The sequence below is a fragment of the Tiliqua scincoides genome, chromosome 6 (assembly GCF_035046505.1).
Source record: "Tiliqua scincoides isolate rTilSci1 chromosome 6, rTilSci1.hap2, whole genome shotgun sequence".
In the NCBI taxonomy this organism is placed as follows: domain Eukaryota; kingdom Metazoa; phylum Chordata; class Lepidosauria; order Squamata; family Scincidae; genus Tiliqua; species Tiliqua scincoides.
The window spans coordinates 8,654,914-8,799,092 of record NC_089826.1 but is presented as its reverse complement, the minus strand read 5'-3'; the positions used below and the strand labels follow the sequence as shown (position 1 = coordinate 8,799,092).

At 43.9% G+C, this 144,179-nt stretch overlaps 2 protein-coding genes across 4 annotated transcripts; one reads left to right on the top strand and one right to left on the bottom strand.

Moving 5' to 3' along the window:
* Positions 1 to 33,357: 33,357 nt before the first annotated feature.
* PAQR3 (progestin and adipoQ receptor family member 3) lies at positions 33,358 to 46,878 on the top strand. The gene is made up of 8 exons (XM_066632545.1): positions 33,358 to 33,520; positions 37,339 to 37,607; positions 38,778 to 38,940; positions 39,711 to 39,866; positions 43,262 to 43,459; positions 44,320 to 44,410; positions 45,253 to 45,401; positions 45,535 to 46,878. The coding sequence occupies exons 2-7, from the start codon at positions 37,423 to 37,425 to the stop codon at positions 45,390 to 45,392; spliced, it is 933 nt and encodes a 310-aa protein (XP_066488642.1). The 5' UTR covers positions 33,358 to 33,520; positions 37,339 to 37,422; the 3' UTR covers positions 45,393 to 45,401; positions 45,535 to 46,878.
* Positions 46,879 to 48,615: 1,737 nt separating this feature from the next.
* BMP2K (BMP2 inducible kinase) lies at positions 48,616 to 101,540 on the bottom strand. 3 transcript variants are annotated; one of them, XM_066631937.1, is made up of 16 exons: positions 101,040 to 101,540; positions 86,747 to 86,865; positions 84,042 to 84,147; positions 81,232 to 81,374; positions 78,268 to 78,389; positions 76,030 to 76,111; positions 72,215 to 72,347; positions 71,195 to 71,298; positions 70,218 to 70,297; positions 68,980 to 69,137; positions 68,048 to 68,226; positions 67,008 to 67,103; positions 66,088 to 66,269; positions 65,680 to 65,837; positions 61,601 to 61,714; positions 48,616 to 55,201 (listed from the first exon to the last, which is right to left on the bottom strand). In XM_066631937.1, exons 1-16 carry the CDS (start codon positions 101,233 to 101,235, stop codon positions 53,787 to 53,789), a joined length of 3,387 nt encoding a protein of 1,128 aa, XP_066488034.1. In that variant the 5' UTR covers positions 101,236 to 101,540; the 3' UTR covers positions 48,616 to 53,786. The 3 variants fall into 3 exon arrangements, with proteins under 3 accessions (XP_066488034.1, XP_066488035.1, XP_066488036.1); XM_066631938.1 differs by having other exon boundaries at positions 66,088 to 66,263; XM_066631939.1 differs by lacking the exon at positions 61,601 to 61,714.
* Positions 101,541 to 144,179: the final 42,639 nt, after the last annotated feature.

Below are 144,179 nucleotides of genomic sequence, written 5' to 3'. Positions count from 1 at the left end.
TGCCAATAGGAGGACGCCATGGAGCTGCTGGAGGTGAGTACAACCTTTCAGGTGGAGGGGGAGGTGTTCTGGGGCAGAGGAGGGTGGGGTGAGGGAGGGACGGGGTGGAAGGGGGTGGATCCTATCCTCTGTGTTGCACTGAAGAGCCCTACACAGAGGTGCCTCAAGTCAGTGCCAGCAAAATAGCCAGTACAGACTTGTGAAGCCCCATTGCGGGGCCTGCACCCTTTCTCGGGAGAAGGAGACAAATGTCTCCTTCCCCCAAGAAGACCTCTGGCAGCCTCTGCAAGACTGCTGGAGAGCAGCAGGTATCATTTTGGCACTACTGAACCTGGCGGCAGTAACACCCGTAGGGTTTGGCTGTTATTTCTTTCAAGGTGGCCAGCCCTTCTGAAACATGGGGGAGTCGGGGTGAGCAAGACTAAATGCTGGCCCAGAGTTTAATGTAATATGATGTTTGGCTATTGTGCAAATGGTGTAGCTGCACTCTCAAGGTGGACAAAAACCAGCCAGGGCTTCTTCTTTTAAATATGAAATAAATACGTATAAACTCTTTTAAATTTTCTCTTCTTTTAAATATAAAATAAATATTATATTGGTTGTCACTCTTCATTCAGATTCCTTTTTTCAAAGGTAAACTGTTCTTTCAAAAATCGAAGCCAGCTCGAAGAGAGGCTGTTCACGGCAGGAGTGGGGTGGAGTTATCGAGCCAACAAGTATGCTGTGAGTAATTTCTGTATATTTCTTAATTCAGGTTTTAATATTTTCCTCCAAACAATAAACAATTTATCTGTTACTTCATCCAGACAAGGATGCTACCAATTCCAGTGGACCACCTGACTAAAGTTTTGCTAATGTGCTCATAACTTGGAAGCTTTTTCACACACTACACAGCGACGAAAACCCAGGTTTCTGGCCGTGTGTACACTCAGCAAGGATCCAGTCTTGGCTCTCTGACAAGTGCACTTGGGTGAGCCACAGGTTTTCAAACTCCTAGTTGTAACGGTCAAACTAAACCTGACATAAAAGCTCTGCCTTTGAAACTCCCAGGTCATTTTCTTTCTCAGAAGCTACTAGGGTCAAAGTTATTCGCTGCAGAAAGAAAAATGTAGGGACATAAACAGCTTCTAATAAAGATAAGACTCCACTGTGGTTTAGGGATTTTTTTTTCCTAATTGTCTAACACAGCTTTGAACAGCTTGAATGCTCTGGAAATAGAGGTGACTAAGGGCGCAATCCAAACCAGGAGGCTTGCGCTGCATCCAACGCGGGTGTCTGGCCAGCAGCGGCTCAGCCAGAGGCAAGGGGAAACACTTTCCCTAACCCCTGGGTAAGGGCTGCTGGCCCCAATGGGTCTCTTCAGACCTGCGCCACTTCTGGAGGTAGCGCAAGTTCAAGGAGAGCGGAGCGGCATGAAGTTGCTCCGTTCTTCCTGGGGACCCCTGTCAGGGGGTCCCAGCCCCACTCCCGGGTCCCCACACACCCACCTCCGGGGCTGCCCATCGCCTGCCCTCCCCCAGCCCAGAAATGCCCTCCTCCTGCCTCCTCCAGCCCCCCCCCACCTACCTTTGCCGCTTGTGTTGGTGTGGGCGCGCCGACACAAGCAGCAATGAGGAAGCCGCTGCAGAGGCTTCTGCCAGCCTCTGCGCATTGGCGCATGTAGGCTCCCTCCCACGGAGGCGCAAACGTGCTTTACGGCACTTTTGCGACCCTCCTATACTGGTCCAAGTGACTTGGGCCGGCTTAAGGCGCCTTTTGGATTGTGCCCTAATTCTCTGTTGCTTTCTCAACCAAACATGCCGACAGCTTCATCTAATTATAAATAGCATCCATCTATTGTACATACTGGGAGACCAAAAGATTTCTCTCCATAGGACAATTAATCAAGAATCAGAAGTAAAAGCAAACAAGTTAATCAAGTACAAAGAACTTTAATTGGGTGAGAGCACTTGTAAAACACATTTTATCTCCTGCATGTTTTTACTTTTAATTTGGTGTTTATTTCATTAAGAAACATGTCTGATTCCGAGGCTATTATCTGCTATTGGGTGAAGACAAGAGAGCTCCCATTACATAAGCTTTCATTATGCAAAGCATCCAAATTCTCTCTCTGCCTCCCCCTTGATTTATGTCATGATAATGCTATGCAAAGAGCAGTCTTGTTTGTCTGAATTTCCAATTGTCCAAATGCTCCGGTTCGCTCTGCAGTGTGTCTGACTCTCTAAGGTTGCCACCTGGTCCATTTTAACCTAGGTCTCGGGGTGTTTGCTTGCTCCAGATGGGGATGGTCTGTTGGACAGCACCCTCTCACTGTCAGTAATTTTTAACTGACAGTGATATAAACTGCTTTTATTTTATCTAAGTGTTGTAAAATATAACCATGACATCTCTGTGAGACTGTCTGGCCCACAGCATCATGAGAAGAGCTCCGCTGGATTGGTCCCAAGGTCCATCTCATCCAGCAGTCTGCTCCTGTGTTTGGGAATCCTGCTGGATCTCCAAATGCTCCCAAATGCTCCACGCACTCCCAGAATTTCATAGGAAAATAGCAATACTTTCTCCTAACCAAAGTGCCTTACAAACCAATCCTCAGCTGCAGCGGTGCCAAAATGACTGCCACTCCAGCCTATGGATACCAGGCAGCTGCCAGGAGTGGTTCACAGGTGTGCCACAGGAATTTGGGGGAAGGTCATTTATCAGTAGGGCCAATGGGGGATGTGAGCCCCCTGCGGGCAGGATGGTGTGCCTTGTCAATGGTCAAAAACCTGATGGTTGCCTTGACAATTTTAGTGCCTTGTCAGTGTGCCGTGAGATGAAAAAGGTTGAAAATCGCTGCTTTAAGTCACAAAAGTTTACAGGTGGAGTGTGGGCCAGCCACTATCCCAATCGACTCAACATGATGGGCGTTTGGGGAATAAAGAACTAAACGAACCTCGGCTTGATACTATGTCCAGAAGAATATTTTCCCACGCCCAAATCTGGAGAAGGTAGATGGGGGGTCCCCCCAGCAATAATGGGTCATATTGGTCAATGGACCCCCAATAATATTTCTGGTCCCAAATGAAATAGAAGCAGTAACAGCAAGACCCCACTTGTATGGCCTGAAAAACTCTCTCTGACACATTCCGACTGGATTTCAGTGGTCGGGGGTGATTTATGAAACCTCCAAAGTGGTGACTTTGTTCCAACGGCGAGGCTGACGGCCCCTGAACGGTGGCATCGCTCAACACAATGCCGCAGACGACCCTGAATAATATTTCTAGATCTGCCCTAATGCTGGAAATTACCACTCATTAACATTGTAAGAAAGGGATGATTAAACTAATGGTTACTGAGAGGCATTTGAGGTGACAGGAGGCAGTGATTAGAATAAACGGACTTCAATATACATTTAGGCCTGGGAATAATGAGATGTGGCAGGAAGCCAATATGAGAACATGGCCCTCAGCGCAAATCAATGAATTACTTCGCCGTCCCTCCCCACCTTTACAGCAGGACATGGAAGTCTAATGAAAAATCAATAGCCCCCTGTAATTCCAAATTGTACTCCATCGTTTGACCTGACTGTTTCTTTCTTTTATTCATCTATCCCCCCCCCCCCCCGGGCTGCCACACACGCAAGGGGCTTTTTCTTCCCCTCTCCCAGGGAGGACATAGTTCACTTGTAAAGAGCAGTACTTCACAAGGCATACAGAAAGAATCTGCCACCGGCCCGTTGCAATTTATCCCAACAGGCCGCAATGCGGAAGCGAATAACCGCGTGGCGAAAACACGCCTGGGCCAAGATGAAAGGCCACGAGATACAGAGGGCAAGGCTTCAAGAGCCATCCCGGTTTGGTAGAGGGGGACTTGGCATAAGACTGGCACCAGTAGCATAGCCAGGAGAGGCAGCGTGGCACGTATTGCAGACACTGCAATGTGCTGTGCAAGCACCCCCTGCTCCACTCACCATCTCTGCCTGGAATTGCTCCAACTGTGGGTGGGAGAGGTCACTTAAACAGCGCATTGCAGCACCCCCCCTCTGGTTATGCTACCAGCTGGCACCACAATTTCAAAAAAGAATTTCCTTCCAAGCATGTTACCCTGCACATGCCCAGTCTCGTCTGCTCTCAGAAGCTAAGCAGGGTCAGGCCTGGTTAGTACTTGGATGGGAGACCGCCTGGGAATACCGGGTGCTGTAGGCTTATACCATAGTCTTTCGAGACTGAAGGTTGCCAACCAGTGGTGTAATGGTTCATTTCACAGTGCCGCAGCTCGTCATAAGATCCCCCATAGCCACACATTCCCACAGCGACCATTGCAACCTGTTTGCAATGGTGGCAGGACTCCCCAAGGCTGGCAGTGCCATTTTTACCACTAGTAGCCCGCATGAATGACCCTACCTAATGAGTGAAAATGCTGGGGCTTTATGGGGAAAAAAATGTCCGCTGCCAGTCTATAAGATCATAAAACTATAAGAACAGCCCCATTGGATCAGGCATAGGGATCAGGTGAGGCAGAGCCTCCCCACAGAAGTCCTTCAAAAAGCAGAGCGCATGGGTTGCGAGTGCCTCACACTGTGGCGGTGCTTTTCAATGGTGGGGAGGCTCTGCCTCACCTGCCTCTCCACCCACCACATGCCTCTGAGTTCTATTCAATCATGAACTCATGTGGAGTGTGCACTCTGGTTGCCTTGCTCAAGAAGTGCTTCTTATCTCTTGTTCACTCTGCTCAAACGTGGGAAGGGTTTTGTGTGTGTGTGTGTGTCCCTCCTTCAACTCTCTTTTCTCCGTGCTCCCAATATGTGCTCATACCCCCTGTCAATCTGGCTGCAGGGCCTCCATTTTGCCGGAGGCAAAATGCAACTGCTTGGCCCACTTTGCCAAATGTTTTCGCCGCCTCGGGCATCCTCCTGTTTGGCTGGTGTGGGAGAGCAGGCAGTGTGCCCCCTTCCCTTATTAAGCACCACCTGCTAAAAGAGACTGGGTTGAAGAACAGCTCCTTGGGGGCGCTGGGGTCTTCTTTGAAGGGAGATTTCCTGGAAGCTTCACAGGCATGCTGCCATCAGGGCAGAAGCATTTGAGGCACAAGAAAGCATTTTAGGCGGTTCTTCCAAAGAACCCGAAGCCTACATACCAAGTGCCACACACCCCAAATCAGTAGGTATGCCTAAAGAGCATTTCCACCACATGGCAAAGTGACTATTGGAGAAAAGAAGGTGATCAGGTGGCTAAGACTCCAGGTAAAAGTCTTCAGATGTAAAAAAAAAAAAATCAGCAGATTTTTTTTTTCACCATTGTGTGGGTCTGATATCCTCCCAGTTGTGGGCAAGCTATACGACAGCAACTCAAAAGGCGGTTCAGCTACCAGGCTTGACCCTTTCCCACCAGCTTCAGGAAGGTGCACACCTTTTCATGCTCTTAAAGTGCACCTGCATGTTTACTCATTTACATTCATGCATCCGCCTTACTGAAAAAAACAAAAACGTTTTGAAATCTATTGCAAAGCCACCACAAGGACTGGGGGAGGTGGACTTGTGACATCTCAGTGGCTAGCCAATAGGTGCCTTCCACAGCTGGATTGTCCCCCATCAAACATAGGGCACAATCCTAACCAGGTCTACCAGGCAAGTCCTATTTTGTTCAATGGAGCTTACTCTCAGGAAAGTGTGGTTAAGATTGCAGCCATGGACATTCATTTTTAGGGCAAATGTAACGGGATACAAATGGGTCCCACAAATTGGTTTATGTCCATTCATTCATTCTGAAACAAATGAAACCAAGAATAAATGGCACAGAATGGGGGCTTCATTTTCAGAACCCCATTCATTTTCATTCTTTTCCAATACAGGCAAGGTTCATTTTTTTTTTAACAATTGCTCCTGATAGGAGCTTCTCCTGTAGATACCACCTTGTGTCAACCATTCATTTTAATTCCCCAGGTGCCCAGCCGATGCACACTTTTATTCAAAAACAAGAACAGTTGGACAAACAAAAAAGAGAGATTAAAATATGAATAAAGTGAAAAAAATAAGTGAATATGAAAAGAAATATGGGGAGTGGGGAAAACTCACATGTCTCATCCCCATCCTAAGTTCCAGTTGCTAACTGGGCAAAGAGGCACTTTTTCAATTGGTGTTTCTCTTATATTTAGCAAGGGGAGAGTAACTGACCCTGTTCACCCCAACACAGTGTCTTTTCTACTGGCTATTTGAGTTCTTCTGCATATTTTTAGATTGTGAAGCCTTTGACATAGGGAGCCATTTAGTTATTTGATTTTCCCTGTAAACCGCTTGGTGAACTTTTTGGTTGACAAGCTAGATATCATCATCACCACGAAGATGATGATGATGTTCAAAAATGTGCAGATGTACAGATTTTTGTTTGCTTAGGAGGTGATCTTAGAACAGAAGTAGATAACAAAGTAGTAGTCCTTGTATCGCAACAGGTAGACCACAGCTGTGATACAAGGACATCTGCAAGAGGGATCTGAAGGCCTTAGGAGTGGACCTCAACAGGTGGGAAACCCTGGCCTCTGAGCGGCCTGCTTGGAGGCAGGCTGTGCAGCATGGCCTCTCCCAGTTTGAAGAGACACTTGGCCAACAGTCTGAGGCTAAGAAGGAAGGCCCATAGCCAGGGAGACAGACCAGGGACAGACTGCACTTGCTCCCAGTGTGGAAGGGATTGTCACTCCCGAATCGACCTTTTCAGTCACACTAGATATTGTTCCAGAACCACCATTCAGAGCGCGATACCACAGTCTTTCAAGACTGAAGGTTGCCAACAACAACAGATAACAAAAGTATCTCTGCCACTCCCACAATCATGTTTGTATGCACCCTGTGTTTGCATGAACCTGTCTTCCTTCATGATTCTAGCCCTGTGGAATCTTCTCTATTAACTAGTGTGCTCCCCTGGTATCTACACATATAGTTGTGTTGGGTCCTGTTTTCCCCAGGTTTCCTCCTTCCCCCTTAAACTTTCACAGCCATCTCATAGTCCTTTATGGTATTGTTGGGAATGCAGAGCAATGTTGTACTCAGCCCAACCCAAGTCTTTCATTGTAGGACAGCCACTTTCCACCTTTTTCATCTCATGGCACACTGACAAGGCACTAAAATTGTCAAGGCACACCATCAGGTTTTTGACAATTGACAAGGCACATCATGCTACCAGCAGGGGGGCTCACATCCCCCAATGACCCTACTAATAAATGACCTGACCCCAAATTCTTGTGGACCACTCGCAGCACACCAATGTGCCATGGCACAGTGGTTGAAAATGGCTGCTATAGGATAATAGAGCTTAAGTGCCAAGTACAAAAAGGGGGGGCTGCTGTCTTCATGACCTGCTTGTGCGCTTTTTGAAGGCATCTGGCTGGCCACTGTTGGACTAGCTAGGCCTCTCAGTCTGATCTAATAAGGCTTCTATTAAACTGTGATGCATGAATAGCTTAGCTCAGCGTTTCTCAAACTGTGGGTCAGGACCCACTAGGTGGGTCACGAGCCAATTTCAGGGGGGTCTCCATGCATTGCAATATTTTATTTTTAATATATTAGACTTGATGCTACCCTGTTATGTGACTGCATTTGGGAAATGCGACAGACCTGTACAAGCTACTATGTATATTTGTTAAACAATGAGAATAAATGGGACATACTCCTGGGTAACTGTGGGTAGGATTGCACCCTAGGATTATTAAAAATTTTCCTGCTTGATGATGTCACTTCCAGTCATGAAATCACTTCCAGTGGGTCCTGATAGATTCTCATTCTAAAAAGTGGGTCCAAGTGCTAAATGTGTGAGAACCACTGGCTTAGGGCCCAATCCTATCCAACTTTTCGGCACCGGTGCAACCGCAATGCAGCCCCAAGGTAAGGGAACAAATGTCCCCATACCTTGAGGAGGTCTCTGTGACTGCCTCTCCACCACAGAATGCAGTGCACACCCCACAGGTACGGCAGCATCGGCACTGAAAAATTGGATAGGATTGGGCTGTTAGTTGTTTTCTCTGCACTCAGAACGCCTTCTTGCTTCCCCATAAATATACCCGCATTTGTTAGGGGCTTCGCTGCTTAAATAAAGACCTGTAAATATAAATTTGGCAGCTGTTGTCCCTTATATTCAAAGCACAAAAGTAAAAATAGGTGACATAAATTTTATCTGCGCAAGCAGCAGAAGCCAGCAGGGCATTGTATTTTACTAGGTGCCCCGAGCAATTCACATATATCTTGCCACCTTCCCAAGCTCAACATCAAGTGATTCAAACAATAAAACATGTTTGGGAAGGAGGACAAGAGCATTGTGCAAAAAAGAAAAGAAACACACCTTCCCTCTGCTGATCCTGATTAATTCAGACACTCCAACACAGGAAGAATGTTGGGTTTTTTTCTCTCTCAAACAAAAAATGCCCTAATAATATAGGCCACATCCCAGCAGAACAGAACTTTAAATACATCAGATGTCATTCCAATTTCAACTTGCCTTCTCCTGAATCCGGGACTCCTGAACTTGCACAGACACTCTTTGCCATTTGATTTACACATATTCAATTTCATATATATAAATGCTCCTGTCCGTGTGGGTTCTCATGGGTCACGATCCTATGCATGTTTACTCAGGAGTATGTTCCACTGAATCCAATGGGACTCCCACTGGATTACTCCCAAGGCAATGTACATAGGATGCCAGCCTCACAACCTGATCCTATGCATGTATTTATTCAAGAAGTGCATCTCATTACGTACGTTAATGGGACTTATTCCCAAGATAGCGCAGGATTGTCTGAAATCATGACTGTAGTGGCTCTTTTTTTATTTTACTGCTGCTTTGAATAGTTTCAGTGTTACCCTTTTATGTCTTCTTTAATATCAGCCTCAGGATTCCCCAGTTCAAATTAGGATTGTGCTGTACAGAGAGGCAGAGGCTAACTCTTCTCCCCTGCACTGCCAAAAGTTCCGTCCGTCTGACCGTCCCCTGCAACCAGTCACTCTGGAGGCAAACAAGAGCTTTGGAAGGGCAACTTGCAGTGGAAAAATTGCACAGAAGAGGTACCCTTCCCCTTCCCAGGACCTGTGTGTCCCACATGCTGCGAGAGTCTGTCCAGAATTAAACACAATAACTGTTGCACATCCTCTCTGAGTCTCAGCCTAAAGATTGAAACATAAGGAAGTTAACTGCCCCCAATTATCTTGGGTCATTGTCCTTCATTCCTGCCCCGAATAACCCCTTTGATAATGCAAGCAAAGACAACAGGACAGAATCAATTTAGGGAACTGAAAAGATATGGCATAACTAATCATATCAACAAGCCCAAGGTCTTCAGTCAACATTATGGAATAGAGTCAACAGAAGCTAGCGTGACGGCTAAAACATGCTTTTTTTAATGTGATTTTTTTTCCTACAAGATCTCACCAGTGCTCTGCTTTGTTTTCAAGCTGGTAATAACTTTCAAAGTCAGTGGGCCATTGGATTCTTCAAGACTATTACGCCTGACACATGGATCCTTCTTGCCGTACCTGGAAAGTCAACAAACATAACCAGGCAGGTGATCGAGCAAGGCACGATCAGAGCTCATCAACTTCGTAGCAATTGTGATTCCAACATGGCTGTTTGGGTTGATGGTCTTGCAAGCAATTTCCCAAGCACATTCAGGCCCAGGGCAGGCCCCAAATGAATGAGTACATGACCTCACTCCGTCCATTTAGTGGGATACCTGCCTCCAATCCACTTCCTATGATGGTAGGAGGCAACGTACATTCAAGGAAAAGTTCATAAGTGCCAGCTGAAAGATGGCACCCGGCACCTACCTCTGTGAGAATTAAATCATCACCATCACCCACTCAGATGGCAAGATGGTTGTTAGTGGGTTGCTCATCTCATGGCTTGTACACAAACACTGGGAATTAATACATCTAGCTATTCATCAATGCAGTGCCACCAATATGGCTGAAAGGCAGGCTGTGGGAGCCCCATAGCTCAGTGATACCTCCAGGTTCTATGGCAGGGTGCTTCTGAATACCGGGTGCAGGGGGGCAATGGCAAGAGAGAAGCAATAGTGTAACTACCGGGGAGGGGCATCCTGGTAAGTATTGCAGGCACCGCAATGTGCTGTGTAAATGGCACCTCCTACCTGTCATCGGAGCCATTCTAGATAGCAATGGCAACTGTGTTGCTGTCATCACCCATAATGGCTCTGACAACAAGCAGGAGAAGCTGCTTACATAGCACATTGCAGTGTGCCCCCCCGTAGCTATTCTACTGGAGAGAAGCAGGCCTTTTTCTCCTGCTTGTGGACTTCTCAGGGGCAGCTGGTTGGCCCCTTTAGGAAAGGATGCTGAATTAGGTGAGTTCCTCTTGGCCTGATCCTTGAGGGATGTTCTTTGTTGGCCAAACAGAAGGTTCCAGCTTTAATCCCCAGCATCTCCACTTAAAAGGAACTCAAGTTAGCAACATATTCTATTCAAAAAGTGTTCTAGATTCAGACTTATTAGAGAGCTTGGAAAAGAGAATTGTAGAGCAAGATTTCTCAAAACTGTGGGTTGGGACCCACTAGGAAGGTCGCGAGCCAATGTCAGGTGGATCACGCAGCACCTAGCTCAACCATCATTGAGTAGCCAGAGCTGAAAATACAGGGTACAGAGCTGCTGGGCAGGATGCAATCCCGGTGGGAGAGAGGCCTGGTGTTTTGCCCTGAATAAGTGGGAAGACGAGATGCGAGAAAGGGGAAAGGGCTGTGTGGTTGGAGAAGGGTCCAAGTCTCCTTTGACTTCTGATCTGGAGTGTTTGAATTCCAAGCTATGCAAAGTAACAGCACAAGTGCACTGTGTCATGGGAGGCTTAGGGTTGAAGCCGAAACTGATGATGACACTTCTGGCCATGACATCTTTCCACATGCGCTGCCTCCGACGCATTCTCGGCATCACCTGGCAGGACAAAGTTCCAAACAACACAGTCCTGGAACGTGCTGGAATCCCTAGCATATATGCACTACTGAAACAGAGACGCCTGCGTTGGCTCGGTCATGTCGTGAGAATGGATGATGGCCGGATCCCAAAGGATCTCCTCTATGGAGAACTCGTGCAAGGAAAGCGCCCTACGGGTAGACCACAGCTGCGATACAAGGACATCTGCAAGAGGGATCTGAAGGCCTTAGGAGTGGACCTCAACAGGTGGGAAACCCTGGCCTCTGAGCAGCCCGCTTGGAGGCAGGCTGTGCAGCATGGCCTCTCCCAGTTTGAAGAGACACTTTGCTAACAGACTGAGGCAAAGAGGCAAAGAAGGAAGGCCCATAGCCAGGGAGACAGACCAGGGACAGACTGCACTTGCTCCTGGTGTGGAAGGGATTGTCACTCCCGAATCGGCCTTTTCAGCCACACTAGATGCAGTTCTAGAACCACCATTCAGAGCACGATACCAGAGTCTTTCGAGACTGAAGGTTGCCAACTACAGTGGTTCCTGACAGATTGTCATTCTAAAAAGTGGGTCCTGAAGCTAAAAAGTTGGAGAACCACTGCTTAGAGAATTCAACAAGGAAGAAAAAAGAATGTTTCTCATCCCAAGCCAATAAAATATGCAGAAACTTTTCATACAAGCCTAACAATCTATTCCTCTAGCCAAAGTTTACAGAGACAGAAAAAAAAACCTCCTCCCAGGTGCCTCTGTGTTCAATGCACATTACAGCATTTCAGTGACGTCACTCATCAGCTGACTTCATTGAGGGTGTGCTATTGAAACACAGCTGGGTATGACTTCACTCTGAAACGCTCTAATTTGGCCCTTGAAAACTAATTGGTGCATTTAGCCCTATAAGTACGTGTGCAGCCACCTTGAAAAAGTGTCTGCCTTTGCACCATGAACATTCTGTCCAGAAGTCTCATAGGTCCGCCCAGGAAGCCAATAGCTGTGATTCTCAAAAAGGCAGGGAGGGCAGTTAACCACACACCCTTCAGAAAAATCAACATGGCTCGCTGTTCATAAAATATCAGTCTTTGAATTCAAGCCTTTATCCTTTTCGGATCTCTTTTTTAGGACTGATTTGCATATTGTTTGTTCTAAGCCCAAATGTGGTTGGAAATGCAGCTGGGTGATAACATGGCGATTGGCTCACAGGCAGCCGTTAAAAGGCTGCTCTTTGCAAAATGCCAAGACAGAGCTTTACATCTGTACCTACCATTTTTTTTGGGGGGGGAGGGGGGCTCATCCAGGTTATTTTTGCAAAGGCAGCACTTCACTCTGCAGTTGTCTGGTCAGCCATCTGAAAGCAAAGGGACCTTGTAGAATGCTATATGTACTTTTAGAACTGAGAAACTTGCCAGTGCCTTCAGAAGTATAACCCCGTCTCATTTTTTTTAAAGAAAACAGCCTTGCCAGAAACATTGTCAATATTTAAACAGCACTCCTGAAGCCCTTCCAGCCCTTATATAGGGGGTGGCGTGGTAAGTACCGCAATTGCCACAACACACTCACCATCAGATCCATTCTGGGTAGCAATATCAACACGAAGGTGTTACCCTGCAGATGCCTGATCTTGTCTGATCTCAGAAGCTAAGCAGGGTCCGGCCTGGTTAGTACTTGGATGGGAGACCGCCTGGGAATACCGGGCGCTGTAGGCTTATACCATGATCTCGGAAGCTAAGCAGGGTCAGGCCTGGTTAGTACTTGGATGGGAGACCACCTGGGAATGCCGGGTGCTGTAGGCTTATACCATAGTCTTTCGAGACTGAAGGTTGCCAACCAGGTGCTCAAACCTGGAATGGCTCAGATGGCGTGGGAGAGGTCACGTTGCGGCACCTGCAGTACTTACCGCGCCGCCCCCCATCTAGCTACGCTACTGCCAGGGAGTGCAGTCTGAAAAGTACCACACACTGCTTGGAGGCTTGCACTGGTGCCACTCTTTTTCTTTTTTTTAACCAAGAATGCTCCACCCCAATTTCAATCCTGGCCCCTGTGCCGTCCTGGGCCAAGACCGCAAAATGCCACCCCGTTTGCTACCCAGAGGCCTAAAAAGGTCACTTCTGATTTTCGGAGAACATGGTACACCAGGTGCTCTACCCCATCACTGCAGGACCGGGAATCTGCGTCAAGGATGGGATGTTGCATTGTGGGGAAAAAATGGCAGCCAGAAGCATTCCAGGCCACTGCCACCACCAGCACCATGCTTCCAAAGGAAGCCTTTAGGCTGCAACCCATAACATTAAGAGGTTCTAAATGTAAACCCAGAGACAGCACTATGGAAATGATATCGGTATTCTTATTGCCCAGTAATAGAAGTACTCTTACTGCCACCGAACATACACACCAAGTCATTTGCGTGCCTCTCTTCTCCTGCCCCTCAGCGTGTTCTTCCCCGTCGGCCCCCCAACCTCCGAGAAGCCCCTTCCTGCGTGTAATTTGTTGCTAATCAGCTGTCAGCGTTGGAGCCACGACAAGAGGTTCATCTCTCACGGAGGCTAATGGCCTTAAAAGTCACGGAGTCAATGTCAATGGGAAGGCTCCAATTCAATCAGAGGGCTGGATGAGGGATGGCACCTGCTGACATTAGCACTCATTTTGAGTTCAAGCATCTGGGGCCTAGTAAATAACCATCAGTGGGTGGGTCCGGGGGACAGGTCATTAGCCCCGCGAAAAATAAATATCGCTTCCCTTGATGGCTGCGAGTAATTTAGCTCAGACGAGGAAATTTCACCCTAGATTAAGTATGATGAGGCAGTATCAGTCAGAGGAGGCCAAACAGTGAGGGCTTGATGAGTTCGGAGGAAATTTATATGCAGCCGGCTGAATGCAAGATGAGTTCAAAGAAATGATGGACCTCTTTCTCCAAGCCTTAGCCTCTTCCACCTCTGGAGTGGTCCCTCTTCCTGATTCTCCCCCCCTTTTCACGTCTGCTCCATTTTTAATAGCTCATTGGCAGAAATGTCCTAGAAAATAGGGCTTTAATTTAGAAAATGAGAGGGGACAGGCCTTTTAAATTGTATCCTTGCCCCTGTTCCCATCTATATGTGGGGTGGTTGTGATTATTCATTCTGTAAGAGAGACGCACCCTGCACATGGCCAAAAGCACCCTTCTCTTTTATTATTTATGTTACACAGTTAATGGCTGAATTCTGGTATTCTGGAGAGGATGAATTTGTGCATTTTTGATCCTGCTAAGCAGATGAGATTTGGAAATAGCTGTCTTGAGGATGCTCACAGGAAGGAGTGCATTATATAACTGGATTATATAATCCAATATATATTGGACAAGTTTCTGGAGGATTGGACAAGTTTCTGGAGGAAAAATCCATTATGGGTTACAAGCCATGATGTGTATGTGCAGCCTCCTGATTTTAGAAATGGGCTATGTCAGTTGCAAGGGAGGGCACCAGGATGCAGGTTATCTAGTGTGCTCCCTGGGGCATTTGCAGGTTATCTAGTGTGCTCCCTGGGTGGCCCGCTGTGAGATACAGAAAGCTGGACTAGTTGAGCCTATGGCCTGATCCAGTGGGGCTGTTCTTATGTTCTTATGACAACTGGTTGCAAAGGAGAAGACAACTTCCTGGACCTTTAAGGGTTATGCAGAGGAGAGAATTTATTCAACAGAGTCACAGGAGCAGCAGCATATTATTAAAGGTACAGCAGCCCAGTCCTCCATTGTATCAGGACATTCAACCTAATATATTTGGCTCAATTATTAAAAAAGAAGATGCTGGAGTTCCTGTTTGCCTGGAAGTCAAGTCTACCTTTATTCCCAAGTACCTGGAAGTAGGCTGGGGTCACGATTATTTACAAAGCATGTAATGTTGTGTTAGGAGCTGCACAAATCAAAAATAAAATTCCAATCGATGACTTGTGATCAACAAACACAAGGATCAGTTAAAAGTACTCTGTACATGCTCAGAAGAATAAAAGAACTGGTGACAGATTTAAGAACTGGATTGTGGTACTAGAATCAGATTAAATATATGAAAACAGGTTATACCAAGTCAGGTCCTCTGTCAGTTTGGCCCCTGGCAGATGCTCTTGAAGATTCCAGACAGGGCTCTGTTCCAGACCAAATTGGAAATATCAGGGTAACTGTTACCCTGCACATGCTCAATCTCGTCTGTTCTCAGAAGCTAAGCAGGGTCAGGCCTGGTTAGTACTTGGATGGGAGACTGCCTGGGAATACCGGGTGCTGTAGGCTTATACCATAGTCTTTCAAGGCTGAAGGTTGCCAACCAGGGTTGGGAACTAGGACTTTCTCCATGCAAAGCACATGCTTTATCACTGAGCTCGCGTAGGATTGCTTGTGGGCTCCAGGACTACTGGTTCATTATATTCAGAGGCATTTCTTAAGGTCATGTTTCATCTTTCCACTTACAGAAATTGGCCTAGAACTTATAGTTATTTTCCACAATGCCAAGAAGATGCTCAGGACTCAAGGCAACCTGAAAGGAAGGAAACCTGAAAAGAAACCTGATAGGAAGCCCTATCTCTCATCCCGGATATATGTGTGGTGTGATGGTACTTACTGAATGTGTCTCTTTGCACAGGCTTAAAAGCACTGTTGTATATTCAAGGGCTGAATTGGACCGTTGGAAACACATTCTCAGGCAAAGCCCTAAAGGGCCCTGATTAAACTTCAGGCTGTAAAGAAGGGGCCACACATTCCCCGCAGCCTGCCTTGGGCTGTGGCACGCTTGCCTACTCGTGAGAAAATGTGCACCTACTGCTCCATTTTGGTTTCCATGGAGCTCAATACATTTTTCTTGTCAATATAGCCATCCGCTGGTCAGTTTTGCAACCCACCAAGAATTGGGTCGCGACCCACTGGTGGGTTCCGACTCACAGTGTGGGAACCACTGCTGTAGCACAGGGGTGCCCAAACCCCGGCCCTGGGGCCACTTGCGGCCCTCAAGGCCTCTCAATGTGGCCCTCAGGGTGTCCCCAGTCTCCAATGAGCCTCTGGCCCTTTGGAGATTTGTTGGAGCCCACACTGGCCCGACGCAACTGCTCTCAGCGTGAGGATGACTGTTTGATGTCTCAAACTGTTTGACGTTTGACGCATGAGCTGTGGATGAGGGCTCCCTTCACTGCTTGTTGTCTCACGTCTGTGATGCAGTAGTGGCAGCAAAGGAAAAGCCAGCCTTGCTTTGTGCAAGGCCTTTCGTAGGCCTTGAGCAATTCAAGACCTTCATTCATTCATATAAGTTCCATCTTTAATATATTCATTTATGTAAATTTATTCAAATTTTAAATGTTAATTAATTCTATTTTCCCCCCCCCAGCCCCCAACACAGTGTCAGAGAGACAATGTGGCCCTCCTGTCAAAAACTCTGGACACCCCTGCTGTAGCATAAAAAGGGTTTTGCCAACGTGAGAGGCTCCTGGAAGAAAGTTGGCAGCCTTTCTTCTAGCTGTGCAGAGCTCCTACGGCAGCAGAATAGACACACTTGCAAAAACACCAGGAGGAGATGTCATTTATTCTGAATCCCCCACCCACCTTTCCACCTGAGGCTTTCCCCACCTCCCTTTTTGGTTATATACAAATGGCATAATAAGCTGCCTATTGTACTACTGCTCTGCTTTTTATTTGTCTCATCCATCTAACCTGCCAAGCATCCGGGTGGTGATTAACACTGCCAGCAGCGTCATTAGACAATCAGTGCACTTTTCCAGTGGGAATATGAGAAGAGGTCACCAGTGGTGGGAAAGCACAATTGGGTACCTCCGGTACCATCCTGTATCAATTCCACACCTTCTAAGCCTGGGAAAGAGTATACAAACCATGGTAGGGGGAGAAAGGCAGCCATTCAAGGGGAAACAGAAACATTTACACCCTGAAACATTAGTAATGGTATTTTATCATATTATTATAAATGTTTGTACACCGATAAACATAAAACCACACAAAACTATAGCTTGTCTTGAGATTGGGTGCCAGAAATAAAGAAGTAGATCCCCAAAATGAACACAAAAGAATATACCTTGCCTTGAAATTTATTATTCCAAAACGTTACCAAGAGGTCATTTTTCAAGACATTAGTCAATGTGTTTCATGTAGCAATTTCTAGGAGGAAAAATGCATTAATTGTGACATTGAAGCAGTATATCAAGTCCTCCTAAACCATTCAGAGGGGTTATTTTGCCTTCAGTGCAGGGGTCCCCAAACTCCAGCCCAAGGGCTACATCCAGCTCACCACATTTTAACAGACTCGCTTGTGCCAGTGTCCGATCTCTTCTGATCTCGGAAGCTAAGCAGGGTCAGGCCTGGTTAGTACTTGGATGGGAGACTGCTTGGGAATACCGGGTGCTGGAGGCTTATACCATAGTCTTTCAATACTGAAGGTTGCCAACCATCTCCCTATACTGAACACTATCTCCCAATCTTGTCTGATCTCGGAAGCTAAGCAGGGTCAGGCCTGGTTAGTACTTGGATGGGAGACCACCTGGGAATAGCAGGTGCTGTAGGCTTATACCATAGTCTTTCAAGACTGAAGGTTGCCAACCATCTCCCTATACTGAACACTATCTCCCAATCTTGTCTGATCTCGGAAGCTAAGCAGGGTCAGGCCTGGTTAGTACTTGGATGGGAGACCACCTGGGAATACCGGGTGCTGTGGGCTTATACCATAGTCTTTCGAGACTGAAGGTTGCCAACCATTTGTGCCAGTGCCATAATGACATGCACCTCCCTATTCCTTCCACTACTTCCCCCCCCAATCCAGCGCCAGCCCATCCACGAGGCTAACAGAAGCAGTCACCTCAGTCAGCAGTTTATTGGAGGCCCCTACCCTGTCACCCCACTTGCCTCCTTTGGGAGGAACAAAGGGTGGGGGGGCAGCATTTGGCCCATCTCCTCAAGCACCAGGAGGTCTCAGGCTGGCCCTGCCACCACCCCTTTAAACTGCTCCAGGCAGCATTCGGAGACCTGTAGAAGCCACACACGGCCTCTACGGGCCTCAGAAAGGCTATGAATGAGACCAGAACCAAGTTACAGTCACATGCAGAGTGCCTGTGGGTTGGAACCTGTGAACTTCAGTATCCTTGAAGTGGGGGGGTCCGGAAACGCATCCCCTGTGGATACCGAGACTCCAAGCAAAACTCAAGAGGCAAGATCATGAAAAGGGGCCGTCACTCAGCAGCATTTTGCAAGCACCACATTCAATCCCTGGCGCCATCTCTAAGTAGGGTTGGGCAGGACCCCTGCTTGAAGCCCTGGAGAGATGCTGTCAGTCACTGACCTAAACAGACCAGTGGTCTGCCTCAGAAGGCAGTAGCAGCATCCATTCCACAGAGCTTTCCAGCCACACTCTCATCTTCCACTGCAGCAAGCTGGAGAAGTCACAAGTCCAGTGGTTCAGCTCTTTCCAATAGCAAGACAGGTCAGGGGTGCAGCTTTTGCTCCTTCAATAAACAATCACTTGCTTAAAGTTACCTCTTGTGCCTTGTGAAGCTCCTTGCGATGCTTCCTGTCATCATAGCTACAGGGGGATTGTTTCAGTCTTATTTAAGCATGTTCAGTATTAGATATGCGAGGACAGCAGAACTCTTTGAACAATGTATTTCTAACAATCAGCTGGAAAAGTCCAGTGCAAAAGCCTGACAGTGGAGGACAAGGAGAAGAGCACAGTGTAATTGTGGACAATGTAATTGACTCATCATGCAGACTCAAACACTCTACAGCAAAATCTGCAATCTACAGGTCTCACACATGACCAGTCTCATGTGGAGGCCTTTTGGGCTTGCCTGTTAAAGAGGCAACATACAAGGGAGCCTGTTAAAGAGGCAACATCTCATAGAAGATCCCCTTTATGTTAGGGGTCAGAAGATTTGGACATTTATTTTAAAAAGTTATACCCTGATGCCCGAGGTAGCTTCCAATAATTAAAGCCCAAGTCAGGAAGGAGGCAGGGAGATAATTTTATATCAATATGAGCATTTTTAAAACATTCTCACGTAAACGATCCTAAATAATATTACTCGTAATAATTCTAAATCTTGGTTTGCTGAATGGCGCTCTGTTCATGCCCAGAGTGCCTCCCTCTTCATTGTTCCAAACAGGCATATTTGAGCTGTATACAGAATCCCCCAATTATACATACTATAGTACTGTAAAGTAGCTCTGCTCCGCCAGATCCAGAATTTCTGGCCTGACACAGAGCCTCTCAAGTTTGCACTGTCAAAATGGCCGGGGCAGACTAGAGAAGCCTCATTGTGGGGTTTAGGGCTTTCCCCAGAGGAAGGGAATGAAAGTCCCCATCCACTGAGGAGACCACCGGCAGATGCAGCGGTAGCCGATTTGGTGCCCCTGCACCCTGTGGTAGTGATAGAGGGTATAGCACCACCTTCAGGATCCGGCTGTAAGCCCTTCAAGCCTTGAAGCTATTCATTAGGGCTGCCTCATTATGAGAAATTGATCAAGTTTTTTTTTTTTTTTTGGCAAATAAATAAAGTATTACTTGTAAATAAATAAATAGAAACATTTCTTTCTAGATCACCTCTTTTTTAAAGTCTCGTAAAGCTAGATGGATCCCGATAGAGCAGCCATTTTCAACCACTGTGCCGTGGCACACTGGTGTGCCGCGAATGGTCCCCAGGTATGCCGCAGCAATTTGGAAGAGGGTCATTTATTAGTAGGGCCATTGGGGGATGTGAGTCCCCCACCAACCATATGGTGTGCCTTGTCAATGGTCAAAACACTGATGGTGTGCCTTGAATATTTTAGTGCCCTTTCGGTATGCCGAGAGATGAAAAAGGTTGGAAATCACTGCGATAGAGTGTCATTTTAAATAGTGGGTCCTGGCGCTAAAAAGTTTGGGAAGCACTGGAATAAAGAATAGGGCTTGCCCAGGTTATGATGTCATGTTATTCCATGTCCCCACCCTCTTGTGCCCTATCATCAGAGACATGTCATAATGGCGTCATCATAGAAAGTTTCTACTGGGCGTTACTGAGTGGGGGACAAACACACACACGCAACAGCGGGAGTGACATGCACAGCTGTTGTTGCAGTTAAAGGGTGTGTGTGTGGTATCACAGGGCTGACAGCCTAGAATGCTAGACAACAGAGTGGTCACAACTTGTAAGACGGGGTGGGGGGGGAACAGAATTCTAACCGTTCATATTGTAAGTCTGCATTATTCAAAAGCATAATGAAATTCCAGGGAACATCAGATGCTGAAGTACATGCAGATAATTTTGTTTTTATAACCAATTTCAGACAGATAAACACTAGCCTCCTTTCCAATTTTCCCCCCATGAAACTGAAGTGTCACCGAGATTTACAGCCCCCTCAAGTTCTCTTTTCATAGGAACATTCATTTACATAAACAGATAATCCCAGATAAAATTTTCCATTAGACAAAGGTGAAATGGATCAATTTTCTCTGCCAAGGCAAATCTTAAATCTTGAACAGACAGGGTCATTATTACGCACCAGGCCCATTTCGGAAATAATGTATTTTTTAAAAAAAATCATCCGATAGCAGCCATTTCCAGCTTTCCAATTATCTTTAAGAAAAGCTTATTCTGTGGACAATAAAGCACATTATGGCACAATATGATACAGTCCATAAAGATCACAACGTTTTATGAAAGGTTAAAAAGAAAGCTCAGCACATTTCGGGGGGAATGTCACAACCCACAAAGACTTCCAAGACTTCGCCGCAGCCGCGCACAAGCTGTGCAAATATTGTGGTAAGGGAAAGGCAGCGTTTCCACTCTGAATGTCAAAACACGGCGCCAGAAACCATATGCACAAGGGCCTCTTCCGCAGAAGCAGGACCTCACATGGGGATGTGGAAAAGACCCCTGAGGACACTGTTCTGCCTCCAGGGAGAAGCTAACTCTGCATTCATTTGGCTTTGGGAGTCTGGTGGGAAGGAGCCCAGAGATGGGGGGGGGGGAGGTTCATTATTTCTGTTTTTACTCCACCTTCTCCCTGGGGCTCAGGACGGCTCAAATTGTCAATTGCTTTACCTGCCTCATCCCTTGTGTCTCACCTCATTCCTCCCCAGTCTTCAGGGTTCTTTTTCAACAAAGCAGATCACCCCAAATCAAAAAAGGGAATTAGGGCTACAATCCTGTCTCATATATCATCTATTCATACTGTATGATCAGTTCAGTGGTTTCCACAAAAGTCTGAGTAAACCTGGTCCAGAGAATTAATTTTACTCATGAACGCTACACTTGCAGCCGGTGTGACTGTGGAATGAAATATGGAACACAACCCCTTCAAGTTCCTAGTCCTTATGGGGGTGAAGATAGTCTTGAAAACATGTGGGCAATGGCTTTCGACATCTCAGAAGGCAAAGGATGCTGAGTAGGACATACCGTGCCAAGTTTTGGTGCCTGAGGGCCTGAGATCCTATCCAATCTTCCAGTGCCGGTGCTGCTGTGTCTATGGGGTATGCACTGCTTCCTGTGTTGGGGATGCAGTCACAGAGGCCTCCCTAAGATACGGGAACATTTGTTCCCTTACCCCGGGGCTGCATTGTGGTTGCACTGGAGCTGGAAAGTTGGATAGGATTGGACTGTGAATCTTCCCAATGGCTCCCAGAAATTATGCATAGCGTAATCCATGGCATAGCTAGAGGGGGTGCAAAGCACTAATTTCTGCAGGAAGTGTCACTACAGCATGCAAGCAGCCCCTCCCCCTGCCATTCTGGGCACTGGGAACAAAACGGAGGCGTATGCCTATGTAGGGGGTGGGAGGGGGTCCTTGCACGCTGTGGTGAGGCTCTCTGCAAAACTTAGTGCTTTGCACCCCCTCTAGCTATGCCACTGAACACAATTATGGCATAGCGGCTAGATTGTTGGTCATTGTTCACTGGAATCCCGGGTTCAAATCCCTACTCAAACACAAGACTCATTGGCTGGCGTACAGTCAGTGGCTCTCTTTCAACCTAGCTGACCTCAGAAGAGCTCTTGTGAGAACAAAAGGGAGTCCGTAATTTTTTTTAAATTTAATTTTTATTTTTTTGCATTTCCATAAAGACATAAACAGACACAAAACACATACATACAAACATTGAGGTTGCAGGATACCGTATGCCAATTAATTAATAATTCGTTCTACCAATAATTTATATCTCTTAATATAATAAAAAAATTATAAAAATAAAAAAACAAAAATACATATTCATCGCTAAAAACCCTGTTTCATATTCTGTATACTTCATCATTTCCATCATCATCAGTTATCTCTCCCCTTCTTTTCCCATCATTCTTTATGTTCCTTCTTTCAATAAAATCTTAAACTCTTTTTAATACAGCTTGTTCTAATACAAATTACTACTAAATATGATTCTAATTCATCAAAATTAATTCATCAAAATTCATCTAAATCTAATTCATAAAAATTAACCTATAAAATACTAGTATATATTTTCTCTTCTCCCAAATCAAATATTAGACAGCTACCAGATCATATCATCTTGAATATTAAACAAAAAATTGATTCGAGAAAAGAAAAATATATCCTTTTTATAATTGTTTTTGTTTTTGTTTAATATTCAAGATGATATGATTTGGTAGCTGTCTAATATTTGATTTGAAGTTTACTAGGAAAAGAAAAGAGAGAAAAGAAAAGTTTAGAGATGATATGCAAGATTTTAATTGCTACTCAAGAAAATGACATGATTTGGTATGGCTTGTAACCCATAATGGATTTTTCCTCCAGAAACTTGTCCAATCCCCTTTTAAAGGCATCCAGGCCAGATGCCATCACCACATCCTGTGGCAAGGAGTTCCACAGATCAACCACAGACCAACAGACAAAATATTTTCTTTTGTCTGTTCTTTATCTGTTTCTTCTTTATCTTCCAAAACCTTGAGTTACATCAGTCCTTTATAGCTGGAATTTGCATAACATAAACAGCACTTACTTAGTTCTTCCAGATCTCTTCTTTCAATCAGATGGTATCTCCACAGGGGAAAACCAAGTAGCCTCCCTTGCTGTCTTACCTGCAAAGTCCTGAAAAGAAAGCTCTCCAGCCAAGCTCTAAACTTTCCAGATACCTTAAAGCTGCCAGGATAACAGTGCCTCTACTAGCACTAGTTACCAGGTCTCTAGACCTGCATTTTCAGGTGAAAAACAGGTAATCTTCAAGAGCTGATCCTGAAGACCGTCCTGTTTCATTCGCTACTTAGCCCCTCCCCCAATGGTTTTTTTTTTTTTTTAATGTAATGAAATATAACATGCGTGCAAATGTGTCAACATGCACTGGGCAGTGCAACTACATAAGTGGCAGTACCAGTTCTCCACCTAGGAAGATGCGACATCTTTTTAAGAGAGAGATCAAGTTTCTCCAGAGCCCCGCTGTGGAGCAGCATTTATGAATGGTGACAGCAACAAGAGGGATGCGCTGGAAATCACTCCCTAATAGGCACAGTCATCAAAGCCACAACAAATGCGGCTCATATTTTCTTTAGGGAAGTAACATATTTCTTTGCTGGTTAATGAAACTGACTTCCCTCAGGAACTGGAGGCTGGTGGGGAGGGATGGGGCTGGATGAAGGCAGGCTGATCAAGTGGCAATGAAAGAGTCATTTGTTAAGAATCTGACCATCAATGTTCTATTGCTAAGTGGCAGCAACGCAAGGTACATGGGAAGACTAGGAGACCTTTTTCAAGCAAAAAATATGAGACAAAAATTGCATTTTCACGTAATTTTGCATTGCATCCCAATGTAATTCTCCGTCTTAAAAAAAAAAAAAGGATACTTCCTGGCAACAATGGTTGACATTTTCCTTTTGTTTCTGCAACCCCATCGGATCCTCCGCCATTGGTGCCAATGCCACCGCACTGGCAGAAAGCACATTACGTCCAGTGGTGGAGGGGATGATCAGACAGCCTGCAGGAGGCAGGTATTTATTTTTTTTAACTTACTCCCCTGATCATTGATGGATCCCCTTGGACCATTTTGCTGGTGTAGGTCTGAGAAGGGGCAGAGTGGCTTGGGAAAGACCTGGCAAGTGTCTAAATCCCATCCCCAGTCTTGTGGCATGGAGAAGGGAGAGGCTGAACCGCTCCAGGAAGGGAAGAGGGTAGGCTTCAGAGGCTACCCTTCAGAGGGTAGGAAGAGGGTAGGCATCTCCTCACCTATTTGGTGGTTCTTACGGACCAGATGGGTGAGAAGATACAATCTGAACCTGTGGCATTTCCCCCCCCCCCCCACATCCCAGTTGTGAGAGAAAGGCACTGCCATGCCAAATCCTTTTCTGGCTTGCTCCCCACAAGTTGAAAGAAGATCAGAGCCTCCAATGGAATGGCAGCCTGGAGATGGTGGTGGACAGGTAGGCTTGGGGGCTTGTCCATTCACCACCTCTCTGAGGATACCACTACATGTGATCATTTCTGGTTGCTGCATGGCAAAGCCAGCCATGCTAGAATATCTTGCTCAGTAGAAGACAGTTTCATGTTTTGGCTCCAATCCTTTTTTTTAAGAGGAGCTTTACAGGATCAGGCCAAGGGGCCATCGGTTTCCATCAATAGCCCACCAGATGCCTCTGGGAGCACAGACAGTACCTGTATCCTGTTTCCACTCCCAAGCCTTCTGAGAAAACATGCTTATAATTGCATTGCTTCCGGTACCAGAATTGTTCTTGGTTGGCAACCTTCAGTCTTGAAAGACTATGGTATAAGCCTACAGCACCTGGTATTCCCCGGCAGTCTCCCACCCAAGTACGAACCAGGCCTGACCCTGCTTAGCTTCCAAGATCAGACGAGATCGGGCATGTGCAGGGTAACAGTTCTTGAACACGTCACATCATATTGATTCCCTCTGAACATGTACAGAGTGTCTTTCACCGATCCTTGTGCTATTCGCGGATTGCGCACCATTAGTTGGGACTCGTTTTTAACGCACGCAGCTCAGGACACAAACATTTGGCACTTCATAAAAATCATGAGAATTGCAGGCAGTCAGTGCAGGCAGGCAGTCCTGAGTGAGATGGACTAATGGCCTGAATCAATATCAGGCAGCTTTGTTTGTGAAAACAGTCTGTCTGTTAAAAATATATGATACATCATTGGTCATTCCATGTGATGCGATGCCAGGCTGTTTATCAGGCTTGCCACCTGGGATAGTGTGTGAAAATCTAGCCAATGTGTTTGACAAGACCTCAGCCTCATAATTTAGTAGGCTATCAAACGATAATACATTTCAACTCCCAGAGACTAAATCACCGGAGCCTCTGGCCAGTGGGCCTGTCCATAAACTTTGGGCGAGCTGCACACTACACAGATCAGCCCTTCCGCTGGGCTCGTCACTCCAAACCCGCAAGGAGGACGACACTCCAAAAGGGAGTAAGTGCTTCGTCTTAAGTCTCGAGTTGCACAGATGAATAATAACGCTGTTCTTTCAAGACATGGGGGAAGGAGGGGAAAAATTCATAAATTATTCCATGGTTGCTGTTTTTTGCAGCAACAGAGGTCTCACTGTATGAAGCCAGAGCTGCTGGTACTTGAGATGGTGCCATGGAAAACATGATGGGTTTGGAAACAGAAGTGAGAGGACAAGGAAGGCAAGCCCCAAAGAGAGGTGCCAGTCAGGACCCAGGAAGTGTGGGGGGGAGAGATGAGGCCAGCTCCAGATTTAAGGGAGCCCCCAGCAAACTGCCCTCCATAGGCTTCCTCCTAACCATCTATCCACCACGCCTTACCCACCTAACCACCTTCCCCCAGCCACTTCCTCCTACCCACCAGGTCCCCAAAATGGGTAGCTCTGCCACTACCATACAAAGGCTGTGGGCACAGAGGTTGTGTTTGGGAACAGCAGTGGGCCTTTCTGAGCGCATCCTGGGGGAGCTACCCAGGGCCATCTCCCAACACCAGCCCTGCAAGGCTGGTGTCAAATGTTACCTCCTCCCTACTGGTCTGAAGCCCGTCACAAGAACCTGGGCATCCACGGCCAAGACCTTGCTTGCATCCAGTCACCCCATCCCACTGACTCAGATGGCTACACAATGCCTCTAGTGTGCACAGTTGCGTATCCAAAACGGAATGTAGAAATGCCTTCCTTCCTCTACCCACCACCACTGCTATCCTCTTCCTTTCCCCAGTTTATCTCAGCCAGGTTATAAAAGGCTGGATCCAACCCATTTCCCAAGTAATTATCAAGTAACCATTTTGTTTGTTTTGCTTCTGTGCTAGATAACACTTTAACATAAGATGATGTTTGTCATTAAGGCTAATGGTTAGCAAAATAAGTCTGAGCCAGCCAATGGGATGTCTGCACACAGCCGCATGGCTCCGGCATTATTTCTATTAATGGAGCACAAACAAATGGCTTCATCTTCCTGCCCCTCCATAACTCCAAAGTGATGAGCTTTCCTGGGTAGAGGGCACTGCTCCATAAATAAGAGAGGGACTCTAGCATGGCTTATAATTGACTTGCATGCACCTTCCAAATCCTATATATTTACTTAGTCTATGTGCAAAACCAATTTTTTTTTTACAACCATCAGCTCCGTGGAGTTAATACAGCGGCAATCGAGCAAGCTGTTCTGCCTCATGTCCCATGATTGTCCCCACACTCAGTGTGTTGAAACACAGAATATTAGCAAATCCAGCTGCCCTTTAAATTTCAACTCCATTTTTGAGAGAAGCATCTGTGTTTTGTTTTGTTTCTCCTGGCTCTTTGGGGGGAATGCGTCAGGCTGAAAAGTCCGTTGGATACAGAAACCTGTAATATGTACAGTTAAAAGAGAGCCATGTAAAACTGATACATTTATGGCGGTTTCCCCCAATATTCACTTTGGTAATATACTCAAAACTCCATTCTGATTGATTAGGGTCTCCTACTCCCTGTTCCCCAAGCAATGGGAAGTTCCAAAGGCCAGAGACTTTCACAGAGTCAATTTCCTTAGAAGGAGTTATGGAGATTTACAATGTTTGTGGATTATCCATTCTTTTTCCCCTGGGGGCTGGGGATAAGAATAGGCCCTCGGTTTGGCTGTACTTGTCATAAGAGGTGACTAAACAGCCACCGGGTAGATGGGACTCGTCAGCCTGGGAAGGCAGCTCATCTGAAAGAAAGAAAACTCTGATCCCAAACCTCCACTGCCTTGTGGCTACATCCAGTTATAGAAAAGGCTTCCAAGACTGAAGGATGCCAACAATCCATTCTTTAAATATACAAGGCGATCAGAATAGCTACCAGAATAGCTACCAGATAGACAATGAACGGACTTGACTGCCACCCCACTGCAGGATGCCACCCCACATTGGCACAGCTATGTCAGTGCTGGAAACTCGGTCAGGTCTGCACCCAATGTCACTCTGTTGAGCAGCATCAGAAATTTTGCTCATATTTTGAAGGCATCAGGTTTATCCCTACATCGGTACAGTGATGGCGTAATAAAAAATGGGTAAATATATGCTAATTGTGAGCACCGAATATTTTTTCAAGCCAGTTCTCTATTACCAAGATGTATTTAGAATTTCCAGTTTCTAATGAAAATATTTTGCAACAAAGTTTCCATAAAAAGTACCGGTATTTCGGTTCTTCTAGCTGAGATGACATGTACGATAGCAGCACGGTGAAAGATACATTGTACAAAACTATGGCAATCTCCCTGTAACGACATATTAATTCAGGTCACATTTTTACCCTGTCCTTGGTCCAAGAAGCTCAAGGTGGTACCTCTGGGATTCCTCCACTTTATCCTCACTGTCAGGTATTTTCCCAAAGTCACCCAGTTAGCTTTAGTGAGAATCTGAATCCAGGTCTTCCTACACAGAGGCCAGCATGCAACATTCCACTGATACTGGATTAACGTACAACAGTGGAATGTGATCCTACTGCTAAGTTCAGCCTGCTTGCTGGGTCAGCAATGAAGCTAACAGGAATGTAAGGAAGAGAGTTGCTGAAGCCTGTGGTTGTCAGCCAGTATATGCAGATCCAGCCCTCCTGACTCCAATTACATTTGGATTGTACCTCTAAAAGTTGACAGATTAGGACAGCAACTAAGCTTTTCCAGAAGCAGTACATTCTGACTCCATTTACAATAAGAAGAACATAAATTGGATTACTGAGCAATTATATTGGTGTTACACAGGCCAGAATTCATCACTAATGGGGGACAGAATGGGACAGGACACCAAAGGGGTTCTCTACATGAACTTAACCCAAAACAAAAACATGGATAATCTCTAATGAAGAGCCTCCTGGTACCTTATAGGGTAACAGATACTGTTGCTGGTATGATTATTATTGGGCTATATCTAGAGTTGCACAAGTGAAAGCCTGCCGTGGAGGGGGGCTTTCCAACCCCTCCACCCTACAGGAGCCCAAGCCTCTCCTGTTATTGGCCGCTTTGTTTATGAAGCAGGAGACATTTTCTAGGTGTCTCTGTTGGCAACCTTCAGTCTCGAAAGACTATGGTACTGCGCTCTGAAAGGTGGTTCTGGAACAGCATCTAGTGTGGCTGAAAAGGCCGATTCGGGAGTGACAATCCCTTCCACACCAGGAGCAAGTGCAGTCTGTCCCTGGTCTGTCTCCCTGGCTATGGGCCTTCCTTCTTTGCCTCTTTGCCTCAGACTGTTGGCCAAGTGCCTCTTCAAACTGGGAAAGGCCATGCTGCACAGCCTGCCTCCAAGTGGGCCGCTCAGAGGCCAGGGTTTCCCACTTGTTGAGGTCCACTCCTAAGGCCTTCAGATCCCTCTTGCAGATGTCCTTGTATTGCAGCTGTGGTCTACCTGTAGGGCGCTTTCCTTGCACGAGTTCTCCATAGAGGAGATCCTTTGGGATCCAGCCATCATCCATTCTCACGACATGACCGAGCCAACGCAGGCGTCTCTGTTTCAGCAGTGCATACATGCGAGGGATTCCAGCACGTTCCAGGACTGTGTTGTTTCGAGTTTTGTCTTGCCAGGTGATGCTGAGGATGCATCGGAGGCAGCGCATGTGGAAAGCGTTCAGTTTCCTCTCCTGTTGTGAGCGGAGAGTCCATGACTCACTGCAGTACAGAAGTGTACTCAGGACACATCTAGGTATCTATAGGCATTCTAGGTATCTATAACTTAACAAACTGCACAGGCCGTGCCTGAAGGCTTTCAATCTAACAGACATGATCCAAAAGAGGAAAAGGCTGGGGAGGAATGCCACCATGCAATTGAGTACCAAAATATATTCTCGTTTCAGTTAGTAATAAAGAAATCAGGCTTCTGCATTTTATATGCCAGATGAACAGGCACCCAGAGATGTGCTGCAGGAATTCTCTCCCCACCTAGTTCGAGCTCAGTGGTGCTTCCAAGATAGAGAAGCCTTCATGGTACTGCTGCATGTCTGCCCTGACCCAACTTGCTATTCCACAGAAACTGCAGCAAGGCTTCCTTGTCTATTTCAAGTGTCAACCTTTTTCTTGTGCTGTGATCTAATGAAAGTAGGCTCTAGTCCAAAAAAAACCTTGCTACACAATAAGGTGCCAAGAGACTCTTTGTGTGTGTGTGTGTGTGTGTGTGTGTGTGTGTGTGAGAGAGAGAGAGAGAGAGAGAGAGAGAGAGAGAGTTGCAACAACAGACTACTGCAGCAACCATTCTGGCTTTCTCACAATTAAGCATTTATCGTGATGGAAATTCAACAGTGCCAGAGTGACATCTGCTGGAAGTCATGATGAAAATGAATCTTAAGACTCCAGAAAAAAATGAAGGTTAAAATTTCTTTCCAACGTTGCATATACGCAACAGGAACCAAATGTGTATACCTGTGGGCCGGGCAAAAATGGGTTAAAAGTAGGTTCCAGTATTTTACTGTTTTGACTAGTAAAGAGGTCTTCTGCCATGTAACCAATACTGGGAATTCCACTAAATTCCACCAGCCTTTGCTATCAGTCAGGAGATTTTTCCCAGTTTCACTCATAAATTTGGACCAGTTTGTGATCTTCCAAATTCAATTGGCCCCAGTCAATTTGGGGGACAAAACTACTAACTTATAGTAAAAAAAAAAAAATTCTGTAAGCTGCTCTGAGTATATGGAATATAAATCCAAAATAATAACCATATAAATTACACTATTGTTTTTTAAATTCTATTGTAAGCTGCCTTGGGGACCTCTCAACAGGGAAAGGCAGAATATAAATATTTTTAAATAAAAGCATTCTTTTATAATTAAAATAATCCTCATCCCACCTGACTCAGCATATTCTTCCTGGTTTCACTCTGAGCCACCAGGTTTTGCTCAGGCTTTCTGAAGACCAGAATGTTTTTAATCAAGCATTAGTAACCTTAAATAAAGTTAGCAAATCAGGTAGCCGGGGGGGGGGGGGGGGAAGGCATCAAACTGCTTTTATCCTGAATTAGACAGCTGAAAGGAAAAAAAAAAACATAGGGGGAAATGAATAGATTTCTTGGAAGAGAACTTTGAGCTCCTTTCCAGTGCTGAAAAATCCCTGGGTTGAGCTGCATGTGGTCAGAAGCACCCTATTCCATATTTCTAAGCGTACACCTGCTTCCCAGAGCCATTATTTTGCACCTGGCTTCAGCTGGCAGACCTGCCAGTTGGCAGACCTAGCCAAAAAGCATTCACAAGCCTGGTTTGCCCACCCTTGCACTGGGTCCCTTTGTTTTGATCCCGCAGATTTAGGCAGCCACAGCAGTTTTATCAACTCTTTCTTTCATAATTATAACTTTGGTACAATTAACTCTGTTCCTCGGCACGATCTTTTTCGTTTCTCTGTAGGGTATTTATCTCATTTTGATCCTTGTGAGAAAATGTGATTTTTTTTTTTAATGTGACTCCACTCGAAAACATAACACACACACACACCCCCAGGACAGAGAAATCTGGACTATAAAATAAAAAGATGGGGACCTGGCTGCCAAGGGCCAGATGTTGTGACCCTATAAATTACACTGAAATTATGCAGCCAGCTGTGCTACATAACCCACCAATTTTAATATTCTGCCATGCTGTATCCTTCGACATGACTGTTCTGCCAGTTCCAACCATATCATGTCAACTTTCATATATTTCCAGCAATAAATCATGCACTAAAGCTTCCCCCCCTTTTTCAAGTGACTGTTACTAAAGTGTCCTATTTAATCTCCCTTGCTGATAATCACTAACAGTTTCCTCATATCAGCATCTCCAAAAGTGACATCCTGTTTCTCTTAGATCACACACTATGCTATGTTCACTATGGAGAACTATGCAGTTCCCCCCTCCCTTTCTACTGTACCTATTTTAAAAATAAGGATGGAATCTCCTAGTTGGTTGAGATCTCAGGATCAGCCACATTTGTTTATTCACGTGTCTTCCATAGTTACATACAAAGTGAGAGATAGCATCTAATTTTTACAATGAGGGAGCAAGAAAGACTGAACCCTCCCTCCTCAGCAATATCTCCCTGCACTCCATTGCTTGGAGCACTTCTCCCAACCTAGGGCCCAATCCTATGAAATTTTCCAGCACCATAATGCAGCCCCAAGGTAAAGGAACAAATGTTCCCATACCTTGAGGAGGCCTCTGTGATTGCCTCCCCAACACAGGAAGCAGTGCATACCCCTAGGCATAGCAGCATCAACACCTGGAAAATTGGAAGCCTGGTATTTAGTAAGTGCCTGGGCTGTTGTGTCTCAAAGCAGAAGAACATGAGGAGGCAAGGGGCAAGAAGAGAACATTGATGCTCCCCTTACCCATATGTGAAAATGAGACCCACTCCTCAAAAAAAAACAAAAAAAAAAAACAGGTTCAACCTTGTTATATATGAATTTTTTATGCACAGATTTGACTCAACACGAATGGCCACTGCAAACAAGAAGGAATGTGCTGATCCCTGGAGAAGGGGAAAAATGCGACCCTTTAAAATCAGTTTTAAAAAACTGTTCTTCTTATTGTTGTAGAGGGACAGTCATGCAAGGGGTGCACTTTAATTTTTTTAAACTGTTTTTATTTAACACATTTTATGGTATCAGCATGGAGTCCCAGAATCAAACCCCTGCAATTGCTGAGACATGGCCTTACTACATTAAGAGCAATGGAGGGACAAGAAACCTGGAAGTGGGTCTTTAAATCTATTTTTACACTGTTTTTTTATCCACGGATTTTTATCCAATAGGGCGATGTTTCTCAAACTGTGGGTCAGGACCCACTAGGTGGGTCACAAGCCAATTTCAGGTGGGTCCCCATTCATTTCAATATTTTATTTTTAATATATTATACTGGTATGAGACTGCATTTAGGGAAATGTTACAGATCTGTACTTTTATATATATGTATATGCTTTTAACAATGTTGGTCACTCCTGGGTCAGTGTGGGTAGGATTCCAGCCTGATTGTTAAAATTTTTCCTGCTTGATGATGTCACTTCCGGTCATGACATCACTTCTGATGGGTCCTGACAGATTCTCATTCTAAAAAGTGGATCCCGACACTAAACGCTTGAGAACTTCTGCACTAGGGGTTCTGGAACGGAACCCTAGCGGATGAGAAGACATGACCTGTCCTGAATGTGAATGTGGTGGATACCTGAATAACATATGTGGACCGCCTGTCATATCTCCTTTGGCTTCAGTCTGGTAAGATGAGCCTGCAGCCAGAGTGTGAATGGGAGACAAGTGTGCCAGGGACTGATTTCCCAAGTCTTTGCCTGCCTATGGAAGGGGGGGGGGGCGGGGGGCTCTGATATTCTTAGTCAGACCACCAACTTCCACCGCCTTCCCAGGAGGCTCAATCCCAACTGCCAGCTTTCCCAGAGAGAGAGCGCGAGAGAGAAGGCAGCTCATGCTCTATGCAGCAGATGTTGTTGCATGTCCTCTGCATGTCTACTCAGAAGTAAGCCCCATCATAGTCAATGGGGCTTACTCCCAGGTAAGGGTGGCTGGGATGGCAGCCTCCTATCCTCTGCATGTCTCCTCAGAAGGAAGTCCCACTATAGTCAATGGGCCTTACTCCCAGGTAAGGGTAGCTGGGATGGCAGCCTCAGAGCTCAATCCTGTGCATGTCTACTCAGAAGCAAGCCCCATCTACATCAGAAGCAAGTAAGTCAATGGGGCTTACTCCCAGGTAAGTAGATGTTGTGGCTTATGCCTCTCGGGCTTCATCCTCCTCCTCATCTGGCTTATCCCTGTTTAGGCCACTCCCCCTTCACAACAGCCCCGCGAGGTGGGCCAGCAGCCAAGCCACACTGGGACCTTCCAGGTACACCCACCCCTTCTTTCTTATGCGCATGCGCAGCCGAGGCTCTCAGTCAGCGCGACTGGGCATGCTCAGGATGAAGCGCCTGCCAGTCAACGGCGGGGCCGCCCGCCTCATAAGCGCGCGCACACGAACCTCCGAGTCGTTTCTTAGTGGGTGGGCCACTTCGGCGCTGATTGGTCCGCCAGGCTCCCTTAGGCCCCGCCCACTCGGTCTCGCGACGTCGGCTTCTGCGGCTGCGCGACTGTCGCGCGGTGATGACGTCATCCGAGTAGGGCCCGGCCGGTGAGGGAGACAGGCGGCGGGTGGTTTCAGGCAGGCTTGTGGTGGGGCCTCCTCTCGCGGGCGGAGAAGCTGCCGAGCCCGGCCCCCCACCACAATGCGGGAAGAGCTGCTGGGGGCGGTGGTGCGACTGCAGCTGCTGGAGCGGCGGCGACCGGGGTGAGTGACTGAGCGAGAGCCGGCAGGGATGGGCTTTTTACCGTAATGGCCGCAGTATAGGGTCACTGCTGGTCAGTACCGTAAGTGCCATAGTGTGTGTGCGCGCTGAAAGAGAAGGGGCAGGGGGTGGGCTCTTACCGTAATGGCTGTAGTACAGGGTCACTGCTGGTCAGTTCCGTAGTGCCATGGTGTTTGCGCTCAGGGCTGGTTCTTACTGTAGTGGCCGTAGGATAGTGGCACTCATGATCTTTCACCGTAAATGCCTGTTTGTGCACTCAAGAGAGAGGTGGCAGGGATGGGCTCTTACCATATTGGGTGTGGGATAGTGTGACCTGTGGTCCTGTATAGTGGTGGCGTAGCTGGAGGGGGGCGGGGCAGCCAGTATGGCAGGGAGGCTCAGCGCGGTTGGCAAGTGGCCCCTCCCTTTGGAGCCATTCCCAGAGGGGGAAGCTGGCAATGGCTCCAAAGGGAGGGGCTGCTTGCCCGCCGTGCTGAGCCTCCCTGCCACACTGGCTGCTCCGCCCCCCTCCAACTACGCCCCCACTGTACCATAAATGCTCTTAGTGTTGTCTGATGCCCTTAGCGTTGTCTGTGCTGTGCAGGAGATGTGGACTGTTGGATGCTGTTCTCCCAGGTAAACACAGCCAGTTCTCTGCTAAGGAACCTCCAGGGGAGCAGCAGGCCAAAGCAGACCACGTGGGAAGACCAGGCGCTGCACCTGCTGCTTGCCACAGGTTTGCCATGCATGTGGTGTGGAGGCAGCCAGGGCCCATGAGAGGCAGGGAAAGGGGGTAATTTGGGCTCTTAGAAGCGCTGAACAACATTGAGTGCCTGCCTGTGCTGGAGGAGCTTGACAGTGAACCAACCCTAGAAGAACTTCACGTGGCCCTGGACTCCCTTGCCTTTGGCAAGGCACCTGGAAAAGACAGCATCCCTGCTGAAGTCCTAAAGTGCTGCAAAGAGATCATCATCACTGAGCTGCATGAAATCCTTTGTCTCTGCTGGAGAGAAGGTGGAGTACCTCAAGACATGAGGGATGCAAACATCATCACGCTGTACAAGAACAAAGGCGACAGGGGTGACTGCAACAACTACCGTGGCATCTCTCTCCTTAGCATTGTAGGAAAGTTGTTTGCCCGAGTTGCACTAAAGAGGCTCCAGGTACTTGCAGAGAGCGTTTATCCAGAATCACAGTGTGGATTCCGAGCCAACAGGTCCACCACTGATATGGTATTCTCCCTTAGACAACTGCAGGAGAAATGCAGGGAACAACGACAGCCACTCTTTATAGCCTTCATAGATCTCACGAAGGCTTTCGACCTGGTCAGCAGGGATGGCCTCTTCAAGATTCTCCCCAAGAATGGATGTCCACCCAGGCTCCTCAGCATCATCAGCTCCTTCCACAAGGACATGAAGGGCACTGTTGTCTTTGATGGCTCCACATCAGACCCCTTTGACATCCAAAGTGGCGTGAAGCAGGGCTGTGTTCTTGCACCAACCTTGTTTGGGATCTTCTTCGCTGTCCTGCTGAAGCAGGCCTTTGGAACTACAACAGAAGGCATCTATCTCCGGACCAGATCAGATGGAAAGCTCTTCAACCTCTCCAGACTGAGAGCAAAGTCCAAAGTCCAGCTGAAATGTCTGCATGACTTACTCTTTGCCGACGATGCAGCTGTCACTACCCACTCTGCCAAAGATCTCCAGCAGCTCATGGATCATTTTAGCAAGGCCTGCCAAGATTTTGGACTGACGATCAGCCTGAAGAAAACACAGGTCATGGTTCAGGCTGTGGACTCACCTCCCTGCATTACAATCTCTGCGCGTGAACTGGAGGTTGTCCATGACTTTGTGTACCTTGGCTCAACGATCTCCGACACTCTTTCTCTCGATACCGAGCTAAACAAACGCATCGGTAAAGCAGCTACCACGTTTTCCAGACTCACAAAGAGAGTCTGGTCCAACAAGAAGCTGACGGAACATACCAAGATCCAGGTCTACAGAGCTTGCGTCCTGAGTACACTTCTGTAATGCAGCGAGTCATGGACTCTTCACTCACAACAGGAGAGGAAACTGAATGCTTTCCACATGCGCTGCCTCCGACGTATTCTCGGCATCACCTGGCAGGACAAAGTTCCAAACAACACAGTCCTGGAATGTGCTGGAATCCCTAGCATGTATGCACTACTGAAACAGAGACGCCTGCGTTGGCTCGGTCATGTTGTGAGAATGGATGATGGGCGGATCCCAAAGGATCTCCTCTATGGAGAACTCGTGCAAGGAAAGCGCCCTACAGGTAGACCACAGCTGCAATACAAGGACATCTGCAAGAGGGATCTGAAGGCCTTAGGAGTGGACCTCAACAAGTGGGAAACCCTGGCCTCTGAGCGGTCCGCTTGGAGGCAGGCTGTGCAACATGGCCTTTCCCAGTTTGAAGAGACACTTGGCCAACAGTCTGAGGCTAAGAGGCAAAGAAGGAAGGCCCATAGCCAGGGAGACAGGCCAGGGACAGACTGCACTTGCTCCCAGTGTGGAAGGGATTGTCACTCCCGAATCGGCCCTTTCAGCCACACTAGACGCTGTTCCAGAACCACCTTTCAGAGCGCGATACCATAGTCTTTCGAGACTGAAGGTTGCCAACTACACTACCCTAATGGCTATAGTAGAGCATCACCCATGGTGCTCTACCATAAATGCCATAGTGTTTGCACCCACTATTCTGCCTTAACTTTGTCTCTTGTGCTGTGTAGCAGATGGTGGACTGTTGGATGATGTTCTCCCAGGTAAATATAATACACTCAGTTTTACTTCTCTGCTAGGGTGGGGTTCCTGGAAAAACCAAGTGGATACCCAGTTAGCAGACTCATTGAGCCTATGGGGAAAATGGGGTTTGGTTCCAGGGGACCCTTTTCACCATACACTGTATGAACGATGGGGCTGGATGATAGCAAGGGCTCGTTAATATCTCCAGCATCTGATGCTTCCTCCTCCTTACTGGATATCTTGCAACTCATTGAAAGTTGATGGCCCAACAATGAAGCCTCAGGGATCAGCAATGGGAGAGGGTTCCCTCACCTGTCTCTCAGCTCCTTCTCTGAGTGTACCCCAGAGGAGCCCACAGGTAGCCTTCCAGAGGCTTCTCATCATTGGCCTGTCATCATCACCAGGGTTTTGAAGGTTCAATGGAGTCCCTGAGATGGTGCCAAAGATGGTGGGATAAGTCTGGAAGCGGACACAAATGTGTCCGGCAATTCTCCACGGGCCAATCAGTGCCTGTTCGATGTGGAAAATTGACCCAATCCAGACAACTTTCAGCTTGCACTGGCACAGTACTCTCAGATAACAGAGTAGCAGATAATGAGGAAAAAGTGGCAATTCTGCCATTCGTAGACAAGCAGTTTGCAGATAGTAAGTCCACATATAAAGAGAATTGACTGTATGTGCAGTTTTGTTGTTTTAACTCTGAGAGTAGTAGCCCAATTCTGTGACTTTTCGCTTGCAAATTGTAAATGGGACTCTTACATGTTATCAAGATGGTATGGGGTTGGGGTGTGTATGTGTAAATGTTTAAAGTATTTTCCATACCAAATAGTTGGTTTTTTTGCCTGTAGAAAATTGTCATCATTAACCCCTGAATTATTTTGAGTAATGCCTCTGGTTTTATTTTTTTATTGCTGCTTCATCTGAAAGGTCTCCATGGTGTAATTCACAAAGAACTGCTTTGTGATGTTGGCTCTATCCAGGCAGGTGGCTGAAGAGTGGGGTTAAATGTTTTGATGCTGTAGTAAAGTGTGGTATATTTTATTCTGGTGTGTTTATAGGTAAGCTGTAGCTGAAGCCACATGCCTTGAGCATTACTTGATATTCTCCACTCTTCTGTGGTTGGGGACTGAGAGGGTGCCAACATGCATCAGAAACTCCTGAAGAGTGCTCACTACATTGAGCTGGGAAGCTACCAATACTGGCCTGTCCTGGTGCCTCGAGGAATCCGCCTGTACACCTACGAACAGATTCCAGTATTCCTTAAAGATAATCCTTATATCACTGACGGCTACAGAGCTTACCTGCCATCCCGGTTGTGTTTGAAAAGGTATGGAGTTGGTCGAAAGAGTTAAAAATGAAATCCATCAGATTGCTGTTGAACCTGTCTTCAAAAAGAGGATAAACACTTTTATTTTAACCTTTTTGTTTCACTATATTTCCTGCTTTCTTATAAATTAAAACCAAAGCAGGTAACAAAGTCTAGAACAAGACATCCTTTTGAAAATAGGGGGCCTGAATGTCATGGAAATGAATTTGCAGGAAAATATTCTAGGGTTTTTGCATCTGGATTTATGTTTAATGTCAATAAATGATTCAGCTAGTTAGAATGTCAAGTGAAGTATCCTTGTCCTGGTTCATACATGCTTGTCTTGATTTAGAGCCTTTTCTAAAGCTCTACTAGTCCATCCTCCTGTTTTCATTCAGGGTAGCCAAATGTTTTGGGGAAACTCAGAAACCAGACATGGAAGTCAAGCCCTCCTCTGCTGCTAAAATCTGGCATTCAGAGGATTACAGCTGTTGCACTTTATGTAGCCTCCTTAAATCTGTCAAACCCTTTCTTTTTAAAGCTGCCTGAACTAGTGCTCATCATTGCAGCTTATAAATTGCTCCATAAGTGATTGTGCTGTGTATAAAGTCGAACTTATTTTGTCTCATTTTAATCTTCTCATCAGTTTCAAGTCATTGAGTCAGGTGTTCTGCTTCTTGCACCAGTTGGAAGGATTTGGGCAGCCCAACTCATTATACAGTGGCCGCCCATCCATGCAAGGCCTGAGACCAGAGATTTTCAACCTTTTTCATCTCATGGCACACTGACAAGGCACTAAAATTGTCAAGGTATACCATCAGTATTTTGACCATTGACAAGGCACGCCATGCTGCTGCTAGGGGGCTCAAATCCCTCAATTGCCCTGCTAATAAATGACCCTCCTCAAACTCCCGTGGCACACCTGCGGACTATGTGGCACACCAGTGTGCCATGGCACAGTGGTTGAAAATCGCTGCCTTAGACAGAGCCAAAGTGGATGGAGACAAAGTGGTGAGGATAGCTGGGATCCCACTGTGCACCTGTGAAATGCAGGATAGTGTCTAGCTTGCAACGGAGTGAGAGGGAGTGCAGCAGCAGCCATCTAAGCTGGAGAACAGGATCGGGTGTCAATGACCAAAGAAAGTGCTGTTTGACTTGCTCAGTAATAGTTGTTTTTCCTCAATTTTTCAGCTTGTTCATTTTGTCCAATGAGACGGTCAACATCTGGAGTCACTTATTGGGCTTCTTCCTTTTCTTTACATTGGGAATATATGACATGACGTTCGTGTTGCCTTCAGCGAGTGCCTCTAGGGAAGATTTCGTTATTTGTTCCATTTGCCTCTTTTGCTTTCAAGTGAGTTCCTTTATGAGTTGCAGCCCAGTCTGAGTGGGAGCAAAGTCTGCATTCTGTCCCTGGATTAGACTTGCAGAATTCCTCTGCTGATACTGGCCAGTTGTGGGGACTTTGCATTGGAAGCTGGGTGTGGTCTGGATCCCAGCACTGGCAGAAACACCTGCTTGCCTTGACCTGTGCTTTTAAATATAAACTTGGTGTATTTCACAAAGTAACTCAAAGCAGTTTACAAAAATCATAATGCAATTTTAAAAAGAAAAGTGCAGTAGTCTGCAGCCTTTGTGCCACAGTGGGTTGAGAGAGAGCAGCATGTCCTCTCCGTGTGCAGTATTTGGTGGCTCTGAAATCCATTTCTTTAATGGAGAGTGGTAATCAGAATTTACTGCCCTGTTCCTTCAGTGAGGAGGGGGTGAATGTATGTGAGGCAGGAGGGGCTCAGCTGGAGAAGTAACAAGCTCCTTCTTGGCTTCTTGCCTACTGGGATAAGAGTGGATGTAGTTCATTAGGAGGGCTCTGTGTGTATGAGGCCACACATGACCTCTGTCACCTCCAGTTCAAGAATCATGAATAGCAGGTTTGCATTTCCAAAATGTCATTTATTTCTACTGAAAGGGGAAAAGCAAAATGCCTAACATAGGATGGCCAGTCTTCTGCTAACAGATTCAAGAAAATCCGTATCTTTAATCCAGTGTCTTAGTATTTTATTGCTTGGTTCTCCTGGAACTAGATCCTGAAGAAATTAATGTGGATTTGTTTGAATGTTTTTATAGGTCTGTATGCTTTGCTCAGTTGGGTATCACCTCTTCTGTTGTCATCGCTCAGAGAAGACCAGTCGGCGGTGGATGGCATTGGATTACGCAGGAATCTCCATTGGTATCCTGGGCTGCTATGTGTCTGGTGTTTTTTATGCATTTTATTGCAATAATGTAAGTTGGCATTAATGTTGACTAGGCTGCTGACAGGTGTGGCTTTGACTTTGCTGATGTGACCTTTTCTTTTATTTCTCAATAACTTGACTAGGGTGGGGCATTAATTAGGGCCGGTGGTTGTTTCGGATAAAACTATCTTCCCATTGGGAGAAAGATACTGACATTTAAGTTCAGGGTAAATAAACATAGATTTTTAAAAACTATCTGATTTTCTTTAATTAAAATATTGATAACAGTGCAATCCTATTCCCCCCTGAGCCAGCACAAGTCCCTTATGTCAGCTCCTGACTGCCGCAAACATATTGTAAAGCACATATTCGTGACAACTTGGGAGAAGGGGAGCCCAGTGCACTTATGTGCACTGGCCTTGCAAAGTGGCATGGTGTCCAAATGTGGTATGTGTCAGTTTGGCATGAGGTGGCAGAGGGCAGCAGGAAGGTGAAATGGTGGTGGGGGGGTGGATAGGGGGCATTTCTGGTTGGGAGAGGATGGCTTGGGAGGCAGATCAGACCGAGGCAGGGGTTGGGACCACCTATGGCCCAAACAGCCTTATGGGAGGCTGCTCAGATTTGTAACTGCGAAATCCCAGGTACAGATCCAAGTAGCCCCATATGACTGTATGGGGCGTTTCTCTAGGTAAGGGGAATAAAATCCAAGTTGTGCTCCAACCCCAACCTACCTCCTGCTGGTTACAGTAGGCTTATCAGCCTGCCTATTCCAGCGCGAGTTAGGACTGTGCCCTAAGTGTTCCTTAGAAATAAGTTGGTTGAGAATGAAATCTTCTTTCTTCTCTTAAAAAAAGGCTGTAGCTGATGTTCCACCCTGAAACTTAGAATTGTGTCCTGAACAAATGTAACTTCAGTCTAATGAAGATGTCATCTATGTTTAAGTATTTATACTTCACCATTTCACTAAAAATTAGTTCCAAAGCAGCTTATAATGAAGCAATTCAGATAAAGCACCATCACCAACAGAACTTATGTTTGTATTTGCATATGACTAGAATGACAATGACAGGCCAGTGTGACCAAACATCTCACTTTGCCCAGACAATTAACAAGAAGTTATTTACATGTTCTATTCAATGCAGGTTCAGTATGCGTACACTGATTGCTGATCTATAAAAATGAATCTGGATGCAGTCAGCCATACTGAAATGTGTACCTGACTACAGATGTGTTCTACCAGACTACAAGGGACCTTCCTTATCTCCAGGGCTTTGATTCCAGAAGCCCTTGCCGATGTGGAATTCCATGGATGCTCAAGTCCCCTTACAGAAGGCCAACTGGAACGGAAGGGGAGAGGCAGGTTAACATAGGGTGAGACTCGCTTGCTATTTTAAATTGATCCAAGCAGCCACTACCATCCTGAAGAGAAGGGCAGGCAGGGAGGGTGTGGAGCTGCCCACCAGTGGTGGGATGGCGAGGGGGTGTCAGCACTGTCTCGGTTCTTGCAGCTGTTGTCCTCCATAAAGAGAAAGCAAAGAACGGCTGGCTGGGCATCTCTTTGCAGTAGCTCCACTTCTGCAGAGGAGAGCAGTGGCTGCAAGGGTAGAGATAGCACAGCTACCCCACCACCACCAGTGGGCAGCTCTGTGCCCTGTCTTTCTACTTGCCTGCCTGACAGGCCTTATCCTGCTCTTCAAGATGGCTGCTGCTTCAATCCATTTGACATAGCTGGTGAGTCTTGCTTGATCCATTTAAAAATAGCTGGCGAGCAGCAGCAGATGCAGGTGGACTGATCTGTGGTTGGTCATATTTGTGGATGCCAAGACTGCGGATGCAGTGGGCCCACTGTCCAGGATACTGTGTAAACAGTCCAATTATGTGCTTTTTAAAAGGCACCTTTTGCTTTGGGATAGCAGACAGACAAGCAAAAATCAAATAAGGATGACCTTTCCTAACAGGGACTGATGTGTGTTTTGTTTCTCAGATTTCAGCTTTCAGGAGTAATTGCCTGCTTCTTTAACAAACTGCAAGTAGGCATCTCGCTTGGCTTCTGTCAGTCAGTCAGTCAGTTAATTACTTGCTTTATAGATGCATGTGATAGTTTGTAGCAATTGTGAGTATTTGCATAAGTAACCCAATCCCACCTGTGAAGTGATTTTTAACTAGGGTAGTTTTCACACTTGTGCCCTTTAGCACCATTGAGGTGCTGCTTTTTTTGCAGCTACCTGGAAGTAGAATTATAGTGAATATTCTATTCTTTCCATTATAGTGAATCGTGTGTGTTTGTGTTTATGAGTACATTGAGTGCTTTTTGAAACACAAAGATGGCATAGAATTTTTAAAATGAGGGGAAAACTTAAGCCAGTCATTTAACATCCCTTTGTCTGCAGTGGAAAAAGCTGACTAAGTGAGGAAAAGTCCCCTGTTAATTGCCCTGTGGAACTGACCAAGGAAGCAGTATAACAGGCTGAAACTGAAAATAAACTTTTCTGCTTTTAAAAGAAAATTCCTGCAAGAGCTTGAAGAGCAATCTGCCTATCTACTTTAGGGAAACCAGTGCTGCCATTGCCTTTTATAGCCCAGAGTTGTGCAAATTAGTCTGGAATAAGTAACACCCGCCTCCTTACTGGGCTCCTTGTTTAAAAGCCACATCACGTGGCTTCCCCATTTAAAAACTGAGTGGATGAAGAACAGCAATTTGAGGGGAAAGGGGCTAGTGTAGAAGCAGTCAGCCAGTCAACTCTGCAGCAGCTCAAGGCTTGGTCTTTTTGTCAGTGAATAGGCATGAAATGTAGTGCCGGTAGCCATGCAGTGTGAAACCCTTATCAGTATTTTTGGAGTACAAAGTTCAGCTTTTTTATAAATAATAAGTAATAAAAAGCTCTTCTAGGCTAATTCCAGTTTGCTAATCCCGCTCATTTTAAGGAATGAAAACAGACTCCCTTGCAGCACAATCCTGCACATGTTTACTCAGAAGCAAACCCCACTATGTACCCCAGGGCTTATTTTGAGGTATGCATGCACAGGATTGCTGCCTGATTTAATTTAGGTCACTTGCCCAACACATTCAGAGCAAGTGCATGATATCAAAACAAAGAGCATGTTGTTGAAATTGACCCTCAAAACTGAAGTACCACTTTTAAAAGTTGGCTTTTCCCACTTGCATGTTTGAAGATCTTTTCAGCCCTATTGAGTAATCTCATTTTAAAAGTGTATATCTAAAAGAACAATCAATCATGTGCCTAAAATTGCCCATTAAACTTCTTAGCCAAGCAGGGATATAATCGCAAGCCTCCCTGGTCTGAGTCCAACTGAGCCTGGAGGACTTCCTTAAGTGCCGGTTCCAGGATTTGCAAAAAGTGTTTTATAGTTTCTTTGCCATCTCTTGAATGTTCTAGTTCTCAGCCAGGGGCTGCCCACCTTGTTTTTCCTTTCTCCCTCCAGTACTGGCGTCAAGTGTACTTGATCACTGTGCTTGCTATGATCCTGGCAGTGTTCTTTGCACAGATCCACCCCAGTTACCTCACTCAGCAATGGCACAGGCTGCGCTCAGTCATCTTCTGCTCTGTGTCAGGCTATGGCATCATTCCTACCATCCACTGGGTTTGGCTCAATGGAGGTGTCGGTGCATCTGTTGTGCAGGTAAGTGGAGGTTACCAGGCTTGCATCCCTAATGTTGCCCTTTTTACACTGAATTAAATTCTATTGACTTTGAGTTAGTTCCTAACAAGTTTGCTTAGGATTGTGTTCTTTAACATTACCTTGATATTTTTTGTGCACAGGACAGTTTTTTATAAAGTAAGACAAAGTTCAGGCTTGAAGCAAAAGAAATATTGAAAATTGAAATGTTTCCCTCAAAATGAACATAAAAATTAATATAGGGCACAATTTTGGCCAGGCCAGGTCTGTGTTTAGGTTGTGTCCAGATGACTTCCCAAAGGACTCTGGGAGGAGCTTTCCTGACCTAGCGTTGTTAACTTGATAACTGTAGGGAGAAAGATAGGTGTTGTAGGACTCTCCAAATGGCTGTATTGGTGCTTCTGTGTAGGCAGGACAGCACTGGGATGTCAAGAAGCAGGTGTTTCAACTTACATATATTTTGGCTAATTTCAGTTCCCCTGGGACCTAACCTGTACTTAGGTTGGGGGCTTACTGTGTTAGCTGTATCTAGTCAAGTAACCTACCTGATCTTGACTGGCAAGTTGCTGCTGAAGGGCAGAGACTGAGAAATTTTCATCCTATTTGGCTTTATATTTTTAACTGGGGAATTAATTTCATTGGGAGAGAACTGGTGTTCTTGGTAAGTTCATTCTTTTGTAATGTTTTATTTAAAACTCTTAGTAAAAATATAGGAAAATGAGCTCCCCAGTAGATGTGGGGTTGCATCTTTATTTTAGAGACCTACTTACCAATGAGATCTGTTCATCCACTGTCTTTTTTTTTTTAATCAGGAATGTAGTGAGGTCAACTAGGAGTGCCAACACTGCTTTTTTCTCTTTCAGGAATTTGCCCCCCGTGTGATTGTGATGTACTTAATAGCTGCTATAGCTTTTCTTTTCTATATTTCCAAAGTCCCAGAAAGATATTTCCCAGGTAAGGCTGTGAATCTGTGAGGTGGCTGAAGATGCTTCAGTACCTGCCACATCTTGCCATGAGACATAGGCAGAGATTAGAATCGGCATGGTTGTGCTCCAAACTGCAGTGTGGCCTCTTCAGTGTAGAAAGAACTGCTTTGCTACCTGCAAAAAAACTGGGAATCTTGGTCTCAATGTTGCAAAAGACTAGCTGTTGCATAGACATTGGGAATTCTGTGTGGTGTAAGCCAATTTAATTCAATGTCATGCTTGCGCTTTCCTGTGCATCACTTACATCAGTGGTTGCTGGCCCCCCAGTGGCCATGTTGCTTTATACTACACATGCAGTTTTTAAATAGCTACCATTTTGTGACTTACTGTCTTATTAGATGTATATTAACCTGGGAGATTTTGTGGAAGGATGACTTGTAAGTGCATAATCATGTGCTGTGGACATAAGAATTGTCTTATTCGGCCACACAGGCAGATCCATCTACCCCATTGTTCTGTTTTCCCCAGTGGTGAGCTGGATAGATGCCTCTGCAGGCAGAGAATGAGACTACCTCTTCCTATTATGTCTATAGGCATTCAGAGATTTGTCTAGGAATGTTGAGTATTTCCAGAAATGCTTGTTTTCTTGAGTTTCTTTCATTTTCAGGGGGCAGGACAGGGACCCAGCTGGTTCTACGTCCAGACACATGACCATCAATGTCACCTAAAGAAGTGCATTTTAAAATGTTCCCCAGTGCATATAACAATGTCAGGGTGCATATAACAATGTCAAAGAGATGACCCACCACCATTTTTGCTATCCTGTTGAATGGTGTCGCTCAATGAATCTGCATCTCGTATTTCCAACAGGGCAGTTGAACTACCTCGGATCTAGCCATCAAGTATGGCACATCCTAGCAGTGGTAATGTTGTACTGGTGGCATCAGTCTACAGTGTACATCATGCAGTACAGGCACCACAAGCCTTGCCCTGACCACAGTATACACTAGCGCATGAAGGTATGACAATATTCTCTATAGTGGAAGATGGATTGGATGTTATGGGGAGGGGTTGTCTCTCACCACCTCATCCTAGGCCTCCTGTGTTGCAGCTAATTTGACAATCATTGAAATAAGTTTTTGTCTCTCATAGTGTCATTGCTGCTCTGAAGTTGTGACAACGAATGTCTTCATACTGCATGAATTTGGGGGCTGTAGCCTGAGCGGCCATTCCACTCCCAGACTGTTCCACATGCTAGGGGTGGTATGTTAACAGGTCCTCTTGAGGCTACTGAATGGATCTCTAGCTGCTGAAGAACTTTGTTCAAGTTTAGGACAGTGAAACGGCTGCAGAGGTTTGTATTGGGGCCTGTCTAACACAGCCACAAATACATAGATCACTTTTATTTCAGCTGCTTCTGTGATTGAGATTTTTACCCAAGGACTTTTTATTCTAGTGAGTTGAAGAAAGCCAAGGAAATGTTCCTTAACAATGCATGCGCACAGTACCTGCCATAAATTCTCATGCTAGGATCTGGCAAATCCATGTTGTCTACTGTAGGTTGAACATGTTCTCTATATGCTTGCACTGATATTGCTGTCATACCTAAATGTGGATTTAATGGATTTTTACTAGATTTCTTTATGCACACACCTAACTTGTAGCTTACTCCAGTGATAACTTGCAGATAAACCTGTACTGTGAAAGAAGCTAGCCAGTAATGCCAGCTTCCAGGTTGCTTTTCATGCAGGGTTCTTGATTTCTAGGATAATCTAAATGTGTTAATCCCAAAGGGATTTTGATAGATGATTACGGGGGATATTAAGTTTGTAAACACATGGCTGAGCCCATTTACTGTGAGCAATCATTTTGAGATAACGAGTCTGTTGCCACCTTTGCCCAGGACAGATATGCCTATTGATACTTGGCTTGCCAATAGTGAATTCGTTCACTTGGGTTAGAGCAGCTTTGGTAGACATGACATAGGAACTACTTTGTGTTTTGAAACTCCACCTGCAACTTCTTAAGGGGAAGTGGGAAAACACTTTTTTCCTGTCCAGGTGTTATAGACTTATGATTTCAACAGAAATAGGGGGTCCAAGAGAAAAGCAGCAGATAAAAAAAGCATTGTGCTCTATCCCACCTGCCTTCTCTTCTAGATGATACTTGCTTTGTACATTACATGAAATTCAGTCTTAATGGGGAAAAAGTGGCCTTCTTTGACGAACTGAGGACACTTCTAATTTACAGGCTATAGTAATTTATCTTCTGAGCACTTGTTTGCTACTAAATATCTTTGAAAAACAGCTGTCGTATACTTTTAAATAGGTCTGTGCTGCAGAGTAGGGTCTGAACCAGATTATGTGCTGGTTGCTATATGGCCTCTGTGGGGTTGAGTGTAAGAGCAAACACAAGGTGAAGGTTTGCTCTTACACTCAACCCCAGAGGTTGATCTACATAAATGCATGCCATTTTTTCCCTAACTATCCTCAAAGGAAAAGGGAAAATGTTTAAGCATTTATGAACTTAGGTCTGAAGTTAAATGAATGTGTCTATACAGGATGGTATATGTGTAAAATACAGGATTGCTTTTAGATTCTCTTGCATTTAAGATCTATGTGAACCCACCTTTATTTTAAACAAATAGGAATGAGTAGATGTCCTTAAACAGTGAGTCCTGTTTAGTTGACATGCCACTGCCCTAGAACCAGTTCTGTCTGTTTACAACTTTAAGAGTGCCACTTACTTTGCCTTGTAATTGATTGCTCACACAGTGAGCTATGATGACTTTTATGGTCTCCCATGACAGCCTCTAGCTTGGGGAAGAGGGGCTTGTTAAACAGTTATCAAAATAAAGACCCCTTTTTAAAAATGGCATGGATGTTTCTCAGTTCTCCATATTCCTACTGTGTTCTTGGACAGAAGATTAAGGCTATGTTGGAAGAGCCAATAACACAAATATGCTGCATTAGATAGCATCATTGTCCTGGAGGGGTAGGAATCTTGGAAAGTAAATGCCTTACTCCTTTAAATGGTAACTTACTCTTGCTTAAACTTAATGGAAAATCTAGTCATCTGTGCAAAGGTGCTGAAAGCAAAATGGATATGCTTTAGAAAAAACACAGTGCAGGGAAAGAGCTCCTTTTTAAGATCTCCCCATTTTTATTTAGAGCCTGACAGACAGTGCAGCAGAAGGTTTTTTAAAGTTCATAAGCTATAAATGTTTAATATAAGAAGCAGAGCTCTGTCCGCACCTGTAGTGATCTGTTGGACTTCAGCCAGGGACAAAACTGGGAAAAGCCTGCACGTGAGGCTGTCAGTGTGGCTAATTTTTAAGATTATGAATGTAAAGACAAACCGCTCTATTTTAAAAGGCCACTGAAGACCAAATGGTAACTCTACTGTAAAGCTCTTGCCTCCTAAACTTTCATGCCTTCCTTGAAGACTTGTTTATCAAGTAAAGGGGTCCCAATATCTGTTGCAAGGGTCTCATTTAAAAATTACACAAGCATAGATTTAAACAATATAGCCATAGATTTAAACGGTCTGACAGCTGTGGGTACATGCTTTTTCAACTTACACCTGCACCTGTTTTCACCTACATGTGTAAATATCCTTTGTATTCTCACTGAGTGCAATTCAGTCTAATTGCATTGTATGTGTTATGTAAATATGGCCTCTAAATAAACAGTTCATCTAATACATACTTGACTTGGTGGTGTGTAGTTCAAACAAGCTTTGGAAAGCAGAGACCATTGCTGGTTCAAAGGACATGAGAACCAGGAAAGACTTTCTGGCTGATACCTTGATTAGCAGAAATTAATCAAGACAACATGGCATTCAATACACACAAACTTTTTAAAGGCATAATAGGGAGTCCAACCATCCCTATGAACTGAACTGGCTTGATTTCCCTTAGAAGGGCACTTAAGACAGCTCCTCCCAGCATTCCATGGAAGATGGTATAAGGTCTGTTGAATCACTTACTAGATAGGATTCTAGTAAGTGCAAAGTAATGATGCAGGTAACTGAAATACTGGCACTGTGGCTTTCACTGATTTAGGCATGTTTCATCTATGGAAGCAATTCTTCAAATACAGGTTTAGTACCCTTTTTTTACCTGCAGTATCTTTTTCAGCAGCTGGCTCTGTCACTTCAATACAATGAGTGCTTCAGAAGCAATGACCAACCCCCCCCCAGCAGCTGTTTTAAGTAGAGAGAGAGAGAGAGATCTACAGTATCATATCTGGTTTATTTTTATTTCTTTAGTAACATCAATTTCACAGAAAAGTTAAAAGTTCTGTTTTAGTGGTACACACAAAGCTTTAGAAATTTTCAAGTCTAACAAGAAATGGAAGTGTAATTTGAGAAAGTGCACTTAAAAGCTGTTTGCCAGCAATTAAAATATAGCATTACACCACTTACTCTTGAGTGATGCCCCAGTCACAGAAATTTTTGACACTTGATTGACTATTGACACTAATAATTGACTATTGACACTTAATATGGTTCTTTTCAAAGAAGCACTTTAGAAAAATAACTGGGCAGCCACTGCTTTGTGTTACCCTTTTAGCAGCTTTGGGCTATACTTGCTTTTCCAATACCATGGAAATGATTGTGACTGCAATGTTATGTGATGTGCGCATGTGTATGTTTTATATACACTCTATAAAAATACACCCAATATAAAAAATCTCTAGATAAACTCTAGTTGCTATTCTCACAGTAGTAGCTATATCAATTTATTCTCAGTAGATTTTTCTTAGGCAAAAGTTAAGAGCTCTGGACAGTGTCTCCTCCCCACTTGGCACTCATCCTGTCCCTCTAAATCATTCAAATTTTTGCATTGCATTTCACAGGTGCAAGATCAAGCTCTAAGATATAGGATCCCACTTCTGCCATATGTGTATAAAAAAATGAAGCAAGGATCCCCAAATGGATATCTCAGTTCAGAGGTAGGGAAATTCAGTCTTTTGCCACTATACGATGGTAATTTTTTCAGGACTGAATTACATGAATTTGAATGACAGGATACAGTCACCATCAGATGATGCTATCATGTGAAAAATAGTGAGCTGGTATTTACCATGTTGAGAAATTCATTGAAAACTAGAGTATGTTGCTTTCAGCTTGTGGGAGGACATTTGAAATAAATACCTGCCATATGTGCATAAAAAGCACTTGAGGGACACTATCATGTCAATAGTATCAAATGACTCAGCCCCAAGATGAACTAACTAAGCAGCTGATTTGTGAAGGTATAGAACTCAGCTGTTCACTTCATGCTAGTGAGAAAGATCAAACCAAAAATTTCCCCAGCTGGCAGTTACTGGTATGAATCAAAATCTCACAATCTTCCTACCATTTCAGGTAAGACCATGATAGAGTCAATTTCAAACATATGCACACATGGCACACGCACACACTCATTCAATACAAACAAAGGTATCTACCCAAAGCTACCAATCACCTTTAAAGTCCAGAAATTAAAGAAAATTCAAATTAAAACTCTATCTCTCTGCATTTCTTGGTGACAGCAACACAGTCAAAATCAGCCTTGTGGAGTATGGCACCATGCCCCAGTGACAGCCATAAAGAAAAACCAACATTTAAAAAATCCCTAGGGAAATAAGTCTATCCAATCAAAACAATACATGAAGCAAGAAAGATATTAAAGGCCCTTTTCAAAAGCAAATAATGTTGGCAATAATGTGAACAGTCACTTCTATTTGTTTATTTTGGCCTTAATATGCTACATAATGTGTCACAAGGCCCAAATTCTGCAGCACTTTAACCTCTCTGAATTTAACTACACAGTAATGCAGATCTCATCTTAGGGACTCTCCCTGTGGCCGAGCTGGAGGGGGCAGAGCACTCAGCCTGGCAGGGAGATGAGCGAGCTGCCCCTCCCTTTGGAGCCAAATTGCTCTGTTTCTCCCCCCCCCCCGCTGGGAATGGCTCTGAAGGGAGGGGCTGAGCGCTCCGCCCCCCTCCAGCTATGCCACTCAACTCTCCCTTGAAAGAGCCATGCATCTCCAAACCAGGGGGTGATAAGAAACTGCATGTTTTGGAACTCAACCATCTTCAGTAATATTTGGGAAACCCATAAACCATGAGAATGTAAACACACCACTTCTACCTTTTCCACCAGCTTTGAGTTTTAGGACACAACATCTTTCTGAGTCAAACGATATTTCATATTTCCGCACAAAATATCCAGAATGGCATTTCAATCAATTACTTCTGGGCACATAACATACAGAACTAACACATAGCAAATGCCAGCAGTAATTGCTACATTGCTGCACAAATAATGCAGTAGCCTGGTTGTTGCAAATGTCAAATAGTTCATTTTGGGATCTTCCTCATGACTTTCTGAAACATCTACCAGCAATCTGTTGTGGAGAAGGATTTTAAGACAGCCTGAAATCCAGTACTAGATACCCAATAATTCAGAGCCTAGATACTGTCTTTGATAACAAGTTTCTTGCATCAGTTTCAATAGGACAACTAACTTTCTTTGGATTGAAGCTACTGTAAATTATACCTTCTGAAAGCATGTGACTAAAAAGCAAGAAACAAAGATCACCAGCTGCTTTCAACTGGGTATTCATTCTGGAGTGCCAACTTCCTGTGCCAACAGGAAATCCCTCTACAAGAAATGGAAGATACAAATACATGGAGTTTCCATGCTCTGAATCCACATGTGCAGGAAAAAATCATAGCTGATCACTCTTTTGTGTAGATAATCTTGTCAGGTTTGAAGAAGCCCTAAGAAAGAAAGCTATCTGGTTTTAAAACTGCAACCAAACCTGTATAGCAAAATTGGTATTTAGTTCTAAGGGGCTTTGGCACAAGAATAAAGGAGCAGGCATTCTGAGGTATATCCACAGTTACTCATATTTAACCTCATGTGCTTTACATAAATGTTCATCTCACAGCCGAGCAAACCTGGGATTTGCGTTTGATATGACAGAAAGAAAGAGAAGGATGGTAGCACTGGAAATCCATGCCCAGAGAAGGCCTCCAAATCATGTCTTTAAAAGATGCCAAAAGTCATCAACTGAAAGCAACAACTTGGTCTAAAAAGTACTTTTGTATGGTTTTTTAAACAGTTGACCTCTCTTGTCTATCACATTCATCTCAGACACCACCAAGTTAAAAAAAACAACCTTCAAAATTATTTTTCCTCTGATATTTTGTCACAGTGGCTGGATGGCAGAGACCATCAGACACCTTTTAAGGACGTTCGTTGGCATACAAATTGAATATTGCTTGCCTAAACACACCCAGGGCCCATTCACATACCTTGTACACAAATAAATACACACAAGTCCTTCTGTTCAGACTTGCACGAATGTAAACACCTATAAGAGCCAGGATCCAGAAGCTGTACCAGGTTTGCCAACGCCCACCGCAAATTTGACTTTTTAAAATACCATATCAAACACTGCTTTTGAAACATTTCTATTCCAAAAGTAACTTGCTAAGAGTTCATGAAGTCAACTGTTGCTGTTCAAGAAACATTTTACGTAAGTCCAACAGCCAGAGGCACTTGAACTATATTGTGCAGTTCTCTGGTTTCTGACCAATGCTACTATAAACAGCTGGGTTTCACACTAGTCCATTTCAGACAAGATAAAGCTGGCCTGGACTTCAACCTTATGAATTGAAAAGTTGGGAGAGCCTCAACCAAGGCTCCTGCAACTTCTCAGGCTACTAACTAGAATGGCCACAGCTGATCCAGAATGGAACATGGACAGCCAAGGACATTATGAACACCTTAAATCCAGTGGAAGGTCTATCATAAGGTACTCATCTGCTACATCCTGCAAGTTTTTCAACAGTGTCTCAAGGGCACCGATTGGCTCAGAGGTAAATCTATAGCAGGACATAGTGGTCCTGGCTGTAAGGCATTGGTGGTTTTGCTATGTAGTTCACTGATAGCAGTTTACTCACAATCAGCATCAATTTAAAAAATGCAGTTATGCAGCTTCCTTGCTGGAAACTGCCCGAATTCAAGTTACCTAGTTCTTTCAGAGCTCAACGCATTGTGCACAGACCCTCATAGGACAGAAGTACAGGCATGCCCCAGTCTCTGTAGGGATCCAATTCTGGAACTCCCCTGGGTTAACCGAAACCGCGAATAGCAGCGAACGCCCCCCAACTACCATAGGTGAGGGGAGCTCTGCTCCTCCGGAGGGTCCTCTGATCTCTAGAATGAAAATGTCACCTTGTTTTTTTGTAAAACCAGAAGTGACGTTTTTTGATGCCTTACAAGGCATTAGGAGGCCCAGAAAAGCCCCTGAGGCTCAGTCTGGGCTCAGAGGACCCTCCAGAGGCAAGGAAAACTCTGCTGCATGCACCGGGGGCACATGTGGGGGGCCCTGCAGACCCGACCCACAGGTAAGTGAATCTGCGGATATGGGTGCCCCCTGTACAATATTGATAGAATGCATTCAAAAGGTATTCTGTGACTGCAATTTTAGAGGATTTACAAAATGCTTTAAAAGGTATACACAGTATCTGAATACAAAACCTCATTAAAATGAATTATACATCAGATGCAAACCCTACTTTATAACCGCTTCACAGGTTTGTACTTGCTACCAGTTTTTCTGGTGTCTGCTTTTCCTGCCTCATCAATACTACACGAGTAGTAGTGTAGTATTTTTTCTTAAATTGACTGTTTTCAAAGTGCTGCAAAATCCAGCTATGTGCTGTTATTTCACCCTCCCCCCATTTGCTCTAGTATCATCTTTCACTGAATTCATAATGTCTTAGTTTCAGCTCTAGGCTTCTCTGTCCCCAGTTTACATTAATGGCACTTATTGGGAAACAAGCCAAGCACACACAACACAACGTGTGCTCTCTGCTATTTTTAGGAACCAATGAGAGTTTTTTGTCAATTCAAAAAACTGAAGTCCAGAGATTTAGAGGAGAAAGCTCAGAACAAGGAAACCAAAATCACTCCAGATTAACCTTGCTTCTTGTATGTTTCAGCACACACTATTTGGGTTGCTAGACTGCTGAAGCTTTAAAGACGAATCCCATTCCATCAGGCCAATTATGGTACGCTCCGAGGCAGATGTCTCCCATAACGCCTCCTTGTTGAAATGTAACTGCACTGCAAAGGGATACAATGATTGTGTGCAATATAGCCACAGGTAGTAGCCAGAACAAATAGTTAACCTCCGATTTTTCACTTGGAAATCTGCTCTTATGGAAATAACTTTCATCGCCTTGCTTTCTCAATATTGCATGCTGAAGCGGGAGGTGTTAAAATCTGAAGATATTGACCCTGAGAATGAACAGGTTGCACCAAAAGTTACCTGTTTCCGCTCAGGTCAACCAGATGTATTACTAAGGCATGTAAAAGCCAAGTTAAATAATGCAGACACACTCTACTGTTTGGAAGGAAATGGAGCAGCCCCAAATGGATCTAGTTCTACAGCCTGTTGTGGACTTGGTTGAGATGCCACGCTCTGCACAACAAGTTCTGTGAAAGGGACGGCCCCAAAGTCATCTGTTAATTTCACCCCGTCGGCAGAATGAATTCCACCAAGCAGTGAATTCTGTCGAGATCTACCAGGCACTACTGTGGAATGGTCCCCACGATTATCAACCAAACCCTGATGCTGTGGAAGACGCAGTTCTGTGGGGTGGAAAGGTTTGGCTCCAAAGGGATCCAGAAGACTATCTTCTGCTTGCAGAGGGTTGACTCTGTCCTTGCTATCCGGCAGAGCAATGCTTATGTTTTCCTTAGAATCTGAAATGGTCAGGAACTCATTGCTACTCTGGGAATCCCGACGGCCAGCCTTTCTGTGCCTGCGGGCCCTCTCTGGTGTACGATAATTGGGCTTCAAAGTCTTCTTGGTGCTGGTTGGAGTACCATGATGGCGCTTCCCATTGCTCTTTGATACTTCCTGTTTCATGCGCCGCTGCCGGGAAGAGAGCTTTTGTATTCTTTGCTGCTTCACTTTCTGCTGCTGTTGACTCCCTGCTATCTCCTCAAATGGAATAAGCCCAAACAGGTCCTCTTTGCTCTCACTGTTATTTGGGGAGGAAACAGGCTGGAATGGGATGCAGCCAAAAATATCCACACTTTTGGGAGAGACAGGGGAAGGCTGGCTTTCAGAACCCGTAATCAAGTCATCTTGCTGGGATATTTTTCTGCTGAATGGGGCTCTCGTGAAGACATCAAAGTCATCTTGATCTTGCTCTAAGTCAGAAAAAGCAGCCTCGGGGGAGAATTGTCTGCCATCCTTTTGCTTATGCTCTTGAGGCTGAAGTGCAAAGAACGGAACTGCTCCAAAAATATCAAATTCTTGCCTGGGGTTCACCTTGGTCACTCTGCCTGACATCACAGAGAAAGGTACATCAGGTTTCCTGCCTTCACCACTACCAGTCCCTTCTCTATATCTAATGCAAGGTACCTCTTCCACAGGCCTGGCATGATTAGAATCAGAGTCAGAACTCTGCTTATCATCATCTTCTGCCTCTTCCTCAGAATCCATTAGGAGGGGTCGGTGGCCAAAGTTCTCCGGTTCAGTATCATTGTCCTCAACGAAGTCTCCCGGCTCACCCTGCAAGACTTCTTCATCCTCTTGCTCTTCTTCCTCACTGCTCTTAGGAGAAGGTGGATCTGATTCAAAGTCACTTTCCGACTCATCAATGCCTTTTTTGGGGTGTATTCCTGTCACCTTCTTTCCAGTTCTGTGGTCTTCTACAACCTGGCTTGATTTCTCCTTTTGGTTTGAACTCCCTATCTTGTTTTCTAGATTGCTGACTGGGTTATCTACTTCATTTCCTGGCGAACCTGCAAGGATGGAGAAGATGCAAAAACGTTTTTAATATTTCATACTCCAAATATACATGCTTATGTTTAGCTCCTTGTTGCCAAGCACAGAGATGGGCCACATTTCCTTGACTTGCAGCATTACAGAATAAAATACTAGATTTCAAAATAAAGGCAGAACCAACCATTAGACTTATCAATGGCCAATAATCTCTGCAACTGGTGCATTGTGGGATCTGCACAGAGCTGTGCGCTAGATGACTTTATATGACATGATTACCTACAGGGACACTACACTTTCCAAACGTCTAGAAAGTTGGCCTTATTGAATACTCATTGGGTATACCCATCTTGCTAGATCACACACAAAAGGTTCATCTAGTGTTATCAATCTGTCTTCAAGGTGCCTCTGACATGCCTGCAAGTCACGCCAGACCAAAATAAGCCATCTTGTTCATTCCCAAATGGTGGAATACCAAAAGGATGAAGCTTTCATTCTTAGGTTCTGATGAAAAGTACCACCCCATTCTTAATAATGGTTAATAGACCTATCCTTCATGAATGCATCCAATTCTTTTTCAAGCCACGCAAGCCAATGGCTATTAAATCTTAATAGAAACCATTTCCATTATTACACTGTATGAATTTTTTTTGCAGAATTTCTTCCCAACAATTACTTGAGACTTAGACCAAAAATACTAAGGATTGAATATGGGAGTCCTGCCCAGGCCAATGTGAATCGGCACCTGAAGTGGAATCCAACTTTTCCTCTTGCTTGCCGTCCCCACCCTTGCAATTGCCAACATGGCCATTGCCTCTGCCTGCACCCCCAATTTCCTCAGAACAGCCTAGGTGCGAGGAACCTAGGAGCAACTAAGTCCTGGGCACTAGAGATGACAAGGAGCACTGATGTAATCTTGTTCCTGAGTAATGATTTGATCCCATTGGCATGATAACCCTAAGCTGGATGTGAACTCACACATGCACTAAGTGCAACATGTTACTTGGTTCTAATGTTATAACCTAGCAGCTAGAGCACAGTCTAATACCAAAATCTTGATTAGTTATTCAACAGAGGGGAAAAATTTCATTGTGCTCCCCAAAATACAGCTGACCAATGAGATTTTAGCTTTTAAGAAGAGGCCTACCAAGTAACTATCGGATCAGAATGAATGTGGATAATGCCTGCAAGATATCCCCCTACCTAGACATTTGATACTCTTCAGTATTCTAAAACGTTGGCAAGGATAGACTTCCCTTTTGAGAAGGCATGCTGATTTTCCAGCAGCAAGTCCTGGCTCTTTTCCATGCTTAACAATTCTAGCTTTAATAAAGCTTTCCAACAATTTATCCAAGACACAGGTTAGATAGACAGGTCTTTATTCTGCTTCCCTTCCTCCCTCTGCCAGAGACATGCCAAACATAGTTCAGGGATAATATATACAGTGATGCCTCGCAAGACGAAATTCGTTCCGCGAGTCGTATCGTATTGCAAAATTTTCGTCTTGCGAAGCGCGATTTAAAACAAACCAAAAAAAGGGGGAAAAGGAAAAAAATTTGTCTTGCGAAGCACGGCCATAGAAAAATTTGTCTTGCGAGTTTATCGTTGCGCGAGGCATTCGTCTTGCGAGGCATCACTGTACTTATTTAGGTGCACTGTGCAGGACATAGAATTAATGGCAAAAAGAAGAGACAGACATTTTATGCATTATCAGCTTTTCGTGAATAGAAATAGCAGATTATAATTGCGGCAGTTTCTGCTTTGCTTCTAATGCTAGGTCGCTTCATTGTGTTCTTAGTTTAATACACTAGGTCTACAGTCAAATTAAAATGGGGATTTGGCCACTGATTTCCCATGGGAATAGCCATCATGAAGGAATTTAAAAATCCACATCCTCAATCTTCCCTTTAGTTTAGATGGTGGACTCATTTACATGAATGTGATTATTTTGTAATAAAGATAAACGTATATATTTTCATGAGTGTTAAGTTTTTGTCCAAACACAAATTTTCAAATTACTACTGTATCAATGTGAGCATTTTAAATACACACACACACACACACGTGGACGCAGCATTCATTTCTATTTTAATACAGTTAAAGACTATTATACTAGAAAGTTAACTTTCCTCTTCCATTTAAGCAGAGAGTTTCTAAGATTTAATAAGTTCCTGGTGAAGAAAACCTGAGCCAGAAATTTTCAATCTTGCAATTTACTGCATTCCTTGTTATTACATCTCATCAGTGTTGACTTCTGGAATCTAGCTGGGGAAAAATTGTTTAAAAGCATCAAAGTGCTGCAAGGAAATATGTAGGAAAGGGTTGATTTTATTCCCCTTTACCATATGCTGCTTCAGGTATAAAAAATAGACACCATCCACCTCCATTTTATAAGCAAATAGTCAATCTTGGTGCTACACATGCAGTTGCCTGTATATCTTGTTTATCCCAAAGACTCCAGAGCCATAACAAGACCTTCCAATTTAACTAAATTTCATTTTACCAGATTCAAGTCATTCAACATTATTCTGACAGCATGCTGTTTTAAGTGTATTCTTGCGTACCGGAGGCACTAAATCTGTTTTCAAACTTCTTGATCCAAATAAATCTATATTTCATTTAACATTGTTACATTTGACAAATGCCCAAGGGAGAAAAACATCGTTTGCTTTTAAATTAATCCCATAATAGTGTTGTAATAAGGCGCTTTAACATGCAGAAAGATTTGATTGAAGTAATCTCTAAACTGCTGCAATGAAAATTTCAATCTAAATTTATAGAGAGCTGAAGAACTGTATGATATAACATCTGCTTGCAATGTATTGTGTAGATTAGAACTGATGTAATCAGGTTTGCCCCTCATAGAAGGCTAGTCTCTCAAATTCAACACAGGTAGGTAGAACTTGTTCAATCATAAGATCTCAATCTTCAAGGAAAATTTCTGTTTCGATGTTCTTTTTCTTGACATCCGATTATAAGAGGATGAATGGCTTGTAACAACTGGAGTAATTACATGCCTTCTGCTAGTTCATCATTCCAGGAGCTTGGAGAAAACAGAGGCATAACCATTTTAAAGCTCCTTCTGAATTGGTAGCATACTGCCACCAGCATTTCACAGCAATTTGCCACATGTCAGTTTTAAGGATTACTGGAACACATCAACTAAATCTGCACTATTTCTCCGGCAACAGGCGAACTGGCAGATGCCATACATTGTGATGGATTCAGGGACTACTTGCTGGTCTTGTTTTGAGAGACAAAAAACCTGGAAATTAATATTGTGTATGCTGTTTTTAATTCATCTTATGTACAACTTAACTTTAAATTTCTTATGACACCAGCATTACAGAAAGCCTCTTGAATTCTGGGCTTACCCTAATGGATAATGAAATGATTCATCATGAAGGCATGTTTGAGAAAATTTTCTCTTTCAAACATTAATGAGGAACAAATGGAACAGACTAGAGATGGCAATTCACATAGTGAGTAGAGTTTTCTACTCACTTTACACAATAGAGGCTTTTTTAAAGCTTTCAGTAATAGAATTATGATTAAAACAACCACAAATCTCTAGACTGCAAAATCATTTTCAGATCTGGGTGGGAAAGAGGCTCCTTCCCTGTACAGAATCTTTATAAAAAGTTATAAACTAAATGGACAAGTATGCCTGAATGCCTATGAGACTGTCAGAAAGACAATCAGAGGAAGCATTGGATGAAACCGACTTTAGCCCATGACATCTGTGCCCATGATACATGGTTTCATTAAAATGCCGTTAAGAATTTGTTTTCTCTGCAAGAGATTAATGCTATTCACAAGCAGGTAATATATTTTATTATACAAAATACAGCCAACAGCTGCTTACATAATTAGCCACATTTCTTTTTAGAAAATGCCACATTTTGATCTGTAAACTCTCAGTATGTGTATTGAATTATAAATGGTTTTTCGGGCTAGGTGTCATAGTCTAGCTTTTTTACCTAGTGAACCTAAATCAATCTTGAAGGGGGGGCTAACTATCAACACACTAAAACTAAGGGCACAATCCTAACCAGGTTTACTGAGAAGTAAGTCCTATTTTGTTCAATGGGGCTTACTCTCAGGAAGGTGTGGTTAGGATTGCAGCCTAAGTTGAACACTAAAAATTAAAAACGAAAACTCAACCTAAAAAGCTAAAACTAAAAACTAAAGACTGAAAACCAAGCTAAAAACTCTAAGAAACTAAAAACCAAAACCACACTTAAAGCTAAACACGAAGGATTAAAACTTAAAATCAAATAAAGGCTAAAAACTAAAAAGACTAGACACTAAAAGAACAGAAGATTTACTAAAAATGGGAGTATTTTTGTAACCTACATATTAGTATCAATTAAGTTTTTTCTCAATTGCTCGGAGAAACTAAAAAACAATGGCCTGCACCATTTATAACCCACAAAGACCAATTAGCAAGAGAAGTCTGTTTCAATAATGCAGAGTTAAAAAGCATTACACTGCAGTTTGTCTATACATCTTACCTTCAGATTCCATGAAAGAACAGTTGTAACCTGGTAGTTTAAAAACATGCTGTAACTAAAGTCTATATGATCCATCTCCGCACACAATTTCATGTAACTCCCACAAAGATTAAGTTAAATTGGAATACAAGAGTACCAGTACAATTTTTAAAGAGCTAAACTCATGTTAACACCACAAGAATGTGCCAGAAGTAGGAAACAAAGGGTGTCTGCTAAGTGAGTAAGAAGAACCTTTAAGACATTTCTGCTCAACGCTGCATATACACAGCAGGGACAAAGTGTGTACATCTCTGGCTGGTCAAAAATGGGTTAACTGATGGTTCTCTTACATTTTAGAAAGGGGGTATCAACACCTTTTCCAATGCCTGTTTTCTGATTATTCCCTTGTGCCTTAGTTGTGAGCTCCTTCAGATAGGCCTTTTTCTTTTACTATGCAAACCATTTTGTGGGTTATTGAAAAATGGTAAGTATTCAATGAAAAAATACTTTCTTAGGAAAACCCAGCTAAATTATAATGCAAGTATACAGCAAATGTATGGTTTAAACCTTCAGTATAGCCAGTCTGACACAGTAGTCTTAGCCATCACACAGCTTACAGAGAATATAGATGAGAGCTGGAAGCAGTGAAAGAGACAAAATGGAGAAAAAGACTAGAAAGAGCAAAAATGAGTACAAAAAAAGGACAATAATTCTACTAGCGAAGTCTAGCACTTGAAGACACAAGGGCAATGGAAAAGAGTGAATCTTGTCCAATTAGCAGATGAGATCTTTGTTTATATAATCAAACATGCAACTGAATCCTAGGTGAAGCATAATGAAGAGGAAAGATTCATGCTAAACAAAAATACGGTTATACCCAAAGATGTTTTTGGCAAGATCTGAATAAAAAAATTGACAGCTGGATACACAATACACCAGTGGTTCTCACACATTTAGCACCGGGACTACTTTTTAGAATGAGAATCTGTCAGGACCCACCAGAAATGATATCATGACCAGAAGTGACATCATCAAGCAGGAATATTTATAACAATCCTAGGCTACAATCTTATCCACACTTACCCAGGAATAAGTCCCATTGACTATAAGGGTTAAAAGAATATACATAGTAGCCTGTTCAAAGTACAAATCTGTAACATTTCCCCAAATGCAGTCACATAATATGGTAGCATCAAGTCTAATATGTTAAAAATACTGACATGAATGGGAATCCACCTGAAATTGGCTGGTGACCCACCTAGTGGGTCCCAACCCACAGTTTGAGAAAAATAGCAATACACTATTTAAGGCAACATTCTCAAATGCAGTGTAGCAAAGATTCAGTATAGCAAAGATTCCATATACACTGATTCTTTAATCCAGAGCAAGAAGCTAGCTCGGAGCATTATATCTCTTTGCTTATGGCAGACCACAATACTTTCATTCAGGATAGCCAGGGAAACTAAACTATTACTCTTGCAGTGAGTGAACTATCACTATACTTGACGCAACAGTCACAGACTGTACCTCTTTCATCTTTGTTCATCCGAGTTCTTTGATCCCACCTTTCTCCCCCTTTTCTCCATCCTTCTGTGTTTAGATCCCCGCCTACTGAGGATTTAATTTTATGCGTCTGATCAAGTGGACTACAGTCGACAACAGTTTATGCTGAAATGCATTGGTTTTGCAGCAAAAGACTAACAGTGCTACCTCCTGGAAGTTTTTAAAACTCAGTATCAGATGACAAATTGTTAGCTTTTAGGCATGACTGATAAAATATGCAGTGGGAATAATCAAGTTCGAGGATACTTAAATCTCAGGAAAGCTTCCAACCAGAGGCTTATCCCACACCATGTAACCAGACCCATGCTCTTCTATCAGTACGTATTTACATAAAGATAAGTTACGTTACATAATGTAACTTGCCTGGGTGAGAAATGAAAGGTACAGAACCAAAGGGATCTTCAGGAGGATGGTTCTGTGGAGCAGAATGTGGCTCCACATTCTTATCTGAGGATGTGCTCCTCTCCACGAGCCTATCTGCAAAAGTAAAATGAAACAAAAAAAATAAAAAGTAAAATAAAAATGGCAGCTTTATGCCAATTAAAGATATACTTAAGACCCTTCCAAAACCTGCTCTTGCAAGCAAGTTCAAGAGCACAATATATCAGAATTTCTCCAAGAAGCAACGCTTAAACAAAAGAGTTGCAGAACTACACATCTTCCATTAGTTTCAGTGCACCATGTACACAGGACTGTATCCTAAAGACTCATGGTAGGCTATTTCAACAAGTCTATAAAACCAGAAAAATAAATCCTCAACATTTCCCCATAACCCAGTGAGTCACTCAGGCCAAGCTGCAAGGTCTAACATCACATTCAGGAACTGGCCAGGTCTAAATCAAGTGCAAATATGGAGCGGCCAGGAGGTATACGCTTCTACACGTTCTGGTATCATGACAATTTTTTAAAAATCCAGTTTGGCTTCGCTCTGCAGCTTTTTATGTCTCGTTGCTGTACAGCAAACTGCCAAGTAAGCTGATCTGAATAAATTAATTTAGTTTCCAGGGAAAAAATCAAGACATTCTAAACTAGTTCACAATTTTATGAATTTTTAAAAACAGTTTCTCAATAAATTGGTTCTCTGGCACCAATGGGTTTTGTCGCTTTCAGCATCCACATAGTCTGCGGTTTTTTCTCTTGGTTCTAACAGCATCACACAGCTTTTGCAGTTCAGTCATGTATGAGACACATACAAGAGTTTGTGTTTTCCTAAAGCAGCTTTCAGGCCTCGGCACACAAATTTTCAGAAATCTCTTCAGAAAATTAGTAAATTAAAAGAAAGTTAAGTGCATTAGAATTCTAAACACTTGAAATCTTAAGTTCTGGACAAAAAAAGCTATTTAATTCTGTTTTCAACTGCCAATAAACCAAAATACAAATCCTTAGTGTTTTAAATCTCAAAATACAAGACAACTTTTCAACAAGATCAGTTTTCCTATCTGTACATGCAAAGTACATTTGCACACAGAAAGCTAACTAGTCCAGTATAGAAATACATACAACCTGTTTTTCAGTAAAATGCTGAATATTCACAGAATCAATAGCTTGTAGTGATGAATGAAGACAACAAAATGTTAATATCTTTAATACATATTGTAAGACACAATACATGTTCTGTTAAGTGCAAACCTTTTAAACACAGTGAGTGAAAAATTTCTTATGAAAGGTTTTACATAATTTGACAGCTAAACCATGTTTCTGGAAAAGCAAAATCATGCCTAACTATTTCCTTAGTTTCTTTCATTTCTTGTTGAAGAAAGTTAAAACATATGCAATAAATCAATATTCAATAATACAGGAAAGTTCATCTTGTACATACAAATGAAACTCCAGAAGGGCAACTGAGATTGCCATTTTAAAAGTACAGAGTGCAGCTTACATAGAGGGATGATCAGAACATTTAGTCAGCTTGTTTACTGGAATAAATGTTATACACTGCCAATTATACAAAAAATAATTTTGCCTTGGTAAACACTGAGGCTTTTAAAAAGGTTTGTTTTTATAGAGCCACACACAACAAAACCCAGAAGACAAAAAAAAATTGTTTCGGTTGATCTGCTTCAACAGATAGGGAGAATGTACCAACACAAAAGTTATGTAGTATACATTTCATGGCTAGAACCATGGACGATTTATTCAGATTATTATAAGCCCAAAATGTGATGAATAATTTCTTCCACAATTTATTCAGTCAATGCATTTCTCAAATTGCAATGCATATACCCAGTTTTTTTTCTTCCACACACATTGAAAGGGATAAAACAAAAGCAGCAAGAGAAAAACCAAGATTTTTCTAATTTACTGACATAGAAATTACTTGCCTTGCTTCTATAAGTTACTGCTATTTCAGGGGTGCAATAACATTTAGTTCACTTTGAATGTTACTGAATAGTTACAAATGTTGACATAGTTCTACCAACACAATTTTTAAATATTATTCAGTTTATAGATCTGAAAGGTAATACAATGATTACCAATGCAGCATACAAAATGATACTATCATTCATATCTAGGGGCAGAATCTGTTAGAATGTTGGGAATCAAATTACAAGTCAGGAGGCAACAGTATTTCTTCAGAAATACGTTTAAACTCAGAGCAAAAAATTATTAATTGCTAATACTGGGTTTTTAATGCATGCTATTCATCTAACAGCTCCAACATGCCCTCCAAGCTCCATACATGAAGATACTTCACATTTCATAAGAAAATTCTAACAAGTGATTTACATACCCCTGGGCTCAGAGTCATTTCTCCCATCACAGAACAGAAATAGACCAAAATTAGATCAGGGCCACTGTGTTTCAAAAACCTAAAGAACCACTTGAAGGTAACTTAACAGAAAGCATGCTGAAATTACATAGTAAACATACACTATAAAAATAAAACAAAATCTTTATATTCCATCCCACACTCCCTGAGGTTTTCAACAACTGACCAAGCAAAGCACTCTCTTTGGTTTCCTTGTTCTTTTGAAGAGGGGTTTTAGATTCCCTTTTTGTCTAACAGATATTAAACTCGTAAGAGAAAAGTATGGAGTTTACTACAGAAATTGATTTCTTGATTAAGATTCCTCACACTAACTCCTTACAGTACTGAAACAGCCTCTAAAAGTTTCATTTAAGTATTGTCAACTACTACCTATTTATTGAAGTTGTCAAATATAACATAGTAAAAAGTGAAGACTATTTTATAAATTTGTTCACTTTGATCCAAGAACACTCAGTTCCATGAAAGACAGTCAGATCCCCTATAACTCTCCTGTTTAGCACAGTATTCACTTGTTAAAAATATACTGAAAAACCAGATGTCAAGTTGCATCAGGATGCTAAGTGAGATGGTTAGCCATAAGAGTGGGTATCTCTTTAAACCAACAATTCATAGCAATTGTTCATATTTAACAGACTTGACTACAGCCAGTTCATCTCAGAATACAACTTTGGAGGATCTTCATTTAAGTTTTAACGTGCCCACTAAGACTTGACTTTTTCAAGACTATGGCTCATAGAATGGCTGTTTTCATAACTGCGTAAGCTTCTAGCAGTAAAACAGATGAATAACTTTTTGTATTTTTGGCACTTCCTTTTATGTTGACACGCCTAATACATGACCTAGCAGGAAAATGTATGAACTGTGCATCAAATAGCTAGAATAAGTGAACTATTTTATAACAAGCAAATAGTCATACAAAACAGTGTTATTTTCAATATTAACACATCAGAAATGTGTCAAGAGTTTAATCTGCTTCAAGAATAATATTGATGGGGTACTGGGCAGCAGATGTGTTTTTTTTTTGGGGGGGGGGGTGGAGTTTAGAATCTGCATTCAGCCATACAAGCTTAATCTTCAGTTGACTTCTATAAAAATTATGTATGAAATAAAGTGGAAGAATGAACAAGTGATTACAAGTAAACACACTGGCTTTTTGACTTGAAGAGAGTTTATTCAACTATTGTTGTGTCAGAACAATAAAGCAGCCCTTACATGTAGCCACTCAAAGACATTACAAAACATTAACATAATGTACTAGGTCATTTTCCCCTCTTTCAGGCATTTTCAAAAGGCATCCCAGACCCATAGAATCTTCTGTTCTGGTGTGTAAGGGAACATAGCTGCAAAGGGAAGCAATGCTAGCAGGCATTCTGAAGTGTTGCACACCCTGATTTTTTTTGGGGGGGTGCACTCAAGAAAAATAAGTATTCAAGATAGGTCTGTGACATTTTCTGTGATGTTACAAATGCTAGACAATGAATTTCTATTGCACATAGTTTTAACAGAAGGATGAGTGAGATAGCAGGCCTAGTTCTGCCCTCAAATGCTCAGAAAGAATTTTCTGTACAATAGACTGTGTGACCCTCGAACAGAACAGTCTTTGGCACTGCTGGTTTTACCTAAAGAGCTCTCATTTATTGTGAAGTGAAATAAGCCTTCAAGCGTCCCTTACTTGATCTCAGAAGGTCAAACTCCCTGTCCAGCAGCTCCTCCTCTGTTAGTTTGGAGAAATTGTCTTCTCCAAAAGGGTTCCAGCCAGACATATCAGGGGGGTTACTCATGTTCTGTTTTGGGTAGCTGGGAATGGATTCTGCATCAGAGGCACCTGACCTGTAAAAATTGATAAAGAAAGTGAATTACTGTTACACGAACACTATCAAAATGTATTAAATGATACAGAACATGCTCACAGTGAATTAAAATCATTCATTTATGGAATTATGAGAATATAAGCTTTTCATTCTACAATGATCAATCAAGGTGATCTGAGGAATCGGAGTGCCATTCTAGGAATCAAATGGGAGCACCGCCACATAACATGCCTATGCAGCTGTTGCTAAGATGAACAGAATATGCTTGCCTATTTGCAGTGAATGGGGTGTCCAGAGCTGCACCAACATGAGCTGGAAACGATTTAGAATGAGACATTAAGGCTGGTGAGAACTCCTGAGGAGAGGCAAGAAATTCAGGAGAATGTTTAGGCGGCGGTGGCTGCTTCACAAGTGCCTGTTGCTGTAGAAGGGCCTGTTGGTACTGCTGCATCTCAAAGAAGAAAAACAATGAAGTCAACCTTACAAGAGTTGTGGCCAGTTCAATGAACTACTCAACTTCACCCCTAACAGACGCTGGATCTTTCCTGAACAACCATCTCAGAATTCAGACAGTGAGGTAACACCACTGCACAGCTGCACCACTGACACCACAAAAGGGAGTACAAATTACTCATTAATATTCATTAAGACTCTTACAGCTAATTTCAGTTAAATAAAACATTTAATTGCATGTTGTACCAAACATGAAATATGGTATTTAATGAAATCTATTTACACTGGATTGGATTCAAAATATCTTGTCCAAAAGAAGGCATTTAAACTTACACAGGAACAGGAGACAAACTAGACCAATCTTCCACTGTTTTAGTAAGTACCTATGTAAAATTTTTGATTTAAGCATTTTTCATGAAGTGAACCATCAGTTCAGTCTGCATTTTGTTTTGTAGATGCGGATCATTTTATAGACCAATTATCAGTATGAGAATAGCATAGGACAACATAGGAAAGGCATAAAAGATCAACTCTTTCAACCTGAGATCTTCTAGACAGCCAACATGTTTGCCCACTCTGTTATCACTATATTTACAATGCACTGCAAGTTATTTCTCTTTATTTGCTCTAGCGTGTACTGTTCTCATTTTTTAAGATGCATTAAATGACTAATTATCGTTCCCGATCAGTGTAGTCATCCTTACCACAAAATATCCAATTTAGTGGTGGTACTTACCACGGGAGGGTACTGTGATGGGGGAGGTTGCTGACGATACACAGACTGCATCAAAAGCTGCTGCTGGATCATGTGCTGCTGCACTGCTTGTTGATACTGCATTTAGAAAAACAGATCTTGTAAATCATAAATGCCATCTACCTCAGAGAAATTACACTCAAAGAGATGTTCTGATTTTTAGCGACATTATAAAGAAGAAGACAGAAGACTGCATAAAAATCAGAATCTACAACCATCTCCTTAGTTTACTAGCCATATATCATCTGTCTCCCATCAGTCCCTACTCCAGAACACACACACGCAAGCACCACTTAAGATGCCCAGTCATCATGTGTGGACAACAGCCAAAAGATATGCTTTATCACCAGCAGGAACTTGGAAAAAAGGAATGCCTCTCAGCAGAGTGCCTTTCCACTGAGCAAGTTCACCTTACTTCGCCTTCACAAAAGTTAGCAGAGGTTTATAAAAAGGACCGATGATGTTGCTCTCTCAGAGGAGTAGCTGCATCTCTTTCTGAAAACATCTTTCTAATAGAAAGCATATCATACATAAGTAGAAAACACATTCACTTCCCTGAAAAGAGTCCTGGTCCTTCCCTCCCTGATGCTTCAAAATTCCATCTAGCAGCTCATAAATAAAACAGCCCTCCCTAAACTTCCCCCAACTCTCTTCCCCACCACAAAATAAAGCCACCCCAGGTTTTGGTGTAAACTTCTCTTTTTCAACAGCATGTCCACTGGAGTCATCGCTGCATGGAACTAGCTGATATATCATTAGATACTAGTCATATTTTGCAGCTACATTGCATTCACAACTTAATTATCTAGTAATCAGTCATAATTCCAAGAACTTTCTTGCTTTGTTGATAGCAAGTGCTTGTTATTATCTGTAAATGTATGACTTTGAGAAATTTTGTCATACTAGTTGATAATCCATTTATAGTATTTTAGGGAACAAGGTTACCTCAACCTATTTCTACGTTGCATAAGTTTACAGATGGGGCAAAATTTAAAAACTGTATACCTAAAATACACTAGTACCTGCTGCATATATGCGTCCTGAAGCAAATGCTGCTGCTGCTGCTGCTGGTGTAAGTGATGCAACTGCTGTAGTCTCCAGTCACCTTGCTGTAGTTGTTGTAGGACTCTATTTTGCTGTGGGGTCTGATTAGCTCCCTGGGACAATACACTTCCTTCAGTATTTCCAGGCTTTGAGGCTCCTAAGGTATTTTCAAAGCATCTCTATTTCAGAGTTTTCAGCACAAAGCTTAATAAATCACTTCTTTAACTCTTCTTTTCCAGGAGACGTATAAAAACAACAAACATTTACCAAGTGCTGCATTTCTCTATACAGACACATTTGTAAGACTTTCTTTCAGTTAAGCGAAGCAATCCTCTCCCCCAGTTCTGAAGATCTGTTTCTGGGAGTGGAAACCAAGACTCAACTGGTTAACTTTCTTGGTGGTAAAAGATGAACAAGTAATGCTCTCAACACTTTGTGCTAAGTGCTACAAAGAGACTAACAAAATGGTAGCATGAAAGAATCGAATATATAAGACTCTTCTCTACCATTATCATTCAATAATTATAAAAAATGAAATGCAAGTTGTGTATATACTATAGAAATAGTTACACTATGTAAAACGAGTACACTACACTACCTGTAGTTTATCTGATCAAGAGTTGTTTCTTTTTAATGTTGCATGTGTATCAATCAAAAAATGTTCATTTTTGAGTGTGAACATGCTCAACTCTTCTCATCCTGTTAAAGTTTTTAAAAGCTTTAAAAAAGTTTTAAAGTTTATGAACCCTTCTTATAGTTTCCTGAGGTTTTTTTATTCTCATGCACCTACAGCTGTCAAGACCATCAAAGAGATGTACTCCATAATTTTAACATAAAATAGAAATACTTTATTTTATTCAAATGAAAGCAGAGCAGCTTTATCAGGTTTGACTATTGTTTGAGCCTGTACCTTTCTGTCCATTGCTAAAATCACCCAGGACTGGCACTTTGACTGGTGTTGCAGAGCTCTGAATTGTTAGCACACTAGCAGTGGCAGTGCTTGTATTGGCCTTTGGTCTTTGTCGTGGAGCGATTGAGGTTTCTGTTGGTCCAATGGCATCAGTTATCCTAAAATGGAAGAGACATGAGATAGCACTTGGAAAAAGGGTAAGCAGTTAATAAGCACATCTTGTAGGAATGCTATCTGTAAAACCCGCCTGTTAACGTCTTTATGTACTGGCCAGAAGTTGTATATTCAATGTTACTTATTTCATATTCTATACTCAAGACAACCACAAGAGGGGGCTGTGCAACATTTTTCTATGCAAGCAGAAATCTGTTTGATATTGGTGGGGTGAGATAAGAACCAGGAGATCCATGGTTGGCGATAGTGAAACCTTAATTTACCAACGAACAGAGGGAGGAAGGGACATCCATAAATGCTGACAGTCTATTAAATCCAAATTCATTTATGTCAATTAAGTCACATTCACAAATGTATTCAAGAATTTGATGAAGTAGAAAATGTCTGTTTCAAAACCTATTAAATTTACGTCCATTGAATTCAAGGTTCACAGTATAGCAAGTGTTTCCAAAGTGTGTGTCATAATGCCTTAGGGCAGGGGTGTCAAACATAAGGCCCGGGGGCCGGATGTGGCCCGCAGAAGCTTTTTATATGGCCCTCAGGCTTTCAGCTGCTATGTAGTGCTGAGGTGTTATGGCTGAAAGGGTAGCCCACATGAAAATTGGGCTCTCCCATATCTTGTATGATCAAGATTAGTATATTTTTTTCTTTTGTCATTTGCAGCTAATGAGTTCCTAAGTGAGAAAAAAAGTGTTTTTTTGCTTTGTTTAATGACATCACTTCTTGCCTAATGACATCACTTCCAACCCTCAGTAGGCATCATAAATGCTATGTAGCCCTCCCTATGAAATGAGTTTGACACCCCTGCCTTAGGGCATCATGCCACACTCACAGGGGCACTATGGGATGTCTCTGGTGCAGAGACACATCCAGGGCTTTTAGTGCCCAGGGCAATACTGTGACATCATGACGCCACACACTGTCATGATGTCATTAGGGTGCACATGCTCCAACCACTTCCCTACTCAGGAAGCAGTTGGAGAGTGAGGGTGCACCCAGCAGTCGGTCAGGCAATTTTGTCCAACTGGCTCCTGTGACAATGCGTGCGCTCCAATTGTACTCACCTAGCTTTTATCTGGCTTTTCTTAGCAGCAGCCTCACTCGCTGTTAAGGGTTCAGGAAGAGTTGAAGGAAGAGGAGAACTCTTGAGAAAATAAATGAACAGAATTTAACAGTTTTGAAAAAAAAATGACATTGACAGTAAACAATTTCACAAATCCTAAATATTTGGCATATGAAAAATTATGTAGGTTTCATGGAGTGATTGTTTATGGGAAACAGTATCACTCTGTTCAGAGGCAAAAAGGAGCATTTTATTCCAGAATAAAGAAGACTGCAGCCAAGCAAAGTATTGGGGAGATCATTTTAGTTTCTATAAGATTTTTTGAAAAAGTATTTGGTATGTCAAGCCATGATCTTGAGAAGGCTTTCAAGCATGACTTAGGGTTTAAATGTACTTGCAATAGATCCCCTATATCTTTTGAAATTTTCTTTAAGTTTCAACAATGGCTTAATGTGTGATGAAACTGTGCACATCTGTTGGTAGAGGACAAATTTGGGTTGACTGGATGGTTTTTTAAGAAGTCTGTTAAAAGCCCTACTGCACTTTCAGTTACATCACAAAATTCTCTAGACTGGAAAACTACTACAGTAGCCAAACACTACCATGTTTTTGAATTCTCCATAATATATTAAGTCATGTTAATAAATTTGAACATAATAACTAACAACTGACTTGCTTTCTGGAAGAAAAGCAGAGCAAGTAAATGACCAGACCATGACAATTTTCATTTTTCATTGCATTTTATATGGTCAGACTATTCATACAAATTCACTTGATAATCTTCAATGGAAAAATGGAGGTGATATTCTAAGTTTTAACAAGCTAATTATCAATACAAAGGTTACCTAAAGCTACAAGATCAGTTTAAGTCTACTTTAAAAATGAATTCTCATTAATTCTCATTTAAAAATACCAAGTTCATTGCCGTTCCTTTTCAACTATACTGAAAATATATAAAGTAGATACAAATCTACTTACATTAATGTTTGATATCGGACAGTCCTTTTTGGCAAGTTTAAAGGCAAAGAAAGATACTTGAAAGATATCAGGCCGCCGTTCTTGGTCTGGTTCAAGCATGTACCCTGTTTGATTACAGAAGATTAAAGTTACAGATTAAAGAAAGCTATAGTCTTGACAATAAGAAACTAATGATTTACAAACTGGTTTTGTTGTTTATACTCAAAGTAGTTTTTGTTATTCCTATAAGGTAATAATCGACAATCCCTGCAACCAGGGTTGGGGGAGGAATATGTAAGAATAGGGACAACTGGATTCAGTTTTTACAAGTTGTACAGGTTTACACTCCTGAAGTTTTTCTGGATCCATCCATTGAGTTGCAGCAACAGCCAGGGAGGTTCTGTATCAATTTCACTTGGCAAAACAAAAAATAAAAAAGCAGCCCCCCCTTTTCCCCCAAAGCAGGCCCATCTATCATTTCCACTTCCATAACTTTAATGCTAGACCACTATAACAAGCTAAGTGGACTATTCTTTAAGAATGATCAGAAGCTTGAGATGGCAATGGAAAGCAGAAGCTTACTTCTTGATTAAGATAGGCAAGTCATCAGAAACTTAATGCATTAGTATTCCAGGCACTTCGACTGGCTTCCCATTATATTCTAGATAAAATTTTGCATTGTCTTAAAACAAATTGAACCCCCACCCCACACACACACCCTCTACAGATCTCCTCCTCCATGCTGTATAATAATCATTGCAAGAACAACTTAATTCCATTTGAAATGCAATGCATGAATGTATTTTTGGCAACTGCACCACAGTTGAGTCAGTGTCTCCTCCAGAGACTTTCCACAATCAAAGCCAAAGTATCATCCTAATTGCTGAAAAACCTCATTTATGCTGGCTCAGAAATAAGACCTAAAAATTTAATATTCTATTATGTATTTTGGGAGGTGGGGTCATCACTTTTATCTCTTGCAATGAGGCAATGTAAGCATTTCACAGAAAAGTCAGTTTGAAAATTGTCCCAGGTACTTACTTATCAAACAATGTATTCCATGCGAGTAACGGGAATTGTCTGGAATAGTAAAACTTCCATCACAAATGGCAACCTGACTCTCACCAAAGGGAAGTGCGAAGAAACAAAGTTTATATAGTAGGCAGCCAAGGGCCTATGAAGCAAAACATATTATTAGGAGAAACACCAACAGCAAGACTGTACAAGCAATATTTGACCTTAGCCACTTGAGTGTTAACATTATGACAATCTGATACAATTATCACTGGTTTCAAGTTGATTAAGAAAAGTTTCAAATAGCGCAATCCTATACTCAGAAGTAAGCCCCGCTGTATTAAATGGGATATACAGTAGATACTCGACTATAAGGCAAAAAATTTCTTCCCTGAAACCAAGTCTGAATCATTGGCCCGCCTTAACTCCAGGGCAGACAAGCAGAGAGGGTGGGGGGGGGAGGCGAGTGAGCCACCTAGCCAATCGCTATTGTGGGAGGGAGGGAGGGAGGGAGGGAGGGAGCGAACCCTGGGATGAGAAAGTGAACTTTGGAGAGGAAGTGCTGTGCAGGCTGGAGCTGCAGCGGAGCACTCACAGCTGCCTGCGACCACGCTCCACGTGCTACTTCAGGTTGTTGCCTAGCTGCAGGAGCTCGATGCGCTGGGCTGGGCAGGGCAGGGGCATCTGCCACAGCAGCCATCAGCAGCCCCCCCCCCTCGCTCAGCACCAGCGCCCACGGAGGCATCGCTGGAGCAGCAGGACATGCAGGAGAAAACGAGCTGGTGTGTGCGTGCGTGTGCGGCAGGGGGGTGTCTGAGCGAGAGAGAAGCAGTCATTTGAAAGGGCTGAGTCGATCTCCCCTTTCCTTCTTGTTCCCCCTTCCCCCCTTTCCTCCCTTGTATATAAACTTCCCCCCTTTCCCCCCCTTGTATATAAACTTCAAGCACTCCTTGGAAAGCCCAACTTGCTAACCCCCTTCCCATCTCCCCACAGATGAATCTGGACAGGGTGGGGGAAGGGGGGAGAGTGATCTTTTAAAAAAAAAATAGAAGAGAGGCAGCCTGCAGAAGGCTGTACCTTTGTTTCTCAAGCCACTGAAAGGGTTAAGCCCATCTCCTTTTTCCTTCTTGTTTTTGCCCCCTCCCCCCTTATTGAATCCAAACTCTAAACTCGCTGTTGCAAAGTTGAGGCTTGCTAATCATTCACCGCTGATGAAGTTGTACTGGGGGGGGGAGGAAGAGTTAACTTTTATAAAAGGAAAATTGTGTGTGTGTGTGTGTGTGTGTGTGTGTGTGTGTGTGTGTGTGTGTGAGAGAGAGAGAGAGAGAGAGAGAGAGAGAGAGAGAGAGAGAGAGAGAGAGTTAGCACTTAAAACAGTTAATGCTATAATCCTATCCTCACTTTCAGGGGAGTAAGCCCCATTGACTATTAAGGGACTTGCTTCTGAGTAGGCATGCCTAGGATTGGGCTCCCAGTCTATTCCCTCTTCTTGTTTTCCTCTCCACCTCCCCCCTCACTCTATACAGTCACACTTCAGTCTCTCCCTTGCAAAGCTTTTTGCAAACCTCCTTGCTAACTTCATTTCCCCCTATCCTCACCAATGAAGTTGGACGGGAGGGGAAAAGTCCCTGCATGTGTGTATATGGGGGGGGAGGGGGAGAGCATCTATGAAAGAGAGAGAAAAGCAATCTCTGTATGTGTGCGTCCTTTTCACTGGAAGGGTGCATCTTAATAATATATCTGAATTAATTGTAGAATATATTATTTAATTTTTATTTCATTGTATGGGACATGCCAAAAATTTATGGGTCCCAGGTGCCAAATGACCTTCGCATGCCACTGAGTCAGACACCCCCCTAAGTTTAACCCCTGACTTATCCGAGGGTTACAGAAAATTCCATGATTTGTGGCTCAAAACCTGCCCTCAACTTATCTGTGAGATCAACTTCTACTCAAGTGTCTGCGGTACTCTCAGGAAAGTATGTTCAGGATTGCAGACAATGTTATTAAATAAATGTCGCCCACAAAACCAATAACATTTCCTTTTTCATCCTGATCCTCTCATTTAGAATATTTACAGTGATGCTGCTGAACCTTCAACACGAGTAGTTCTACACAATGTTATGAAGAGATCTCATCAAAATTAGTAATAATTCATTACAAAAACTTTTCTAATAAGGACCTTTTCCTTCTACTACTCATTGGCACACAGATTTTATCAAGATGGCAATTTGCTTAACTTTTTGCACTACAAATATAGTCGAATTATTAGTAAAGAGCTATTATCAGCATGTTTCCTTGGACAATAAGGCCTGGGGCCCTAAGCCTCAGGATGGGATCATGCTGCACCCACATATGGTAGTTGTCTGATGGGGTATCTGACAGGCTCTGGTCCTATGTGAGGGGAGAGCTGAAGAGCATTCCTGGGTAGCCCACAGGCAGGCCCACAATGGCACAAAATGTTTAGGAGCAAAGCCAAAAGGCATTCAGCTGTGCTGACTGCTTTTTTGGAGGAACTCCTTTGCCAGGGTCTCTCCTCAGCTACAAAAGAGGTATGTTTTGCTGTTTCCTGCTTGATGGAGTAGAGGTGGTGTTGAGGACAAGGCCTGCAAGCCTAGGCTGCTCTGTGCAGCATCAATGGCCTCTCTCAACACAGATGTGAGGGGAGAGAGAACAGCTGGATCGAAGTGGGCCGAATACATCCCCATTTCTTTGCCTTTTCCCAGGGCTTGCTTCTAGAACCACTCAGACCATTTTGGCAGAAACTAAACAAAAACTCCTGCTGCTAAACACTCAAGCTCAGCTGGATTTAAGTAAGGACCCTGTTGCTTGCTACATAAGCAAGGGAACAAAAAGAAGCCCCTTCCCTTGGCGCTCTTTGGATCATGTGGTCCTGCCTGTTACCAAGAGGAGAAGTTTTCCACATGCAAAGACTGAGCAACCCTGGAACCACTGAAGATCCATTGTTTCTCAATACATGAACAAGCCTTGGTCAGGTATGTTCCTTCCTCGTTCCTTCCTCCCTCTACTCTTTCATATGGGCAACAGACAAACTTACTTTCTGGTGACACAAGCTAGAGTTTTATATTATGTATGAACTCGGGGAAACTGCTAGCTACTTCAAACTCAAGAGAAAACAGACCAGGCTCAGACAATGGATCAAATCAAAGAGTTATGCATGCACACATAATCTGCAACCCACTCACAACTAAAAGTTGCAAAATGTGTTGATCATTAAGGCAGCAAAAAGAAAAGCCATTAACTAAAACCATCATGAATGATAGGGTAATCTGACTGATGATACTGCTGGAAAGACACCTGCCTAAAGGCCTATAAGATCTCTGGGAAGCATGAGACAATAGTGTTATAGTCACTAAGAGGTTAATTACAAGCTTCCCTGCAAGTGCATCTTCCATGCTCCAGCACCTAGTACAACTGATCCACCATCTTTTGAGAAAAGAACCATTGCACTAGAGCTAAAAGATGGCAGTGCCAGCAACTTCTATCCCCCTCAGCGGGCAAGGTCCTTGTGCCTGATAACATTCTGCATAACACCAATAGCTTGTAAGAGTGTGTAGGGAGATGGAAGAAAAAGTACAAAAATACAGGTACAGGTTTGTGAAAGTCCCCTCTCAAACACAAAAAAGTTTATAAGCAAGATAGTAAATAAGAAAACTTGCAAAATGATCTGTTTAACAATGTTTGACTCAACAAATAAATATTCAAATATAGCAAAAATTTCATTTTTATGAAATATGCCTTTAAGAATTATCAGTATTTTACTTCACACATACAATAGTAGTTTAGTCATTACTTCTCTTCTGTTACACAATTTTTCTTACCCAGATATCTGCCTTGGTTGTAATAGCTTTTCCTCCATAAAGGTTGATCATTTCAGGAGCTCTATATGATAATGTTGTATATCTAGGAATAAATTGTTCAATTTAATCTTAACACATAAATGACTAACAAAAAACTAAGCACAAAATAAATTTATGTAGCACATCTGATCTGGAAGATCTGTTGGTGCAGCATACTGCACTTTAATCTTGTTTAACCTCAAAATGTGAAAAATACAGACCTTAGAGAGCAACTGAAAAACTAGGTTTTTCTACCTACTTGCCTCATTATTCAATTCTTTAGCATTTTAAGCATCATATTCTTATTCATATTTTTCAACATCTCATGCTGATCTTTGCAGCCTTGAGTGTTAGCTTTTCTCTTTCTCTCCTTGAAAAATGTGAAAAAACAGCAATGAAGATGCAACTGGTAGGTTAAATGATAGCTAAACTTAATCTAGTTTTCAGAAGTTTCAATCTGAAAACGAGAAACTGCAGTTTAACTGGAAAGGTGAGGTATAAGGGCAGGAGGTCTGGTCTAGAAGGTAGAGCCTCCCCTACCTAGACTACCCTATAAAACCTGGATCATTGTAATCCTTCTGGGTCCCTCCACGTATGTGTGTTTGTGGGGGGTCCCATTTGCAAACGAGTAAAACGTTAGAAGTCCTTTGAATTCTCCTGTCGCCTGTTTGTTTGCCTCTCCAAAAATCCAAAGAACCGTGTGTGTATTCATTCGGGAACAGTTTTTAAACTGTTACCCTAACAGTTACATAACAGTTTTTAAACTGTTACCATAACTGTAACCATAAACTGTTACCAAATGAACACACACACGATTCTTTGGATTTTGGAGAGGCAATCAAACAGGCGACAGGAGAATTCAAAGGACTTCTTACGTTTTACTCGTTTGCAAACAGGACCCCCCACAAACACACACACGTGGAGGGACGTCGAAGGATCACAATGATCCAGGTTTTATAGGGTAGTCTAGGTAGGGGAGGGGGGACAAGAGCACACAAAGAGAGCAAAACACATCCATAGCAAGCATGGGAAAAATAACAGACCTACAGGCCCACAGACATTTGGCTTGGTTATCAGATCAACATCTTGATCCTCAGGATGTTCAGGAGGGCAATTCGATACGCATCGGCAATTGGTTTACAGAGATATCCATTACAAAGGATCTGGTACTCTATGCATCCCTTTTATTTGTTTATGGCTCTTGTTTATGACTTTCTGTTTACCCTTGTGAACCTATACCACAGTTAGCCTGTTCTCTAAGAGGAATTTTAGATGCTGGATTTTGGTCAGAGAAGGGCCTTATGGGTGAACTGGGCAGAACTGGGCATCTTGGGATATTTCCATATTGTGAGCTGGGCATATTGGTAGTTTTCCCTCCTGATAGACAACAAGGTAAACAGAAAGTAGATGGAATTTTAGCAAATTTACAAGCCAAACTAACTAGTTGGGAGTAACACCATGGGTGGCATGAGTGAGCAAGGTTCTTGAGATAAGTCAGGGTATGAATAGAGGGTATGAAAGAGTCCCTGAAGATAACATCCAAAGGTCGCCAGTTCGAGGCCACCGGCACCGCACCGTGAACGGTGAGACCTTGAAGCAGCTGACAAGCCTAGCTGAGTTATGCTGAGTTATTCCACCTGCTCTTTGGCCGCTGTCAGCCTGCGTGGGAGGAAAATGGAGGCCAGAATGTGATACCAGATCATAAAAGATCCATCTGAAAAGTTGTGGTTCTTGAAAGACAGAACCTTCTTCAATTGTAAAAATCCCTATTGGGATTTAGGATAGCCTGCCTATGTAAATCGCCTTGAATTAAAGTCTGAGGAGAAATCTGACGATCAAGAAAGGCGGTATATAAATACCTGTATTATTATTATTATTATTATTATTATTATTAAGTTCAGAAACTAAATAAATTCAGAATACATCTAAGGATTTGCTGTGCTTCTTTTTCTTGAACTGGGCCCATGCAACACACATACATAAATGGAAGTTTCCTACCAACAAAAAGATTTGTGCATATCCCACTCAAACACAGTGACATCACCTAGTATGGTATCCAGTATGGTATGGAACATGAGACTGAACTACATTTTACCCGAAACACTGATACAACAAAACTAATGTTGCCGTTCATTTTCAGGATGTACTTTCATTAATGCAGATAATTCAAAGATTGCCAGAATACTAGAATTAAATAATCACTTAAGGAAAGTTACTTACTTTTTAATTTCTTCCTCAACTACGTTAACTCCATCTTTCTGAGGATTAAGAAATTTATTAGTGGCACTGCCAAAGTCACAGAGAACATAGTTTCCACTGTCATTTAACAAAAGATTCTCAACCTTAAAAAGAAACAGAGAACAATTAAAAATACAGACTGAGAACACCGCAAACTTTCAGGGAAAGCTTATTTTCATTTAATTTCTTAATCCTGGATTTTATAAAAGTCAATACTTTGGCTACAAATGACTAAAATTACAAATGATTTTTAATTACCACTTCGCAAAAATGCATACTTTAAAGTTTTGTCAAAGGCCAATAATTTTTATGACCCATGGTTAAAATCTCCATACCGATTCAAGTAATAAGTGAGTGGGTATTACACTGTCACGTTAACTCATTTCTTCCCAGCCCACAGGTGTACACTTTTGATCCTTGTTGTGTATATGCAACATTGGGCAGAAATAGCTTAAGTACAAAGACTGACCCCATCTCATTCAATACAGATGGACCCTCAGCCAATTCTGTTGCTGTTGCCTGAACAACTGATGCTCACAGTGTAGTAAACAGCTTTAAAGTAATGAAATTCATCTTCTACTCCAGGGGTGCTCACACTTTTTTGGCTCGAGAGCTACTGTGAAACCCAGCAAGGCCTGGAGATCTACCAGAGTTTTTTTTTACAATGTTCGCGCCATCATAACATATAACATTTATGTGTACAATGTATGTTGGTGTACCTTGAGCCCCACTGAGTATAACAGGACTTACTCCTGAGTAGACATGCCTAGGATTAGGCTGTGAGGCTGCAATCCTAGCCACACTTACCTGGGAGTAAGCCCCATTGAGTACAATGGGCCTTGCTCCCGGCGTTTCCTCCCAGAGGCACCTGAAGGGCACTCCGCGATCTACTCATTTTGCCTCGCGATCTACCGGTAGATCACGATCCACCTATTGAGCACCCCTGTATCTACTCTTCCTCCTGCTAACTGCACAACCATATATCTATCCCGCAAATAACTTACTTTGTGAGTTGCCTATACCAGAGCTTTAAAGCTAGCAAGAGTTTTCTCTCCTGGCCACCTGGCAGAAGCTTTGGGACTACATGAAGTGTGCCCACTGCAACCATGGCTTCAGGTGGGCAGTGTTGGAAGAAGAACGGGGTTGTCCATTGGCTCAAGCATCTTCCCACTTGCTCTTAATGAGTCAAAATAGGATAGCCAACTGATTCAGTGTGATGAAGCACCCCTCATTCAGTTCACTTCTCCCCCAATTTGATATGAGTATTTCAGCCAGCTCAGGATGACTTGGTTCCAAATAAAGGCCAGACCAAACATATACAGGTTGAGACTAATTATTTGCATGGGTTTCTTTCAAGCACTCATGGAGGCAAAAGACTCACTATAGCAAATCAATTTAAAAAACAGTTTCTTTGCTCCAGTGATTTAAAAACAGCCTTGCTGACCTTTATGATGTTAAGATAGAGTTATTAAGAGGACAATCCAACAATCAGTCTCTGGAAAAGTGCTTAGAAAGGCTTCACTCTGACCCATCCCTCCACCAATGCAAATTATCTTTCTTTCATATGCTGGGGGGAAGGGAAGGGAGAGAGAAGGATTGATGGATTGTCAGCCAGCTGCCCTCTCTCTCATTAAGGAAGCTATTGTTAAAGGACTGTTCAGTTTTTTAAACTGATTTTAAAGGGGTGCATTTTTCCCCTTCTCCAGGGATCAGTACATTCCTTCTCATTTGCAGTGGCCATACGTGTTGAGTCAAATTCGTGTATAAAAAATCTGTGAATAAATAGGCTGGACCTATACTTGCCACAGAGCTGCTTTTTCCTAGCATAGTAGCACCAACAAGGCTATCTTATTCTGAACCACCTCTCTTTGAGGTAAAGAGCTAGCAGAGCCATGTCAGTGGAGGACAAGCATTATGCGTCTTCATCAAACCCCCCCTCCCTGTACATGTTGCAGGTCACATAGGTTTCTTCTTCCTCTACTAGGGGCTGATAATTTTGCCTAAGAAAATTATACAGGACTGCCTCAGCATTACGTATAGTTTGCTACTAATGTTTAAAACTAATTACTAATGTATAAAACTAACATTTTAAAGACTTGCTATAACTTTTCTCCTCATTGTTTTTATGCATTGTGCATTTATTATGGCACTCTGTAAATTGCCTTGGGCATTGGTTTCAACATGAGAAAGGCAGGATATAAATTTTTCAAACACATAAAATACTAATCCTCAAAGACTTTTTAGAACAGAAAGGCCATAATTCTTTAGATAGATGTCCTATGCTTTTCCTTCCATATGGGAGACACCTAAACTATATACAAGTGGCAGTTGGTCTTCAACTTTTGGAGAACTGTTGACAAAGTAATCCCAGTCCCATCACCACAGAAATAGTTGCCCTCTCATGCATAGCGAACTTGCATGAATTCAACTACATGTGCTCTGCAAACAGAAGGTTTAAATAGTGCAGGCGATTCTGCCTGCCATTCCACTTACTACACACATGACTGGGAGTGAACCTGAGCTGGGAGAATGAAGCTGCTGTTCCTTAGTGAGTCACAGTTCCCACGTGCCTCATGTAATTTTTAAACACGCATATTTTCGGGTTGTAAGTTATTTCAATGTAATTGTGAGCATATGCGATTTTTGGCTTTACACTCAGACCTCAAAACATAACCCTCCTGGTAACAATGAGGGGTGACTATCTCACATTACAGTTAACAAACTACAGTGAATAGCAGTAAGCTGTTCCAAAGAAAAAGGGGCATCTGTAGCTGGATGCCTCATGTTAGGAAAGGAAAAGCATACAGAATAGTTTATTCAACAGCTATTCGCATTACTGGGCTACCACACAGGAGCCCAATAATGTGATTTTATTTATTTATTTATGTTCCTGTTCATAGCCAGGAACAGCAGCATTTGGCTCACAATTCTGCTTCAAGTTCTTACCTTTAAATCTCGGTGAACAATGGGTGTTTTGCATTGATGCAACCTAGCCACAGCTTCACAGGCATCACAAAATATTCGTAGTACTTCTGGCTCAGTAAAGCCTGTTTGCAATCTCTGATTCATTTGATTCACTATCTGGCCCGCTATAAGAAGCAAGGTATAAATTACAATAATGCTTTAAAGAGAGTTCTAATAGGATACATTTTAAACAATTCTGAAAAACCAGTTATGAAAACTTTAAAAACAAGTATTCAAACCAGATAGATGATTTAACTGCTATGGAGTGCCAGCTAATATGAACTTTTTAAAAATGAAAAATCTTATTAGATATGCTGGTGAACTTCCAAGGATGAGGGCTGAAATATGAACTCCCCAAGTCTAGAAATCCATGTGCCATAGTAACTCAAATTTTACTCAGTTTATGTTGAATATACATTACTGTATATGCATTAGTGATCAAAGAGAATTTTCAGTCAAGCTTGTCATTATACAAGTTGATTACCCCTTACCTAGACAGCTGAAATCTGAACTATTCCAAAATCCAGACATTTATGTCCAAGATTTTTTATAACTGTCTCCAGTTGGAACACTAGATGGTCTTGTGCTCATTCCCACACACAGTGCAGGTACAAGTTCAGTTCTCTGATCTATGGTGTGTACATGTAGAGACACTGTTGAAAAATCTCAGAGGCCAGCAGACACCCATAAGGGTAGCAGTGAAAAGAAAAGGAAGCATTTCTCAATATATTCATGCAATTATTCCAAAATCCAGACTACCTTCCCATCCCAAGCAGTTCGGATAAGGGATTCTCAACCTGAACCAAATTTATTTTCATATTTAAGATACATCGGAAACACCATATAAACCAGGGGTGTCAAACACAAGGGCCAGGGGCCGGATGTGGACTGCTGGCTTTTTATCCAGCCCTTGGGCTCTCAGCTGCTGAGCAGTGATGATGTGTCACTGCTGAAAGAACAGCCCGCGTAATAACTGGGATCTCCCATATCCTCAAATATGATCAAGATTTATGTATTTTCTGATCTGTCATTTGTAGCGAATGAGTTCCTAAGTGAAAAAAGTGCTTATTTCTGGTTATCACCTGTTTAATGACATCACTTTGGGCCTTCAGCAGGCATCATGAATGCTATTTGGCCCGCTGTATGAAATGAAGTTGATACCTCTGATCTAAACCATGTAAGCATTTTCTAACAAGGAATACCAAGCAAAAGTGCTCAGTGTGTAAGCAATAACCTGCTATTTGTGTTAACATTGCTATCAAAGGAGTTACTGCTTTTAAATAGTAAGATATAAACACATATTTACAGTTTCTTTTAGCACTAAACATCAGGTGACCAATCTGTCAACATTAGGGTTTCTGTACCTTTAACAGATTTATTAAGGAGATAATTTTGATAAGAATCAAAAGCATGATTCAGGACAAGCTGCATTCACCAAAATTCTCACATCTATACCATAGTTTCAGGAGACTTAATACTGAACAAGACTATGCTGAAACAGACTTTGCTATGTTTTCATTATCTTTTCATTTAAGCAAATGCTGCAATTTCCCAAAGCCATTAAAAATATAAAGGTCTTTCACAATACATACAGATTAATTTAACAAAAAAAATTGATGAACTGGATCCCGAGGTCCATTTGTGAAAGCTCCAAGTACTTGAGAAAAACAGTTTGAGTTCACACAAGAAGTTTTCACAAGGAAATAAGAAATTCTACCCCATTGCATTTGCACGAGAAGTGTTTGGCAAAAGTGCTGATTCTCTGCTTGGAGCAGGGAGCAATTTTCGTTCCTTAAAACTCTTTTGTTATGTCTCTATAGTGAGCAGCAATCCCAACAGAGCTTGAAACATAGTTACTCCCCTAGCTGCTAGCTCTTGCCACTCACCAATTCTTCCCTCTAGAATGCATGTGGAAATTGCCCCACATTCCACAAACAGCTGCCTGGAAAAGTATCAATGCTTCCAGTGCTGCTGAAGGAATCAATGTTCACAGAGGTGCAGCAAAAGAAGTATTTTAAGGAAACCACATTTCCTGCACCACATTTCATACAGAACTTTGGTAGTGCTAACCACCTATCACGCTTTGGATACATGCCCAAAATTCTCATTATTGTGATAGAAATACAGTTGTCCATAACCAATTTTGTAAGTTTTATCAAAGAAATGTATTCAATAATTGGAAGATACATTGTAAATGCACTGAAGTTTCAAGTTGAATTAAAAGTCTTCATCATTTCAGAAGCAGTATAGGACTATGTACTCTTTGCAGAATGAAAGCAAATGACTAACTAAACGCAGTTCATTTTTATTTAGGCGATATACCAAAATCAAGGCTTAAGCACAGTCCGTCCTTGCATTCTCCTATGAAGTCCTCATTCTCCCTTACAGCGTTAAGGAGCTAACAGCGTTAAGGAACTAACGACTAATTAACTTTGACAAACAAGATCCCACTTAAATTGTTCAGCAGTGCCCAAAGTTGCAGTACTGCAGAAGCTAAGCAGGCTTGGACCTGAACAGGCATCTTAGGTGGGAGACCACTGCAATATCCGTGGTAAAAGCAGAACAGATATATTTAAAAAAGAATTCGGAGATGAAACACTGATGACTGCCCATTCTTGCTTCTTGCCCCCTAATTTCTGGGTTCATGAAGTGCAATTGTTCTGGAAAAGTGGAATAAGCAGTGGTCAGTACCCAGTCTTAGAATCTACTAGTAAGGGTGGTATAGACTTGCCTGCTGCAAAAACCATTCATCAGAACTATTTTCATATTCAAAGTGATAGAGGTTCACTTACCACGACAGTATTCCATTAAGATGAGTACCTCCCATACATTATCACTAACAGAATTAACAGCACAATCCAAATACCCTACAATGTTCTTGTGCCCAGACAACTCTTTCTGAAAAAGAAACACATAAGATTAAAGAGAAAAGGCAGGTTGCTTACTTGTAATTATAATTCTTTCAGAGGTCATCCATACAGATACGCATAATTGAATTTTGCCTCTGCAAATAATATGCCTCACAATCTTCCAGATCTTTGTTGAACATTCTGCCCTGTGCTTGAGTGGGAAAATCATGTGCATAGTTGTCTGCTTAATGTGTGGGAAACAACCCCTCAAGTTTATTTAAGGACACTCCCTACTTCAAATTGTCCAGTTGAAGTCAGCCCCGCATTTAAAACCAGGCATGCAGATGCGACAGTTGGGCAGATTGTGCCTGCACAGATAACAACCTGCAGAGCTATAGCTAAAGGTAACTATAGTTCTTGAGATCTTCCTTCATGGTCTCTGTGAAGTTGCACATAGCGGAGACTATGAGGTGTATTAAGGTTAATCAAAAGACGTTCCACAGCATAGCACACCCAAATGAGACATCCACTCTAGACAGAGTCCAAGGCATAGTGACTAAACAATATTTAGACCACATTAGTGCCCTGAAGAACCCTGAGAATGGGACACCTCTCAAACTGGTGAAAATAACTGCATTGGTGAAGTATGCTCTTTAAGGTGGATGATAGCTCCTAATCTGCTAACTGGTAAGCTTTGGTTACCTAGTGGGCTATTTTTGCCCTTGTGGGATTCTTGGCTGCAAACACAAGTCAACTGTCCACCAAAACAGTGAAGTTATGTTGACTGATACAGAAGGAATGAGCTCACTTAGTGTCTAATAAATACAAAGCTTTTCTTCCTCTTGAAGCTGGGCTGTGTGGTTCCTCAAAGACAGTAGGAAGGACCAAGCTCTTTGAAGATAAAACAATGATGTGGAACTTCCTTTCCTGTGATAATCTGAGCCACACTATCTTCAAGTGGGTTGCAGTGCATTGTGCTCCTCATCCCACTTTGAAATATTAGCAGTCTTGTCAGGTGCAGCACAATGGAACACTCTTGAAAAGGTAGGCTGGAAAAGTCTACCAACTTGGGAAAGTAGGATTTGGTCCAAAATTAGTAGCTGCTAGAGTTGGAAATGCACCCCTGGCCTGAACACAGACGACAGAAAACAACTTTGTATGGTCCTCATGTGTAGACAAAATCAATGCAATAACTGCTGTGGTGGATGCCATGTGATCCAGGAGCAGCTGGATTTGATCTGCAGGTTGAGATGGAGATGTTCGTAATCGAGGTCTAGCTCCTCTATTCTAGGAAAGATATAGCTACAGGTGTTTATTTCCAGTGAGTAAATGGAATTACAGCCTAAGTAATGAGTTTCTTGGGTTTTTAGGGTCTACTGTTTTTAGGAAATCTTAATGTTTATATATTATAATGTTTTGACTGACTTTTTATAAGCCACCAGGGAGATAAAGAGGGGTGTATCTCTCTCACTGAATACAACAGACTTACTTCTCTGTAAAATACACTGGTTTCACACACTTCTAGGTATAGCAGTGCAGAATCCAGCAGGACTCCTATGAATCAAATCATTTGAGTTAAGTTTCAGCTGAGGCTTCTTGCAGATGATATGCAGACCCAGGGTCCGATACACAGACCTAGTGTTTCAACTGAGACTTCTTGCAGATGATATGCAGAAGTTCAATGCTTTAGGAGTTGATGTTTAGATTATGCCATTATAGCTCAGGTTTCATTATAGGTCACCTTATTTCCAGATGAGGGAAAAATTACTATCCCTCTATACTGAGAAAAAAAAAACACAGTAATCAGTCACATACTTTGTGAAGACCCTTCAGGTTGTGGAGATGCCAAAAGGGAGAACTTGATATTGAAAGTACTTGGTGCCCGGTCTCTTTTCAATATTATGAAGTACCTAAAGTAGAAAGTCCACTGACATTTGGATTGGGCTTTCTCTCCGTCTACTTAACAAAGCTATGGAAGATTCCAAGGTCAGCTCTGCATACATGCGGGGCTCTATTACATGCAACTGCACAGAAACTATAAAGAAGAAACTACAGTCACAATTCTATATACACTTAAAAGTAAGTCCAATTAAACTCAAGGGAACTAACTTTTACATAAACATCCACAGGTTTATACTGTAAAAAAAGAGGAACAGCAACAAAATCAGGAAATAAGAATTACAGTGAGAAATGCCAGCCTAGCATAACATACTCAACTAGCAGGTGAGGGTCCACAAGGGATCACAACCTGACAAAAGACAGGGCGCACAGATAGCACAGAAACATTAAAAAAAAATGTTTAAAAAACAGAAAATAAGGGCGCTTGTTCCAGGGGTTCCAGTATCCTGGCTGGTTTTCAAACAAGCCAGAATTTGCCATGGCCAGATATCATAGTGAATCCTGACTTAATTTAGAAATGGAGATAGAATCTTTCTTCCCCTTGCAAGTGAAGGGAAGGGGAAAGCACATCAGTAAGGCTTAGGGATGCCACCAGGATTAAATTCCATAAGAGATCTGAACCAGGCCACAGAGTGAAAAATACACCTATACTACACATTTATCCCCCCACCAAGTATATCTTGATATTTTAAATTATAATGCATTATTTGCATTTAAAAGGTTCACAACATGAAATCAATTTTACTTACCATTATTGTTATTTCTCTTTTGCAGATATTGAGGTCAGGCACATTATTAACATACATTCGTTTCAACGCACACCGGACTCCGCCATGTGTTCGCACAAGGAGTACTGTGGAAAAGCCACCTGAAAGAACGTGAAGATTAAGTGGTTCAGTTAACCAATTCAGCCACTTGATTTAAATACCTTTTGCTATTTTTTAAAGAAGTAAATTCATTAATACTGCTCTGTCTTCAATCTGCTTAATATGATTTGCAAGTGGGAATCCTTAAGGAATCATGCAGTAAAATGGAAATAAACTATTTTTGAAGGCTTCCTTCACCCACCACTATAAATCGACTACTAAGGGGGGACTGCATTCAGAGAATACTTCCACCAAGGGCAAATCCAATTTCCATTTCCTCCTAGTTGATAAAGTTAGGGAAGAAAGTGGGCACAAGAAAACACACACTTTGGGACTCTTCTGCAAAAACACCAAGCATTAAAAAAAATTGAGCCCCTACTTTCGCCCACCCTGGTCACACAGAAAACTAGGAAAGAACGAGCCATAGCTAATAATCAAGAAACACTGAAGATCATTTAGAAGATTCAACAGATGCAATATGCGACAGCCCCAACTGGTCAGAGAAAGTTGCCTGGAATACTTTTTTAGACTGTGAGCCCTTAGGGACAGGGAGTCCTTTATTTTGGTACATGAACTGCTTTGTGAACTACTTTTCTGTTAAAAGCAACATGTAATATTGTTAACATGTTACATCTGTTCTATCTTGCCCATATTGGTTACCAATACGCTTTAGGGTCCAGTTCAGAGTGGTGACATGAGGCTTTAATGTCCTGAAAGCCTGGAACTGTCTTAAGATTACCGGCTCCCATATGTCCTGACCAGTCCTTGAGATCAATCATAGAGGTCTTGCTTTCTGGGCCATCTTTATTGGATTGGTGACTACCTTTAACAGAGTTTTTTCACTGTCAGTGCTGCAATTCTTGCAAGGTTCATCCAACAGCCAGGATGGTATAGTGATTCTGGTGTTAGTTCTCGAAGATCCAGGTTCAAATTCCCCCTCAGTCCCAAAGCTTCCTAGGTGACCTTGGGCCAGTCACTCTCAACCTAACCTATCTCACAGGATTGTTGTACATTGTTCCTTTCCTTTTTTCTTCCCATCACCCTGAACTCGTTTGAGGAAAGGTGGTATAAAAAAGTGAACAAATAGGGTATCAGACTGGCTTCTCTCTTTCATACCTTCAAGGAGAAGCTTTATTAGGATTTGATTTTACGATGTTCAGTGTTGCATGATTTTCACTACTTTTATAGTTTATTATTGTTTGCATTCATACTGTGAGCTGCTCTGATATGTTCCCACTGAAAGGAGCAATATAAATCTGAGTAAAAAATAAATGCCTTGCTAGTTAAGTGAAGCCAAAATTTTGTGGACTCAATTACCAAAGCTTAAAAAGAAACTTGGGTAAAACACTGCATGAATGCCATGAAACGCTGAGGCTCTGTGATGCTCACATGCATAAGCTGTACACAGAGAAATGGAAACCCTTTAGAATTATTTTGCAAACATAATGAGTACACGAGCTGAACACAATCTGGGAAACAGATTCAAAATCGAAGCCAAGTACTCTACCCCCTCACACCCAGGCACTGCAAGTTTTGAATTCTCATTCCAACAGATGGTTTTGAATACAAACTGCCAATTTTGAATCTTTGTGATCCTCTGTTTCAGCACTACATTGCATCATTTCAGAATGTAGATAACTCCTAAATCTTTCAATTTTCTATGTCTTATTCCTTTTCAACACGAAATCCTTGCCTGATCAGTTGTACCATATCAGCTTATGAAACAATGAGTTCACAAAAGTTCATGTTTTCTTTAATAAGTTTTTCAGTACAAGCACACTTTTTAATAACTCAAACATTATGCATGAACATTAACCATGCTCAGCTCATGTCAGAACGACAAGTTCCTATGCTGTTGTCCCCCCCCCCAAAAAAGATGGGTGCCATAGTTCACAATCAAAGGGTGAAATGAGACATACCAAACACACTTCAGTATATATTAAAATAATTAATAGTGGCCATGGGGGGCCATCAATCTAGATCAGGACTTCTAGATCAGGACTTCATCGATCTAGTTCAGGACTTCACGTGAGAAGAGTTTATTCCTCTTCCCCCCCCCCCACTACAGCAACTATTTGCACCTATTTTCTATTTACTCCAAGTCTTTGGTCTGCTTATATAATACCAGAGTAGTGTTTTCCAAACTTTGGGCAGCGACCCACCAGTAAGTCGTGAGCCCTTTTTAGGTAGGTTGTGAAAAATTTTTGAAACTTTAAAAAACTTTGTAACCATCCTTGCCGGTTTGAAGAAGAAAATTGTTAGCTGGAATGCTAACCTGTGGTACGAGGTAAACTTCATACCCTCAAATTAAAATGTCACATTTTCCGATTTTCTCTCATAATTGGAATACTACAGATCACATGTGAACCCAGTTTCAGACTTCTGAATGGCCTGGAAGTCACTAACTGCACATCTTGCTCTCCAGTTCAGCCTTCTGGTTATCCTGGAATGACTGTAAATGTTTCTAGCAGCCCTGGGACACAGGACCCAATTATTAATTAATAAAATATTTCTTTCTTGATATTTTTGTCCAGTGAGTTGCAACAGAGTGCTTTAAAAAGTGGGTCCTAGTGCTAAAATGTTTGGGAAGCACTGTACTAGAGGAGTAGTTCTCAAACTTTTAGAATGAGAATCTGTCAGGACCCACCAGAAGTGATGTCATGATTGGAAGCGATGTCCTCAAGCAGGAAAATTGTTAACAATCCTAGGCTGCAGTTCTACCCACATTTATCAAGGAGTAAGTCTAATTTACTATCATTGTCAAAAGCATATACATGGTAGCCTGTTAAAAATACAGATCTGTAACATTTCGCCAAATGCAGTTACATACCATGGTAGCATCAAGTCTAATAGATTAAAAATATTGAAATGAATGGGGACCCACCTGAAATTGGCTCGCAACCCACCTAGTGGGTCCCAACCCACAATTTGAGAAACACTGTACTAGAGTATTCTGAAATTAAGCCCTACTATCTACAAACTGTACCTATGAATCTCTCCCACCAGCTGCTCAAATCACTTCCATATGCCTGCTACTTTCCTATAAGCATTCCACCCACTATGAAAGTAGTAAAACGGCCAACAGATTCACTAATTTTCCCTAAGCAGTAGGCCAATTCAGACTACTACCAAATCATAGTTTGGCAAGTGAATTAAACTTGGTCTCATATGGTGCTATTCCCTCCCTATTTTGTATAAGTTCAAGGGTCTTTCAATGTTCATTTATATAATATCAAACAATGCTTTGGTGTTACACCTGAACAGGCCCATTAGATGTGCACTTTTGCTCTGGCTCCTTGTATGTGACACTTCAGATCGCTTCCTTTGAAGATGCATAGACTCTTATCCTACAGATAGATCACTTTAGCCTGGAAAAACTATGAGACACTGTTTCAACTGAAAGGTAGGAGACAAATTCCAATAAAATAAATATTCTGGATTCACACCAGGGTACCCAAGACCTCTATTTTGGGGAAAGGGAAATTATGTTTTCTTGAAAAGTGAACACACATTTTTACATTAAGCGAGTATAGTTACCCCACCACTGCCAAACACATTCTGATGAACTTTCACATTAAACATTTGCATCCAAGTTAATTAAAACATGAAATATCTTGCACAACTACTAAATTATGGCACAAATGTTAGTTGGAAGATATGCAAGTAATTACTTCTTTACCATTAGGTGGCATCATACCCTAACATACAGATATGTAACTTTCTATCACAATCTTGGTTCTTAAACTGAGGTAACCTGGAAAATATCAGATTTGTGTGTCTTCTAAGTAAACAAAAAACCCAACATGTAGTTCCTAAACTGCTAATGGGAGCAGTTAATAAAGTGATACTAAGACTACATAAAATGTAAAGAAAAATGCTGTGACTTCATATTTAACAGAATTACAGGGTGACCCAAAAAAAAAAGGAACCCACAAATCTTTGAATAAAACTGTTAATTTTAATTTTTCTTCTTTTTTCTTTCAGGGTATACAAGTTGACTTTGTGCATGAAATATTGGAACAATAATCTTCCTCAAACTCAGTAAGTTTGAGTCCAGTAAGTTTCTTGAAATTTACTGGACCTTTGTAGGATTTAATAAAATTTTTATGGGTTCTGTTTTTTTTGGTCATCCTGTATATGAGAAAGATTTCCACACCAGAGTTTCTACTATTCAACAAAACCTTTTTCACCAACTGCAGAGATTTTAATATTCATAAAAACTTCCTAACTACAAGGCTGTATAAGATATGTCACGCTATACAAAACCAAAATTGAGGCATTGAGATTAGCAGACTTCAGCTAAAATTATACTCACTGGTGGGTCCCAATCCAGTTTGGGAAACACTCGTATACAGACTTTGTGTCATCAAGAATTTAAACAGGGTGCATCCGTTTACCACAGCCAAAAGTGATATTGGCTAGATCAGCAGAACTTTGGACCCAACTGGCATTTTGAAACATACTGAGGGAAAGTAGGTCGCCACTGATATCCTAAATGAATTTGTCGAACCCCTATTTAAAAGTATCTAAACTTGTTGCCACTACCACACCTTGTAGCAACAACTGCCACAGATTATGTGCTATGTGAAGTAGTGGTTCCTTTTGCCTAACTGAAATCAATTAACGGCATTGGGTGATCTCCAGTTCTCCTACCATACACAGATAATTTCCCCATTTATATAGACCAGTGGGTGCCAAACACCAGAACCTGGCTGGATCTGGCACCCACAAAAAGCCTTCTCCCAGTAGCTTTCTGTTGCACACCACAGCATCTTATCTTTCAAGCCAATCTCTGCAGCAAGTTGCACCAGGCAGTCGCTGCCGCTGCCCAATGCTCCAGCAGGCTCTGTACCCAAATTCTGGGGCAGAAGTGGCTGCTTGGGACAACCTGCTGCAAAGATCAGCTTGAAAAATAAGATGCTGTGGCACGGAACAGAAAGCTCCGCACCACCAGGGGAAGGTTTTTTACAAACACAGCAGTCCCACGGTTTTGAGACCACCTATGGACACATCCTTCTGCTCACATCCTATTCCACCTAATTTCTTCCCTTCTCCACTTTGTATGTTTACATTCCTCACCCTTCAGTTTGTTTGTTTTTTGCTACTCGTTTTTGTTGCCACCTGTCCAATAACAGTAATTTTGCTCTCAAATTCCCTTCTCTTATTTTACATTTATCTCCTTAAAAATCTTACTGGGTTGTATCGATCTCTATCTCGCCAATGTTGAACATTTAAGTTCCCTGGGATGTGTACAAGCTAACAGCAGCAGCTTTGCTGAGAGGAGAGAGTTGTCACAACTGTAAGTTTCAAGATAAATGATAATTTGCTAACTAATACTGTGAATAAACCCCAAGTGTCCCATTTGTTCTTCCAATTTTTGATTAGATCAAAGCAGCTGGGGGGAGAATAGGGAGGAAGAGATCTGGACCACAGACCTTAGGGGAGCAAGTTAATCCTTTTGATGCCATGGTATTCATTTAAATCATTCTCCCCCACCCCCCACCTGTCTCTCTTGCCCTACAGCTCCACGGTAGGTGAGACGATTACAGAGAATGGGATTTAAACTGGAAACCACAGCATAGAGCAGGGGTCTCTAAACTTTTTGGCGAAAGGGCTGAAATATCAAATATCTGGACCAGTGTTAAGGGCTGGGAAAAAAATTAAATATAAAATGTAAATAAATACATTAGAGACAGATCTTACATGAAATCAATGAATGGGCTCAAATGACCAGGATTCCTCCAGCACCAACACAGCCCAAGAAATAAAGCACACACTTAAATGGACCCTCATTCCCCCACCCCACAAGCATAACTCCGGTTATGTTTGGTCAACTGGGCCAGAGGCTCTCAGGGAATCAGAGGCTGGCCGTGGGTCGGACAGAGACTCTCTGTGGGCTGCATCTGGCCCCGGACCGGGTTTGGAGACCCCTGGCATAGAGGAAGCGCTAGACTATCCATCTCATAGCCCAGAGGTTCCCAAACTGGGGTGCTGTGACACCCCAGCCAGGAAATTTCTGCTGCTGCCCCCTTAAGCGACAGGTGACAGTGACTGCAGGGACAAAATCACTACGATCACGCTGCTACCAGGGACAGAAGAGCTTTTCCTAATTAACTGGGGGTCACTATGGCTCTCGGGAGCCTGTACCCCCACTGCAGTCCTCTCTGCCCTTCAAACTGCTGTAAATAGCAAAAACAAAAACACACTTCTGCTCCCCCTCTTTTTTGGCTCCTCACAGCAGTTTAAAGGCACAAGGCAGCAGAGGGGTCACAGGCTCCCCAGACCCTCTGGAGAGCCATACCATCCCCCAGGTAAGTAGGAAAAAGCCCATTCTGTCCCAGCAACAGCATGATCATAGCAACTGCAATGTTGCCTCCTACACCACAAGCACTTACAGGTTCCCAAGTTCACCCTGAGACTCTGGGAACCGCTGCCCTAGTCCTTATCCAACTTGGGCACTCCTATGTTGCTTATCTAAAAGAAAAACAGTAGAAGTTCCTGTTCAGTGAAGTGCCACAACAACTTTAGTTTGGTAAATCCTAATAAATACCTGAAAGACTGAGTGCCATATTTTAATATTGAGGCCATAAAACATGCAGTTTCACTTTAGAAGTCCCAAGACTTCAAAATTGGGAGATATTTTATCCAAGTAATATACAGATGAAAAGGAATAATTCTCAAGAGCAAACCAGAAACCTACCATCAAGGATTTGCCAGGTTAGTTCACATTAATATGAGAAATTCAGCCTCCACTCATTTATTACTCAATACAAGCAGGGTCTTGTATTCACGGATTAGGTATTCACCAATACAGTTATCCACAGATCCAGCATGCCTATTAACATTATTTAAAGGCTTACCCCAGTGAAAATGTTCTTCTTTTACAGAGTCACTATGAGCATACAAGTGTGTAGGGATGCTCAAACGGTCACCCATCAGCCTAAATGTTTAAAAAGTCCAGACCAAGGTTAATAGAAAATGGTTAACTTCTGCTTCCTGTTAACCCTGATCTAGTCTTTACAAGTGTTCAGGCTGCGTAGGCAGTCTGTGTGTTGCTATAAATTTATAAGTTTATAGAGACCCTGTAAAGAAAGAACATTTTCGCTGGGGTAAACATTTAAAAAACATTAACGGATGTGTGGAAAGGGTGCAGAGATAGGGCTCCCTGTATTGGCAGTTTCCATATCCGTGGGGAGTCCCTGGAACAGATCTCCAACAGATATGGGGGGCATGCCTGTACTACTAAAGGGTTCGCTAGGTAACAATAGCGTAATAACAGCAAATGCTACAACTGACACTCCTCTGAAGTGCAAAACTGAAAGTTTGGTCAGCCCTGTCATATCGTGGCCTAGCATCCCCATCTACCATCCCCATACTGGCTCTGATTCCATTTATCTATATGCCTCCCCCCCCCTCCCACAACAAGCTTCATTCCCCTTCACCCATTCTTGCCATCTCAACTTAGGGCTTATTCTCCTTCCTTCCTATAGCCACCCAAGGGTGGTCCAGGCCAAGCTGTTGCCCAAATCCACCCCTGTTTCAGATCAACTGCCTCTTTTTTGAAGTTTTTATAAGCTTTTCAGCATTCTCTCCATAATCCACTTGCCAGAAGAGATAGTGGAACTGGAACAAGAGAAGAAATGTCAACCCCCTTCTCTAAGCACACAAAAATATGATGATGTAGACCAGGGGTGCTCACACTTTTTTGGCTCGAGAGCTACTTTGAAACCCAGCAAGGCCCGGAGATCTACCAAAGTTTTTTTTTACAATGTTCGCGCCATCATAACATATAACATTTATGTGTACAATGTATGTTGGTGAACCTTGAGCCCCACTGAGTATAACAGGACTTACTCCTGACTAGACATGCTTAGGATTAGGCTGTGAGGCTGCAATCCTAGCCACACTTACCTGGGAGTAAGGCCCATTGAGTACAATGGGCCTTACTCCCGGTGTTTCCTCCCAGAGGCACCTGAAGGGGGAGGTCGGCACTCCGCGATCTACTCATTTTGCCTCGCAATCTACCGGTAGATCGCGATCCACCTATTGAGCACCCCTGATGTAGACAGTGGAGAGGCTGAGCAGTCAGCAGGCTAAGGGAAGCAGCAAGTTGGCATAGGGCTTCCCATCAGTTTGCCACCTCTCCCAGTCCAATGGATGGAAAGGGTTCAAATGACTTCATAGTTGGGCCACTTCTGGAGCCATCTTCTCTCTGGGCTTTCTGCCACATAAATTTCGTCTTGCCCCACCCCCAATCTCTTCCTATAAATTGAGACTACACAACAAAGATATTCCTAGCCCTGTGCCTATAGGAGATTTTAATCCTACCCAACTTTCTGATTAATTCTGTCCAACTGACAACTTTCACTTCCAGAAGAGATTGAAAATTAAGTTCAGCCAACCAGAACTGGCCTCACTCCCACAGGTATAACACACATTAAAGAACTTTCAAACCCCCAGAAATTTTATTCATTGTTAGTCACTACAATGCAAGAGCCACTTCACCAATTAACATCTCAACATACTGTACAAATTTGCCTTAAGCTGAATCAATCCATTAGTCTAAGTCCTGCATAAGAAAAAAAAATATATCATCTTACTTACAGCATGCATGGTAAATACGACACACATTCAATTTTAATGCTCTCTTATAGGGAAAGAAATAAAATTCCAACTCACCCTTACAATGTTACAAACCACTTAGTGAACCAATTACACGTTGGCATGCAGGTAAGATGCAACTCAGATTTCAGTCCCACAAGCAGAAAGATAAAGGGCTGGATAAAGGAAGTATGTCTACACAGGTTTCCCATTCCCTCATGCTACTTTTGTGTGCAACAGCAGTTGAAGATAGAATACAGGGAAATCCTGAGTTGCTCCAGACGAGAAGGCTTTGACTGAATGAACTGCAAAGTCCCCAAAAGGCCATGGGATCCTCAACACCACATACTCAAGACCACCTCCAACAGCTCATGATGGTTACTGAGGTGATTGCTGAGGTGATTACTGAGCAGCATGACACCAACAAAATCCATACCATATCCAGGAACTCAAAACTAGAAGACTGTTGAATCATATATCTGGCAAGGGAGTTAGATTATGGCCTCATCTTCTCCCTTCCCACTGAATCTAGGCTGCTGCATCACCAAAACACAAGGTAGGCACATCTATCTCCCTCATCTGCCCAGGTCTCAGTGATGGAAGCAATGCAGTTTTCGCACACTTGAAAAAGCCCCTCTCATTCACCCTGAGCCTCTCACCAGTGTTTGTTGCGTCCCATCTGCCTTCCAGTACGGAAGGGACTGGTGATAACATCGCCAGTTACTTCCAGTGGTACTCCAATAGATGGGGCACGCAAAGTGGTTCAGCAGCAGACAAACATTGAAACATGCTGATTTCAGGCTTTATAGGACATCAAGTGAGCCCTACTTACACATGGGCCTTGCATTCACAAATGTGAGCATCCATGGATGCTGCGCAGTGGCTCACAAGGCCTCCCAAATGCGACCAGAAGTGGCTTTTGGCTGTGTCCTGTAGCCCACTTTGCAGGCTTTCCCTGTCCTCAAAAAATCCTCCTGATGCAACCAGAAGTTACTTCCAGTCATGTCAGGGTAGCCCGCTGAAAATGCTGGGAGGCTGGCACAACCTTTAGAGGGCCTGCATGGCCCCCATGCCAGGTAAGTCCCTGTGGTCCCTCCATAAAGTTCATTATGTGCAGATACCAAGCACACATTGTACTTTGATTTGTGCCAGGAAACATAGTCAATACCGATTAACAGGCTTAAGTCCTGCATGAAACCTAGTTCATTTTCTACTAACTGAGGTTTCCAAGGAGTCTTCAGTGTAGTCTCTCAGTGTTACAATAGACCAATTTAACCATCAGTGGCCAGAGAACTGCACATAACATCCTACCATACTGCGTTTGTTGGTGTGCATGCAAGGAGGCAGAAGATAAAACAGTGCTTATCAAGCCCTACAGGAATGGTCTTGATATAGGTGCAGCATCAAGGGTGTGAATGAATTGGGCCCAAAGTATTTCACATAAAAACTGTGCCCAGCTGCTCAGATTTAGGAAGCTATTTCTCAATCTTTTTTACCATTTTCCTCTTCATCCATTACACCACAAGAGAGCCATACTACTACAAGACCTGGAATTTCTATAAGGGAAGCCAATATTTGCATAACCACAAGACATACTTGGAGACACATACCTATATAACTATATACAATACGAGTTTTCATCAAAAAAGATTTAATACAGTTTTACCAATACAGGTGTCCCTCATATCAATCTAGGTTCTCGCTATCTGCTTTCTGTTCCAAAATGAAAGGAAGAAAAATCTTATTTTTGCAAAGCATTTGCAAACGAAGAGAGGTGAGTCATGAGTGCAAAGGGGGGAATCAGAGTAGGGTCTACTGGTATCCCTGGTAGGAGCAGGAACCCATCACTTATGGTTACAGGGGAGGCGAGAACATCTGTATTAGTACAGTTTGCCCTCTAATAAACTCAAATGAACATTTCAGATGGCACCTTTGTTCCACAAGACCCTTGTAAACATTCCTTTGATGCTGCTTCAAAGCCCTCAAAATACAAAAAAAAATTTATACAGGGTCCTTCAGAGAAGAAAATGTTGGCAAGATCTCTGCTTGAAGTGGTTTTCAGGATTATGCTTATTCTACTCTGACAAGGCAAAAAGAATTTAAAAAGGTTTCCAGATGAGTTTAAGTTATATATTTAAGAATTCCAAAGGATCCAAATTTTGGTTTGTCTATACTCCTAGGGAAAAGGGATGACAAGTTCCATAGGAACCTACATTCATATAGAGGGGTGCGTCTACTAAATCCTCAGATGATCTTAAAAGACAGCCGAACTTTGAAGCTTATGTAGATGACTACTGACAATAGATCCTCCATGTTCAGTGGCAGTGTATATGTTGCTGGGGAAAACAGCAAAGACAAGCTGTTGCCTTCATATCCTGCTTATGGGCTTTCCCATAAGTACCTGATTAGCCACTGCAGGAAATAGGATGCTGGATTTGATAAAACTTTGGTTTCATTCAGCAAAGCTCTTTTCTTATGGAATAAATCTCCTAGTTTATTTTCAAAATCAACATGGCAGCTTCTATTTTCCCAAGGAAATACAGAACAAAAAACTTCCAACAGGAGATAGGGATTTACAGGACTGCACAAGTTAGGGATTGGGCCACCAGACCTAAACAACTCACAGATTTGTGTAAAGCTTTCTATGTCCTAAGTCAGGGGTGGCCAAACCACAGCAAGCGTGGCACAGGAACACTTTAAGAGTTATGCACAAAGTCACCACATATTTAAAAAATTTAAACAACAACAAAGAAAGCACCACAGCATGCTTTTATGGTTTTCTTGATTTATTTACTAATCTTTACACTCCCAAGTTTCCAACAGGGCAATGGCCACATTCAGGCTGGCCATGCCTACTCTGCTTGATTTGCTCTGGTTGAAAAATAGGGGAAAGGCAGGAAAAGAGTTAACACAGGAAAGAAAGCCAATAGGAGGGATGCTGGTGAGCTGCATTCTGCTCATTGGCTGGTCACTTGCTTACCCAAGAAGACCAGATTGGTGGAGCACTGAAGAGGTAAGGGGCAGGCTGTAGAAGGTGGCAGGGAGGTAGTGGGACAGTGGAGAGATGACACATGACATCAACAAAACCTAAGTGGCTCAGCTGGGCAGAGATACCATTTAGGGAAAACCATCTGCAATGAGATCCCAACTAAGATCATCTTTGAGGAAGAGAAGATGGGTAGAAGAGGGGGGTTAGGTTGTGCAGAAAGGCAAAGAGTGCATATGGACCTTGGGACAAGTCCTGCTGGGCCAGATTAAAGGTCCATGCAGGCCACGTTGCTGTCCTCAGCAGTAAGCCAGATTACTTTGGAAAGCCCCAAATATGCAATAGCACTCCTGTGTAACTTCTGGCACTCTGAGATACACTGCCCTTAGAGGCTCTACTTAGCTATTTCAAGTAATCACTAGAAGTGACCTTAAGGTGGAGTGGCACATTCAAGATTCTCTACATTAATAATGGCACACTGCATGCTAGAGGTTCGCCATTCCTGCCCTAAGAGGTAAGTAGAAATGTTTGCACAACTGAAATATAGCACCTTCTCCCTCAAGAAAGTATACAAGACTTTGTTTACTGGATGATCACTACTGCTTTCGAAACACAGATATTATTTGACTAAGACCTCACCAACATTTGCCCAACTAAACTGCTACACCACAAGCATACATTATACATACATACACTTATACATGCTTACAAACACAATTTCAGTGCCACTGCACCAAGTACCTACACCAAGCTGCTAGGGTCCTTGAGGCAAAGCCTTGCACTGGACATGGGTCCTTGGCCTGTGGCTGACCTTATCTGACAAACCCAACAGAAGCTGTGCAAGCTATTCTTGCAAGGTATAACTCCTCCCAGCTTCACTATTTTAACTTTAAGTACTGTATAACTTGAGAATATCAATGTGAATGGAAGACAGCTCTCACTCAAGTACTACAACATGTACACAGTAGTAAAGATTACATTATCGACTGTGCGAAGAGCATCTCCAAGGAAAACATTCTCATGCTAGATTGTCACAGCAACTCAACAACCTGATCTTTAAAATGCTTACAGGAAATTTTGTTCATTTCAATGGAGCTTCTGCTAAGTGTGTTTAAGATTAGGCCTTTGAGTTCAATGGGACTTAATAGCAAATCAACATGCTTGTAATCAGACCTGCGAGTCTGACTACTGTAGAACTTAAAGTACACCTAACACTGGCTAACGTGATAGTGAATTATCCATGTTACTCCCCAAGTATAAGGTCTATAAAACTGTAACAGTAGTTACATAAGGTGGCACCTGCTACTTCAGGAAGCCTACAGTTGCAGTAGCTACAGGGTTGAATTCACCATCACCCCGTTCACATTCTTCCACTTTTGGGCACAGCAAAAGGCACCTTGCCACCCAAGTGTTCACACCTCCACTCGCCTTTTATAAACAGGACTAAAGCACCAGCTGTGGTCAACCTTACTTGACAATACAGGTGAAATCCAGACTCAATGACCCAGGTGTCCCCTCTATTTCCCCATACTAGTGCCAGCTTGTGTGTACGTAAGAGAGACACACACAGCCTGGGCCACGGAGGGAAGAGAGGGAAAGCACAGATCTTACTGCAACTTTAATGTGCTCAGAACAAATATTATAGGCTGCAATCCTAGCCACACTTACCTGGAAATAAGCTGCATTGACCATAATGGGTCTTCCTTCTCAGTAGGTATGTATAGGACTGGGTTATTAGGCTGCAATCCTATCCACACCTGCATAGGAGTAAGCCCCATAGATAATGGGACTTCCTTCTGAGTAGACATTCATAATACTGGGCTCTTAGGCTACAATCCTATCCACACTTACTTGGGAGCAAGCTGCACTGACTATACTGGGACTTACCAAGTCAACATGCACAGGAATGGGCACTAAATGTGGTTACTCAATCCTTCAGGCGTTCCACAAGGATTCCTTCCCCAGAACTAGAGTGGAAATGAGTCTCGTGGCCAATGGCAACAGCAATAGTACCTAAAAGATATTCTATGCATGCCTACTCAGAAAGAAGTCCCATTATAGTCAATGAGACTTACTCCCAGGTAAGTGTGGATAGGATTGCAGCCCTAAGACCAGTTGCAAGCCCAGAGAACAGGAAATAATAGCGAGGCATTCAGTGGTGTGTCTGTCAAGGCCCTGCCTGGAGTGAGGGTATATACAGCATATAGGGTGTGGTGGGGGTGTTATATGAATGGGGGTGTGTGAGGGGGGTTGTTATGTGAGTGGGGGGGCTGTATATGTGTGAGGGTGTGTGAAGGGACTGGTATATGTATGGGGGGTGTTATCTGTAGGGGATGTGAAGGGTGCGGGGTATTATGTGCGTGGGGGAGTGTGTGAGGGGGCTGTTGGGTGTGGGGGCAGTGCGAGGTTGGGGATATTACATATTTGGGGGTGTGAAAGAGGTGTTATGTATGTGGGGGAGAGGTGTGGGGGTGTTCGTGTGAGGGGGCTGCTGTGTGGGGGAGGTGTGTGCGGGGTGGCTGCTGTGCGGGGGGAGGCTGTTGTGTGGGGGGGCTCCTGTGCGGGGTGCTCGCGGCGTCCTCTCCCCACCTTCCGCCAGCAGCTCCTCCACGGTGACCTGGTAGCGCCCGACGGCGAAGACCCTGCTGCTGCCCACTGCCGGGCCGGCTCCAGTGCCCGAGCCTCCGGCCCCCGCCGCAGCCGCGCCGCCGCCTGCAGCCCCCGTTCCGCCGCCGCCGCTGCCTCCGGTGCCGTCGGACTTGGGCATCCGAGAAAACTTCTTCATGGCGGGCGAAGGACGAGCGAGGAGCCGCCCTCCTTCCCTGAGGGGCCGGGACCGTGCGGCTCCCTCAGCCAGCGCCCAGCCGCACCAGGAGCCCGAGGCCGCCGCCGCTCCCGTGCGCTGACGAGGCGCCCTCACATGCCAGCCGCCGCACCGCCTCAGGGACGCCGCGCTCGGCCGGCCAGTCGCCCCGCCGCCTTCTCTCCTCAACCCGCTCGGCGACGACGCTGAGGGCCCCTCCCCCGCCGCTTCAGCGCCAGGAGGTGCGCGTACCCGCGCGCCAACCGCCCTAACGTTCGCTCACTCGTGCGCGCTCACGACTGGCGGCGCGCTCACCGCAAGGCAGGGGCGGGGCTGGGCGCGGGGAACACGCCCGCGAGGCTCCTCCGCCCGCGCAGGCGCACTGGACCCTTTGCCGGAAGTGAGGTGGCCACGCCTAGGCGGCGCGTGCTTGAGGCTGGGAGGGGCTGGGTGAGCGCCACGGCCTCGCTGACCACGCCCATTCCGAGTTCAGGCCTTCAAGTGGCTGGCTGGGTGTGAGGTGTGGACTGTGGGGCGGGGATAATGCTGGCCACGCCCTCGCGCCAGGAGCCTTTGGAGAAGGACCGTTAGGCAGGGAGGGGGTGGGACAGTGTCAGGGTGACAGTTAAGCAGGGCGTGGGCACTAGAACCAGGGGACAGCCACTCAGGTGGAGTGTCTGTGGAACTCCCTGCCATAGGATACGGTCATAGACTGGATAGATGGATGCTCATTCCCCTCTCACAACACCAGAACCAGTGGACAGCCACTCAGATGGAGTGTCTGTGGAACTCCCTGCCACAGGATATGGTCATAGAGTGGATAAATGGATGCTCTTTCCTCTCTCACATACCAGAAACCAGGGGACAGCCATTAAGATGGAGTGTCTGTGGAACTCCCTGCCACAGGATATGATGGTGGAGAGAGGGAGATGCTTTTCCCTTGCACACAACACCAGAAACAAGGGACAGCGACTCATATGGAGTATCTGGAACTCCTTGCCTCTGGGTGTGGTGATAGATAGAATGGATAGAGGGATGCTTTTTTCCCCTCTCACACAGCACTAGAACATAACACAACAACAGGGGACAGCCACTGAAACTGAGCGTTAGGAGAGTCAGGGCAGACCAAAGAAAATATTTCTTTATCCAGTATGTCATTAGTCTGTGGAACTCCTTGCCACAGTTAGATGTGGTGATGGCATCTAGCCTGGATGCTTTGGGATGGATAAAGTGGATAGGGGGATTCTCTTTTTCCTCTCACACAACATCAGAACCAGGAGACAGCCACTAAAATTGAGTGTCTGTGGAACTCCTTGCCACAGGATATGGTGATAAATGAAATGGATATACGAATGCTCTTTTACCTCTCACACAGCACCAGAACCAGGGGACAGCCACTGAAACTGAGTGTTGGGAGAGTCAGGAAAGACCAAAGAAAATATTTCTTTACCCAGCATGTCGCCTATGGAACTCCTTGCCAAAGGATGTGATGATGGCATCTGGCCTGAATGCCTTTAAAAGGGATTGGACAGTTTTCTGGAAGGAAAGTCCATTACAGGTTACAAGCCGTGATGGATATGTGCAACCTCCCAATTTTAGAGTAGGAGGATGCCAGGTTCAAGGGAGGGTAACAGGATGCAGGTCTCTTGTTGTCTTGTGTGCTCCTTGAGACATCTGGGCCACGTGATATACAGGAGGCTGGACTAGATGGGCCTATGGCCTGATCCAGTAGAACTAGTCAGAGGTTCTCTAGGAGAATATTTGGTATACAGTATTTCAGTGATGGGTTTGAAAAACAGTACAAGCCTGTATGATGTAATATTTAATATAATGGAGGTTCTCAAGCTCTTTAGCACCAGGACTCACTTTTTGGAATGACAATCTGTTGGGAACCACCAGGCATGATGTCATTAACCTGGAAGTGATGTCATGGCTGGAAGTGACATCAATTTAGGCTTCAAACCTAAACTGCAGTAAGCCAAAGTTCCCATTACCCAGTGCACTCATGCTGGTATTTTGCATAGCTCAGAGTTCAGAAATTCTAGTATGCACATCAAAGCAGAACACAGACTTGGATCCTTCTCAATCACACAGCCCTTCCCCCTTTCCAGTGTGCCATCTTCCCACCTATTCAAAGCAAAGCCCTATACCTCTCTCCCTTCCGGAGCCCAGAAGCTCTGTACCCTGTATTTTCAGCTCTGTTTATTCAGTAGTGGCTGAGCTTGGTGCTATGCAACCCACCTGAAATTAGCTCCTGACCCACAGTTTGAGAAACACTGTAATATAATTAATAATTTGAACAAAAAAAAGAAGAGACCATGAGAGTAAGTGATGTAAGTGAGTAAGATGCAGGGTCGCCCACTCTGAAGAATGTTACTACACTGAGAGTTACAGTTGATAGTAAGGTTCTTAACGCAGTGAGTCACTAAAAACTGCAGCCATTGAGGAAGCCCACCCAAGCAGTGGGTGAAACATTAGAATTGACAAGTTTCAAAATTAGTGTTGATGAACTGATGGTTACTACTGCCTCTGTACTCCCTCCCTCAATTGCATGACAGGAACACATACAGTGAGTATATTATTAAAAACACTAGCTCTGATAGCAGAAATATGTATACCTTCTCCAGGGGACCGTCTTCCATTTAACATTTTGAAATTTAACTTGTACAGATGCTCCAATATATTAATGCCAGCCAAATTAATGAGAATCCCTAGATTTCTCTGAAGGAAGGAAGGACCCATCTTCAAGACCCAGTTCAGTTGCAGTGTTTTTACCGTTCCTACCAATATGAGTACTAAATCACTAGCCAGCACTATAACAATTTGGATAACTATTCTTTAGGGTTACAGTTAGAAAAGTAAAATACCTCCAGACCCATTGATACAATATTTAGAACTTCCAAGGGGAACACAAACATTGATTAACAGCAAAGAAATCTATCTTCATTCCAAAGCTACAGCAGCGACATTGTTAGGTAGACCTATTTGTTCACCAAGCTGTCTAGAAGAGTCGATCTTCTCTTTCCTTTTCTTCTGATGAAAAAAACCCTTATGTCAACATTTAATCAATTCCAGAATCAGTTATCCAACTTTCCTGGAGACACTCAGACCTTAGCCAGGGCCATATTCCATTTGTGGGTTGTGGATAAGGCAAGGGCTTCATCCCTAACAAGCAAGAGCTAGGCTGGAGAAAGCAGCTTAGGTCCAGAGACAGGGATGTAGTCCGAGATGGGTTGAATTTTAAGTTCCTAAGAAGGCAGCATGGCATGGCACCAAGAGTGTGTTGCTGCTACTCTTTGAGAAACAGCCCAGACTAGTGGTTCTCACACATTTAGCATCGGGACCCACTTTTTAGAATGAGAATCTGTCAGGGCCCCCCCCCGGAAGTGATGTCATGACTGGAAGTGACATCATCAAGCAGGAACATTTTTAACAATCCTAGGCTGCAATCAGTGGCGTCACTAGGGTTCACGTCACCAGGTGCGGGATACCAGCGCGTCACCTCCCATGCAGTGGGTGGAGCAACACCCCAGGTGGTGGGCGTGGTGATGTACCATCACTCCGCCCCCACTCGTTTTTTGGCTGTACCTTTTGATAGAACAAAGATAGAACACATTCTGCATGAAATTACGCATTGATTGATATATAACATTATGGTATTCTTCCAAACTGTGATTTTAGTGATTTTGGTCACTAGTGGTGTCACACACAACCCCTGGGTGTCAACTTACTAACACTCTATTGCAGCAGTTCTCAAACTTTTAGCACTGGTAAACCACTTTTTAGAATGACAATCTGCCCAAGACCCACCAGAAGTGATGTCATGGTGGAAGTGACATCATCAGGCAAATTAAAATAAATAAGTATAAATAATTAAAGTAAAACAAATAATTAAATAAGCAGAAGCCAGCCCTGTTCCAGCAAGTGAATTTCCTCTGTAGCGTGCCTGCAATAACACCCCCCCTCCAAAACCAGTAACGTTTTCAGCCCTACCCAGTGCCCAGTTCAATTTAAGAACTTCTGTTTAAACCAGATCACTGTCAGGAGCCACCTGGCTTTGCAAGTCTCAAAAAAGTTCACCTTATCAACTGAAGCCTCTGTTTTGATGCTTTTTAGTGGGGGGGGGGGGGAGGCTACCTTCTAGAGCATTTGTTGAGCTCCAGTTCCAACAGACCAGGACCATTCTGGTGGCTTCACATTCCCTTTTGCCTGGCCTGACCACCAGCCAAGGTATGTTTGCTTACTCATGAGTAAACGCGACCATGTGGCTTAGTTTTTCTTTCCATAGGGCTCAATACTTCCTTCTCAGGTGTTTTTGGGGGCTACATTCATTGGATCAGGTCCATTCCAGTGTTGTTGGATTCCTCTCAGCCTGCCCTTTCTGACAGACTAAGGCAAGTTCACCTGCTCATGAGTAACCGCGCGATATGGTTCACTTTCCATAGGGATCCATGCATTTTTTGTTCTCCAATTTTTTGGCCATAACTTTTGATAGAAAGGAGATATTTTGCTCTGGTATTTTGCATTGCATTCCGCTTGAAAGTCCGCATCCAACGGTATATAATATGATGGGGTTACTCCTAACCACCGTGATTTTAGCGTGTCATCCCCCCAGTGTACGTCACCCCCCCCGTGTGCGTCACTCGGTGCGGCCCGCACCCCCCGCATCCTCCTAGCGACGCCACTGGCTGCAATTCTACCCACAGTTAACCAGGAGTAATTCCCATTTACTGTTACTGTAAAAAGTATATACATAGTAGCTTGTTAAAAGTACTGGTCTGTCACATTTCCCCAAATGCAGTCACATACCATGGTAGTATCAAGTCTAATATATTAAAAATAAAATATTAAAATGAATGAGGACCCAACCTGAAATTGGCTTGAGACCCACTTAGTGGGTCCCAACCCACAGTTTGAGAAACACTGGCCCAGACCAATGAGCAAGCTCTAAGGCCAGGGCTTCATGGGGCTTTATTGATCTTGGTCAACTTGTGGGGTCAACTGACAATTACTGCAGCCTAGGTGGTGCCCATATGCTTTGACCTTATGATTCCTGTGCATGGTTTGCAGAAGAAGCAGAGTGTCAGCTGTGAAAATCTTGACTGTTGGAAGCCCTAGTTCTAGAGACACACCCCAGCACCTTACAGAGATGTACCCAATGTCTATTAAAATAAAAACTCAGAAAGAAGACAAGCCTTCTGCCTTTCAATGAAATCTTCAGTCTTGCTGGTTGTCAAAGTGCTGCATCTACTTTAAGGAAGGTGATCCCCAACAATTCGGGGGAATCACAAAGGAGCAGATCCACTTTGATTGGGTCCCATAGAATTATAGTTTGTCAAGGTCCAACCATCTCTGAAAGGTATCTGCACTCATTTCTTTGACCCACTCATACCCTTTAAATTCTGTGAGATTATTTGAAGTATTATTATGACAAACCTCACAAGATATCCAGGAGTACAGCACAAGTCATTGCCATAGGATGCCATGAATGTGAGGTTTGTAGCATGTTAGTGGACCTCAACAAGTGGGAAACCCTGGCCTCTGAGTGGCCCGCTTGGAGGCGGGCTGTGCAGCATGGCCTTTCCCAGTTTGAAGAGACACTTGGCCAACAGTCTGAGGCTAAGAGGCAAAGAAGGAAGGCCCATAGCCAGGGAGACAGACCAGGGACAGACTGCACTTGCTCCCAGTGTGGAAGGGATTGTCACTCCCAAATTGGCCTTTTCAGCCACATTAGACGCTGTTCCAGAATCATCTTTCAGAGCGCGATACCATAGTCTTTCGAGACTGAAGGTTGCTGAAAAAGACTGAAAAACACGACTGAAAAAGATTTAGCATTAAAAAAACACCACAGCCACCCATAGGCTGTAATAAAAATAGTTTATTTCCAGTTCCACTACTCTGTCAATGTTGATCAGGCAACAATAACAGAAGTTATGCAAAGCCTTAGCAGCTTTATTCAAACTGGTTTAGACTGACTAGGGAATACGACAGGGTAATTAATGTATTTTTACCCATCCAAACTTGCTATGTAGCCCACATCAGATCCTATAGCTACCAAATATCTAAATAAATATAAGCTTTTTAGAACCAGGGACTTGCCTTTTATACAAGTATAACTTTGTAAAATAACATTTGTTGGATGGACAGTTAATGGTTCAAATAATAATAAAAAGGTATAATAGTTGGAATTATTTATGGCAGTCTAGCTGCAGATGGACTCATGATCTGGCTGGTGTAACAAATGGCTGCCCACAGAAGTGGCTCCATCATTGCTCTGCACCGTCTTCTGTGATACAGTCCAGGATTCCAGGCTCTTCCTTCCAGGGGTTGGGAGCAGACTAGCTATAAATGAACTAAGAGAAACCGCCCTCCTGTTACTTTGCAGAATCTTCTCCCTGGCAGTTGATGGGGCAGTATAAATAAAAAGAAATATTAAGATCTCTTACTGCCTCTGGAGTGTGCACAGCAAGGACTTTGGCAAACTGCCAGAAGAAAGACAAAAGATTCTGTTAATATATAGCAGCCTGTGAATACCTTTCTGACATTCAAACCTGGTGGATGGATGCTATTCATTGAGCACTTCCGTATCAAAGGCATAGTCATGTGTACACTTGTTCGGAAGGAGTCCCTTTGAAATCAGTGGAGTAAATATGCTTAGGACCACACGGCAATATATGGAATTTTAATGGGCCAGAGATTAGGCCCAGAATACATTCAGGGCTTTGTAGTTGTAACCTGTAGTAGAACTTTATTTTATTTTTGCTTTTTTGCAATTTGCAGTGTGATCATAACTGTTTATATTCTTACATGACAAACATCATGGTTGCTTCAGGGTGCAATCCTAACCTGCACTGGAACAGACAGGCCGAATGGCCTGTGTTGTATCTGGCGCAGGCTTGCTGCAGCCCAGGGCGCAACTCAGAGTAAGGGGATTTCAGTCCAAGGAACCCCTCCAGGCAAACCTATGGGGCTACTTGGATCTGTGCCGTGATTTCACCGGAGTTTATGGAGTTTCTCATAGGTTGTTGCCAGTTTATCAGTACAGTATAAACCTATGGAATATGAGCACCCATCCCATACCTGATGGATTAAGCACAGCATTTATACAACAAGGAGCATCCAGGAGAGGTATCAGTGCCAGGCTGACAAATGTCTTCTGTTCCTGCTCAAATAGGGATCATTTATTGTGATCTCAATCCATAAGAATTTGTTTTATTTAAAACAAAATAACAGCCCAATCCAATCCTGTTCCAGCACCAATGCTGGGTGTCACAAATGTGCCATAAGACATGTTTACGCCACCCAGGAAGTAAATAGCTGTAGCAGGGAGGCCTGCACTGCTCTGTCAATGCCGCAGCCAGAGCCCTGGCTGCTGACTGGAAGCAGGTAAGCCCTGAGCAGCGCAAGGAAGGTGGCAGGAGGTCATAGGAGAGGTGTTCCTGGGCAGAGGGAAGGCAGAGATTGAGCAGAAGGGGGGACAGGCCTTGGAGGGAGTGGGGCCATCGGAGACCTCCTCTGCCGCATCTTATCCCTTTTGTTAAACTCGAAAGCCAAACATGGGGCATCTCGAGTCTGCTCCAGTGAAATAGCTGGTGCAGATTCAAGAAGTCCCACTGAGCAGGCTGGGGCTTTACTTGGGGGAAGGGGTCAAATGTCTTCTACTTTTGTCACTGTAATGTATTCTTTTCATCATCTGAGAACACTGAACATGTGCATTTATAGTATACAAAGAACATGAATGATGAAATGTATGTTCTCTCTCCTATATTAACAAATGTTGTCTCTTTAGCTCCTCTGCTGATGACCCTGGAGCATGTTTTAGATACAGTTACCAACATCCAGTTCAAATGTTTACTTATACTGCAGGGCACGACAACAACAAAAGCAAGCACAGGATTTGCACAGGTTCTGCTCACGTTGCGAGCATAGTGCTGAGGAATCAGTGTGGTCCAAGAGAGAAGATCATGTTTCTTTCACAGATTATCAACTCAAGCATGAATGGTAATGAGAAAAGCAATGAGGTCCTGAAACCTGCTACCACTGATGGCACCTCTTCAAAAGGATGTACTGATTCATTGGAGCAACGCAAGTTAATTGTGGACATTTTGTTATGGGAAAGGATTCTCCAAATCGGTTTGCAAGCCAGGGTTCTATAGATGTTAATTGCAGAGCAGGTGGATGGGTAACGAAGCCTGGGGAAAACTCTGAAACAAGCTCTTATTATGGGATGCAGGTGCTTGGCAACTGCAATTATGTGGAGATTCTTTGCCTATGGGGGATGGACAATGATTCATCTTTGGGGTTAGTATTGTCTGTGCTGATACCTAGTCGCCATTGTTTGCTTCATAATCTGTAAATGAGGGACTAATCATCCTGAGGCTTATAAAGACCTATCTATATGTGTATAAAGGACACATTTTTTAAGTTAGTTTGGAAACTCTTCCATATTTCTTGCACTATACTGCTGGGTCCCAAACTTTTTAGTATTGGAACCCACTTTTTAAAACGACAATCTATCGTGCCCCGTATAGCATAAAAGACAGTCCTAATTTGTAGGCAGCACAATCCTAATTTGTCCTGGAACAGGCAAACCAGCAGCCTGCGCTGCATCCAGTGCAAGTCTGGGGCCAACTGTGGCTCAGCCAAGGGCAAACTTTTCCTCTTAGCCCAGGGAGAGCCTCAGTAGCCCCAATGGGTCTACTTGGATCTGCACCACCTGACAAGGTGGCACAGATCTGAGCAGCCAGGAGCTGCTCCATGCTGCCCGGGAATGGGGACTAATTGCTGGGTCCTGGCCACACCTCCTGCTCCCTGCCCACCTTCCTGCCCGCCCTCCGCCCACCCTGAAACACCTCCTTCCCACCGTCCGCGTGCCTCCACCAGACCCCTGCACCAACTGAGCTCAGTCAGTGCAGACCTATTCTCTCCTTCTGCCGCTGAGGCTGGATTTGGCCTCTGCAGGTCAGCGCACCTCCATGCACCAGTGTGGCTTACTTCCACAGAGGCGCAAACGTGTTTTACAGGACGTTTGCAACCCTCCCAGATTGGCACAAGGGATTTTCACCTGCCCAGGGCACAGTTAGGATTGTGCCCCAAAAAAGAGATCTGGAAAGAAATAATACTTTATTTATTAATAATAATTAATACCTTGTTAATAATAATCAAGATTCCATGCTGACCAGGCCACTAGAGACCTTATAGATAGTCTGTGTGTATGGACATTTGCTAAACTCTTCCTAGATATGGAGTTCAAGGACTGTTTCCCTCAAACCTTTCTACAGTCACTCCAGGGCAATGGCGTCGCTAGAGAGGTGCGGGGCGTGTGGGCTGCACCGGGTGATGTGCAAGGGGGGGGTGATGCACACTGGGAGGTTGATGCGCTAAAATCGCGGTGGTTAGGAGTAACACCATCATGTTATATACCTTTGGATGTGGAATTTCCAGTAGGATGCAATGCAAAAAACGGGAGTGAAATATCTCCTTTCTATCAAAAGTTATTGGCAAAAAACCGGAAAACAAAAAATGCATGGAGCCCAATGGAAAGTGAAACCGAGCCGTATCGTGCGTTTACTCGCGATTAGGCAAAAGTGCCTTAGTCCTTCTGTAAGGGCAGGCTGAGAGGAATCCAACAACACCAGAATGGTCCTGATCCATTGAATGTAGCCCCCAAAAAACACCCAGGAAGGAGATCCCTCCCTCCAAGCTGCAGAATGTATTGAGCCCTATGGAACGCGAAACTAAGCCACATGGTCACATTTACTCGCAAGTAAGCAAACATGCCTTGGCTCCTGGGCAGTTCAGGCAAAGGGAAATGTGAGGCCACCAGAATGGTCCTGATTTGATGCAAATGGAGCTCAACAAATGCTCCAGAAGGCAGGCCCCCCCCCCCCCAAAAGAATGAAACAGAGGCTTGACAGGATAAGGTGACTCTTTTTGTTTTAGGCTGCAATCCTATCCACACTTTCCTGGGAGTAAGCTCACTGACTATAATGGGACATACTTCTGAGTAGACAGGCATAGGATTGGGCTCTCAGACTTGTAAAGCCAGGTGGGTCCTCATAGTGATATGCTTGAAATATAAGAACTAAAATTGAACTGGGTACTGGGTAGAGGTGAAAATCTTACTGATACTTTTATTTTTGGGGGGGGGGGTGTTATTGCAGGCAGGCTACAGAGAAAATTCACTTTGTGGAACAGGGCTGGCTTTCCCTTATTTATTTATTTCACTTTAATTTATTTATAATTATTTTAATTTGCTTTATGATGGGTCCTGGACAGATTGTCCTTCTAAAAAGTGGGTCCCAGTGCTAAAAGTTTGAGAACTGCTCCAATAAGGTGTTAGTAAGTTGACACCCTGGGGGGAGGTGACACCACTAGTGACCAAAATCACAGTTTGCAAAAATAATACCATCATGTTATATATCAATCAATGTGTAATTTCATGCAGAATGCGATGAAACAAACTGCGTTGAAATATCTTTATTCTATCAAAAGGTACAGCCGAAAAAGCCAGAGGGGCGGGGCGATGGTAGATCACCATGCCCACCACCTGGAGTGTTGCCCCGCCCACTGCATGGGGGTGATGCCCTGGCCTCCCGCACTGGGTGATGCGAACCCTAGTGACACCACTGCTATAGGGTACCGAGAAGGATGAGCTGAAGAGCAAGATGTGCAGTTAGGGATTTCCAGGTCAGACAAAAGGCTGAAACTGGGTTCACACATGACCTACGGCATGCCAGTTATTAGAGAAAATAGGAAAATGTGCAATTTTAATTGAGGGTTGTGAAGATGACTTCATACCACACGAGAGCGGTCTCCATCTGGATTTTCTGCTGCTAAAATTTTCCTCTGCAAACTGGGCAAGGGTGCTTGCAAAGTTGTTTTTTTAAAAAAAATATTTTAGAAACTTTATAACCCACCAAAAATTGGCTCCCAACCCACCATTTCGGAAACACTGCACTATACTGTTTAGCATGAAAGGCCAATCAAAATATATTTCATGTGAACCTACAAGCTCCAGCTGAAGATCTCAGATAGGAGCCGGAGTCTGGGGCAGCTCAGCCATAAAACTTGGGCTGGAATCCTATACAAACTTTCTTCCGAGTAAGGCCCATTGAACACAATTTAGTCATGCATAGGGTTGTGCTGTGAGCAGACCTTGAGCCTTTCTGCCTACTCTACCTGACAGGCCTGTTTTGAAGATAAAAGAAAAAAGATTCATGTGTGCCACCTTGAGTGCATTAGATAGTCTTAACACCCCAGAGGGTCACAACTCTTACCAAATGAAACTTTTAAAAATCTTTTTAAAACGCAGGAGATAAGTAGCCATGGCCAACATTTTTACAGCACCCAATCACACTTCAACCAACGGATTGTTTAAAACAAAGTTTATTTTGTCTCTAAGGAGGGGGAAAAGGAAAATTGAGGGGAATAATACCCACCGAAACTGTGAACTGCCAACTGATGGAAAAGCAGAATGAGAAAACAATATCAGGCCTGACAGGTGGCAAAGCATATTCCCTGACAATGAACATTAAATTCATTAGAAATCCGGTTATGGTTCATGCGTCTTGCACAGAAAACAGTGCTCTAGGGAAAACACACAGTTATGCACATTGATTGTCAGGACTATGGCAAGAAACTGAAATCATGAGTACAGCAGCAGCATGAAGAACATGTGAAAATGACACAATGGTATTCTTTCTGAAAGCTTAATGCTCAGGTCTGATACTTACCAACCCATAATCTTCCATAACATGTTCACACTGTATGTACCAACTGGTGGTATGCAAAAACTTTTTCTATTTTTGCTACATACTGGAAATACCCAAATGTACCTATCTGAGCAGATGTAAGATCCTCTGCTATAATACTGACTTGGGCTGCTCTGAAAATTGTCCTTCACTTCTCACTGGATACAAAATTCTTCATTGCTTCATCATTGCATTTCTGAATTTTGTCCAGAACACTGCGCATGAATAATTTGAGGAGGGTCTCTTTATGTCTTTTCACCACTCAACATCACCAGTATGCGCACGTATACTGATAAAACACTAATGATAAAACATTCTTGATGTGAACATAGTATGGTTGTATCACTGTTTTCTTTGGTGTAGTATTTTGTCAGTGCACATATGTAGATGAGCCAAACATTGCACAAAAACAATCCTGACACAGTTGAGCATATGATCACATCACAATGGCTTCTTTGTAATGTTTATCAGTGCCTGCATGAACATTGGTAATGCGGAGGGGGGAGAGGTGCATATGAATTGAAAGAACTGGAAGCTGACTGGCAGCAGATATACAGGTTCTGTTACTGGGGTAGATATACAGGTTCTGTTACTGGGATATTTCCCAGCCCTACTCTTTGAGACTGTTTCAACTGAGATGAAGTGGCGTAGCTAAAGGGGGTGCAAAGAACTAAGGGCGCGATCCTAACCAACTTTCCAGCGCTGGCATCGCTGTGCCAGTGGGGCATTTGCTGCATCCTGCAGTTGGGAGGCAGTCATGGAGACCTCCTCAAGGTAAGGCAATGTGTGTTTCTTTACCCCAGAGTTGCATTGCCCTTATGTCAGTGCTGGAAAGTTGGTTAGGATTGTGACCTAAGTTTCTCAGGCACCTGAATGTGCCCTGCAAGCTGTCCTCCCAGAATGGCTCTAAAGGGGAGGGGGTTGTTTGCACAGTGCATTCAGGCAGCTGCAAAACTTAGTGCTTTGCACCCCCTCTAGCTACGCCACTGCTGGGATGTCAGGGATTTATCTTTGAGCCTTATATGCAACGTGTACCGTGTGCTCTGCGATTGATTTACAACCTGTCCCCAATCAGGGCCTCACCCATGATCCAACAGTCCCCCAACATTTTGAACCTGTCCCCAATCAGGGCTTCACTCATGATCCAACAGTCCCCCAACATTTTGAACGGGTCATGCCATGCCAACGCTGTCATCAGAATTGATGGAAGACATTTAAAACCATGAATAACAAATGCATTTTAGTTTGCCTGAGATCTAGAACATTCTGGATGTTGAAAATACACTTTAGCTTTATTTGTTGTGCTGATTAGACTCCATCGCAAGCTGCGTAGACAACGGTCACATGGCATTCCTAGCCACCCAGGTGCTGTAAAACTACCATGCCAGACAAAATGGGCACTTTTCTCTTTCCAATGAAACGGCACAAGACACTGTGGCGTTTTGCCTTATGGATGTGGATTTTCAATCTGTGCCTAAGGCAAATTGTCACTGGTTCTGAAAATCCTATTGATTCTGTTCTGGCAAGAAGTCTCTTCTTGGCTCACTTACCAAAAGCCATCACTGTGATGGAGCTGGCACAGGGCTCTATCCTGACAGGCCCACAAGCTACTGTATTTCTCAAAGCCATATGGGCTTGAGACAAGAAGCCAACTGTGAGGCAGTTGAGGGGGGGGGAACCTTACAGGATGATGTGGCTGTGCACCAAAGCTGGTCATTGGGGGCATCACACAAGTTGTGCCTCCTTCCTTTCTTTAACATATTTGTATCTTTCCTGCCCTTCAGTTTTTCCAGGGCAGCCTTAGACACCAAAAATTAAAACATAAAGTACAAAAAGACACACAAAACCCAACTCGCAATAACATTAAAGTCGGGAAAAATAAAAACAGGGATCACCTCAGGTCTTGCTGAATGACTTTTTAATGTTTGTGTGTGTGTTTGATTCTAGCATGCTAGAAACACAAAGTCTTAGTTCACTTATGAAAGTGCCAGCTGGTCTGGCTAAGGGTGAAGCAATACCCTGTCATTAACCCTCTTTTAAGACCAAAGAAAGCTTAAAGCAGAAGTAGTTTCCTCTTTCCCAGCCAGGATTTTACAGTTGGCTAGCGGTTGTGAACATTATGCTTTTCTGAGTTGGAAGTCAGCCCTTGCATGGCCTCATGGTCAGGTGGCATCTGGCTGTAACCCTCAAGACATGAGAGCCAGGGTGGGAAACCGGAAATTGAACTCGATGGCTTTGATATGCAAATTGTGAGACTCATCCAATCCAGCAGTCCCGTTCTTAAGAATGGCCAATTATTACTTTTAAAAGGTTCATCCCAACCATCATAGCAAGTACTCGAGGCTTAAATAAAGTAGTTTTTTTTAAAGAACAAATATTTTTAAAAGTTGGACACTTCTGAGAAACCTACAAGCAAAGTTTGAAAGCAAAGTGCACTTGATCTTCAGAGATGATTATCCTTTCTTTTCCCTTGACTGTGTTACACAGAGACTAATGTCCATCCTTTCCCAACTAATCCATGACTCATGTAGGTGACCACAGACGTTCTGTTGCGACACACATGCCCTTTCTAATTGCGTATTCCTCTTGTGCCGGTTAGGAGAACTAGTGCTTATTGGAAACAGTGCAAAGCAGACCGAAACCCACTTGAACAGGGTGTGTTGTAAGTGCTGACTGCATCCCAGTCACAGAATACAGGGCACAAGTATTAGGGGTAGGGCTTCAGGGAGCCCCCAAGCCTGTAAAGTGACTCAGAAAGCTGGCTAGGAACAGGGCAGACATTAATTTCTAAAGTAAGAAGTGCTGACACCGCTTTCTGTAGGAAGAATGTGCCTTTCCTTGCAATCCCAGGTGAATGGGGACTGCTTGTGGTAACTATGGTCAAACTACAAGAGGAAAGAAGCACACACTTTGTGTCTGTCCTTGGTTTCATTACAATAGCAGCTATATCAGGGATCCCATAGACCAGGGTTTTTCAAACTGGGGCGTCGCAATGCCCCAAGCCTGCAGGCTGCCCCCTTAAGGGGCAGGGGCAGCCTGGAGGCAGGGAGCGCATCCACTTTCACTGCTGCGGGGAGCCCTGCTGCCTGTCACACTGGACTCCCCGCACCCCCAGGAGGCTGCAGGGGCTTGGGTACATGCAGGTGTGGTATGTGTGGGTACGTCCCGCCCACACAAGAACTCTCCCAGAGAGTTTGAGAACCACTGGCATAGACTCATACTTTGGCAGGACGAGGGCCCACGTTCCCAGACCCGGTGAAGAGGTAAAGCTGCTATTTATGAAGATAATGTTTGGTGTTTGGGCCGCCAATACAGAGACAGGTGGCTTTGATTCAGTTTCAGGAACTACAAGGTAGTTCCTTATATTTTAATGGGCACATCCAATTCCCTGGAGGGCAGGACCCCCTGAAGTCTTTTTCCTGACAACTGGACGTTGCAGTTTTTCAAGCCACCAGCATAGCAGCAATCAAGACAGCCAGTATCTGCCACCCACACGGAGGTGCCAGCTCACCAACATTGATTCCTCATGCACCTGGCCCAGCTGTTTCACCAGGTCCCTGTGCACTGCGGAGGTGACTGTGTGAGGCTGACTTCCCGTGCAAAGTCGAACTGGTCCCGAAGTTCCTGTTGCGACAGCAAAAGGCAAAGCAGGAAAGCAGCACCACTGTTGAAAACAGAGTTAATCATGTTAATATGCAACCACACGGTGATTAGTGACCGGAATCGAGTCAGTAGGCCCAGAAAGAAAAGCAGCCCATGATTACTCAGCACTTCTGGGGATAGCCATAACCCTTTCCACAGAGGTTTGCCTTTGGCATTTTTGTGTCAGCCAAGAGTGATGTGAATGAGGCATTATTAATAAACCGGGCAGGTCGGCAGCAAATGAATAGCAAGCCTTCCTTCACCCACTTGTAATGGACTCTGGCACTTGCTTCCATGCAAGTTCTTTTTCACTCTCCACATAGCCATGAGATGTTGCCAGGGAACAGGATTGTTCCATATGAGAGTCAGCCATTAAATCCAGTGGTGCCTGCCTCTCTCTCTCTCTCTCTCTCTCTCTCTCTCTCTCTCTCTCTCTCTCTCTCTGTTCTTGCTTTCACTTTGTTTATACCTTTCTTCAGATAAAGCCTCTTTTCAAAAAATAAGACATTTCCCCCCTGAAGCTCTTCACCCTGTCTTCCCAAGCAAGCGCATGAAATTTCACATCTGCCCTCTGCAAGGGAAGGACTAAAGGCAAGGCACAGTGCCTAGCAGTTAGCGACTGGCACCCCCTCCTTTTCCTCTACTACTCCACCCCGTTGCTGGTTAAACTGGGATTAGACTGGGGAAAAGGTTGTCTTTGTGGCCCCCATGCCGAGAAAGAAAGTCCCTACCCTTCCAAGTTAACGGAGAGCTCCAAGATCCAGAGAGGTCTCTGGAAAGCAGAATGTGGGCAGCCTAACCCTCCCGAAGGTAAACTCTAAAGGTAAAAGAAGTGTATTAAAAGGCTGGAAAATCATGACAAAGAAAAAATGCAAGGGGATGAAACAAGAGACTGATGAACTAGCAGAAGGAGAAAAGGGGGAGAGGAAAGATTAGCAAGGATGCTCAAGGCAAATGGGAAATGAAATAAATCCCTGATGTGATTAACAGGATCTAAGCCCCACCTACACTATTGAGTCACACTATTCCAGGGTCTTGGTCCTGTCTCCCACACTTGCTGCAAGGTGAGTGAAAAAGCCCCTTATGAAGCATCAGATGCTTCGGACAGTGGCCCGCAGCAAGTGCACAAAGTGTGCCTATCATTATTAACTGTGCTTGCCTGTGGAATTAGCTACTGGGGTGGGGTCACCTGGTTGGCAACCTTCAGTCTCGAAAGACTATGGTATAAGCCTATAGCACCCGGTATTCCCAGGCGGTCTCCCATCCAGGTAATAACCAGGCCTGACCCTGCTTAGTTTCCAAGATCAGACAAGATCAGGCATGTGCAGGGTAACAGTTGCTGTCTGAATTCCTGAATTTGCTTCTCTTGGAAGTCAGGTGGATATCATGGTCCAATGAGCTGGCTCAAAGTCAAGTTCTCCGTTGACAGGTCAGTTGGAGAAGAAAAAAATATGCTTCAGCAATAAAACAAGGCTAATGGTTACTGCATCGGGATGACTCAGCAATCCTTTCAGGATGGAGAAGCATCACAAGAGTCTCTGGGGTACTAGAAAAGTACAAAACAGTTTTTTAAAATAGGCAAAAGGGGAATAATCAGAGATTTTAAACCACAAAACTGTCCTCTTTTTACAGTTAATAAATTTTAATGCCGGCTAATATTATAATACCGTTGTACAAATCAATGGTAAGGCCACACCTGGAGTATGGTAGCCACATCTCAAAAAGGTTATCATGGAAAAGGTGCAGAAGAGAGCAACCAAAATGATTACTGAGCTGGGACACCTCCCTTAAGAGGAAAGGCTGCAGCTTTTGGGGCTCAGCAGTTTAGAAAAGAGGTTCCTAAGGGGGAACATGATTGAGGATGGATATGCAGGGGATGGATAGAGTGGATAGAGAGACCCTTTCCCCTATCACATAACACTAGAACCAATGAAATTGCAACTGCTAAAATTGAGAGTTGGGACAGACAAGAGAAAATATTCCTTTACCCAGTGTGCAGTTAGTCTGTGGAACACCTTGCCACAGGAAATGGTATCTCGTCTAGTTGCCTTTAAGAGGCGATTGGACAAATTTCTGCAGGAAAAGTCCATCACTGGTTACAAGTCATAAGTATGTGCAAGCTCCTGATTTTAGAAGTAGGCTACCTCAGAATGCCAAATTCAAGGGAAGGTACCAGGACACAAGTTGTGTCTTATTGTCTTGTGTGCTCCCTGAAACATTTGGTGGGCCACTGTGAGATACAGGAAGCCTACACGGGCCTTTGGCCTGATCCAGCGGGGCTTCTTATGTCCCTGAAGATGCTTTCCACAGTTGAAAGTGAAATGTTGGGACTAGATCCTACAATGTGTTTTAATCTGTGGCTTGAAGACTTGAGCAATATTTGCAATTATGTTTTGGCTGCTGCCACATTACATGCGGTAAAGGGAATCAGTTTCCCTTGCCCTGGGTTGAGATGCAGCCAGCCTCAACCCTGCAGTGGATACGAGGCCAGCCGGCCTGCCTGTTCCAGCGTGGGTTAGGGGTTCACACATAACTGTATCACAGTGCCTCTTGAACTTTCTTCGCTGATGTAAATAATCTTTTTTTAATCAGCCTAGATTCTTCTGGTAGTATTTACCTGCCTTTTAGCATCTTCCTCAGTTCTACCCAATTTGATATTAACATTATCCCTTTTGGTTTACCATCCTGAAGCCTTACTCTTTCCATTTTCCCGTTAAGGAAACTTCATCTGTAAATTCCTGGAAGTGCTGTATGTGGCAAAACTCCTGCTGAACTTGAAATTACTCAGTCTCTCAACCCACACGTCCTTGCCTATTTTTTTCATTGCAGTTTGTAACACTTTTGGTATTCATCTCCCGCTCAGAAGATGTCCACAATGTTTGCATGACCAGTCCATAAAAGCAGTGATTTGTGGTGGCCGTAACCACTGGACTGCATAGGATAGCAATTCCACAACCCAAAGTCCACATGCATGACCATGTTCCATCAGTGGTTAGGTAACAACATTCTTCAGAGTTCATTTCCACTTTCCAATATTGTTTCACCAACAATATTTATTTCTTGCAGTGTTGCAATTTCAGTTTCTTGCATTGGTGAATGCAGAAAGTCAAACTAGGCCTGGAACAGCCAACAAGACAAAAACAGGCCAGACAGGCAGTTGTGGTAAATCATAGCCGTGTGACCAATGTACCTCGGGATTTGCAGATATATACTTGTTGTATTCCTATGTTACATTTTCAGTATGTACAGCACAAGGATCACCCAGGGTGGCTGATGGAGTGGGAATGGCTAGAAAGGAGCTAGAGAAGCAATCACTGGCCGTATAGGTTAAGGACTGGTTTTTGGACCAGGATTGGGGTTAGGAAACATATGGCCCAATCCTATTGGACCCTGCCATCAGGGGAACATGCGTTCTTCTGGCTGCAACTGCTGAAAAAAATGGCACAAGTGGTGATGCTGTGCGCTGGATCCAACCCCTTCAGGCAGAAGCCTCTTCATCCTCTTTCTCTCCTTGGACTTGCTTGGCTCAAGGCAAGGGGGAAAAAATCCCCTTACCTCAGGGAGAGCCGCAGTGGCTCCAATGGGTCTACTCAAATCTGCGCCACCTAAAGAGGTGGTGCAGATCTGAACAGAATGGAACAGCCTGGAGCCACTCTGTGCTGCCTGGGAATAGGGCTAGGATCTGGCATAACCGCCCTGCCTCCTGGTCCCTGCCTGCCAACCCACAGGCCTGCCCACTGCCTGCCCTCCTCCTGCCCTGAAACAACTCCTCGCCGCCACTTCCCCACCCTCCCCACACACACCCCCACCCTTGTGCCAGCTTTTGGCCGGCGTGGTCTACTGTTTCCCATCAGCACAGAGGTTGGATGCACACCCCTATGCCAGCCCAGCTTACTCTCATAGAGGTGCAAATGTGCTTTACGGCACATTTGTGGCCCTCCCGGGCCTGCGCAAGGGACTTGTGCCTGTCCAGGGCACAGCTGGGATTACGCCTTTTTGCATAAGTATTAGCAGTGACTCTTCAGGGTTTCAAGCAGGGGTCTTACCCAGTCGTATCTGGTAATACCAAGGATGGAACCAGGGACCACTTACATGCAAAACATCTGTTTAACAACAGAGCTATGGCCCTGGCTTGTCCCCCAGTTTCTTGAGATAAACCTGGTTTGTATTGATCACCTATCAGTTCGATGTTGAACGCCTATCATTTCTCCACTTGTACCTTTGTGCATAAGTAGGTTCAAAGTCACCTTCAACTTCCAGCATTTGTATTTCCAAAGGAAACAGACTCTACAAAGATTCCCCTCAACTCTTATTACTCTGGGAAATGGATGTCAAGAAACACTATAGCAGCAATTTTCAACCACTGTGCTGTGGCACACTGGTGTGCCACAAATGGTCCCCAGGTGTGCCGAAGGAATTTGGGAGAGGTCATTTATTATTAGGGCCATTGGAGGATGTGAGCCCCCCCATTGACAGCACATTGTCAAAAAACCGATGGTGCGTCTTGACCATTTTAGGACCTTGCCATTGTACTGTGAGATGAAAAAGGTTGAAAATCACTGCACTATAGCAAGCTTGAACCATGCTTGCCTCTGATTCAAAGTTGCCCCTTTCTTTGATGTAGTTGGGTCATTTAGGAAGACGATGAATGGTAGCAATCAGTGCAGGAGATCACCTCAGACATTTGCATGGTCAGTTCTTAGTTACCTGGGGAGTGGGAGGGAAACTGGTTTTCCCTGTCTGAGAGTGGGGTGTTGGTGCAAGGAGGAGAGAAGCTTCCGAAGTCTTTGATTACAGTGGAGAAAGATGGTTCGTGATTTCTGTAGGGCAGCAACTTCTGGAGAATTTCTAGGTGCTGCAGAGGAGTAGTAGTTATCTAGGTTTCTTGCAGGAAAACCTACAGAGTCCTGTGGCACCTTAAGGAATTAACCAATGTATTTGGGCATAAGCCTACAAGGACTAGAGTGTATTACATCAGATAATACATGAAGTGTTATCCTCAAGTGGCAGGTAGACCCAGAGGAGCCAAATAGCCCTGAAATGCAAAATCAGTCAATAACTAGCTAGTGTTGCTGTGTGCTGCTGCTCCATATCTGGTCAGTCTATAAATTTAGCTGCCTTGCAAATAAGTCCTAGGAAGTTGTATACTAGCATGGTTAGACCAGTGGAACATCTAACTCAGTACTACCTATGGTCTCTGGCAGTGGCTCCCAGGTTTCCAGTCAGGGGGTCTCTCTTCGACCATACCTAAAGATGCCAAGGTTTGGAACTGGAACCTGCAACATGCAAAAATGCATGCACTCTACTGATAAGCTATGGTCCCTCCACAATCATGGCTGGCTCATCCGACACTCCCACGTATATTGATTTGAATCATTGGTTGCACGTCCTCAAACCAACAAGAAGAACCAGCTCTCTCCAGTTTTCAAAAGCTTGCCAGCCCGTTCATCCAAAACTGATTCCTATTCCGTTTAGGCCACCATCAGGTGAGTGGTTTTTTTTTTTCCCCAGCCTGAAATTTGTTTATTTCAAACACCAAAACCCTTCATACTGGAACCATAAGTCTCCAGTACTCTATTCTCCAAAAAAAATCCAGCTTGGAAAGGCTGACCTGAAATTCCAACCAGTTGAGGAACTGGGGAGTGGTCAGAAGTATCTTGAAAAGTTGCATAGAGGGAGGGAAGGGAATTTAGCATCAGGAGTGACTCAGGCAACACTCACCAAAATGCTTCCTTCTGCTCATCTATGAAAGTACAGGAACCCTGTCTTTTCATCGAATCATCCTACATGCAATAGGGAAGGTTGAAGGGTACATTTTGCCATCTATAGGCATATAAAGGCTGGGTTAAGTGCATCATCACCTGCCATCATCATGACAGAAAGGCCAGAAAGGTCCCATTTATGTCAAGAAGAATGTAATGTATTTATGTCATTAATTTATTCCATACTAAATTTTGCTAGACTAGCACACAATATCAGACCAGATCAGACGGAAAGCTCTTCAACCTCTCCAGACTGAGAGCAAAGTCCAAAGTCCAGCTGAAATGTCTGCGTGACTTCCTCTTTGCCGACGATGCAGCTGTCACTACCCACTCTGCCAAAGATCTCCAGCAGCTCATGGATCGCTTTAGCAAGGCCTGCCAAGATTTTGGACTGACGATCAGCTTAAAGAAAACACAGGTCATGGTTCAGGATGTGGACTCACCTCCCTGCATTACAATCTCTGTGCATGAACTGGAGGTTGTCCATGACTTTGTGTACCTTGGCTCAACGATCTCTGACACTCTTTCTCTCGATACCGAACTAAACAAACACATCAGTAAAGCAGCTACCACATTTTCCAGACTCACAAAGAGAGTCTGGTCCAACAAGAAGCTGACAGAACATACCAAGATCCAGGTCTACAGAGCTTGCGTCCTGAGTACACTTCTGTACTGCAGCGAGTCATGGACTCTTCGCTCACAACAGGAGAGGAAACTGAACGCTTTCCACATGCGCTGCCTCCGACGTATTCTCAGCATCACCTGGCAGGACAAAGTTCCAAACAACACAGTCCTGGAACGTGCTGGAATCCCTAGCATGTATGCACTGCTGAAACAGAGACGCCTGCGTTGGCTCGGTCATGTCGTGAGAATGGATGATGGGCGGATCCCAAAGGATCTCCTCTATGGAGAACTCGTGCAGGGAAAGTGCCCTACAGGTAGACCACAGCTGCGATACAAGGACATCTGCAAGAGGGATCTGAAGGCCTTAGGAATGGACCTCAACAAGTGGGAAACCCTGGCCTCTGAGCGGCCTGCTTGGAGGCAGGCTGTGCAGCATGGCCTCTCCCAGTTTGAAGAGACACTTTGCCAACAGTCTGAGGCAAAGAGGCAAAGAAGGAAGGCCCATAGCCAGGGAGACAGACCAGGGACAGACTGCACTTGCTCCCAGTGTGGAAGAGATTGTCACTACTGGATTGGCCTTTTCAGCCACACTAGACGCTGTGCCAGAGCCACCTTTTGGAGCGCGATGCCATAGTCTTTCGGGACTGAAGGTTGCCAATACAAGCACACAATAGTCTCTCATGGCCAAACATGGTTGGCTGGTTGAAAGAAAATGGATTGCTGTTATTAATAATATTTTGAATATTTATATTTATAGATTAAGAACAATTTCCAAACAAATTCAGAACAAAATAACTTCAACAGAAGTAGAAGCTAGAAGCCCAGTATATACTGAAGGCCAGTAATAACAGTCCAGTAGAAGCCCAGTAATAGCAGTCTGGTAATAATGGTCACTACCTAGCCCAAAGGCCCTTGGAAGAGCCCTAAGGCCATTCAAGCCTCCTCAAGCGAAGAGTTTCAATGGGACAGAGCCAGCCCAAAGAAAGGTTCAGTTCTCATTCTGCATGCCAGCGTTCTGACTGCAAGGGAATTAGGATTCCTCCGGTTCTGGTTTACTTAATTTGCTGTGTTACGGTTTTTGAATCATTTAATTGCTCTGCTAATGAGTTAAAACAGCACAATTAACCAGCCAAAGCGACTGTTTAATTGGCTGACTCTTCCTTGCAGCTTCCACAAAGCCTCTTGCCTTTGTCCATCTGTCCCTGTTGCCTGGCTCTCATATATCCTGCCGCACTCCATCCCATTCAAACTCTAGCCACCGTGTAGCGAGCCAATAAAACAAGAAGTTTTAGGCAGCTTGCAAATGCATTTACACACAAACACACACACGCACAGCTGAGTCTTTGTTCTGCTTGTGTTTACTTGAAAAGCGACAATTACACATTGTTCGTTTTTATAAGGCTCATTGTAACCACCCACTGACCAGAGAGCCATGGGTAGGCTCATAGTTAGAACACTTGTATTGTGGGATGGGGACTGGGTGGCAGTAAGGATGATGTGGGGTGACTGGAAGAGGAAGTGGATAGTGGTGGCTGCTCTAGTTAACCCATTCCCATGATTGCCTTCTCTATAGGAAGAGAGGCAGTAATAGCACTGTCGAGAGGAGGAGCAGAATAGCAGAGAGAGGTAGAGGATGAGGGTAAGGGACAGAAGTTGGCAGCAGTGGGTTGGGGGAAAGCCATGGGAGGTTCGGGAAGGTTGGGGGGAGGTTGGGGAAGAAATGGTGGGAGTGAAGGAAAGACTGTAGGGAAGCACAGAGTGTGCTAAGGGAAGAGCAAATTGCCACTTTTTTCCCAGACAACCATGCTTTTGGTTGAGTATCTGCAGGGGAATCCCTTGGATTTCCACATGTCACATTTTCCAGTGCCAGCTCCAGTTGACAACATAAAGCAGTGGTTCCCAACCTTTAGGAGCTCAGGGACCACGAAGGCCAAATTTGGAGACGGCAGGGACCACATGCAACCCCCCCACCCTCGCACACAAAAAATACAGTTAAATTTGTAATACATAAGAAGAGTATTTAATAATTTATGTGATGGCTGTGCTTACATTTGCTTCACTAGCTGTGAAAGTCTTGGGTTTACATGGAACACATAATAATTCCCCCCCCAACTCAGAGGTTTTCACACCCACCCAATTCAATCCAGTCTCTTTTCCCCTCACCAGACCACATTACGCACAGCCCTTGCCTCTTTTAAGTGTGGAAAAACACCTCAAGAAGGGAGAGGATAAGCACAATGGGATTATAGACAAGTCATGCAAGGTAGTTAAATGGGCCAACAGAAAGCACACACATCCCTCCACAGTTCCTTTTGTTACACAGCCCTGGCCCTGCTCCCCCCACTTGTGAGTCCAGAGTCCTTAGGAAAGTGTTCAACACAATTTAAGCAGGTCGGTCCTGAAGGAGAAACACCAGCTCAGAGCGACATCTCAGAATGGCTGCTGCATGTCTCAGGAAGAAAAGTCCTTTTGGTGTGCACTGCAAGGTCTTTAGGCGGAAAAAAGCCTCTCTTCACTTCCTGTTCTAATTGCTGTCATGCTCTAGCTGTGGACTACTTTGGTTGGAGCTAAGAGAGTGTGAGCAAGCCTATAGGTAGGTTGCAGCCACAAAACAACAGCTGCCTACTCTGCCATTAGTCTGTGGAACTCCCTTGCCCCAAAGGTGTGATGATGGTGTCTAGACTAGACGCCTTTAAAAGAGGATTGGAGAAATTTCTGGAGAAGTCCATCACAGCCACAGTGTGACTAACAGCCCCATTCTAGGCATGTCTACTCAGAAGTAAGTCCCATTATAGTCAATGGGGCTTACTCCAAGGTAAGCATGCATAGGATTGCAATCTGAGGAGATAGGGGAACTGGCCAAGTGTGGGGTGGGGGAGGGCTCCCCATGGACAAAGCTGCTGCTGCTGCCCTCTGAGGAGGAAAAGTCAGGGGTTACACCTGCTGTACTTGGCTCCGGTGGTGCCTGTTCTGCAACTTCTGGGATTCCTTCTCCCCAGGTGGGCAGCTTGCAGTAAGAAAACAGAGGTGCTGCCTGTTTCTCTCTCCAAAAGGGGTGCCAAAACCTGGTTGCCTGGATCCCTTGCTCCACCCCGGGCATTAGAAGAGCACATCCGGGGGCCCCAATCCTGCCAACGGGGGAGGGGGTACCAGGGCTGGGGGATTAGCATATTGTTTCTCCCCTCTCCTGCTGCCACGCTGCTTCCAACTCCGTTCCTCTGTGTTCCCTGGCCAGCTGGAGTCTGGACTCCCAGGGAAATCACATCCAGAGAAACCCACTCCCAGGGAAACCCCCTCCCCAGCCAGCCAGCCAGCAATGCCTTTGGGAGCCTCCTCCTCCTCATTCCTCCCATTCCTCCCCCTTCTCAGGCCACTCTCCTCCTCCTCCAGCCCCCCCTCCTCCTCAGGCCCCCCCACCCACCAGCCCACCTGCAAAAGGGGCTTCCCAGGCTGGCTGGAGTCCTGATCTGACTCCTGAGAAACCAGGCTGCCAGGGCTCACCTGAAGGCACAGGGTCAAGGAATGGAGGCAGTAGGCTGGAGGCAGTGGGCGGCAGGACACCTCTCCTCTGCATGCAGCTAAGCCACCAGGCTGCACAAATGCGCAAGCACCTTACAAGGCGCCTGCGCTTCACCTTTTTGCTTGTCTGAGCACTCACAGACAAGGAGGGAAAGGAGGTGGAGGGAGAGGCAGGAGACGGAGAGCCTATGCTCTGATCGGCTCTGAGTGGCTCTGAGCGGCTGCTGGCACTGCAGAGGCTTTTTTTCTTCCTGGAAGGGCATTTCTTTTTTATTTTTCACCAGAGACATCACGGACCACTGGGGGGGGGTGCTGAGGACCACCAGTGATCCGCGGACCATGGGTTGGGAACCCTAGACATAAAGGAAGACTCCGTGTGTGTCCTCTCTTCCTCTTTGCCACTGTGCTGCCAGCTGAGGCCAATCAATGAAGTCAGGACCAAGCTCAAGAAGAGTTAACTTTCTGGGAACAGCTGGCCGGAGCTGTTACAATTACAACCACAGGCAAGATGTCCCACCTGCCTAGCTTGATTTGATCTACTGATTCAACATAGAATGTGTTGGCAACCTTCAGTCTCAAAAGACTCTGGTATCGCACTCTGAATGGTGGTTCTGGAACAGCGTCTAGTGTGGCTGAAAAGGCCAATTCAGGAGTGACAATCCCTTCCACACTGGGAGCAAGTGCAGTCTGTCCCTGGTCTGTCTCCCTGGCTATGGGCCTTTGGGATTTTCAACATAGAACAGAATATGTTACAAAGCTTGCTTGTTTACTAGAGCCAGGATCAATCCAGGAGTCCTCAAGCCGTATTCTTTTGGGACAAGCACAAATTTGTACAATGCAACCCCTCCATTGTCCCTGGCTAAGGACAAGACTTAACCTTAAGTCTTTGGTTAAGATTGCTTAGTGTCCTTCTTTAGGTCCTTTTTTTTTAAAAAAAAAAAAAAAAAGCTCTTTATGTTTCTGGCTGCCTGGTTGTATTTTTAGCCAGAGGTGGTGTGTATTTACATTAATTATACACAAGGGGCTAATTCCTGTAAGACACTGTTGCCTGTTCCCGGAATCCATTATTAGTTCTTCTATTCTTTCTAGAGACCAGGGACTGAACGTATTTGTTCCCATCTGTTCTGGGACATGCAAGTCCTCTCACCAGCACCAGCACTCACTTTTCCAGAGAGCTCAGAGCTCCTGATTAGCGTGGTGCTTCTCCCTCCCTCCTACTGCCAGTGAAGTGCCACATTGGTTGGCTGTTCCTGTCCTTGGACAAGAAATACCAACTAAGAAACGCTGGAACCTGTAGTTCTTGAGATAGCATCTCACATAGGGGCTTGTTCAGGCTAAAGTTTCCTGTTCAGAGTATCCTCTCCATAGTAATGGGTTTGCAGTACTGGCTGAGTTTCTTCCAACCTGGGGAAACCATCCCACCAATATTTGGGAACTTTGATTCAATTCATCTAAGCATTAAAAAAAATAGGGATGGTTAAATCAAGTTTCTGAAGTTCCCACATTCCTTACACTAGGGGTTGTACTGAACCCCTTACTACTATTAGTGGCTATGAGTCATAATAGCAAAGAATGGAATATCTATTCTTGGAGGCATCTGATGGCTTTGTTTGCTAGTTGCTAGAGATAAGCAACAGAGGAGAATGTTCTCCATCATGCTCTGCATCTTATCTTTCCAGATGTATTAAGTGAGCAGGGTTCGAACTGAATGGGAACCCAGAGTCTAAAGGTGGTTCAGAGAGGGTTCTTTTTCTCCAGTGATTTGCAAGTGAACCAAGTCTCTTGGCTACCTTGAACTTGAACCAGAACTGAACCCCTAAACACAAAAAGTGGTACCCAGTTCAAAAGAAATGGTATAGAAATCGGGCACTCGGTTTTCCATGTACAATTCATGTTTTATATTCCTGATTTTCAACCTGTTGTACATATTTTGTTTTACAAAAAGGATTTGAAAATTCAAAAGCAAACAATTATTCTCCCCCCCTCCCCAAGTTATTAGTTATTATGGTTCAGAATACCTGAACCAGTTACCAGAGCACTTTTTCTTCAGTGTCTGAACTGGGGCTGAACTGGAGAGTTAAAAAATAGTGATGAACCAGAAGTAAACCCACATTTTTCATGGTTTGGATTCCCTGATGTCAAATTAGTTTGTTAATTAGTTAAAAAAATTAAAATTGTTAAATTAGTAAAATTAGTAAAATTAGTTTATTAAATTAGTAAAAAAAAACACAGGGTTACTTTTCAAAAGTGCAGAAAAATTGTGCTGGGCAAAGAAGGAATGTTTCTGATCAATAGTGATAGCGCACATGTTGTAATCAATCAGTGCCCATGAGATTTACACGAGGGCATTCCACGCATAACTGACAGATACTGTGAGTGTCATTGCCCATTGTACAAAACCTGTTGCTTTGGTTCCACAATCCTCTCTTGTCAAATAGATTGTTCTGGTTTTGGTACTACAAAACCTTTGCACCCTCTTTGAACAGAACGGATAATGGGGGAAAAAGAAATGGGTATAGAAAACCTGAAGAAAGGTGGTATAGAAATCTTCTAAATAAATAAGTACAAACAATGATGGCTTTACCAGCACTCTAAAAAAATAAAAACGTTATCATCTGTCTCCAGCTGTAGGTTAGGGCTTGATGCGTGAAGGAAATTACCAGAGAAGGAAATGCCCATGTTAATTTTAGCAGAACAAGATAGGCATGAAATAACAGAGCTATTTTCAGGCCGCTTCACTGCGGGTTTGTCTGAACACTTTACTAATGTGGGACATTGCCTTGATATCCATTTTAGCTAAGAGGGTTGAATCCTGACATTAGGCTGGCATAGGTCCAAGGAGACTCATCAAGGCCAGGCAGCCTATAGAAGAACAAAATTTTTTACCTTTCCCGGGGACATCTGGTTGTCCCCCAACCAGTACCCACTCTGTTGGCACCATTGCATCACATAAGCTGGTGGGGGATAGGATTGGGCTGCCCAACACCAGGTATTTCCTCCTGTTCCGACAAGTCAACAATGCATTAGGAGACAATGAAATAAAACGTTCTGAAGGTAAAGAAATTAGGATTGGGCAAATTCAAACTGAATTTGAATTTGAAGGTAAAGAAATTAGGATTGGGCAAATTCAAATTCTGAATTTGAAACCTTCAGATTCTGCAATAATCTGGATCGATGGAGCGGAAGGGATTGTTTTCTCCCAGCTCTGTCTGCCTGGCTTCAGGGTACAACAGCAGCCCCAACTGCAGGGGTGGGAAGGTAAAACTGTCATGGTCCATCACTCCATCCTGCTATCAAGTGCTGGTTCACAGTTTGTTAGTGCTCTTGGATCCAGCTCTGGCCCTGTATGTCTAGGTAGCAATCTGGATCATGGCCTCCATGGTTGATTTTTAAGAAAACCATGCATACAAGAGTCAAACTACCTTTTTAGCATAACATGAAGTTTGACCTGACTTGCCACCATTTGTTCATGTTTGGGGTTTGTTGTGCTTCCACTGTTATCGTTTTTATCCTATCTTATTCGTCCAGTTCTGATCATGCTCTTATCTGGCTTCCCCCTTCTCATCATTTCGGAGTCATGTGTTTGGCTTGCTGCCCCGTTTCTCACCCAAAGAATGGCAACTTCTGTGACGATCCTTCCTTTCCCATGAAATCAATAGGACTTAACCCTTGTAAATCTTTGGCTGGATAGAGTCCCATGATTCTAATTCACAATAAGGCATTAGAAAAAACCCAAATGGATAAATCACTAAGCATAGAGATGAACTCTAATGCAGACATATGAACTCTTTTTGGGGCTTGAGCTCTGCCTCACCCCCTCTGCCTCCTCCTGAGGGAAAAGGTCCACCTCATCAGGGCTCGAGACTGGCATTCCTTCCAGTAGTGTAGCTAGAGGGAGACAAAACAGTAAGTACTACAGGTGCAGCAATGCACCATATAAGCAGCTCCTCCCACTCACTCAGAGCCACTCACTCCCACTCACTCCCACTCAGAGCCATCCCAGGCAGTGACAGCAACATGTAGGTGCTCACCAAACCAAGTATGCCTCCTGCAGTCCTGCCCAGAATGGCTCTCAGAATGAGAGTGAATGGGAGGGGCTGTTTATACAGAGGGTTAAAGTGCTTGCAGTATTTACAGTTTCCCCTCCCAGCTGCACTACTGCTTCCTCCAGATCCCTTTTTCCCCCTCCAACCCCACCTGCTTCTGCCAATTCTCTCCAGCCAACTTACCGTCATGCTGCAGCTTCCGCTTCCGCTTCTCGGAGCGCCGGCCTGGCTTCCTCTCGAGGAGGCGCAAACATTTGCGACCCTCACGGCACATTTGCGACCCTCCCGGGCTGGCACAAGTCCCTTATAAGACCAGGGAAAGTCCCTTGTGCTGCCCAAATCATTTCTAGGATTGCGCCCTAAGCCTTCTGGGATGTAAGAGTGAATGTGCTTCCAACGTAAATCAAAATTTTTTGCTTCTAAGAACATTTCTTTGCTGTCAGAAAGCTACCACACACTGTGCCAGCACTTTTGGATGGGCTGCACAAGTGATTTTTATTCTTTTGAGACAAAAAAAAAAAGAATCTTGTTCTCATGTGGCTTTTCTGAGCTACTGTCAAGATAACAAACAGCCCCTCAAACAATACATAAAGGCCTCTGTTTCTGCACTCTGTTGTGTCAGAGATTGTTCTCCCAGATCTTTTCCTCTAGTCTGCTCTCCTTCTCCATCCCGTCCTGGTACAGTACTTGCTTTCAGTTGAATGTGCACGAGCAGACATGAAAATCTTTCTGTTATCTCTGCATGGCCTCTTCTTTTCTGAACTCATCAGCTGATCGGTTGCCAAAAGTGCCTTCTCATATAGTAATACTGACCAGAGAAAGGCAGGCACAATTTTGCCTGGATTTCTCCTGGCATTACAATGCACCGTTTTGTCTTGATTTTTCTTTTTTCTTTTGAAACAGCCAGCGAGGATTGGATCTGAGTTAATAAGGCCAGGGAAAGCATTTGAACATCCCTGAAGGTTGGAAAATTGTGCGCCCTGCGCCAACCGTTGAGATTTTGGGCCATCTGTTTAAATCACTTTGAAATATGCTGCGAATGGAAAACCTTTTTCGGATTGTGAAAACTCATCAGGGAGGCCAAACAAAACAAAAGGCCAAACTGTTTAAACCTTGGGCAGAAGAGGCTATCCTACCCACATACTTCTGTCTTCTTTTTTTTAAATAAAGACTGATCGCTCTATTTAGAATGTTAAAAAATTAAAAATGGGGTAAGGGACAGAACTGGCTTCTGCTATTTGACGTCTCAGATAGAATGAGGTTGTTGTTTAGAGCACTTTGTGACCAAAGTGCAAAGCCCTTTGCAGATAAAATCACTCACAACTGGCACGATCAGGATTCCAGTTTGGGAGTTTCCATTGAGGTGACCTCAGTGTTTCCTTATCCTGGGCTTTTGTGTTCTCTTCAGCTTGTGCAGACTGAGGATGTGAACAGGATTCTGGCAAGTGTGGGGTCCTCCACCTGCGTTCTCGACCTTTGTTCATCCTGGCTTGTAAAGTTTGCCAGAACAGAGTTGGCTGAATGAGCAGAGAGGGTAATCAATTCATCTTTTGCAGCCCCACCACTGCCATTTGCCTTAAATTACCAGCGGCACACCCTCTACCAAAGGAAGCTTTCCTAGACCCCACATACTGTCCAATCTTATCACCCAACTTTGGCAGCCGCGCTGATGGAGCAAGCACTGCTTCCAATGGTGGGACTGCAATCAAACAGCCAGAAAGAGGCAAGTAAAAATATTTTTTGCTTCCCCTCCCAGCAGGCTGACCAATTGCCCGAGAAAGAGGGGGTAGGATCTGGTGCATGCTGGTACCAGCAAGATCCACCCCTTCTTCGCTCCTGCCCTCTCCCTGATCTGCCCTGAAACTCTGCCTCCTGGCCCACAACACACCTCTGCAACCAACGTACTTCCATTTTTGGAATCAGCACCCCAAATATACCCAGGAATTAGTGTAACATTTAAGGAAGCAAAATGTGTGTTGGCCTGTGTTATCTTGACCCATTTCAGTTCAACTTGACTTTAGACTGAAATGGCTTTGAGTGCTCTAGTGAATGATCTATGCCAGGAGCTGCATGTTGGCATCCTTCAGTCTCGGAAGACTGTGGTATCGCGCTCTGAATAGTGTTCTGGAACAGTGTCCTCTCCAGTGCACGAAGCCCATAGCCAGGATTCTAGAGATGGGGGGGGGCGACTATTTTTTCAAGGTGGGGGGCAAGGATGTCAGGTATCTATACTGGTGGGCAAAATGAAAGGGTAAGTATGGAGAAACATCAAATACCCGAAACTCCCCCAAATTTCATGAAGAGAAAATAATTTGGGTTTTTTTTAAAGATGCATTCATTATCTGCCAAGCCATGTAACAATAATTTGCATAGAATAAATGCATCTCTGCATGCCATGTAAAATGTATTGCCTACATAGAAATAACATGCAACATATCCTTTCATTTACACACTAGTGCAATACACAGGCTTGCAACCCTGCAAAAGTAAAACATATCACTGTGATGCAGGTAGTATTTACTTGTATTGAAAGTGCCTATCTAACACCTATATAGCACCTACCTCCTATCTAGCACCTATATAATGCCTATCTAGCGCCTATGCAACATCTATATAATGCCTATCTAGCGCCTATGCAACACCTATATAGCGCATACACAACAGCTACATAACGCCTATTTAGCGCCTGTATAGCACCTATAGAGCGTCTATAGAGCACCTATCTAGCACCTAACCTATCTAGTGCCTATTTAACAACTATCTAGCACCTATATAGCGCCTATCTAGCACCTATCTAATGCCTATCTAGTGCCTATTTGACACCTGTCTAGCAACTATCTAGCCACCTTACACCTACATAACGCCTATTTAATGCCTATACAGTGCCTATATAATGCCTATATAGCGTCTAACACCCATATAGCGCCTATCTAGCACCTATCTGCCTATCTAGCACCTATCTAGCGCCTATATAATGCCTATCTAATGCCTATCTAACACCTCTATTGTGCCGATTTAACACCTATATAGCGCCTGTCTAGCACCTATCTATCACCTATATAATGCTATCTAGCACTTATCTAGCACCTATATAATATTTGTCAATGACACATTGCTGATGCATTGATACATATTAAAATAAAATTTATTTACTTTACATCAAAGCAAGAGGAAAGATATGCAAGTCAAATACAGTAACATCATTGGAACACTAGTTTTTTTTTTACAATATTCATTACTTTTAAAAAGCAAAGTACAGAAGATTTGAGTTTATTGACTCTACCTGGCTGAGCTGAATTCTCCCAGCTTTCTGAAAGTTGAATCTCCTTAGAACCAGGGGTGGATCCAGTGTCTGTATTTGGGAGGGGGCCATGAGCACTACCTTCAGAGCCCAGGTCAACCAGGCAGGTAGACCTGGGCTCTTGACTTGGAGCCCAGGTCTACCAGCTGGGTAGACCTGGACTCCCGCTTGAGCTTATCGCCTTTTTATGGCCATTTGCTGGGGGCGGGGGAGGGTAGACCTGGGCTCCTGCCTGGACTTGGAGCCCAGGTTTACCTGCTGTGTAGACCTGGGCTCCTGCTTGAGCTTATTGCTTCTGTGGACATTTGCTGGGCAGGCAGACCTGGGTCTGGACTTGGAGGCCAGGTCTACCTGCTTGGGTAGACCTGGGCTCCTGATTGAGCTTATAGCCTACATAAGAAGAGCCCTGCTGAATCAGGCCAAAGGCCCATCTAGTCCAGCTTCCTGTATCTCACAGTGGCCCACCAAATGCTTCAGGGAATCTGTCAAAAGACAGCAAGACACAACCTGCATCCTGGTGGCCTCTCCTGCATTTGGCATTGAGGTAGCCTACTTCTGAAATCAGGAGCTTGCACATACCTATCATGACTTGTAACCTGTGATGGACTTTCCTACAGAAATTTGTCCAATTCCCTCTTAAAGACATCTAAGCAAGTCGCCATTACCGCTTCCTGTGGCAAGGAGTTCCACAGACTAACTACACGCTGGGTAAATAAATGTTTTCTTTTGTCTGTCCTAACTCTCCCAACACTCAATTTTAGTGGCTGTCCCCTGGTTCTGGTGTTATGTGAGAGGGAAAAGAACTTCTCTCCAGCCGTCCCTTGCATTATTTTATATGTCTCAATAATGTCCCCCCTCAGGCCTCTGTGGCTATTTGCTGGGTGGGTAGACCTGGGCTCCCGCCTAGACTTAGAGCCCAGGTCTACCTATTTGGGTAGACCTGTGCTCCTGATTGAGCTTAAAGCCTCTGTGGCTGTTTGCTGGGTGGGTAGATGTGAGCTCCCATTCCAGCCAATCTCCTTGACACCCGCCCAGTGGGTGTTCCCCTGACACCTGATTTTGCTCTCCATCCTGGCAGGTGCCCTTCCCTGCTGGCAGGACAGTTGGGTGGGGTATGCACCCATGGCCTCTCCCAGATCCGCCCCTGCTTAGAACCTTTCCCACACTTGTTCTTGGCTCTCTTTAGCTCAAATGCTTTCCATGTTTTCTTCCACCAGAAAAAGGGTCTCCCCAGCCCCCAAGCAGCAGCCATTAATGTTAAAAGTATATCTGAAAGGCAAGAACCTGCCCCCAGGATTTCTCCAAACAGAAACATTTCTCCCTGCCCCCCCACAGCAGTACCATGATAGTAATTAGCATGTTCCACAGTAGAAGTAACAGCCCCCCCTTCCCCCCCAGGAGTACAAGGAGAAATCTCTCCCAACCTTCTGCTCTTGACCAGCCCCGCTCTCCATGTGCTCTGGATGGGGCAGGGTGACCAGAGGTCATAACTTCCAAGGAGTCCCCCCAGGACCCTGTTCTACTCACTCTTCACACATGCACTCTTTCTCTCCTCCCCAATCCCTGCCAGAAGCACCGAACCTCTTCCTTCCTGTGCACAAAAAATGTTGCAAAAAGGGCTTCAAATCACCCCCAACTGATGCCAGATTAGATAAAGAGGACAGCTTTGGAAAAAATGCTAGGAGGGGCAAACCGCTGACTGGGGAGGGGCAAAGCCCCCCCATCCTCCCCCCAGCTATGGCCCTGGGGAGAGATCATCTTGGGTTGATGTCCACAGTTATCCATATGCAGATGATACGCAGTTGTCCTGGTTTTTGCCGCCCTGCTGGAGAAGCTGTTGGGTTCCTTGAACCAGTCTTTGAATTGATGGAGGGCTGGACGTGGGGAAATGCTGAGAGCCGCAGTCCAGTAGTGACTAAAATGTGATTGAATGTCAAACAAGCACCAGCAGTAAAATCTGAATTAGAGAGCAGCTGGAACACTTCAAGTTCAACATTAAGTCAGCATGGAAAATTAAAAATAAAGTTAATAATGCGAAGTGGAACGTCTGTTTGGTCAAGCACAGCCATTTCTGTTGATCTGAAGCTGAAACTGAATCATCACTTGCACAGAGTACCCAGTCATTTTGGATGAACTGAACATGACTGAACAAGGATTGGCGTGTGCCCGTGATATGGCCAAGTCAGCACTTTTCGTCCCCACTCCCCATTAAGAAATGTTTTAGAAACGGCTCCAGACGAGGCATGATCAGACAGAGCTTCTCCTCCAATCTGGTCTATTGCTCATGAGATGGAAGCTGGTGCACACCTGTGTTCCCTGCCCAGCTGATGCATCTGTCCTGCCTCTCCCATCCTCAAAGACCAGAGATAAAATATCCAAACGCCACCTACATGTATAAAGCCTAGACATAATAGGGCAAAATTCTGCAGGCAGTTACTGGCTTTTCTGGGGCCTCAACTGTGTGATTCCAGCTTACCCATAGAGCATGCTATGTTCACAGACTGTATTTGGATTTCAGACCATGTGGCCACATGGATGGTGGAGACAGGGGAGATACACCCAGTGGGCAGTGTGTTTCAGGTCCTCTTCATTCACTGGGCTGGACCAAAGGGGAAGTGTTGTCCAATCCACTCTTGGTGGCAGGGTGATGTCCCCAGTAATGATGTCACAATGATGTCCCAAGTAAAGCAGCCCCACATTGACATCATTTGTTGCATTCCATCGAAAAATACACAACCTATTACAAAGCTGCTCAGTCAGCATTGCTGGCCACGCTGCTAGGAGCTAATTTCTGCTTTCCCAAGGAGCTGTTTGAAGTTCTCCAGAAAGCTACAAAACCAGTTTGACCAGAGACCACAACAGAGCGGAGAAAATGAATGGGAGTGTACTGCAGGCAATAAAAGTTTGACAAGAACAACACCTCCAAGTCTCTGAAACGTTATCATTTATACGCAGTCTCAAAGTGAAATCGATGTTCCAGCTAGGTGGAAAAGCAGGCGGGACCCCTGGGCAGAAGATCAATAAGACAACTCCCCCTTGCTGGGCCAGAGGAAAGCCAATTTAGCTGTGCAATCTGTAGACGAACCTGCAATTCCTTCTGGTTCAAAAAAACAAAGATTCAAGGCCAGGCTATGCACGGAATCTCTTTCCAGTTTGGTCCTTCTGCCTTTCTCACTTGGGGACTAGCCCACAGAACTCAGTGAGTCTTCTTTGTAAATGAAAATCCACATTAACTACTTAATATGTGTTCTTTAATTTTTTTTAAAAAACCGAACATTCAGGAAGAACACATAGAAACCTCCCCCAAAGAGGGGGTTTCCATGGATAGACTCTCACAGCCAGAAGCACAACAGGCTGTTCCGTCCATTATTCTGATGATAACTCATTCCCAGTTCCCAAATTTCCAGAAACAATAAAGCAGAACAAACATTTTGTCAAGGACACTGCATAGAGATGCACGCAATGTAACAACAGTATGACAATTTTGAAGATTTTCCCTTCTCATTTTTCTTTCTTTCTTACCAGTTGTAATCTAAACTACAACCTACCTACCCCCCCACCCCACTGATCAACTTCTAGGGCAGTGGTTCTCACACATTCAGCACCGGGACCCACTTTTCAAAATGAGAATCTGTCAGGACCCACTGGAAGTGATGTCATGACCTGAAGTGACATCATCAAGCAGGAACATTTTCAACAATCCTAGGCTGCAATCCTACCCACACTTACCTAGGAGTAAGTCCCACTGACGACTATTGTTAGAAGAATATACATAGTAGCTTGTAAAAGCGCAGGTCTGTAACATTTCCCCAAATGCAGTCACATAACAGGGTAGCATCAAGCATCAAGTTATTAAAAATAGAATATGGAAATGAATGGGGATACACCTGAAATTGGCTCGTGACCCACCTAGTGGGTCCCGACCCACAGTTTAAGAAACACTAGAACCTAGTGCAAGGGTGGCCAAGCTGTGGCATGCATGCCACTAGTGGCACATGGACACTTTCTGAATGGCATGCACAAAGTTGCCATCTATTTTTGAAAAACATTTAAATAATAACAAAGAAAGCATCAGAAAGGTTTGTCTTTGAGGACTAGAAGGTGGGCAGGCGGGGGGGCTGTGATGGGCAAGAGGGCAATAAACACTCCTTATACGGACTTCAGAATGGGTCCTGCACGGCTGGACCAAAGATCCATGCAGGTCACCTTTCTGGACCCATCAGCCAGAAAGCTGAGATATACTGCTCTTGAACTTGGAAGCTCTATTTAGCTATTGCTAAATATGATGATAAAACGGAGCAACACAGTCAAGATTCTCTACATAAAAAGTGGCACGTGGCACGCTGCGGGTCAGCCCCCCCGTTCTAGGAAAATGCTCCTTTTGAACAACCTCAGAATACCAGTTGGTTGGGATATAGATTCACAAATAACCAGGAACGATCTGGCTGCAAATGTTGGGCTCTGCTTTTTTCCCCTCCAGCAGCTCTGGATCGACACATCTTTTGCAGGAAGTGCTTGACAGGAAGCTAACCTGCTCGGGGTCAGTGAATGGCCATAGTTTCAAGGAGAAGATTGCAGAGATGAACAAAACACATGGTTCGGGGAAACGTGGGATGCTTTCCTTCCGCTAGGTTTGTATGTTGGTCTCTCAAATCCTAGAGACGGCATAATCAGTAGTCCATCTAACCTAACCTAGTATCCTGTGTCCAACAATGGCCAGCACCAGATGCATCGGAGGAAATCCAGGATTGTTACTGTAAATGCCAAACATTTACATCCAGCACATGGATTATTTTTATGTTCCGGAATCACAGAGGACTGAGAGTGCAATCCTGAGCGCTTGTTGGGCTGGTGCAAGGTGCGCCAGCCCAGGAGTGTTGCAAATGTGCTGTAAAGCATGTTTGCATCTCCTTAGGCGAGGATACAGACTGGGAAACAGAATGGGGGTGTTTGGGGGTGAGGAAAGAGTGGGCAGACTGAGCCCGGGAAGGGGGTAGACTAACCTCCAGCAAGGTCAAATTCTAACCTTCCTCCCAAGCAGCCCGGCATTATGCATTACTATTACATTATTAATTAATGTAATAGTAATTAATTAATGTAATATGTAATGCATATTACATTATGCATTAATGCATTACATTAGCGGTTGGGCATTACTTAGGATAAGGGGTTATATATCCCCTTGCTCCAAGTTGGGCTAGATCCACTCACATCCTATGCTGGATACAACGTAGCTGTATCAGTGTAGTTGTAGTTGTACAGCGTAGTTGTAAGGCCAGTTGGCCTGCCTGTTCCAGTGCAGTTTATGATTGTGCTGCCTGGCTCTATTATCTCTCTATATTTACACATGCTTGGAAAATGCAGGAACTCAGCTCTTTGAAGGGAAGTTAGCAGCTATCTGATTTTTGAGTAGCTTCAGGGCTTGAGGCAATTAGTTATCTGATTTTTCCATCACCCTTATGCAAGCCACTAAAAATCAGGTCCCAACCCACACTCTGGGAACCACTGTAATATAATCCATTGATTACATATTCTGCAAAAAATAGAGTGAATAATATCATATACTTAATTACAATGCAGGGATACCAACACGAATGCTGATATGATTCCAATACTTAAAATATTACCATTCCTTTTTTAATCACAAGCTCTCCAAATTAACAAGCAACTTACTCAAGGCCAACTGCCAGGCCATCCTGTCTACTAATCAGTTTCCACAAGGACTTGGACAGGAGCTCGGCTTGTAGGGAGACCCTCTGGGAGAGAAAGGCAGAACAGAAACACAATAAATTAATAAATAAATAAACCTGCATTAACCCTCCATCCCACAAATGTCGTTTCAGAAGCACTCTGTCCTAGGGTGTGTAATTTTTGTGTTTCCTTTCAAAGCAAAAGGAACTCTGTATATACTCAGAGGTACTGTGCCTGGGTTTATTTATTTAATTTGGAATCCTGTACACACTTTCCTGGAAGTAAGCCCCACTGACACAATGGTTTCAGTGATTCTCAATCATTCTGCTGCAAACTCCCGTGGCACATTTCGTGGCATTCATTCATTCATTTACAAGTAATAATAACCAGAAAAAAAAATCCTCAGGCATTTATCTCCCTATATTTACACATGCTTACGAACTGCAGGAGCTCTGCTCTTTCCAGGGCAGTTATCAGCTATGGTGCCCCGTGGTTCACCAGTTGAAAAGCGCTGAGATAGAACATGTTGGAAAGGGTGGACGTATGCGCTGAATTGAAATGCCTTCCCCCGCAAACTTTGCCATCCGTTCATCAGATGTGAAGTCAACACAACTGTGCAATTTCAGTAGGGGGGAGGGAAGGTTGAACCTACCAGTGGCAATAGCACTCTGGTTGCTAGCAGGTGCCATTTTGTCTCCCCCCATAAGTTTCCAGAGTGAGGGCAAGAAGCAATGCCCCCACATCAATTCTTTCATGATGCGGTGTAACAACGCAGTTTGTCTTGCCCTCACTCTGAAGCCTTGTGAGAAAAAAAAAGACGACATTCGCCAGCAACTGGGTGAATGATCACTGCCTCTCGACCTGTTAATAAGAAACAGGTGCCACTCTTGACAAAAATGGTGAGCGTATTTTCATGAAAATTTGAGCCAGCGTCTCTGAAGTTCTGAGCAGAAAAGAATCTGTGAAGGATTGTTGACTCCGCTCTACCTTGGTCTGGTCCAAGAAACTTAACATTCCTAAAAGCAATTTGACTGTTTGTGAGACAGACCAGCTGTGGAGATTACTTTCCAGCAGCTGTGATACACACCAAGCAGTTGTCCGCCATTGCCATTCTTCTTCACGGGCTGATCTCTCATGCCTTTATTTCAGGGTTCTGTTATTTATCAGAAGGTTGGCCATTGGACTGAAGGCAGACATCAAGTCCTTATTATGAGAGCTGGTTTTGTGTAGCAGCCAGACTGTCTTCAAAAAGGCAGTCGAGGAACCACACCAAGGGGCAGAACATTTCTGGGTCTTTCGGTGTTGTTGTTCTGCAAACTTACAGTCATCTCCCCTCCAAGGGGAAGTTCACATTATGGATGTGAAGGCTGCCTGTTTGCCACGAAGGGGAGGAAGGATTAAAAGGGCAAAGTACTGAGACAGGACAACCGCAGAGGGGGAAAACAGGAAATCGGGGCATGACGGACAGCCCTGAAGGAAACCCACAGCTGTTTGCCTCAAAACCTTGTTATATGGAACTCAGTAATTTAATTGCACAGAGTCCACATTTTCAAAAAAAGATCTCCTTCTCACGGGAACAAAAAAACCCACATCACAAAAAGTTACAGGAAAAGACCTGGTAAACATACAAAGGTTTCCTAGCTTTGGTTATTAAAATTCGTAATGCTTCAGATCATTTATTCCATTTTTATCCCAGCCTTCAAGGAGCTCAGGGTTGCCATATGCATTAACCTCACAATTCTGTGAGATAGCTTAGGCTGGAGAGCTTGACTCCAGATCACTCACTGAGCATCATGACAAACTGTGGATTCGAACCCAGATCTTGCTGGTTCAAGACTGGCATTCTAACTGCTCTACCAAACCAGCTGCTAGTGAGGGAGGTGGTGCATGAACTACCCACTATCACGACTGGTGGATTCGAACCCAGAACTTGCTGGTCCAAGACTGGCATTCTAACCACTCTACCAAACCAGCTGCTGGTGAAGGAGGTGGTGCATGAACTACCCACCATCACACCTGGTGGATTGGAACCCAGACCAGCTGCTGGTGAGGGAGGTGGTGCATGAACTACCCAGCATCATGCCTGGTGGCCCACCAAGCTGAACAGAGCCAACCAGCCATGTAGCGTGACTCAACAGAGGTTGAACATCCTGTTTGTCAGGGCCTGCGAACCCCCTTAAGTTAATTCCCTCCACCTTTGGCCAGCAAGCCAATCCTCAACCTCCTCCTCCACTTTTGCAGCTGCATCTCCCCCTCCTCTTGCTGCCTGCCTGCTCAGCACCCCAGATGTTGGGGGAAAGGCAAGGGCAGCACAGATATTGGGAAAAGGCATGGGCCTCTACCTTTAGAACTGACTGCAGTGGAGATGCACAGCAGACTGAATCTCAGGACTCAGAAGTGGTCACAGCGGAGATGGGGGGGAGGTTTGAAAGTCTCCTGGATTGCTCTCATTGGTCTCTGGGAGAATACTGTTGATTCCAGTACACTCCTGGAGAGCCCTGTACAGTTGGCAACCTTATCATAGCAACCAACTACAACCAGCTAATAATCACCACCTGAACTACAATAGACTCAGGTCTTAATGCATGTGAGTGAGTGTGGGAGAGAGAGAGTGTATGTGCATGCAGGCGAGATTCTCTTTCCCCCAAATGTATTTACCAATCTTCCGGACAAAGAAACTGCTGACGCAACGCATTGTCGAGGACTGTTTCTGCTTGAACAGCATTTGGCTTCAATGATCCCTATAAATCACTCAATCCAAGTACTGTAACTTTTTAAAAAAAGGTTCATCATGGGTTTCGAGCAGAGGCTGTTGCTCCCCACACAGCCCTGTAGTAAAATGCCATCAAACAAAGTTTCAGGCTAACTGGATTGAGAATAATCGGAAGACTATGGTATCGCGCTCTGGATGGTGGTTCTGGCACAGCGTCTAGTGTGGCTGAAAAGGCCGATTCGGGAGTGACAATCCCTTCCTCACTGGGAGCAAGTGCAGTCTGTCCCTGGTCTGTCTCCCTGGCTATGGGCCTTCCTTCTTTGCCTCTTAGCCTCAGACTGTTGGCAAAGTGTCTCTTCAAACTGGGAAAGGCCATGCTGCACAGCCTGCCTCCAAGCGGGCTGCTCACAGGCCAGGGTTTCCCACCTGTTGAGGTCCACTCCTAAGGCCTTCAGATGATGAGAATAATCATCTACTAGGAATATGACCAATAAGTGGTGGACCAACATGACCAAACATTTTCTGTCATTTTCTCTTAGGCCAGAGTAGACGTGGCCACAGATGAGTGACTGCTTTCAAAGCAGCACCCTCTCTACTTCCTCCTTACGACTGCCCATGTGTGATTTTTTACAGTTCCGGATTTAGGTGGGGCCAGGGTGTGGAGCCAAGAGGAAGTCAGAGGTGGGCCCAAGCAGGAATGCTGGGGTGAGAGTAGTCTCCACACCCAGTAGAATAGCTACAGAGGGCTTGCATGGGAAGTGTTGCAGGTGCCACAATGTGCCATGTAAGTGGCCCCTCCCACTTGTCATCAGAGCCATTTTCAGCAGTGACAACAACACAGTTGCTGTGCAATACTTACCATGCGGCCACCCCCCCATAGCTACGCTACTGTCCGTACTTTCCATAGCCATACTTCCTTATGTGAAGTGGCAATGGATGAACCACAGTCACACATCCTACAGTCTCAGAAGCAACTTCATGTGCACCGGGGCGAGTGTAGCAGCCTGGTGTTCTAGTGCGAAGTCATGGGATATGAAGGTTCAATATGCGCATTAAGGAAAAATGATGATGCCGACTTTCACTCCTATTTTATTCCTATGAAAGAAGCCGCAAGAAGGGGGCTATGGCAGCCAGCCCCCCCAAAACTGTTGAATTACTTATGATTGGGGATAAAACAAATGTGCTACTTTGAATAAATAAGATCCCTGGAAACTTCGAGGGAGTTTGTCCTAGCTATGTTAGAGAAAATGGATTTAAGTTGGAGTCCAGTGGAAGTATATATAACTATGGTAAACAGCAGCGCTTCTTGAGTCCTAGGGAGAAATCTCCTTGAGTCCAAGGGGGAACTGTTGCAAGATGACTATACAAGGGCATCTTACACCCTGGAAACAAGATAAGATGCACACATCTGAGTCAAGCCGTTGCAAGCAGTGCAATGAAGAAAGAGCGTATTTCATTCAAACGTGGTGGTTTTGTGGCAGAGCAGTTCGTTATTGAGAAATGTTAATCAGATCCGTAAATGAAATTTTGGAAATTCTGCTGAAGGCAGATCCTTTGCTTTATTTATTGAATTTTAGTCTGCAGTACATATAGACTTTGCCCAAAAATGGAAGGACGAAAGGAGACCAACAGGAGAGGATTATTTAAAGGAATTATGAAAAACAGAGTCGTTAGTAAAAATGACAGCCTGGCTAATAAGCCCTGAAAAGCAGTATTATGAATTTGTACTGAGGAAGAGTATTTCACTTCCTGAATATTGAATTAAAGATGAAGTGCCCAGGATTTGAAGTAATAAATTTGATGTAAATGGTCATAACTTACACAGAGATTTCAGGTTTCTTTAGATGTTCATAATTATGTATGGGTTTTTTTTTT

Bases quoted from the DNA above. Each gene is read 5' to 3' on its own strand.
- BMP2K (XM_066631937.1), bottom strand. From the start codon at position 101,235: ATGAAGAAGTTTTCTCGGATGCCCAAGTCCGACGGCACCGGAGGCAGC. The intron at 86,866-101,039 runs GTGGGGAGAGGA...ACGTTCTTTCAG, and splicing joins GGAGGAGCTGCTGGCGGAAG to GTGGCTTTTCCACAGTACTC. The intron at 61,715-65,679 runs GTAAGGGACGCT...TTACTTTTGCAG, and splicing joins GTTTGACCTTCTGAGATCAA to ATAGGCTCGTGGAGAGGAGC.
- PAQR3 (XM_066632545.1), top strand. From the start codon at position 37,423: ATGCATCAGAAACTCCTGAAGAGTGCTCACTACATTGAGCTGGGAAGC. The intron at 38,941-39,710 runs GTGAGTTCCTTT...ATGTTTTTATAG, and splicing joins TTTGCCTCTTTTGCTTTCAA to GTCTGTATGCTTTGCTCAGT. The intron at 39,867-43,261 runs GTAAGTTGGCAT...TTCTCCCTCCAG, and splicing joins ATGCATTTTATTGCAATAAT to TACTGGCGTCAAGTGTACTT.